General features: G+C 34.0%; 5 protein-coding genes across 5 annotated transcripts; 2 read left to right on the top strand and 3 right to left on the bottom strand.

The window, feature by feature from the left end:
- The first annotated feature begins 2,655 nt into the window (after positions 1-2,655).
- LOC6645528 (nuclear hormone receptor FTZ-F1) lies at positions 2,656-66,357 on the top strand. The gene is made up of 10 exons (XM_023177348.2): positions 2,656-2,885; positions 5,527-6,950; positions 49,191-49,781; positions 61,364-61,581; positions 61,673-62,085; positions 63,162-63,218; positions 63,300-63,498; positions 64,391-64,649; positions 64,727-64,827; positions 65,367-66,357. The coding sequence occupies exons 2-10, from the start codon at positions 5,660-5,662 to the stop codon at positions 65,514-65,516; spliced, it is 3,279 nt and encodes a 1,092-aa protein (XP_023033116.1). The 5' UTR covers positions 2,656-2,885; positions 5,527-5,659; the 3' UTR covers positions 65,517-66,357.
- A 2,879-nt stretch (positions 66,358-69,236) lies between these two features.
- On the bottom strand, positions 69,237-70,971 carry LOC6645431 (ubiquitin-like-conjugating enzyme ATG3). The gene is made up of 4 exons (XM_002068001.4): positions 70,796-70,971; positions 70,323-70,458; positions 70,065-70,255; positions 69,237-69,997 (listed from the first exon to the last, which is right to left on the bottom strand). Exons 1-4 carry the CDS (start codon positions 70,865-70,867, stop codon positions 69,362-69,364), a joined length of 1,035 nt encoding a protein of 344 aa, XP_002068037.2. The 5' UTR covers positions 70,868-70,971; the 3' UTR covers positions 69,237-69,361.
- Positions 70,972-71,109: 138 nt separating this feature from the next.
- On the top strand, positions 71,110-72,969 carry LOC6645430 (nuclear fragile X mental retardation-interacting protein 1). Its single transcript, XM_002068000.4, has 3 exons — positions 71,110-71,368; positions 71,441-71,709; positions 71,771-72,969. Exons 1-3 carry the CDS (start codon positions 71,159-71,161, stop codon positions 72,786-72,788), a joined length of 1,497 nt encoding a protein of 498 aa, XP_002068036.2. The 5' UTR covers positions 71,110-71,158; the 3' UTR covers positions 72,789-72,969.
- Positions 72,970-73,295: 326 nt separating this feature from the next.
- LOC6645429 (mediator of RNA polymerase II transcription subunit 11) lies at positions 73,296-74,135 on the bottom strand. Its single transcript, XM_002067999.4, has 2 exons — positions 73,999-74,135; positions 73,296-73,928 (listed from the first exon to the last, which is right to left on the bottom strand). The coding sequence occupies exons 1-2, from the start codon at positions 74,069-74,071 to the stop codon at positions 73,378-73,380; spliced, it is 624 nt and encodes a 207-aa protein (XP_002068035.3). The 5' UTR covers positions 74,072-74,135; the 3' UTR covers positions 73,296-73,377.
- On the bottom strand, positions 74,037-75,562 carry LOC6645428 (protein terminus). Its single transcript, XM_002067998.4, has one exon. It carries the CDS (start codon positions 75,525-75,527, stop codon positions 74,379-74,381), a length of 1,149 nt encoding a protein of 382 aa, XP_002068034.1. The 5' UTR covers positions 75,528-75,562; the 3' UTR covers positions 74,037-74,378.
- Between the last annotated feature and the right edge of the window lie 43,028 nt (positions 75,563-118,590).

The following is a 118,590-nucleotide window of genomic DNA, read 5'->3' as shown; positions in this document are numbered from 1 at the left end:
AACGTAGAAAAAAAAACAACAAAAAAATCAATATTTGTAATATTATACTAAAACAAAAATAAAAAAAAGAGAAACAACAAGAAAGGCGTATTTATGTATTATGTATTTTTAAATGAAATTATTAACATTTAATATAATATAGTAGATTATATACACATGCATACATTTATATATAGATATATATGTCTATCTATGAATATATCTATATGTATATATATACTTAAATATATATATATATGTATACAAAAATATAAAATATTATGTAAATCAATTTTCAGATAGGTTTGTAATTTTCTATATAATATTCGTACGTAAGTTTTTGTGCAAAACTAAAAACAACAAAACAAAAAATCCAACAAAATCGAAAAAAGAGAAATGATTGAACAAAAAAAAAACACAAAAAAAGAAAATAAAGGAAAAAATTACTTTTTGGCAATTTAATTATCATAATTGTTGTTATTAATTAGTTTTATAATTAACAATTGCTTTGTTTTAAATTTGAATTTTTAAAATTTTGTTCTAGAAAGTTATTATTTAAAAGTTGTTTGCACTGGAACACGTTTTTTAATTTTCAATAATAATTGGAAAACTTTATCAATAGGTTGGCAAATAATTTCAAGTTAAAGTTCAAGTTCAAATTTAGGTACTCATGCTTTCACCTGATATTATGAGTATTTTTAATGTTTCTTTTCAACGTTTTTTATTTTCAAATTAACGACCCAGAAGCATTAGAGTTGTCGCATTTTTTGTTTGTTCTTGTTGTTTCGCAATGACAACCCTGTTTTCTGTTCTTTTGCGGTTATTTCGCTTGGTGTCGCTTGGCGCTTGGCGCTTGGCTTTTCAAAGCGCTCACAGCTGCCACCTGGGGGGATTGAAGCTGCACAGAGGTGCCATCTGGTTTCTTGTTTGCACATGTGTGTGATGTTTGTGTGCTTGTTTGTGCTTTGCCATATGATTGCCGTCCTTGTTCATCAAATACGTTTAAAGGCCAAGAATAATTCGCTTGCCCTGTCCTTGGCCCCGCCATGCCTGCGTTGCCCTATCCCACTATCCCATTGCGGCGTGTATGCTAGTGTGTGTGTGTGATGTTCGTGTGTATGTGCGGGCTTTTCTCGTCTTCTTCTACCTACGCCAACAACTTTTGCTACTCTTTACTGTGTTCCCGTTTGCGTTGGCCTACAGACCTAATTTTTTTTTCCGCCGTGCGTTTGTGTAGAGCGGCTCCCGTGCATAGTTTTTCCCCCTTACAAATCCAAATCAACACCAAAAAGAAAGAGTGCAAAATAAAAAAAATAGAAAAAAGGCAAGAAAAAGGGAAAGGGAAAGAATAACCAACAACTTTAACAAAAAAACGAAAGTGAATCCCAAAAGAACCCAGAAGAGGAGAACCTAATAACAATTTCGTCGTGTGTGTGGGTGTGTGTGTAAGCGTATGCGTGTGTATGTCTATATGTGTATGGCATCATAACGGGAATGGGAATGCGAATGCTGCAAATTTAAAAGTTATAAAAAAAAGCAACAAAAAAGAATAGAAGAAATGTGCAATTTTTTCTCTCGATGAAATTGAAATACGACAAAATTGCTGCCATTACCTCTGCTGCTGCTTGGTTGCTGGTCGTGTTGCTGCCGTTGCCGCTGCTGCGCCCGTTTTGTTGTGTCATAGAGAATTAGAGCAGCAGCAGCAAGCAACAACAAGTTAAGTTCGCACCACACACACACACCTCACCTCACCCACCGCGACCCCCACCAAACCATCTGCCTACAACGCACCATATCTCAACGTTTGTAAAGTAAATGTGTTTGTGTGCGCTCCCCCGTATATATGTACATACATATATGTTTGTGTGTGTGTGTAATAGAGGAATTGCAATTTATAGGAAGAGCTTTTAGCTTGTTGCGCGCGTGCGACGTGAGTGCTGCTAAGGAAGAAGAAGAGCAAGAAGCAAAAGTCGGCGAATAAGAATCGCAGAGAAACAAACCAAGCAACAACAATAAAAAAAAAAAAAACAGAAATGTACAAAAAATACAATTTGCAATCAATTTTTTGTTAAATTCTCTTCTGTTTCTTTCTTCTTGCCCCCCCTATAAATATAGAAGTATATGGTTGTGTGTGTGTGTGTGTTTGTGCGCGAAAGAACACCACAAAAGCGAATACACAAAATAATAATAAATACAAAAACAAAAAAAAAATATAAAGTATAAAAAAAATCGCAAATGCGTTCGGCATCAACGTTTATATCTGTGTGTCTCAATGTGTGTGCGTCTGTGTTTGTGTAGAACGGGGAACGACGACGACGACAAGGAGAGCGCGCGCGAGTGAGTGAGAGAGAGAGGAAATAAGCAAGCAAAAAAAAAAAAACCAAAAAAAAACACAAGTACAACAACAACAATATATTATGCTGAAAAAGCTTTCGTCGTCGCAGCTGCTAGCACAGGCGGAAACTGTTGCTGCAGGCGTTGTTGGTGTTGTTGTCGTTGTCGTTGAGAGAGCGAGACGGAGAGAGAGCAAGATCATCTCAACATTATGAATCACACAACAAAAACAAAACCAACAACAACACAACACGCAAAATTCTTGTTGTATTTTTTTTGTACATATATATATTTTTGTGCGAATTCTAAGCAAAGCACAACAAAATAAGGAGAGACAAGCAACAACAACAAATTGGAAGAAGAAAATCAACAAAACAACAACCACAACATAATAGCACTTTTGCTTTCGCTTCCAACTGGTTTTTCGTACACCGTACAAGAGAGACAGACAGACAGAGAGAGAGAGAGAGAGAGAGAAGAGAATTAACTTCCAGCTCGTCTTGGAATTCTGCCACCGGCTACGCATGCGCAACAACTACAACATCGTCTGGCTGCTGCTTACTGCATGAAAGGTAAAACTCTTGCGTCTCATCCTCACCCCCAAGCCACCACCCTCCCCTCTTACACTCTCTGTTGGTTCTGCTGCCATCCCAATAACCAAGTCTTTTGTCTAGTTGGTTGAGCTTTTAAGCGTCGCACAGTGAGCAGTTACTGCCAAAAAAGGTATAACCTAGATATCGGTTGAATGCTACGATCCATTTTAAATTTAAAGAGGTGAAATACTATGAGCAATTCTTTAATAAATAATTTCAATTTCTATAATAATTTCTTAATTGTAAAATATTAACAAAATTACTAACGAAAGAGCTTCAAATTTGATTTACGCCAAAAACCTTTTTAAAAATCGACCACTATGCATTAAGATCTCTCGCTCTCTCTCTCTCTCTCTCTCTTTGTTCCTTGGGGTTGGAATTGAAGTTGAATGAAGTTAATTAAAGTTTTCGAGAGAAGTAAATTTAATGATGACCCGCCAGGCCCAGCCAGTCAGCCCTTTATACTGGAACATCATGGCACACATATACATAGATACATTTACACACACACACACACACACACACATATTTATGTCCGTATAAATGTTAAAAGGGGAAAAAAGTTGGCACTCGTTCAGATTGTTCAGCAATGTGAGAAAACAGGATATGTTCAGATCTTCTATGATAATTGGAACACAAATTTTAGTGATCTAAAGAGAGATACAGAGAAAGAAAGAGAGAGAGAGAGAGAGAGAGAGAGAGAGAGAGAGCGAAATTTAATCGAACAGCTTTTTTGGTTAAGTTTAAGTTGGGAAGATCTGGGTAAGAATTGTTTTGTATGCATTTCTTTATTCTAGCAAAATATTTCAATGATAATGAATCTCAATTGAGGTATACGAGATTTAGGGATCTCTTCATTGTATTTTCAAACTAATTAAGATTTTTGGGATTAAAATTATAGTTTGAAAATACAATAAGGAAACATCTATTACAGTGAAAGCTCCTCTAGGTGGACACCAACGGTTCCAATATTTTTGTCCGCCTGTGTATCTTTGTAGTTAGAGGAGAGGGGGGTTCCAAGTAAAACTCACGAAATCTAACTTTAAAATTACATATTATTCGGACCATTTATATTACATATAAATCGGACAATGGAACAAACTCAACTTGATCACGGATAATAGGGGTATCCAGTTAATGGGAGTCCAGATAATCGGGGTCCAACTGTATAAACTAATAATAGAATAGTACAAAAAGGGGGTTTCTACCTTGTTGGGCCGAAATTGAGCTTTTTTTTCGGTAATTTTTTTTTTGGAAGGCATAAGAGATAGGAGAATTCACAGTTTCTTGTCAAAGTTTATTGTAGAGATACAAATTTTTTTTGGTCATTCCACGAAAAGGCGGGGAGGGGGAAGCTGACAAATGGCGGGTGCTGGGCGCCGACTTCTCCCTCTCACGGAATTTGTGTGACTTTTTTAGATAATCTGAAACCAAAAATGAAAATATTTTCTTAATCTAGACACTTTAGCGCATGGAATAGACTAGAATAAAAAAAAAGTTGAAAAATAAACAAATTATGAGATTTTGAAAAAAACAATTGATTTTTTACGTTTTTTTTTTACTAATTATTTTTTTTAACAAACAATTTTCAATATTTTTTAATGATTCTAGTCTATTCCATGGATACCTTCTGAGAACATGTGTAAAAAATTTCACAGCGATTGGTTAATTTTTGCGCCATGTAGGACTTCCATGAGCTCCAAAAATATAGTTTTGAGAAAAACGCGTTTAAAGATTTGCGCTTCGGCACAGAGCGCTTGACACCGCTCTACTTAACGGCCGACAACTTTCGTAATTTTACAGATTTCAAATGAAATTTTTACATTGTATTCTTGAAACATATATCTATCCGAAAATGCAACAAAAAAAAATCGAATTTTTGTATAACACAAGGTAGAAACCCCCCTTAATATTTTCAACTGTTGTTTAATGAATGTTTCCTGAAAGCAAATATTTGATAGATACTATCTGTCTATCATTAGTATCTCTTTACACTAGACGAAATTCAGAATATATGTACAATAATTTGCATTCCAAAACTTTTCCAAAAATTTCATACAGATTTTGAATTTATTATTTTTGTGGAAGAATTTAAGTGATCTGTGACATTTATCTAACAATAATGGAGTTATCACTGTAAAACCTATTTTACTCAATGGATGGCATATGCATTTACATAGGTATGTGTGTTTATATGTACATCTAGAATAAATAACTCTCCCTTAAAAAGTTTTCCACAATTTCCAGTAGGGTAAAGCCCATAATGAGAATGGCTAGATAAAATATATATATATATAAATAAAGTCGTATTTGTTTGACAATAGAAAAGCTCTATTGTAGTTAAAATGTAATGTAATAGCTAAAAAAAAAGAAAAAAAACCGTTGACCTTGACCTAAGCTTGACCCTGACCCAATTTGGTTTAGTTTCCTGTTTACATGATTCCATGCCATCTTTGACCTTGACCTACTGTTCTAGATGCTGTCAACTAGCAGCTAAATTGACTTTGAATGGCCTAGAACTTGACCTTAACAATTCAATGACAACTTTTTTTTTGCTAATTCAATTCTCTCTCTCTTTCTTTTTCTTTTTTCCCTGTATCTTATCCAATTTTATTTGCAGAGTTTTACAAAAAGATATATTACTAAACTACTACAGTTACCTGCCCATTACGGAAACTACAAACTACGCATCACAACGAATTGTACAAAAAAAAAAAAAACACAAACAAATAAATAAAAAACCTATATAGAAAATGGATAGCTTTAATGTGCCCTTGCTGGCGGAGAGTAGCAGCAGCAATAATCCCAGTAATTATGCCCAGCAGCAACAGCAACAGCAGCAACAACAACAACAACAATTGATGCCACATCATCATAAAGATCAAATGTTGGCTGCTGGCAATGCACCAACATTAATGCCATTTTATCAACATCATCAACAACAACATCAGCAGCAGCAACAACAACAACAACATCATCAAAAGGATAATGTTAATGGAACAACCGAAAATTTCTCCAACTCTATAGATGGGAGTCAATTGGAAGATGGTGGCATCTCATTAAGTGGCCTATGTGAAAGAATGTTTGCCAGTCCAAATCCTCATAGTAATAGTAATAATAATATGTCATTAAATAATAATAATAATAATACAAATAATAATAATGTCGATAACAAAGTAATTGCCACCTCATCAACTATTGTTGTTACTGCTGGTGGTGGTGGTGCAAGTGGCGGTGGAGTGGGATCTACTACTAGTGGTTCAGCTATTATATTGGAATCAGTTCCAATGCCTTCATTTGCCAATCTTATATTTCCACAAACACGTCAACCAACACAATCATCAACGAGTGAGGCTTTAACTGGCATTGATCCAGCTCTAATACAAAAGCAACAATTGCAACAACAGCAACAGCATCACCAACAGCAACAACAACAACAACAACAACAAGTTCCTTCTGCTTTGGCATCAACAATTGCAATTGCAGGACCATCAATAGAATATCATCAATTGAAACCCATGGAAGTGGTGCATACAAATACAAATTTTCTAACATCAACAACAGCGCAGTTATTAGATTTTGAGCCGCCAAAAGATGATAATCAAATAACAACAACAACAGCAATAACAATAAATGCAACAGGAGGATCAGCAGAAGCACCACCGCAACCACCCCCACCATTAGCAACATCTTTACCATCAACAACAACAACCAACACTGCCAACAATAATATGAATAGAAATCAAAATCAACAAATGCGTTGCTCATTACACAGCATTGAGGAATTGGCAGCCAGTTCATGTCCTGTTGCTGCTGCCCCCTCAGCAGCAGGAAAAACAAGACCCACAACACCAATTGCAATTGCCACAGCAACCACAACAACAACAACATCAGAAGCAGGAGCAACATCATCACAACAACTGCCACAAAGTGGTTCACATAGCATTGGCGGTGGTTCTGGCGGTGGTTCGGGCTCTAATCTTAGCTCTGATGAGGAATCCATGTCGGAAGATGAATTCGGCTTGGAAATCGATGATCAAGGAGGTAAGTAATCGCAATTTTTATACATTTTTTTTTTGGATTGAATTGATTGAATTGTTGTTTCTTAAAAATTAAAACAAAAATAAATATAAAATACGACGACTTTACCAATTACCAAAACGCCAGAAAAATTAAAACTAAAACAACAAAGCTGTGATATTTCAAAGGTGAAATTAAAAGAAATCAAATGAAAAAATAAATCATCAAAAAAATAAATAAAACATAAAAAAAATAAATAAAAGCAGCGGTTTTTGTGGAAAATCAAAGGAACGAAATGTCGAACGGGTGTCAAATGAAAATTTATTTATTAAAATAAAAATAATACCAACTCAAACGGAGTTATAAATGAAAGTTGTGCTATGAAAAACATTAAATAAAGCAATGGACACATATAAAATACAGACATATTTTTTCTCATGTCGTGAAAAACGAAATCGAAACAATTACTTATCGATTGCCACTGATTTGTGGTATCTATCGAAATAATCGATAAGGCTATTTAAGTTTTAAAGCTCGTAAATAATTACTTCAACGTTTCTTTACATTGGTTTTACATTGAATTACCAGGCCATTTAATTATATTGGTTCAATTTAAAAAAGATAAACAAATAATTACTTTATGATAGGGCAGGTCCAAGAAACTTGAAACTCTCTATTTTTTGTCCCATTTAGCTCAATTTTTTTCCGTTTTGTCATTCGAGTCAATAACACAATTCGAATGATGATAATAAATTTGTCATCTATATAAATATTTGATCTATAATTAAAGCATTATTTACATTTGCTAGACATCAAATTGTTGTCTTGTTCATGGTTCTCGATCGTCTTCAATCGTTGCAAGCGCCAAGTGCATTGCTAAGTGCATCTCGCACACACACATACTTCCAATCAACTCGGTTCTCTCCTCGATATAAAGAAAATCATCGGCATCACTCTTATCCCTAGCCCCTTGTGCCCTTTCCTCCACCTATCCACCCACCATCATCACCACTTAATAGTGTATTCCTCTTTAGTTTTTCTGTACATATTCTGTACATGAGGCACATGTCGTCGGCGTCGTCGTCGTAGTCGTCGTCATCGGATGCAGCCATAAAAATCCATTTAAAATGTCTATAAAAAAGCAAACACATAAAAAAAGAGGAGAACAAAAACAAAAAAAACCAAAACGAAACAACAAAAAATTCAACTAACCTACTTTCGGGGAGGTTCTATCTATCTGTCTCTTTTGGCATGCTAAATGAACAAGAAACTATATGTGCATAGTTGCATTTACCAAATCGACAAATTATATACACTTTTCTATTCGAATGATAAAATAAAAAAAACATTTTTCAATCATAAAATGAAATTTATGATTTAAATGAAGCGTTGAAAATATATATCTTGCTAATAATCGTTATCGATAATTAAAAAAATGCCATTTTTAGTCTGAAAAAATCTACAATCGAAAAAAGAAAAAGAAAAAGGTTTTTAAAATTTTAATCTCCCATTTGGTTTTTACCGAAAATCGAAATTATTTTCGATTTCGAAATAATCGTTATGGATAAATTTGTAACTTTAAATTATTGGTTTCAATAAACAATGTATAGTGCAGAAAATACAAAAACCACATTTTTTATACCCTTGCAGAGGGTATTATAAAATTGGTCAGATGTTTGTAACGCACAGAAGGAGACGTTTCCGACCCCATAAAGTATATATATTCTTGATCAGCATGAGAAGCTAAGTCGATATAGCCATGTCCGTCTGTCCGTTTGTCCGTCTGACCGTCTGTCCGTCTGTCCGTCGGTGCGTACGCGTTTTACTCAGCCATCTTAAGAGCTATCGGGATGAAATTTTTTTTGGGCACTTTTTTTTACCCGGGTGAGATAAAGTATGAAAATCTTTGGGATCGGACCACTATATCATATAGCTCTAGAAGAAACATTTTTGCAAAAATTGGAGTATCCCCATGAAATTTACCAATATGATAGTAATAGATATAAAATCTCAGATCCCAAAATTTGAATCTGATCCGATAAATAGAACACAAGTTACAGTCAATATAAATCGGTTCAAACGCTGCCGGCAGCGCTGCTTGCTGCCTACTACTGCCATCATCAAATCAACAGAGCACACGCATACACACACAGACGCAACGCTACATGAACTGTATGTGTATGCGTGCCGTGCTTTGCTTAGAAAATGATGGAAGAAGAAAAACTTGTGGTAAAAAAAGAAATAATATTTTGTTTGTGTATTGATGAATTGAGTTGCAGGGAAAGAAATTTCAAAAAGGAAAAATATTATTGCCAAGTATACTGCAAGGGTATATAAACTTCGGCATAGCCGAAGTTAGCTTCTTTGATATTTTTTTTAACATATCGTCATATACATATATTGATATCGTTCGATAAACTTGAAACCTTAAATTTGTGGTTTATATTTACCAAAAGTACAAATTTGAACGCAAAAAAAAGAAAAGAAATATATATTTCTCTTCAGTTGTATATAAAGATAAATCAATTACAATTCCTTTTTAATTTTCAAACTTAACTTTACTTAAAGAAATAAATAATATATTTTCGTATATTATCACATAGCGCCTGCTTTTAAATCAAAACAGAAGCTTTGAAAAAAAAAATGAAAAATTAATTTCAAATATTTTAAGTTGTTCAACCGAAGTTTTTAAATTTTTCAAACAAAGAAAATGGTGGGCACGACATTGAAAATCCTTATGGATGAGAATGCAACGGAGAATATTCATCCCGTTCAGGTGAAAACCATGACATGATAGAATTGAAAGATGTAAAATTGACGAATGCTGTGCGGAATGCTAAGCCCCGCGTAGACACCCACTGGAAGAAACAGCCCTTGACCAGCCGCTCCAATTGCTGGCAAATTCCTGCGTAATGTTGGAGCTGCTACCAGATCACAAATTAACATTGCCAGCTCGAAGGTCAAGACGGCGTCTACCTCCTCCTCCTCGTTCCGAACGGGTGGATCTAATGAGCAGTTAACTGGTGTTACCACCACCAAGACGACCACATTGCAACGAGAGGATAGAAATTTGTCATTGAAATCATTGAGCAAATTGCGTGTGGCATTGGGTAAACCTGCCATGGGTGTGGCTGCTATTAAGAAGAAGTCGGCTACAACAGCATTGGTTAAAAATTAGGTCATTAAAAAGGAAATGGTTAAGAAGGAGAGCACTTCTGCTGCTGTCTCAGCGTTGACACTTAACCGTCTGCCAAAGACGCAGCTATCCTCAGCTCAGACCACAGGCAGCACCAGCAGCAACTCCATCTCAGCCACTCTGTCCTTGTCCAGCAAGCGTTGAGGATATTGATGCTAATGACAAAGAGAACTTTGCCAAATAAATAAATATAACTTTGGCAAATACGCGTAATGGAGCTGCAAATCTTAAAGGCAATCGATTGCAATTTATCGCGTCCTTTGCCCATACATTTCCTGAGACGTTACTCAAAGGGCGCTGGGGCAGAAGATGAACATCATGCCATGTCGAAATATTTTGTGGAATTATCCATGGTCAATTATGAATTGGCCAGCTATAAGCCCTTTGAGATTGCCGCTGGATCTTTGTTCTTGTCGCTCAACTTGTTGAATGGTAATTATCATTTCAGAGTGGGGCTAATGACACACACTGGATCCCCACATTGGTCCATTATTCACGCTATACGGCCACAAATTTGCGGCCAATTGCTCGACTGATTGCTGCGTTCCATTTATCAGAAATATCAAGAGAAAGTTTCAGAAAATCGCCCAGAGACCCGAATTGAGTGATCCTCTGATGGATTCCATAGTAGCTGAAAACAATAGTAGATAGTTCCGCACTGTCAACGCAACAATGTCTGTCACTCCAGCCACTTTAGTTAAAAGACACCCATCGGAGTCATCTTCCCGTGCTCTGTATCCTTTTTGATTTTATGTCTATATATATTCTATTCCTTCCTCTCCTCCCTCACCTATTAATAATTTATAAGTTCAACAAATTTGGATGGATCTTAAACAACTAAATTATACATATTTTGTGCAAAAAAATACAAAGACAAAATATAACAATTTGTAATCTATATAGAAAGTAAAATAGTTTTTTTCAGTTTTTGTTTTTTGGTAATAATCGTTATCGATAATTGAAAAACAGCAACTTTTGTAACAATAAACTTGTAAGAAATTCTGTTTTATGGCTAAGAATGTTAAGTGATTTGACAAACTCTTAGAGTATACAAAAGTAAAACAGTAAGAAAAAAAACTAAAACACATGATGTCTGTCTGTTCGTCCGTCAGTCTGTCAGTCAGTCAGTCAGTCAATTTGTTTGTCTGTCAAGCAGCGGGCCAGGCAGGCAATAATCAACAGAACAGAACAGACAGATAGATCATGATGTTGTTGATGATGTAGTTGCAGTTGCAGTTCCACATATTGCTGAGTCATATATGCAAAAATAAAATACACAAAAATAAAAAAGAAACTTAAAAAACACACATAAACATACACAGACACACACACACACACACACACATACATACACTAAAAAATTTGCTGACATTCAGCAATGTCAGTTAGCAGTCCCCACAACGTCACCCACAACCCTCCTCCTCGTTCTCCGCCCTGTTTGTTATTTTGTTGCTGCTGTTTTTAAGTAGATATATTTTATGTGCAACCTTCAATGCAACACTTCAATTATGTGGTATAGCTCTCTGTATGTGTGTGTGTGTGTGTGCATACCTAAAAGTGCAGCTTAGTTACATTCATCCTTCGAAAGAGGCAAGAAATATGGAGCAAGGTCTTGGCGTTTAGGCGTTAGAATTTGGGTCAAGAGCTCATGTTGCCGCGGCTGATGTTGCAGTTGTTGTTGTTGCAGTTGCCGCTGCCGTTGCTGCTCGTTTTCTAATATTGGAGATTGGGCACAAGGATGGCGTATACAACAACGAACAAAAACAAAAACAACAACAGCAAAAGCAAAAAACAAAAAAAAAAGCGAAATTGCATAGAAATTTGAAGGTCATTGTGTGCATCAACACAAGCGAGACAAGTTCTCTCTCTCTCTCTCTTTCTTGATTGCTAACTCACTTACTCTCCTTCTCTCTCTCTCTCTCTCTCTCTCTCTATTTGTGTGTGTGTGTGTGTGTGAGTGTGTGTTCTGCCTCAGTTGATTTTATTTGCCGCCGCCGCCCACTTGCAGCAGCGTCGCGCTTTGCCGGCTGACATTGACATAGATTGCAACGAAGCGTCGCTGCTGTTGCTGTTGCCGTTGTTGTTGCTGTTGCCGTCGTCGTCTATGCGCACCTCAAAGGATTTAAAATGGGTCAAAGTCAGCCAGCTTGTTGCATTTTATATAGCAAACGAGGTCAATAGCGACGCAAATTGGGGCATGACATTGGACGACTATAGATTTTTCTGTGTGTGTGTGTGTGTGGGTATGCATGTGTGTTGCAAGGTTTTTCTAATTTATATGTTTTAAAGGTTACAACCAACTCAAGGACCAACACATTCATATATGTATATTGCATTATCCTGTCTCCGTCCTTGCTGTGCGCTCTGCTTCTAAGGTCGTTCGAAAAATAAAATATGCAAATTATGTCTGACCTTCCCAATGCGGGCGCTAATATCGGTAAGGGGTAGGAGTGGGAGGATGGTATAACATGCTGGTTGGTATTTCGTTTCTACTTTACTTTCTTTCCAGATTTGATTTGACTTTGAATGGGGATTTTCGTGTTGTTTAGTTTTGCTTTTTCTTTAACCGTTTGCCATTGGCCGGGTATTTAAAAATGGCTGGGAAATTCTTCTACATGGCGCATTTTGGTTTTGCTTTGCTGCTAAATTAAAGCCCTTATCTTTAAAAGGTTGTCCTTTTGGTAGGCGCCCAAAAGTATGCACTAAAAATGTTTTCACTTAATTAATACCTGAAGTTCATTAATTGTGACAAAACAAAAGAAAATTAAGATTTCATGCTTTTTTATTAATATGTTTTATTATTAACTTAAATGCAGTTTAAATAAAATAGCATGCTATAAAAAAAAATATATATTTTGGACCTATGGCCAATTCTTTCAAACAATGACAAATCCTAAAAAAAAACCTGAGTTGGCTTTAGTCTAAAAACTAGTGTTTTTTTGTCACAAAGGATGTGAATTTCTAAATTTGTAGGTTGTAGGTTTAATAAAATGATTACTTGTTTTACATAACGTGTTGATCTAAGAAAAAAAGTAATATAATTGAAAGCATCAGACACAAAAAACATAAAAATTACACAAAAAAATCATTAAAACTGCTTTTATCTGTCATACTTGTGCTATGTTGTCACATTTAATAAACCGATAAAATGAGACCCAGAGATCAAAGTACACTTTTCTATTAGATCATGGTGCGGTTAATCCTAATCTGTGGTCCAGATATTTAAATCGTAACTTAAAAGTGCAAAAATATAGGTTACTTACTCTTATTTTAAAGCTCTATATGTACAAATGTATATTTTTTTTAAGTCTTTGAGGAATGTCAATGTTTCATTTCATTTACTTCACTTTAACTTAATATTACAAATAAATTGTGTGTTAGAAATTCTATCTTTATAGTTTCTCAGCTTGGCAAACTCACAAAACGACCTAACTATACCTTATTCTTACTATAGTAATACTTATTATTGATTAATTAGGGATTTTTTTTATTATCTGCAGTTATCTCTAAAATTTTTATGAAGAAAAATAAATCTGAATGCTATCAATTCACTATTGACTTTAAGATGTAAGGTTACAAAGCATTTTTTAGTATTTTATTTTAGCCTTGGAAATAGTTTTTAAAGAGCATTTGTCTGTAAAAAATAAGAAATTAAATGTTAAGAACAATTAGCCATAAAAATAGGAGATTAAATTTAAAAAACGTTCCATAAGCTATGTAAATTGTTCAATTAGATTGGAAAATGGCTAGTAAACATCTATTGCAAGCCTTTTAAAAAGTCAATTAAGGTTGAAAGATAACTATATAAAAAAGATGTTCCAGTTGTGGATCAAAAATTTATATAAACTATAAATGATGGCTAAATGATTGAAAAAATGGGAAGTTGGAGTGGAGCGGAGAAGGTGGAGTGAATGCGGTAAGGTTCTAGCTTCATAGTCATTGATGTTGAGAGACGACTAATAACCCAATTACTATGCCCACTTAGTTAAACAATTTGCAAACAAACAAAATGTCAGAATGATTCCCTGCCGTCGCCGCCTCAACGCTACGTCGCCCCACCGCCCTTTTTTTTTTATCAGCCTAACTAGCCACACCGATTGCCCCTCGTCTACTCCACCTTATGATTGGTAATTGCTTTCCATTAGAAGCCAAGTATTATTATTGTTCATTTGTTTCGTTTCAACGCGTTTTTCCAAAGGCGAAGGGCGGTCGAATTTAACCAATTTGATATTCAGTATTCCATCCTTGATTGCATTTACAAGATTTCTGATCGCTTGACTAAACCCAAAATAATGTGTATGTGTGTGTGTGTGTGTATGGCTAGGTGTGTGTTCAATTACAAATTTGCGGTTTGCCATTGTGTGTTATAGTAAAGAACTTGGTGAGAATTGAAACAAAAGAACTTAAAATAAAATAGAAAAGTGAATGACCAAACTGGAGGATAAATAGAATGTGAGGGATTTTTATTTGTTTCAAGTTCTCTTTATTTTGTAGTCGTATTATTGTTGTTGTCTCATTTTAATTTCAATTAATTGCTAATTGCTGACTAATTGGATTGGTTAAACTTTTAATTTAAAACAAAAATACCAAAATCACTATTGTTTCAATGAGAAAATGATAAAAGGTAAAAGAAATAAACAATGACACGAAATATTCTATCAATTTATAATCCTAGGAATTGTGCAATAAGAAAAGGGTACATTGATATTTTGTTCCCTTCCTAATCATGATGCTATAGTAGGTCATCATAAGGTAATCGATATGATTGACCATTATCTTATTGTTATACCTTTCTTTTAGTTGGTACTTTCAGGTATAATTTAAGTTACTGATAAAGTTCTAATATAGGAAAAAAATAATGGTTCAATCTGTGTTATATAATTGCTTATTGTGATATTCCATAGCTCATAACCGACATATGGTTAGATAAAATACTTGTCATCTGTCATTTGGAAAAGTTATCTAAAGTGTGCCAGCCTTTGGAATAGTGTTGGTAAATTTTATTTCATTTCGTTAAAGTAGAAGAAAAATGTTTAACTTGGGATTACTACATATACTTATTATTCAGTCTTACTCAGCAGAAGAAGTTAGTTCCATATGATTGTACATCAGTGATCAGTGACAATCGATTAATTTCTCATTTGCAACCTAAATTCCCAGTGTTAAGCAATTAAAAAAGAAAATACATCACCATGGGATTTATATCTGGGATTTATATCTTTAAAAATCGATTACTAAATCGATTAATTGTTTGTATCAATTCACCGTTTAACCGTTATAAACTTAAATTGAATTCTCTGGTCTCATCGATTAAACTTAAACTTGAACTAAATTTTTGTGTTGGTTTTTTTTTTTTTTGTTTTTGTTGCAATTTCAATTTGTATGATTTGCATTTTAGTTTAGTCTATGTGGTTGTTGTTGTTGTAGTAGCATGTTGCATTATTATTTTTAATAGTATTACATTTTGATTGCTGTTAACCTTAAAGTTGAATCAAAAGCGAATTGAATATGCCATTGAGAATGAGTCTCAGTGTCTGGGGCGGGCGTCTCCAACATGTCTCTTGCTCGCTCTCTCTTTCCTTCTATCTGTCTCCATCTCTGTCTCGTTCTTCGTCTGAGTTTCTGAGTGGAAAAACTGTGCTAATGGGTCGCCAGTTGACCCTGTGCTACATATTTCTGGGCAGAGAGTTGTTGTTGTTGTTGCTTTTGTACTAATTTTATTTTTCCTTTTTGCGCTTTTTGTTTTTTTTTTTTTGGTTTGTTTTTTTTTTTTTTTTTTGCATTCTGTTTATGCATTTGCATTTGCAATTGCAATTTTCAGCCAATGGACGAGACGGAGATAGCGACAGCTTTACAATTGATGGGGAAACAGAGAGAGAGAGAAAAGTAGAGAGAGAGAGAGAGAGAGTACACATTGATTTTCTTCTTATGTGTGTGTGTACCCTGACCTAGTTACATTTATGCATTATTTATATATATGTATATATACAAATACATTTGTATGTTTGTATATATACTTTTTGCATCTTGTTTATTTGTTTGATTTATTGACAGTTAAAGTTTCGCAGCAGCTGGTGCGTCATTTAATTTAATTCAATTTAATTAATTTTTATAACAATACTTTTTTTTGTTTATTTTTTTTTTTTTTTATCTCTCCCTTTTTGCTCTACTCTTCATCTCTTGTTGTGTGTTGTCCCTTTATGTAAGCTGTTGTTTCTACATTCTATATAGTTGAGAAGTTGCTGTAGATTCCCAGATCCCAAGCATGTAATTGGTAAACAGGAAACATTTTAAACAACTTACTTGTTTTCGGACCACCCTGTTTGTCTCTTGTCTTGGAAAGAACTCGCTTAGATCTCGCTGTACTTTTTAATTGATCAATGTGAATCAGATAGAATGGCATTATCATAAAAACAAGTGAGAAAACTGATTGATTCTATCTGGACTCACAAGCTGATTGATTCTTTGCCTTTAAAGCAAATTTTATATAATGCCTAAAGGGTATACGAAAGTCGTAGTCAACAATTGATTTTTTGCAACTTGTAATTGCTCAATACGTAACACGTTTTATTTGTCTGTTTTTATTTTTTTTTTTTTGTTTTCTATTCTTTTTCTATATTATTTTGTCCAGTTTTTTTTTTCTGTTTTGATGATTTGTTTTGTTTTGTTTAGCTTTTTTTTGTTGTTGATGTTTTTCATTCTTTTGCTTGATTTGGTGGGTTTTTATTTTTATTTTTTTGCGCTGTAACAAATTGTCAAAACTCTTTTTTTTTATTTCGTTTCGCTTCGCTTCTTCTTATCTGCTAATAAGGTTGTGTGTTTTCACTTATCACTCATGGCGTATACGTAATGTCAGAATGTTTTTGTTTTATATTACGCATACGTCATGTGTACACATATAACAACTAAATAAATGCCGCTACTCTCAGATAGTGAAGAGAAGAGAATTACATACAAATATATATAAATAAGTATTCACTTAACCTGAATTTTTATCCCTATATAGAGTAAATTCCAATATTTTTACAAGTCATTTGTTTGGGTATTGTTGTGATTTTGATTGGCAAATCTAAATCAATATAATTTGATGAGTCAAGATCACAATATGGCTTGGATTTGAAAGCCAATGTAGAGGCTAATAATAAATAATATTTACTTGTTCTCTGACCAACAATAGTTAACTTAAGAAGTGGCGATAAATCAGCTTAATGTTGAAATATAATCAGTTTTATGATTTATATTAGGAATGTCATATCAAAGGAATGTCTCTAATCTACTTACATACATCTGTATGTATCAATTTAACTTATTGACTTTAGTTATTACATGAATTTAACTGCAATTGCATTACCATAATCTTTGTTCTTGTTACCATCATTTGTATGTATGTATCTAATAGATTTGTTTTAATTTTAAAAAGAATTTATATAAGTATCGCCTTATCTATGTACCTAAATGATGATATGCATTCCGAGTAGTCACGGTTGACACTTTTGCAACTGCATCAAATGTCAGTCTTCTGGGTTAAAACCTTTACAGATTTTTCAAGAGCCATTAAAATTTGTTTCGAGTCATTAAGGAATTGGAAAGATCAATTTAAATAAAAGCTTTTCTTTTATATTTTTACAGTTCTGTAGCTGATTCAATAATCGTCAAAGTCGAACTAGAATTTTCTGCCTTCCATATACACCTATACAAATACAATAATATATATATATATATATATATCTGTACAAATGGGCCTATAAAAAAGAGTTAAAAATGTTTTGCACCCATCAACCCACACACACACACACACACACACACACATTTTAACAAACACAAACACACTTGAGCACACACAACTAACTAGAAAACCCTCACGCATTGAAAGCTTTTTATACCATGCAATACCCTAGAGAAAAGATATATTAATGTCGCCCAATTACATGTAACAGGCAATAAGACTCGATAAAATATAAATGTTCTCAATTTGCATTAGCAGATGTGTCGATCTAGAAACTGAGATCTTTTCTATCAATGCAACGCCTTCGTAATGTAAAAAAGTAAGATTCCTTCTTTCAATAAAAAAGTCTGATCAGCAAAATTCGAACCTTAAACTTTCTTATTGATATCTAACGGAATATATCAAAAATTCATAAAACATCGACTAAAGATAGCCGAGTTATGCCTATAAACGTAAAATGAAAGGGGCCAAGTTGGTCGTTGGAAGCGCTTAAGTGCCTATAAGAGCGAACGAGATGGCCAGTGAGAAGAAAGATAGTTATTTGTTTCGGTGCATGGTATAATGTAGTCGAAGCAATAACTTACCCTTACTTCATTACGTTTTATGTGAGAGCTTTTGCAGCTTATGCATATGTATGTGTATGTGTATGTGTGTGTGTGTGTGTGTGTGTGAGTGTATCTGTGTGTCTATAAGAGTTTCGCGCGTGCATAGTTGAGGCGCCACATTGCCGCCCGTTGCGCTGCAAAAGCAAATAACAGCAGCAGAAACGATCCTCTCGTTTTTGCTCTCTCGTCGTCGCTCTCTTTCTCTTTCTCTCTCTTCCTCTCTCTCTCTGTTTGGGCAAAAAGATAATAGCGTAAAGTAAATAAAGATACAGAAAAAAAAGCTCTGTGTGCAAGCGTAAATGCAAACTACAAGGAAACAGATACAGCAACAACAACAACAACAGCAATAAACAACAGCAACAACAACGGCAAAAAAAATAACAGCCTAATGTGAGCTTTTTTCTGCGCTAAAGCTTCTGTCGTTGTCGTCGTCGTTGTCAGTTTGTCGCCCAAAACAAGCAAAACAAGAACAACTTGTGTGTGTGCAGTTTAGGTAAATAGAACGACGCCACCAGCGACGCAGCTGCTCTGCTGCTGCGTCACGCATGCTGATGCCTGGCTGATAACTTTTCAATGAGAGTTGCCCGCCCATCAGGCAACAGCAGCAGCAGCAACAGAGACGAGTGTGGGCGGGAGAGCGGCGGGAGCTGCCATTTATTACCCACCTTATCGCCCACAGACTTTAATTTGCTTGTTCCATTACAGGGAAAATATTGCTGAAATTGCATTCCTGTTTTATTTAATTTTTTTTGTATTTTTTTTTTTGTTGTCACATTCTCTCGTGTTTTTGTTGATATTTCTTTTTTATATTTTATTTACATTTCGGTTTTTTTTTTCTGATTGAAATTGTTAAGGCAGGTCCAAGTTTTTTTCGGGTGAAATTGGTAGAGTTTATTTATAATAATTGATGACTTTGTTTATACTCGTCATCTTGGCATAAAAAACAACAAGGACAATACAAAAAAGGTTCTGGCATGAGTACATATGGATATATAAATATTTATGCATAACTTTACCAATTTTTTTTTTTTTTTATAAAAAAGTTTGTATGATTACTTAAATAGACTAGAACTTAATATTATTATTTTTAGCAAATAACCACAGAAAATTATGAATCTAATCTAATAATTATTAAAATTTTGATATGTTTAATTCAAAAATGATTCAAAATGATAAATGTATAATATCTTCCAATTAAAAATACAAAATATAATAAAATTAAAGCTAAACTTACTTCAAAATATATATTAATATGCATATATTTTATGTAGTTGGTGTTGTATTGGAACCTTTTCTGATTTTTACATGCATTTTTACATTTCATGAGGTCCCAAAATTTATATATTTCCAAAATCCTTAATGAATTCCAAACATCTGACATGTTTTCATTGCCCAATTTGTTACTATTCAACTATTGTTGACTTTTGTTTCTTGTTTTTGTTATCAAAAGTTACCCATGTACATATGTATCGTCGTTTCTAGATAAAGTATTTAGTCAAAAAGTTTTGCCTATACCTTAAAAAAAAGGATGTTATAAAAAACTCTCCACTTCCAATGGACGAATTTACCAAATTAAAACAAAACACTGAAAGAAATTTTTATTTTCATTTCGAAATATTTAGTTTTTGATTTTGTATGACTTATTCATAAGTAAAAAAGAGAGAAATCGAAAAGGTAAATTTTTGCTAGAAAATTACTATTTTTCCAAAGAAATGTTTGGTACATTGCGTATACTCTATTTTTTTTTTACTTTGTGTGTGCTAGTTCCTTAAAATGATTTCTTAAACTTTCCAAAAACGAGAAAACTTTCTAAATTTCTATTATCTGTATTTTGTTAGGACGTACTGCATAATTGTATACATATATTGAGATAGAAGAGGACATGATCTGTTTCATTTTATTTATTTGTAAATCTTTCAAAGAGGCACGGAAGGATCATTTGAACGGTTGGTGGAAAACAGTGACTTCGATCAATTTGTTCGTAATTTCCTACGCTAAGATTGTAAGAAGAACGGCCGTTCTTTCGCAAACATTAGCCTTTTTAGCTAAAACGCACAAGTTTTTCCACTTTGATGGCTATATGTAAGCAAAAAGTTACCAAAACAGTTGCAAGGGTCGAAGTTAGCCCCGGCCCTCTGGTTTAAGCTAATCAATAGCTTTTTCAAAAATTTCATTTCAACCTGTTGTCAGTGTAATGACAAAGAGAAGGCAACAGAGAAGTAACTAGTTGGTCCTTAGAGAGGGAAGCGAAATAAAAAGAAAGAAAAACATATCAAATTATAAGAATACTGAGGAGAATTGCCTTAAAATTATGTTTTATGCATCATAATCTTGGACTTTGACTTTAACTCTTGCCCAGTTTATTCAATTCTTGTATTCTTTTTTTTATCGTTGCATAATTTTCAATTTTCCAGTTTAATCCGTATGAAAATTATCATGAAATCGAACGCGGGTTCGCATCGCCCCCCGCCTCCATGTCCATACCCATTTCCATTCCTATCCATCCTCATATTATTCACATACAATTTAAAATAAAGAAACATCAACAACAACAACAACAGAGAAAACGCATTTGCACAATAAACAAATTGAGTGCCAAAAATCTTTTACAACATAGTCCCCACCCACCTCCCCTTTTACCCTGCTATTGCTTTTCCTTAGGCCTCTCCCCCCCGCCCCTTGAAAGATAAAATAAAAATTGATTTCAAAAATGAACGCACCAGAAAGAAGAAAAAAAAAAACGAAAAAAAAAATTTACGCAATTTGTGTGCGATATGTACGTACACACACCACAGAGACACACACACACACAAGCAAACATTTAAAACGATTATGTAAGTGCACGTGAAAAGCAACAACAAATATATATAATATAAATATATATATATATGAATAATGTTGTCGGCTAAGGAGAGGAACCAAGCAAGAAGAAGTGACGAAAAAGGGGGAGAAGGGGCGTGTAATATAATGTGGTATTGAGGGAGGGAGATAGGAAGGGAGAGAGGGCATGGTTTCAATGTCTGTTTCTGCTTCTATATATTTTGTAGTTTTTTTTCTTTTTTTTTTTTTTTTTGACTGACTGACTGACTGACTGGCTGGCAATTATTACAATGTTATATGGCTGCCATGATCTAAATTTCCCAACTAATTATTGCGACAAGAGCAACGGCAGCAGCAGCAGCAGCAGCGTCAACGGCAACGGCAGCCAACTAGCTAACCTAAACCCATGCAAAATTTGTACAATGCTGCGTATGAGTAATTTTTGTCATACATTTATATTTACGTGTTTAAGAAAACAAAAAAAAAATTGTACTAATGCTCTAGCTTAAGAAAAACGGGTATATCAATGCCAACAATAGGTTTGAAAATTACTTTTACGTGGATCTTATTATTAAGCATTTTGTGGGTGAAACAATTTTTAAGGGAATTTTTTTTTAATTCTGAGTTCTGTTTGTTGGTTCTTAAAAAAGAGCTAGCACTCTTTACCCATTGGTCATTATATTAGTTTTTATAATAATTAATAATAAATAAAAATAAATAAAAAAGTAGCGAAAAACAACTTTAAACTAGAAAACTTATTGATAAATTTGGAGTATAATCCATTTTGGAGTGAAAAATTATTGGAATTTGACTGTAGTTTGATTTAATTTGCTTTGTAATAAAGGGCAAAAATAAAATGTTAAACTGTCAGTTAAAGAATTCGAATTCGCATTAGAAAGTAATAACTGTTTTCTCCTTCTGGTTGTAGATTATTTTATGTTTATAAACGAGTTAAAGACTCTTGTGGCTGGAGAGCTTGAGGGATCCAAATGTTTTTATCTTTTTACATTTTTGAAAATTTAATTAATTTTAGCATATAATAAATTTGAATTCCTTGTGAGATCTTTTCACTTTGTAACTGTTTATTTATAGCTTTAGTGATTATTTAAGGTATTACGTATTTATTTAAATAGTTCGTTTTAGCATTTTGTTTTATTTTAGTAAAATATTAAAAAATTCAAATCGTTTTTCCAGGTTTGCATGGTGTTATCATTCTATTTTCAAGTGCTGAAACTATTTTAAAAAATTCTGAAAATATTTAATTGTCTAATACAAAAAAAAAGTCATTTAAGTTTTAAATCTAGTGATCTAATGGTCATTGGCTTAGAATTTAAATCGCTTAAAGTTAGAAAATAATTCAAAAATGTCTTCTATTATTATTAAAGTATAGGATATAGCTACAAACTATCAATCGTAACTATATTTTACAAGCACTGCCATCTAAGACCTTCGGCTTATACGAAATCTACATCCATAGACTAGCGTGGGATTCGAACCCGGATCCTCGTTGTTCAGTTGACTAAATGACTGGGCCACTTAGATAACTCATCTACCGAGGACTGCAGTCTTCTATTAAAGTGACATAATCAGATCATAAGTTGAATTTGGCTCTAAAGCAATTATTGTAAGAAACAAACAAGGGAAGTTCTCTCATCAAGTATTGTAATTGTTCTTACCTTACTCCAATGCCAAAACAAGTTGGGAATCACAACTATTTAGATAGTTTACAATTTAAAAGGTTATTTCTATTCATTGGATTGATATTCCCGATTTGATGTTTCTCTGCTTGATTTGCATTCACCTTTAATTTACTATTTTTAAAGACTTTAAAAAGAGTATAGCCAATTCGATGTGACTCATTTTGGAATATTTTGTTGCCTTTTGCTCACCTTTCGGGGCTGTGCTTATCAAAAGACAATAAAACAAAAAACAAAAATCCCTAGTACAACTAATCGTTTTGTTTTTGTTGTTTCTTTAATACGTATTATTAACAAAAACAAGGGAAAAAAAAACTGAAAACGAAACGAAAAAGAAATATGTGTTTTATTATTGTTGTTTTTTTTTTCGTGTGTTATCTCTCGCACTTGCTCGCTTGCTCATTGTATTTTCGGCTGTGCGTGCAAGTGAGACAAAAACTTGGCCAAGTGCAGTAGGCCATGCAAATATAGTAGAGGCCCAAAGTGGGTCAGCTTTGGCCCCAACAACATGGCCGCTTCTCTCTCTCTCTCTCTCTCTCTCTCTCTGCAAGTGTGTATGTGTGTGAGACACGCGCGTCGCACGGCAAAATATTTTCAACTTCGTTTCTTTGCTCGTGCGTTTATTCGGCACTTGTTTGCTCTCTCTCTCTCTCTCACACAGCAAATAAAAATTGTAAGCAATATTATAAAAATAAAGAAAAAAAAAAATAATTTAAATAACAACAATAATAACAACAACAACAACAACAACCAAATGTTGCATCATTTTTGAACACACAGCCTCATAATATTTAGAGGTACAACTCGAGTTGCGTCGTCAAGTCAACTTGACTTGAGTATTTTTTTTTTTTTTGTTTCATTTTTTTTTTTGGGTGTAAATTAATTTTTTTTTTCATTTCATTTTGCTTTTATATTTTATTATTTGCTGTAATCATTTTTATGTTTTGCCCAAAGGTCTTTCAGTAGCTTAACATTTAACAGAAAAACAGAAAATTATGAAATAATTTGTGCACTCTTTTTTTTTAACGTAAAATAGAAATTATTGTTGAACAGTTGAGTACCTTTGTATGCCCTAAAGACTGACAAATTCTCCATGAATATAAAATCAAACTATAATATTGTTAGCATTTCTTTGGGGGTAACTGTGCTTTGATGCTACATCGTACTCTTTTGATTGATTTCTTACTGGGAAAACTATGTAATTTTTGTGAATTTTCTCCAGGAAAACCTATTTATATTCTATTTGTCTACAATCCTACACACTAACCCATCTACAGGAAACGTAGTAATAAACTATAAAACGAGCTTCAGTAAAGGAAATTCTATAAGACATCTAGGAGATAATGTTCATTAGTTTTTAAGAAATATTGGAAACCGATTTGAAAAACATAAGAAACACGTTTTCACATTCTTCGACTATAATTTATCGAAATATTACCTTGTCCTTTTGACCGACTGTCTTCAAAATTCGATTAATTTCGACCTTCTCTCAATCTAAAATCACTAAAATTATATTCTCGGACAATCAAATGACAATTAAAAATATTAAAAGCATCTTGATTGTTTTTTCACATTAATGTGCCTTAAGAATTTTGCCATTTTGAACAAAAAATCACATTGAATTTAAATGAAATAAAATCCTAAAACATTTAATGGATATTAAATTTTTGTAATTATGCCAAAGTTAATTGTCAATCTTGACATTAACATTTTACCTAGATATTTGAGTTTTTTTTTTTTTTTTTTTGTATAAGTTTTTCATTAAAAGAAGAAGAAAAACTAATAATGTTTTGTGGTTGTTTTTGACTATATGAACATTAGCCGGAATGTTGAGTCGAGTTGTTGTTGTGGTCTTCCGGCTATTTAATTTACATTTTATGATCAATTAAAATGGTTAATTAGGAAAACAAAAACAGAGACAAAAACAATATATTATAAGTCAATTGAAAAAAAAATATAAATTCTGTTTTTACTTTATTTTGTTATTTCTTTATTGCTGATTGGTTTTTCCCCACATTTTCCTTTCTCTGTTTTTAGCGAACCACAAAAAAAACATTAGTTAAAGTTGACTTTTATGCCATTTCATCATTGAAGCATTCATCTTTTGCTTATTAAGTGTTGCTGTCATTAGCCTTATCATCGTCATCGTAATCTCAACAGTCTGTCCTTCACTTTGGAGGAGAGGAAAACGTGATTTTTTTTTGCAGGCTTATAACTTGCTTAGGCCTTTTTGATTGGGATTGATATTAACTATGCTAAAATAGTTTTCCTTTAGTTTAGTTTGTTGGTTGTTGTTGTCAATTTAGTCAAGTTGCTGCATATGATCTCAAAGGACGTTGTTGTATATAGATAGCACATATTAATTGTGCGCGTGTATGTGAGTGGGTGAGTGGGTGGGTGGGTTGGTGGGTGGTTGGTTGAGAGATGAGGGTGGTGGATAAGGGGGATCTGATGACCGCCTTGCTTGAACTAGGTCAATGCAATTTGGGTCACCACCTAGATTTGATTACCAAACAGTCAGAGCCAAGTCAGTCAAGTCAGTGTGTGTGTGTGTGTGTGTGAGTCAAGAGTCGAGTCGAGTCGTGTCGAGTTGAGTTGAGTGAAGTCAAGCCAAGCCAAGCCAAAGCCACTTGACTCTATGGGGGCCATGGGTCGCGTTGTTGCTTTGCCGATGTTATAAAGTTTATATATGTACATATGTATGTATACCTATATATATAATTATGTTTGCATACATGTTGGTAAGTTAATATTCAATTGAAATGGTCGACAAAAAGACCATAATACTTACACAAAATGACACATTTTACATTTCACATTTACAATCAAAAATAAAATAACTTGTGATTAAAAAAATATATACATTCATGTTCCATTTCATGACTCACAATATTAACACAAGAGAACGCTGGCGACTACTGGCCTTTAAAAAAGAATTGAAATTAATTGAAGAAGAATATCCTGAAAAAACTGAAAGTAATTTTTTACTCAATAAACGAATTCGCAACTCATTTTGTTCGAGCCTATTTTCGTTACCCAAAAACACTTTCGAACTTTAAACTGTTTCAATTCCAAATACTTTTTGAAATTATTAATTAAAATTGAAATATTTTTGAAGTGCTAAACTTTTAAGGACCACTGTTCCCATAGGCAAGATGAAACTGGATACCTAGGACCTTAAAATTACATTTGGTTAATATTTTTTAATATATGTCTCCATTTCTTAAAGACAGTCTTGGCTGGAAATTTTTCTACATTTGTAACATCAAGATTTTATTTAGAACATAGAAAACTTACACTAGATGTCACTAAAATTTCCATATCTCTACTAAAGGACTATAAAATTGCCCTAAACATGATCGCATAATTTGCCCCACTGAACTCCTAAAATGAGGTCATACATGAATATAGTCAACCATATGGCCAAATCGGACACATTTTTGTATTTTTATTTTGCCTTTACTTTTCTTTACTTTTCGATTTCTGTGTATTGTTGACTTTCCCCCAAAAAAGGAAACCACATGAAATAAACATAAAAAACTTAACGTAAATTGATGAAATTCGATTGGAAAAACGTACAATCGGGCAACAAGCTAAATGAAACCAAAATTTATTTCAAAATTAACAAAAACAAAAACCCAAAAGAAAAAAAAACAAAGAGTAGCCCCAGAGGTGGAGGGGGGAGAGAAACACAAAAAAAAAAAACCAACCCAAAAAACAAAAAAGATAATGAAAAAAAAAACCGAAAGTGCGTGCGATGAATGAGCAAAATTGCGCAAACGATCGTGAATAAGCTAAACGAAACGAAATTGAGAGACTTTTTGGGCCCATTGTAGTGGTATTTGTTGTTACTGTGCTGTACGCACAATCAGCCAATGGAAAAATCAATGGGTTAAAGTGTCGACATTGAGAATACCCTATAAAATGACCGACTGGCTTGATTTGATCTCTCTCATGTTAGTAGGACTATACGAACTGCTTTAACTGATGTTGAGATGAATTTAAACACTGCTTTAACTGCTTTATGGGTTACATGAGAAACCACTGCTTGTCGACTGCTTGGGATTTCTGTAACCATAGGAGAATAATCTACTTAACCAAAGCAAACTTAACTTAAAATAAAAGTAAACTATATAAAATACAAAAATAGATGAGCAAACGAGAGTAGGGCTTTGCTTGAAATGCTTTATGGGCTGTGCGAAGAAACACTGCTTGATAACTGCTTGCGTTTGATGAAACCATAAGATGGCTAAAGGAAATATGAATGAAAATTATGATTAAAAGGACATTAAAAGGAGAAAAATAAATAAAATTAAATATAGAAAAATAAACATTTCAAGCAATCTAACTAACTTATATACCTACCTCTTTGTCTACACCCCCCTTTGGTATTCAAAGGGTATACAAAACAAAAAAAAGAGAAATAAAGCTGCCAAAAAAAAAGTATACAATGTGCGTGAGCTTTTTTTTTCTTTTTCTTTTTTGTTTCTTTTCTTCTTTTTTTCGGTTTTGTTTCGTTTTCAGCATTTTTTGTTGGGTTAGGTTCAATATGGTGGATGATGATGGTGAAATGAAGGGTGTGGGGTGATGGGGATGCGTGCGTGAGGGGGCGCAGGGGGGTGGAGTGGGTAGTAGTCACACAATTTTAGTGCGTGTGTGGGAATCTCCTCTCATTGAGGCCGTCCAAAAACAAAAAAAAAAGCTCCTCTCTCTCGCTATGCCTTTCTCTCTCTCTCTTTCTCGCTGCGTATTTGTGCTCTCTTGGCTCTTTTTGTCTTCATTTTCATTATTTTGTTTCTGTGTCGATTGCGTTGTTGAATATTTCCACTTTGTTTATATAATTTTAATCAAAAAGAAAAAACCAAAAAAAAAGAGAAGCAGTAAAGAAAAAACCTACGTATATACATATATATGTATATATTATATATGTATATATTATATATGTATGTATATAATGTGTATGTTTGTACGTAAAAAAAGCTTGAGCGTTTTCAAAGCGAAAAGTAGGTTAGTGGGTCACCATATCTAACAACGGGCCGCTGCCAACGTCAACGCCGGCGTCGACGTCAACAGAGACGTCAGCTGAGCCAGCCAGACGTAGCAAATTTTTAGCTATGGTTGCTGCTGTTGTTGTTGTTGTTATTATTGTTGTTATTGTTGACTGCGTTTCTTGAGATTTTGCTTCCATTTAGTTTTTTTTTTTGTCTGGTCTGGTTTCTTTTTTTTTCTGTCTCTGATTCTTTTACGAAACTTTTAGTGCAAAATTTGTTGTTGTTGTTGTTGGTTTTAAAATAGTTTCTTTTTTTGTTTATTTTTGTTTTTGGCATATTAATCGTTTTTGAGTCTTTTAATTTTCCTTGTTTTTTTTTTGGTTTTTTGTGATTTGTTTATTCACTTTTATTTTGCTTTCTGTTGTGTGGCATGGATAATGGTAAAGGAATTTTTCAATCACGAAAAAAATATCAAAGAGAATACCAATTTGCCTTGCTATTTTTCATTATGTTTTTCTTGATGTTCATTTCTTTTTTTTCATCTTTTTTTAATTGCATTAATATTTTCTATAATTATTGTATGGAAGAAATAAAACATCAAAATTCTTATACTTAAAACAGAATAAAAATTAAAATTTTAATCCTTGGTAGATGATGCGGACTAACATTAAATAAGGGTTTAATTTGAATATTTCTTGATGAATTGAATTGAAATATAAATGAATATATATGAAATAAGTTGCATAGTCTTACCCTTAAATTGATTACTGACAACATGGCGGATACTTAATGTGTAACAAATTTCCCTCTTGATTAGAAAAGAAATAAAACATCAAATCAAAATTCTTAAACTTCAAACAGAATAAAAATTAAAATTCTTATACTTTGGTAGATGATACGGATTAACATTAATTAAGGGTTTAACTTAAATATTTCTTATTGAATTGAATTAAAATATATATGAAATAAGTTGCATAGTCTTACCCTTAAATTGATTTCTGACAACATGGCGGATACTTAATGTGTAATAAATTTCATCTTTGATTACAAAACATTCAGAAATAAACATTGAGTTATAATTTATTAATTTTTGCTTTTTTATTAGAGTATTAGTAAATCAGTTGAAAATCTAATTCAAATCGATTGGGATTATAGTCAAAAAGATTACAGAAATTTGCAGTTAGTCCGGTTTTTTTTTGTTTGAAATTTTTGGTAAATGATTTTATTTGTGTGTCTGTGTGTGTGTGTGTGTGTGTGTGTATAACAAGTTAAGTTTGATTTGCCATTTGGGAGCCAGCCAGCCAGTCAGTCAGTCAGTCAGTTAGTCAGTTAGTCAGCCAACCCGCATATACAAATAGCTGAAAATTACAATACATACTACATAACTTTAAAGCATTACGATGGTTGGGTTACCCACTCTTTTGCATCTTCTCTCTGCTCTTTATCTTTGCATCTAAACATTATGTATGTATGAATTTTTTCTTTTTGTTTATCTTTTTATTTATTTATATTTTATTCATTTTTTGTTGCGGTTTTTTTTTTGTGTGTTAACTTGTCTCTCTTGTATTGTACATTGTCTTCACATTTTGGTCAAACACTAAATTTATTTATATGTTTAATGTTAATTGTTGTTAGTCACTGGCAAGCGCAGCAGCAACAACAAAATAGAAAAATCTAACCAATTAGGCAGACATGAGTTGGCTGTTGAATTTGGATTGCAGCCACCTTGGGACTTCAAACCATAATTAAAGAAACAAAAACAGCAAAATAAAAAACCCAAAAAAAAAAAAAAAAACAAAAAAATGAAAAATCAAAATCCCAAAACCAAAACACATAAAATTTTGTAATAAGTTGATAGAAACGACTTTTAAATACCCAGTAGTTTGATGATGTAGCTCAAAAATGAATAAAAAGTGAAAAATTCAAGTCAGAAGTAAAAAAAATTCAGATATTCAATTGAAAAAGAGAAACTTATGGACAATTTACCTAGAAAGTTAGGCTAAGGTAAAAAAATATATATATTATATTTAAAATATTAAAATATATTTCAATAAAATAAGCAATTTTGATTCAAATTCTAAGAAAATCAAAACATAATTAGTTAACCTACTGTTAATGTTAAAATAATCATAATTAGTTGATTATTTTTTAAGTCATTTTTATAAAAAAATATTCAATTCTATACAAGAAAAATCCAAAATTCAATAAGTATTGTCAAAGTCTAAATTTCTAAGTCCCAGAAGAATTACATATATTAATTTCGGATTATGTTATATTCGACATTTTGAAACAACAGATTAAGACGTCTTTGAAATAGTTTTAGCATTTTGTTTAAAGTTTTTTACATTGTTTTATTAGCTTTCAGTAAGTTAGTAAATTTGTTTATAAACGTTTTTAGTTAGTAGCTTAAATGTTTTTTTTTTTTAAGTTTTAGTAAAAAATGAAGTAAGTAAGTCGTCTCGCCGACTTAGGTATACCATACACCAGTAAAGCAAATATTTCAACTTTATTAAACAAATGCATTTTCACATGCTTCTTACAAGCATATCTTAGTATCTCGCTCACTCAATCATACGAGCACCCTAGCGCCCCCACCAGCCAACGGCCAACTCCGGCCTTATGGAAAAACGTTTATATGCATAACTCAACTGTTCGATTTTGATCAAATTTGGTAGTTTGCTAGATATTAGTATTAAATTTAAGTGTGCCAAATTTGATTGCATAAGGTAAAAAAATACGGGAGATAATCAAGTTTTTCAAATTACGGGGGCGGAAAAGGGCGTGGCAAAATTTTTACACATACAAAATGTGTGCATTTACTAAGCGAATATACATACCAAATATGGTGTCTCTAGCTGGAATAGTTTTTGAGATAAACGTTTTTTTTAAATTGCGGGGGCGGAAAGGGGCGTGGCAAAAATTTGAAATAAACTTGATCACTCTACATACTACACGAGTCTACAAACCAAATTTGGTGGCTCTAGCTCTTACAGTCTCCGAGATCTAGGTGTTCATACGGACAGACGGACGGACGGACGGACGGACGGACGGACGGACGGACGGACGGACGGACGGACGGACGGACGGACAGACGGACATAGCTAGATCGACTCGGTTGTTGATCCTGATCAAGAATATATATACTTTGTGGGGTCGGAGATGCTTCCTTCTGCCTGTTACATACATTTTGGCGACTTTAATATACCATTTCACCCTATGGGTGTATGGTATAATTATCAACATAGAAATACAACCAATCTTAGATCCACGACTTTTGTTTAATTCTAGGAAATAGATATACATAATTGAAAGCTTTTAACAAATTCTTAAACTCTTCTTTAGACCATAATCAGGGTACAGGGTATATAAAGAAGAAGAAGAAAGAAAAAAAAAATCATATATGTACATATTAACATTTTGAATGGTGGCTCTCTGCAATATTTTATATATGTGAGACTCTGATTTGCTTTTTGCTGCGGTTTTAATAATATTTTTTCTTCTTAATGTTTTTTGTTTTTTCTTTTTTTTTTGGGGTTTTTGGCACAACAAATCGCTGAAATTCCAATGCTGAGCGAGCCAAAAAAAAATACAAATCGAAACGTAATTATGATATATTTTTTTGGTTGATTTACTTTTCTACTATTTGCTTAATTATTTTTTTCAAATGTGGTGTCATTTTTTATTAGTTAATTGGTTTGATTTCGTAAGGCTTTCTGTGAGAGTTTCCCAAGTGAAAGTGTGTGGGAGAGAGAGAGAAATAGAGAGATGTTAACATTGTGTCATTCCTATAAGGATAATTTACCTCTTAAATTCGTAGAATTACGAATCACATACGGTTATAGGTTCTTAGGTGGAGTTGGGATACAAACGAATCTCAATTTTAGTGTCATTCTTTGCATCTATTCTCTATTCTGGTGTTATCTATTATTTTTTTTCCTCACATTTGCATTATCTGCATAATTATTTTTACATCTGTGTAGGTGTGTCTTTTATTCTCACATTATCTGCATCTTTATTGTTTATTTGTGTCATTCTGCGCATGTTTAATGTTTCTTACTTTATCTTCACCCTTTGCCCCTCCCCCCTTAACAAGAAGCAACCTAACCTAACCCCAAAACCTACCTGACCTAACCTAACTGAAACTTTAATTCATAAGAAAGAGCAAGTAAAAGAGAAAAAAACACAAAAATGAAAAATGAAATAAATAAGGGTTTTCATATAAGTTTATTCAAGAAAAAAAATTCATTAAAAAGCGATAACAAAAACAAATTATTATTCGTTTTTTTAAGGGTTTATTGTTGTTTTTATTGTAATTAGGCAAGTTGCGTTGTTTGTGCCGACCTAAATCTTTTAGAGCAGAATCCATTCAGCCTCCTTACTGAATTTCTCGCCCACTCCCTTTGGTCCTTCCTCCTCCCTTCCTCCTGAGCTCCGGCAACACATTTGTTTCTACGCATCAGAAACTCTCTTGCTCGCACACTCTCTTTCTCTCTTACACTCTCCCTTCCGTTGGGTTTCTTTCAGAGGAAGCTCTGTATACAAAAAAAAACAAAAACAAAAAATAGAGACACCCTGACCCACCCAACGGAAAAAAAAAACACCAACAACCCCCTCTGCCTACCTCCCTCTCTTTCTCTCTCCGACGACCATCATAATCCGAAATACGCAGCTAAAAACGGGCAGCAATGCATTTTTTTTCAGCCCTCCCCAACACACCCCGCCATCTTCTCTTGTTTCTTAACTCTGCCATCCCCCAAAAGCTACCACTACCCACCCACCCACCACCACCTTTACTACCCCCCGCTACCCCCACCACACTGCCGCCCTCACTTCATCCTCGTTCTCTCTATACCAACTGCAATTGTTTTTGTGGCCTCGTGACCTAGTTACAAGCTTCGTCTTCGTCAACTGCAACCGATGGCTAAGCAGCGCAGTAACTGCGCAGCAGCCGCACAGCAGCAGCAGCGACGTTGTCGAAGTGCGCGTGAGACGTTGTTGTTTCAGTTAAGTGAATTGCAGTTCTCTTACTGTATATACTTATATGTACGAGTTTATTTTGTATATTTTGCAAAAAAAAAAACACATACACACAAAAAATACAAAAGAAGAAGAAAAACTGGAATAACATTATCGACAGCCGATTATCGAACAGTCCAACACACACACAAAAGAAAAGAAGAGAAACGCGACATTTCAATGCCTGTCTGTGCTTGTGCATTTCTGTCAATGTTGAATAGGGAAAGGCTTTCGTATGATGGACGGGAGTGGGAGTAAGGAGATTCGAAAGCAACAACCAAAGAAAAACTTTACATTTTGGACAATCTAATTTAATAATATTTAAAAGATTATATATGTATGTATGTTTCCCCTTTGGCTAAAATCAATGTCCTGATTTTCAAGATAATTATACGGAGCAAGTGTAGATGATTATTGAAAAAGTGGATAAATAAGATTGTTATTAAACTTTTACCGTTGTTAAGTTAATGTTGATCATCTTAATTATGCTGTAAAAGCTAATACAGATTGATTTCCATATTTTGTAATAGCTAAGTGGAAAATTTTGAATGGTAAACTAACTGAATATAGTTTTATTTGTGCTCAAAAATTAATATTTTGCTTACTACTAGTTTAATACGTAGCTAGTAGTCTATTGGTTAAAAATTATATTTATTTTGGTTAATCCTATTCGATCTGAGCAGTGCCGGGGGTTGAAGATGGTCGAATTTAGAGGGGGAAATTGATCATTGTTATTAAAATTTGGTTAAATTTTGCTGTTGGGGAAGGGAAATTGAGGAAAAGAATCAGTTTATAGCCCTTTTGAAGATAGTTTTTCTATCCTTTCCCTCCCTCTCTCTCTCTCTCTCTATCTCTACCGAATAAGAAGAAAATTATCCTTTTTGCAAATTTTGTTCTTAAAAGAGCTGGGGAAATCGCTTTGGGCGTTTCTTATAGATTAAGTGATCATAATGGCAAGCTCTCTATGTGTCTCTCTTTCTCTATCTCTCTCTTTGACACCATGAATAGATACAGTGTATTAAGATCACGACTATTAAGAAACCGCAAATCGTCAGCGGTTAAACAGAACGAGAGAGTGCCCGGCCTAGGATGGGGAGGGGCCACACCTGTGCTTTATATTGATATGATATTGGCTTGACAGAGCGACAAGCGATCTACAAACATGTGGCCTGACCTCATTACGCACACAAAAACAACACAAGCAAAAAAAACAAAAATAAATAAATAAATAAAGAAAAATTAAATTCAAAATGTGTATTAAACAAAACAAAAACAAAAAGTGCGTTAATTAATATAATTTAGTTTGAAATCAAATTTATTGCGCATCGTCGACGTCGACTGCATTTTGCAGTTTGCACTCAATGTATACAATATAAGGCGCACACACACACACACACACAAAAAGCAAACACTCACCTACCAGCATGCATACAAATACATAACTATATATATATATGTATGTGTATAGACAATTATACAAATCTACATTAAGCTGACCTCCTCGAGCGGCGGACTAGGCGAAGGCAGGCATCGGTCCGACAGTCCGTTCGTCAGTTGGTCGGTCGTTCGGTCGGTCGGTCGGCACGACGCGGGGCAAGCGACGGCGAATTGCGGTCGAAACCGTCCCTGGGCGAATTGTGTAGCTGTGCTTGCTTCTACGTATGTGTGTGTGTGCTTCTCTCTGCTATGTATGTGTGTGTGTGCGGCATACAAAAGTGTGTCAAGGTTTTTTGAATAATATTTTGTGCAGCGTTAACGTGTGTGCGCGGCGACGTCAGCGCGCAGAGAAAACGCTGCCGCCGACGCCACCGCCGACCGCTTCCCCATGCTCTGTGTGCTCTCCTCCCCCGCCAGCCGTCTGCTCCCCCGCCTTCTACCCTTTTTTCTTCTCTCCTACCTCATCATCATCATCAACTCATCATTTTGTAGCGTTTTCATTTCACGTTTTGTTGTAATCGCCGTTGTTTCTCCTTCTCTGTCGCTCTTAATATCTCCCCTATCCCTCCCTCTCTCTCTCTCTCTCACACTCTTTGTTGTATATTGTGTTTGCTCATTTTACGTTGTCATCGTTTCGTTTGGGTATCTGCTTCTTCTTTTCTTTATTTATAATAATATATATATATACATATATATATATATATATATATTGTTGTTGTATTTTATTTAATTGTGCATTGTTGGCGATATTTTTGTCATACTTTCGTGTATATGTATATATGATTCGTCTTTAGTTAATTTAATTTAATTGAGATTGGGGTTTATGACGAGCAAACGGCAACTGACTTCATTTGTCAATCAACAAGCATTCTTTCTTCTCCCTTCCCTTGCCCTCTTTGTTTGTGCTCAATAAAAAGATGGCAACAAAAAAAAAAAAAAAAAAAAACCAAAGAAAAACGAAAGAAACAAGAAAACTGATAACAATGATAATGATAATTAAGAATATGCATACATATATAGAAAACAGGTCAAAGATATGGCATATGCGGTCCTATGGATCATGCAATTTAAAATTTATATTTGAAATGTGATATTGAGGTAGGTTTCAATATAAACAACAATTTCAAAATAAATCGAACTGGTCAATGAGATTCCAAATTTGATTATCCTAAGCATCAAGAGCTTGAGGCATACTTCTAAAAGATTACGTATACGCAATGTTGGGGGTTTCAAAGTTAAGACTGCTGACACTTTAATAATGGACTAAACGATTGGCTTTATAGGCTCTGTGGGTCAACATGTGGTATGCGTGATTTTTTTTCTTCTGAACTTTGATATATGGACATATCTCCTCAGAAACATTTTATTTCAGAGTTTTTTATGTAACAGCAATCTGCATACATACATATGTATGTATACTTAATATGTACTTATGATTCATTAATTAATTTATTTCTTTTTTCATTTTGTGATAACTTAAGTCTTATCCAGCTTAAAGCGACAGAAATATGCCAGATGTTAATATACAAAAAAAAAAAAAGACAGAAAAAGAAATAACCATATATTTATGGGTCCAAGCAAAACTTAAGCCTTAAATCCAACCATACATATAATTAATATCAAGATACCAACCTATACATATGTATATGTGGGTTATACATACAAAACAAATGCGTACACACATTTTTATAGGCCCAACATCATCATTATCATCATCATCACCATCATCTACATCATCATCACACGCCCCACTAAATTTCCCATTGACCTATTAACATGAAAACACAAGCGGCGCGCAGTGGCAAAAAGCAGAAATGTATAAAAATAGAGAGCGAGAAAAATATATACATACATACATACATATATATGGATATGTTTGTAAAGAAATAGAGTGCGGAACCAACCTATCCTAAGACCAACACAGTTGGAGTCGCAACAACAACAACAACAACAACAATACACACACACCAAGCAAGCCACACAATGTGACCAACCTACACCAACATGGCAACAGTTTTCCATTACAATGAACATAGATCGACCCGACCCCCCCTCTAACTCTCTTAAAATACTATAAACCACCCAATTCACCATTTCCCTGGTTTATTCCCTTTCCCCTTACTCCGCCCAACACACGCACACCCACACATAGTTTTATTAGCACACGCACAGAGAGGCAAACACGCAGAAACATGGGCCATAGGCATAGGCAACGACAAAGATGCCATGCCTACGAGCAGCAGCAGCAGCAGAGCATATAGACCTCACGAATATAAAGAAAAAAAAAAGAAAAAAAATACTGTGGAAACGAAATCGAAATTAATCTCTCTAACATAGACCTGAATCTGTACAACAAAAAAGTAGGTCAACAGAAACAGCGCAACAGCAACGGCAACGTCGACGACGACGTCGCTGCTACTGCTATGATGTAGTCGTCGTCGTCGTCGTCACACACACAACAAGACACTTTCACTTATTACATTATTCAATGATGACAGAGAGAGAGAGAGGGCTTAAGCAAGAGAGCGGCAGTTTCTGCAAGAGAGAGTATGTATGTGTCTGTGAGAGAGTAAACTTGTGGGCGAAACTTGTTCATAGAAGGCGGGCGGCAGCAGCAGCAGCGACTGCAGCGGCATTCGTTACGTTGTCTCGATTATTTCATATTGAAAGCAAAAGTGATCAAAAAAAAAACCAACCTGAACGAAAGAGAGTGACTGGCTTCTCTCTCTCTTCTGCTATTGCCTGCGCGCGCTGCTGCCGTTGCCGGCTTGTCAATTAAAAGCAGCGCCGCTGTCGTCGCCAAGCTGGGGAAAAATGTTACAAGGTTTCGTTTCAGGTTAAGACGAGTTTTCAGTTTTTTTTCGGTTTTTTTTTTCCATGTTTTTAGGTTTCTTTTTGCGGTTGAAATAAGAAGAAGAAAAAACTTAAAATTCAACAAAACAAACAAAATATAAATGGATAAAAAAAAATTGTTTTTGTATTTTCTAAATTTAGCTTCTGTTTTGTATGTGTGTTTGTTTTTTTTTTTCTCTCTCTCTCTCTCTCTTTTTGTTTTTGTTTTGCTTCGATGACGACAACTGACAGGCGACGGCAGCGACGCCAATCAAGGCGCGTTTTGCTGTGCCTTCTCCGTCTCCTCCACCCCCTTCTTCATCACTCCATGTCGCAGTCGCAGTCGCTGCCTCTGTCTGCGTTTTGTGTGCTTTGTGCGTTTCGTCAAAAAAAAAAAAAAAAAAAAAACGTAAAAAAATAAGTGACCTGCCTCATTTGAAAATTGTTTGCGGGTGGCCAATTTGACGATGCACACACACACACACACACACTCATGGAGAATAATCCAAAGATGAGATCATCTCTCATCTCACCTGAGCAATTAACAAATATGGCAATAGGATCCTCAATAACATTTGTTATCGAAAAGCATCGACTTACCTCACAGTTAATAACAGAAAACCTATCGAAATTTTGCAAAAAAAAAAAAAGGATATCGAAAATGGAATCGACTTCAGCGAGAACTATCTGTAAACATTTCTTACATAAAAAAAAGGATTTACTCGTCCTTAATTGATTTTAGATAATAATGTTTTAAAATTGAAAAACTACAAGAAAATCGGTGAATTTACCCATTAATAAGTTTTTTTTATGTACAGTGGTGGTCACCAGGTTAGATTCTTTTTTTTTAACTTTGAATTTGATTTTCTCGGCTCCTAAGAAAGTTAATGAAGAAATTTTTTCAGTAATTTGTTGGTTATTGTATTCAGATAATGACCCGTAATTATTGTCATGTCAGATTTCGACGTTTTTTTACAGATGCGTTTGAACGAAAATGGGCCCCCAAATGCTGGCCATTAGTTTAGCCCGGTCTTTCCAAAATCTTTAATATTATAGTTAGACCTGTGTATTCCTTGAAGAAGTTGTAGATCTAGGTAATCTAAGATAAACTGCATACCAAAATTTTCATTTTAGCCCCAGTATTTGTTTTGGGGCCCATCGAAATTTCGGGTTTTTGTATGTAATTCTTGAGGTCTCTTGGATTGACGCCGTTTTACGATACCAATTTAAACTAAAGTACTTTTTCTTAACCTAAGTATGAAAGTATATTGAATTTCCCGTCAAATGATACATGTTTCATAAAAATCCGACAAAAATTAGATCGATCTAATCGCCTATCATTTCAATAAATAGGCAAGCGAAATTTCCCACACATCATCCATCTCTTTCTTTTGCCTGCGTACGAACCGTCCCTTTTACCTAATAAGCGTGAAATGATAGGCGATTAGATCGATCTAATTTTTGTCGGATTTTTATGAAACATGTATCAAATTTCTTCATTAACTTTCTTAGGGGCCGAGTTCAAAAAAAAAGGGGCTAACCTGCTGGCCACCACTGTATATATGAGATTAAAGGTTAAAGAATTAAATAAACTAAATATTAAATAGGAAAAAAGGTTAAATAATTATTTAAATTAATAAAAAGAACTTAAAAACTAGGGCAAAGGCATAGCAAATTGTTATTTGAAAAGTATCTATAAAATAAAGGAAACAATTAAATGAAAATGGGAAAAAAAAGTTTTTAAAAATAGGTAAAATTGGAAATTAAACCTGCTTAAGAAACGAATCTAAAACTATTATAGTTAAGGAATCCTAATTTTATGTGGTATATTTAGTTTACATATTCCAAATTTATTAGCTCATCAATTATTTTGTTAAAATCGTTGTTAAATACACAAAACCATAATATACATAATAAAAATAATTTTATGTATATTAATTGCTTTTTAGACGCATGGCTAATATTCAATTTAATGGCTAAGTTAATTCCTCTTTTAAGGAATTTGTTCATGTAATATACATATTACAATCATATAGGTTACCTGCTTCCAATTTTTGTTTTACAGTATTGCGAAAGGAGGTGTGACTGCTTCAAGTGGGCCTCGGGGATCCTTCAGGCTGGCCAAGGCCTAATTTTTGACCCAGGGATCCACAAGCTCTTTAGGAATCTTTAGGTAGATTTTTCAAACCTTTTGAATAAGGTTAAGGTTTAAGTGCCTTGAAGTTGAAACTATTCGTCTTAGGTTAATTTGAAACTTAATTTTATAATCATTTGAGTTGAATTCTTTTCACTAAATCAAATTGATTGATTTGATTTGTATTCATTTGTTTTTTTAAGAGCTTCTTCGAAAGAGATGTAAAGTTATTAAGTAAAGTTAAGTGTAAATGCAAATATTATTATTACTACTTGTTTTCGCACCTTATTAGCCCTTCTGACATATAGGTATATATGGATATATATGTATAAATATAGCCACTTAGTCACTCATTCAACTGTTGGCTGACCCGACCATTCAGTCAACCTCTAACATATGACCAAAAAAAAAAAAAACCCCAACTTACGAAAGACTTAAATGTATTTTACTCTACTGACTACTTTATAACTGTGTGTGTGTGTGTGTCTGTGTACCTAAAGTCAAGTAACATTTGGCAATCGGCACATAAATTAAAATACTTAAAAAAACAAAAAAAAAAAAACCAAAACCAAAAGCCAAACTTCCAGAATTAAGCCGCGGCACACAAAACATAAAAATTAACTGTGGATTGCGTAAAAAATAGAGAGAAAAAAAAAAGAAATATACAAAAAACATACCAAAAGCAACAATTTTGAACAAAAATAAATAAACAAAACCTTCGACTGACCCAACAATAACAGCAACAACAACAGCAACAATATAACAAAAAACTTCAACTGAAACCAAATCTGATTCCCAGTGACGAGTGACCAGCCAGTGACCAGGCAACAACAACAACAACAATAACAATAAACAATTGGTATTGGAGACAAGCAGATAAAGAGAGAGAGAGAGAAGGAGAGACAGACAGTTGTTGTTGTTGTTGTTGTTGCTGCTGCTGCATTTATTCTCTGCACGTTCCAAGTAAATTTTATACGTTTTAATGTTTTATTATGAAATTAAGCCTGGGCCAAGCGGCGGCAAATCAAATGTCCATCAACAACAACAACAACAATTTGGACACACTATGTGTGCCGTGGACATTGCCATGTGCCTTGTGCTGTCGTTTTTCTTTCTGTTGTTGTTTTGTTGTGCCAAGTCCCCAAAAACAGAATACCAGATACAGTCCAAAGTTGATATTTTTGTTGTTGCTGCTGTTTCCACTTCTTCTCTCCATCGTTGTTGTCGTTGTTGCCTTTGGTTTAACATTTGTGCCAGCAGCAGCAGCAACAGCAGCAGCAGCAAAGTGCACTGCAAGGGGGTGGCAAAGGAGGGTTAAGGGGTACTTAGGGACAATGACGATCAGTGGCAACGGCAACGGCAACTTCAACGGAGGCACGTCATTCCAATCACCAGACAAAATTGTCAAATGTTTCAAATGTTTCAAACTAAATATGATAAGGGAATAGAAAATTAAAAGGATTCTATATAAAAATTTATAAATTATTGAGAAACTATATTTCTTATGTTTCTGTTAAAAAAGCATAAAATTGGAAAATGACAAGAAAATTATTTTATTATTATTATTAAATAAAAAGATTTGGTTAAACCTAAATTAAATATTAAGCTTAGTTATTCAATTGTCAAATAGAGCTAATCCAAAGAAAAGAAATGCTAAAGTTAATTATAATCGTTTACCATTTCTTTTCTTTGGATTAACTTTATTATTAATTATAATCGTTTTAACAAGTTTTGAATGTCAAGGATTCTTTTTAGCAACAATTTAAATATAATTCAAGAGGTAACAGAAACATTTTGTTATTAGAAAAAAACGTAAGAAAAATGTATGCTTGAAATGAATTTTCATAAAGTTCGATCTAATATATTTAAAACCGATTCAAGAAGGAAAAACTGTCAAGATATTTGAATAATATTACCATAAATATTAATCAAGATTAATTTTAAGGTCCACTGTATCCTGGTTCGTGACTGAAAGGCTTAAAATGTTGTTTTTTTTTCATTCGTTTTGTCAACTTTTGTGACCTGTACCAGCGGCTTTTTGTTTTTCGTCTTATTCATTTGTGTGGTAGTTGTTGCTATTGCTATTGCTGTTGCTGTTGCTGACTGCCTGCCAACCGATTGACAAACAACTGTCGAAAAAGTCATTGCGCATGCGCACAAGTCAAAAAGGTAAACGCAAAAGCGAAACCAAACCAAAACGAAAACGAGAACCAAAAAACAACAACGAGGGAACCCAAAAAGTTAACAGATCTTTTGGGCAACACACAGTTACACACACACACACACAATTATACAGAAATTGTGGCACAGGCATTTAAATGGAGTAGCGAAGTGGAAGCTGTAGCTCTAGCTAAGGCTGATGCAGAAGTAGGTCTCGAAACCTGTTTGCGTTTTTTTTTTTTTCGTTTCGTTTAACTGAGAGTGAGAGTGAAATTTGTCTTCTCTGTATGCATGTGTGTGTGTGTGTATGTATCTCTTGGGTGTTTTGTCATTACCTGACCAGAGATCCCAAAAGTCTTGTTGGCTACGGTCACGAACATTTTGGAATACCCTCACAATTTGAACGGCAAAGTGTGAAAACAAAGGGTATATTGAGATTTTCTTTGTTTATGAATTTCGAATGATCTTTTCTACTTTAAGACAGGAAAACAAAATGATCTTAGACATGTTTAAGTTGTTGTTACTTTTAAACAACATTTGTTTTATGTCTAGTTTTGAAAAAATATCAAAAATTTTAACAAATTTCAAATAATCATTTCATTTCTTGGATTTATCATGAATTGATCGTTGTATCATAATTATCGATTAATCGATTTTGTTTTGCTTTGTCATCACTAGACTAAGGTCATCAAAGGTTTCCATTTTTCCATCTACTTTTGCAAAGAAAGTCACTCCATAACTCCGCAAAGATGGCTCACTTGGATGATTTTCACACTTAACCCTTGTATATTTAATTCCTTTTTAGCATTTAGTCAAATTTTTTCAATATCCAAAGGGTTAAAATCAAGTTGTTCTAAAGTCAAGTTTATCGATATCACTAGGCTTAAATGTGGCGATAAACACTCAAAAGACAACTCTGATAGCCAAGCTGTTGATCTCCTATTAACATAACTAATAAACACAAGTTTAATCTAACAGTAAATGAGCCATTGTATAGTTTTTTTTTGTAACAAAAATCGTCCTTTTTTCCAATTTTGCAACAAAAAAGTAAGAAAAAGTCTTTTAATAAATTCAAAACGCATCACTCACTTCTTATTGGTCAATATATTTTAGCTATAGACTATAGGGTATATAAAGATCAACACTTGTTTATATATAAAATCATATTTACTCTTGGTTTCGCCTAATGGTAACGTCCATGGGGCGGGGGGGATGGTGGCGGGGGAGAAACAGAGAGTCATGAAGGCAGGAAATGAGAAACAATGGGAAGTGCGTTGGCTATAGATTTCATAAGAGTGCTTCTTCAATATTAAGAAAGACACACACCAAAAACAGAGAGTGTGATGCCAAGAGAGAGAGAGAAGTGAGTGAGTGAGATATACAAAGTGTGTGCTTGTAGAGAGGTAAAAGAAGAGGAGTCGTCATCTTTTCTTTTCAGGGTAATTGAGCGTTGAAATGTTGTAATCCACATCCAATCTGCCTACCTCTACCTACTTATACATGATGACGCGAAGGTGGGCACACACACACACACACACACACACACACTCGCACATACACAAAACGTGTTTCACTTTTTTTTCTTCACGTGCATCTTCTTCTCACAAAAGTGATTTCCATTTTTGTAACTGCATTTCGGGTTTTTCCCCCTTTCTCATCCATCAACAGGCAACAGCAGTCAGCAGTCAACTTCTTCTTGTTTCGCAGCCATCGAAAATGTAGCAATATTTTGCGGCATTTTTGTGATTCATGAACTGCCCACCAAAAAGAAAAAACTGAAATACGTTGCATTTTAATGGGTGTCATCGATGGTTGTTGTTGTTTTTGTTTTTGGCTTCTTTAGTTCCGTTTTTGGTTAGTTAAGGAGGCAAAACTGAGTGAAAGTTTTTCGTCGCCGTCGTCGTCGTCGTTGTCGTTGTCAGGCCCCGATTTTATATATTATTTTATACTCCTTTCGGTGGGGGATCTCGATCTTATGTAATCTTATGTTTGCCCGTTTTTTAGGGTCTCTTGTCTCTTCCATTTCCATTCATTTTTCTTTCGTTTTTGGACATCCTTATTTGGCTGCTGTTGCCGCTGCTTTATGGCGTCTCTTGCGGTTGCCTGCATGTTAAAGCTATTTAATGGCCATTTTTTGTCTTCTTTGTTGTTGTTTTTTTTTTTTTTTGGCGGGGGGGTTCGAGTAATTAAGGGTAATATATTACGCATACGTTGTAGAAACTGATTGGACCCAAAGCCAAATTGATAAAGAGCGAAAATAACTAGCGAAAATTTAAAGCTGACTGAGCAATGCAAATTCCAAGACACGACATGAAAATACATAAATGGAATAATATCAAATGAGATGTAAAAGAAACTAGGGGGGGGTCAAGATGACATGGGGGTAAGGCATCAAGAGGTCTTAAAAATTAACCAAATATAGAAATATTGGGCTTCGGAATGGCTTCTTGTGCTCAAATATGATCACTACGCATTCTTTAACTCATTCGATGGGCGAATTTAAACAAGCCGAAACAATAAATAATTAAACATTTGGTTTTTGTTATGAAAATGCATTTGTTAATAATATGAATTCAAATATAATATGGAATAAATTAAAATAAAAACAAAAAAAAAATAAGCACCAATTAAAAGTTAGAAACAATATAAAAAATGTAGACAAATATAAAATATATACATATATAGATAAAAAAGCGAAAATTAATAAAAAAAAATAAAATGAATAAATGAGAAAAGAATTCAAAAGTTAAATTAGGAAAAGCCAAATCCATTCGATATAGTTGACATAAAGAGGAAGATAATTTGACCAGAAATAAAATACAGTAGAATCTGGTTATAAAGTCGCTTAAGGGACCGACGATTTTCGTCGTTATATCCGGAAGACGTACTAACCGGAGTGCCTTTCATATAAGTTTGTATTGGGACCAACCAATCACTCATCGAACTTCAGTCGCTTTAACCGGACGGACATTATAAGCGGAGTCGTTATAACCGGATTCAGTAATCAAAACGAGGGAATTCGCCAAATAATATCCAAGTATACATTTATAAAGTCTAAAGTTTTTAATATAGCGAACTAAAATTAAGTATACGTTGCGTGTACCTACTTTTAAAAAAGTCATACGTTGCGTATACATAATATTTTGATTTTCTATTGTATTTTGAAGCTAAGAAATAACCATGAAATGTAATTAAATTTTTTTAAATAAATTTTTATCTGAAAATTACACACATACATATACATAATAATGATCATAAATCCGTTAGTCATGCAAGTTAATAAGTTAATGAAAAATTTTTGGCCAACTTAAACTAACACACTGCACAAAACGTAAGCAGAACTAAATAAAAATAGCCAAAGAGGCAATAATATTTTCTTAATAATTGTAGTTTAATATTGACAAAGATTAGATGTGACAGTAAGATACCAAGTAGATAGCATTTTTCTAGCGAAGAGATTTCTTAACGGCCAACAGTGCGTATGATAGATGGGAAATTCTTCTCTTCTAACTCACCTGTTACATCTTAATATGCTTCACAAGGGACTTAAAGGGGCTGTGCACGGTATGGTAAGAAGATGAAGAAGAAGAAGAAGAAAAAAGCAAATACACACACACACACACTCACACAGAAACCAATAACAACAACAAAAGACACCAAAGAAATAGGAAACGAAAACACGCCACATGAAAACCGTGTCATGAACAAATGCAACAACGACAATAACAACAACTAATTGAGACCAAGCAACAAAAAAGCAACAGCAACACACAAACAGACACACACACACACACGCCAAGAAGATATACAAAAACAAAAACTAAACCAAGCAGCTGCAGCAGCGTCAGCGTCGCAGCAGAGCCGCCAACTTGGCAAACTAAAGAAGAAGACAACAGACAACAGCAGCAAAAATGAAAATGAAAATGAAAAAAAAAAAAAACCAACAAAATTCCCAGTTACAAAAGGTTTTTCATAATATTTATTTCCTCTGAAAGAATTGACTTGTGGCAGCAGCAGCAACGGCAACGGCAACAACAACCAACCAACCAACAACACACACAGTACGAACAGTGGCTCAAAGCTAAGCCAAAAAGTTTCACTTTCGCTTTCAACAAAAGCGAAACAACACCAACAACTACAACTACAAAAAAAAAAGGGGGCCACTAAGTCAAGCCACAGTCAAAAGAGAGCTTTAAACGCGCAGCGCTCCCTCGCACTGTACTGTGTCGCTCTTTAGCTCTCTGTTCGCCGCCTGCACATCGACGCTCTCTTGTTTATTATTGAAAGTGAAACTGGTGCTGCCTGCTGCCTGCTTGCTGAGCACACCAGAGAGAAGGCATATTAAAGAGTGAGAGTGAGTTTTCATGTAGTGTAGTTTTTGTATTGCTAATAGATGGGCGGCACGGCAGCAGCGACGGCGGGGGCTCATGCAATTGAGAGCGAGAGTGCTCTGCTGCTGACGTTCGTTCGCTGCTTCTGCTGCTGCTACTGGCTCTGCCAGCTGCTCAGTTGCCGTTGGCAGCGACTTTTTAGTGTATTGCGGTATCCTCGGCGTTTTACTTGGCGTTTTTAGTCAATCGAGATACGTGGTTGATGTTGGTCGTGTTTTTCGCATAGCAAATTAAAACTATATATATCTAAAATCCAAAAAAAAACACACACACAAAAAAATAATAAAGCAAAAAAAAAACAAAAAAAAAGTTAAACACCAAAAGCAAAAGTAGTTACACCTACAAAATATAAACATACACATCAATAGCATACATACAGCAACAACAACAACAACAACAACAACGAATCAACACAATTGTGCGTGTGTTAATAATAATATATATATTTTTTTTAAATTTTTGTTTGTTGTAAAGTAAAAGAATTAAGAAAGTAAGAATTGCAGCAAATTGCTGCAACTGCCTTATACATATATAAAAAACATATATATATATATATATATACATATATATGTGCATATATATATATATTTATATATATTATATCTAACACATATCCGTAAATTAACCAGCAGAACAGCCCAAGGATTATGTTCTCTTGCTGCGTTAGATTTGTGTTATATATAAACAACTAATGTACATATATACATATATATACATACATATATATACATAGATATAGATAGATCTCGATCTAGATCTATAAATGTGTAAATGAGATGATTCCCCTCTTCGTTTTTGGTTATTCCTCGTTCTTTATTCTTTGCAACTAAATTTTTTTTTTGTGGGATTTTTTTTTGGTTTTTGTTTTTTTTTTGTTGCTGAAAAAAAAAAAAACAACAAATAAATTGCAATAAATGTTGTTGTGACCCCAATTTACTGTGTAAATTAACAAAAATCAAAACACCAACAACAACAGCAATAACAACATCAAATATATACATATATATAAAGTTATAAAAAGATATATGCAAATCGTATACGTGTTACACACAAATCGACAACAACAAACAACTGCAACTGCAACAATAACAATAAAACGGACAAAATCCAATATATATATATATATATTAAATATATATATATCTTTCTCTCTCTCTCTCTGTATATAGGAAAAAGCCCTACCTCTAAACAGGCTATAAACAAAACCAAGAAACAAAATAAACAAACAAAAGAAACATCCTTTTTTTTTGCTGTCTCTATATAAATCTACATCTCTATATATATATATATATATATATATATATATATATAAATACAAATAAATGTATATTATATCTTCACTCACCTCGTCAAAGTACCTGCAAAAATACAAGAAAATCGAATTACGAATTACAAAATAAAGTGTCAACCGGATATACATAAATCTACATATATATACGCATATATATATATATCTTCAACTTCACATTAAATTTCTAAAATTTAACAAAACACAACAAAACAAAACAAAATATCTAAACATAAACATAAATCTTAAAAAGATCTAAAAGAAAACAAAAAAAAAACCAAATGATATATAAATTGTGACTTACCCCTGTCCTTCGATACCCTCAACAACAACAACAACAACAACAACAACAACAAAACCCAAAATCAAGAAAAGTTTCAAAAATTGTTTTCTTGTTTCAAAGCTAAAATAACAACAACAAAAAGTGTGTTAAATATATATAAAACCCAAAACCAAATTGATAAACTAAAAAACCTTATGATATGAAAAGTAATAATTTCTTATAAAGAACAACAACAAACAAAACAACAACCACATCACTCCATTTCAAACGGGGAAAACTTTTAAATATATAAATATATGTGCATAAAGAAAAACGTTTTCTAAAAGAAAACTCATTTTTCGTTAAAAAAAAAAAACTTCTAAAGTTTCAAAATTTTTACATATATATCATAAACAATTATTCGCACTTTCTAAAAGTAAACAAAATTTAACAAAAATTATGTTTTAAACGTATAAAAATAATCAATTCTAAAAGAATCTATTCCAAAAATGAAAGACATTTTCCCAAAGAAAATGTTTAAAAGAAAAAGATCTTAAACAAATAAAAAATTTCAATACAAAAATAAAGTTGAACAAATTATTTTTTTTTAGAGAAAACTGCTCTAATAAAACAAAATAAAAAAAAAAACAATTTTGTAATTAATTAAAAATCAATAAACAATTTCTAAAGTAAGAAAATAAAAAACAAAAACTTAGCAAATGTCGAACATTTGCCTGTAAATTCGCCTTAAAAATGTTGATGCACATACAACAGCAACATCAACAACAGCAACAACAACAAAAACCGCAGCAGCAGCAACAACAACAACAACAACGACAACACCAACAGCAACAACAATTAAGTGCAAAGGCCAGACCACCGTATAAACTTAATCCAAACCAAAATCAAAATTATAAACTAAATCTATTTTATGAGCAAATTTAAAACCAAATAATAAAACTCTGAAAAAAACTAAGCACAAACAATAACAAAAACAAAAACAAAAAGGCGGAGCAAAAGAGAACAAAAGGAAAACCAAAAACTTGCAACTAAAAATTATTATTAATAATTTTTGTTTTGTTTTTGTAATAACTAATTTTTTTTTGTGTTTCGTTTGGTTTGGTTTAATTACTGCCGTCCAAGAGAAAACAAAAACAAAACAACATAAAATTAAATAATACAAAAAAGGAAAAACAAAAAAACAACAACAAATTTAAGAAAAAGCAAACCTGCAAAAACGAATTCCATATCGAAATTCCATGAAATGTTATTAGAAATGGATCCCCAACAACAACAGGCGACAGTTCAGTTCATCTCGTCGTTGAGTATGTCGCCATTTAGTATGCAATTGGAGCATCAGCAGCCCTCCAGTCCAGCATTGGCAGCAGCAACTCAACAACAGCAACAGCAACAGCAGCAGCAGCAGCAACAGCAGCAACAACAGGGCAGCAATAATGATAACAATGATGATGATTATAGCGCCTATACGTTGCAGCTGACTGGAGGTAGCAGTGGTGGAGGAGGAGGAGGCGGCGGCGGCGGCAATAGTGGAGGAGGAGCTCATCAGCAGCAGCAGCAACAACATTACCAGCAACAGAATCTATCAAATAATGCCAATAATAACAACAACAACAACAACAACAATCAATTCACATCCCAATCCTATTCGTATATATACAATTTTGATTCACAGTATATATTCCCAACAGGCTATCAAGATACCACATCCTCACACTCGCAACAAAGCGGCGGTGGTGGAGGAGGTGGTGGCGGTGGTGCCAATCTCTTAAATGGCAGCTCCGGTTCAGGGAGTTCAACTGGTGGCGGTGGCTATATGCTCTTACCACAATCAAACAATTCCTCTCATATGGGAGGACCACAAAATTCCACACCCGGTGGTAATGGTGGTGGTGGCAATTCCTCCTCAAATCCATCAGCCGGCAATGGCAACAATGGTGGTGGTGGTGGTGGTGGACATCATCATCCACATGGCGGTACCTCAGCATCGGCCTCCGGTGGTCATGGTGGCAGCACCGGTGGACATAATGCATCCGGTGAAGCTATCGATTTCAAGCATCTCTTTGAAGAATTATGCCCCGTATGCGGCGATAAAGTCAGCGGCTATCATTATGGTTTGCTAACCTGTGAGTCCTGCAAAGGTTTCTTCAAGCGAACGGTACAAAATAAAAAAGTCTACACCTGTGTGGCCGAACGATCCTGTCACATTGACAAAACGCAACGGAAACGATGTCCGTATTGTCGTTTCCAAAAATGCCTTGAAGTGGGCATGAAACTGGAGGGTGAGTACAACTAAATTCAAATTCAATTACATTTTTAACATAGATACTCCAGAAAGGAAATACATTTCATTCATTTTGAAGACTCTTATCAAATATATAATCACAATATAAACCTTGATTTAAGACCCCCTGTCCATTTCTCGTCTTAGAAAGTACCAAAGATAAGCCTTACAACCTTCCAGTTTTAATTTTTCTCCATCTTTTTTCCTCTCCTTCCTGCTAGAAGAAAAACGTTTTTAAAGCAGTATTGAATTGTTGTCAGTAATAGATTATTATATTGACAATATCGAAACTTCTAGGCATCCTTCAAGCTGCCTTCCCCTGCCCCTCACTCCAACCTAATCATTATTATTGTCATCATCATTGACCCTCAAATGTGTTGTTTACAACATTTTGCGTACAAGTGTTTTTTTTTTTTTTGTTTTGTTTTTATGATGAATATTCGTTGACCCTGACAATGGTGTATGGTGGTGGCTTGAGGTGTGGTAAAGGGGGCGGGGGCACAACATAGAAGGAGTGATAGGTGGAGGGGGGCTTTTTAATATGCAATGCAATGCGCAGATCAACAGAGAATCGAAAAATAAAGCAGAAATTATTGTTTATTTATTTTTTAACACCATTTTTATTGAGTATTTTATGCAACATTGGATAATTTTCTAGACATTTTCCAGGTTTTAGTTTAGTTTAACTACAATTGGCCATATTTAAAGGCTTTTAAAGAATTTCACGTACCATGGTGCGTATGAGTAATATGTTGGTTATTGTAACCATTTGGTTTATTTTTAAATTTGAAACTTGTCTTTGTTTACAAATCGTTTTCAAACCTAATTCGGTTTAATTTTTTAAGCTCTTTTTAAATTGATATTTAAAATTGCAATATTTGTGAAATTATGTGGAATTGTGAAGACGTTTAATTTGATGTCAAAATAATGTTGATAATGTTGGTTTTTTTTTTTTAATCATGTATTACACTTGACTTGATTGACTTCTATTATATAGTTAGAATGGGATAAATCTTAATAGACAAGACGTTTACAACTTTCCGTCCAAGAAGACATTACCCATTGGAAAGGCCACATAGAATAGATTACTCCACATGGTCTCCTACTTTACCCCCTACTATATAAACCTCCACCCTCCTCCCTTAATGTAAGGTGTAGAGTGATATGTAATTCATTATTTTCTGTTTTCGAAGAGATTGAATTTGGAATAAAGCTAAAATAAGAAAATGATATGAAGTATTGTTGAGAATTGGGTTATTGTTTAGTTAAGGTGGTATATCATGGTACATATGGTTGCTGTATAATTTCACACCAGACCTAAATCTGGCCTCTGAAGGAGCAACCAATTAACTTGTTTACCATGAAATTAAGGTTTGGGCCATATCAAATGGACTTGCCTAACAAGTCAAGACCAATTACATGTTAAAAACAAAAACCAGTTTTTAACTAATTTAATGTAAATCTCTTCATGACTCGTTATATTCCAATTTGATTCATAAAGATAACTGATTTTAATAAGAACTTATTCTTGTTGGATCTTTCTTCTTTTAGTCTATGTAGTTTTCTTTACTTTTTGAATATTCAATAATTTCGTTTTGTTTTACTTCTAAAAAGATTCAAATTTGATTATAAATACAATATATGTAGATTGATAGATTTATGTACCACCTTGTTGTTGTTCCATCGACATTTTTTGTGTATATTTTGACGTTTAGTGCCAACATTTTATACACTCTGTATTTTGGCAGCCTCAACCATGACCCCTTTTTTTTTGGTTCTGTCGATTTACAAGTATATATATATAGTATATATATACATACATATATTCTCTCTTGTTTGCCGATTGCAGGCAAAAACAAAAAAAAAAAGGAAGAAATTAAATCGATATTTCTTATTATTTATAAATGCGCAACAATAACAACAACTCGAAGCCCAAACTAACAAAAAACCCTTACAAAATGCTTTAGGGAAATATATATGAATCTTTGCTGTGTCTGTGTGTGTGTGTGTGTGTGTGTGTGTAGCGACCCCAAGTGAATTTCTTATAGTAAGTGTAATAATTAAGCAAAAGAAAAAAAAAAGATTATGTAAATTTATAAAATATTTATATCAGGTTCTCTTATTTCTCTTGACCCCAATTATTATATTAAACACAAAAAAAAAGAAGCAAAATGTTCATTCCCGACCTAGCTCAATATGAAATACCTATACACACACACACACACACTCACACACAACATAACGTTTTCGAGTTTGAGTTTATTTTGCCTTCTTCTGTTTATTACTTTTATTATTATTATTATTTTATTGACGTTGTCAGGTTGTTTGTTGTTGTTGTTTTTGTTTTTGTTGCTGCTTCTGCTGACTCTCGTGATGTGTCAACAATTATTATTATTCTTTTTTTTTTTGTTGTTTTTTTGTTTATATACGGGACAAGGTTTCTTATATTTTATTCACATCGTCTCTTCTTTCTTTTCTTTGTTTGTGCTGTTTCTTTTCTTGCTTTTTTCAACTGTTTCTTCATACACTTTATTTAACTCTTCCTGTTGATATACAAATGTATATATATATATATATGTATTGTTTTTAATATAGGTTTATGTTTCAATCAGATTTATCTTTTTGTTTGAGGTCATGAACAATTAATTAAGATAAGAAAATTCAACTTTTACAAGTGTTTATTGTGAAATAAGTAAATCTGAATCAATATATATATAGTTCTTTATTATATTAGCATTATATAGTTTTCCCGATTCCTCCAATCTGCCCCAAGAGGCAAAAATTTAATCAATTTTTATCTCTACCTCTTAACAATATATAACAAATTTCATATACAAAAATTTATGCACATTTTAATGAATGGAATCTTAAAACTCTTGAAAAGTTTTTCAAATTTCCCTATAATGGAATTTATTTAATATCATTTGTAATATCAATAAAGATCTTATTTTTCACTGATCTTGCCGCAATGAGTGATAAATTGTTAATAATCAATATTACTTTTTCTATATTTAAATTCAAAGTATTTTCAACAATTTTGAGAAATTTTTGTGTACTTTTAAACTTATTACTTTATATTTATATAAAATTTTGGTAATCAGGTCATCTATAATAGTTTAAGCGAGTTTATTAGATCGTTTAACTTAAAATCTTTATATATCAAATACACAAAAATAAATATATTATAATTGCATACTTCCCATTTTAATTGACAGTCCCCCACCCTGCCCCTCCTGCCCGACCTAAGTAACCCAATTCCACTTTGTTTTTTACTCTTTGAACTTATTTTGTGTTAAGGACCTATTTTCCTTTGGGTATTACCTTTTATTATTATTATATTTGGGTTTTTGCCTTAACCTTATAACTTGCATAATTAATTTTCATCTTGAAAACGTTTTTTTTTGCTTTTGTTTTTTGTTTTTACCTTATATACTCTTCTATTCAACTCTCGCTTTTTGTTGTTGTTGTTGTTGTTGTTTTTTTTTTTTGTGTGTAATAAACCAACTTTTGCTTTCGCGTTTGGCAAACTGTGTGTAAGGTGGGAGAGAGATGGAGAGTGAAATGAGCTTATACAGATGGCTAGGAGGGAAGTATCAAGGAAGGGTTAGTGGCGGGGTGGGGTGGGGTGGGGTGAGGAGGGGTGGCAGGGTCCTCTTGCCCCACAAACAAGTATGTACATGCCGCCTTTTACTACATATAGAGACAAGTCAGAGCTATGTATATACACATGCATATTGCCTCTCCTTCTGCTCTCGGCCCGGCCCCCTCATTCATGCCATCAACATTTATATGCCAGAGTCGGTGCAGCATGCACCGGCGGCCCCAAATGAATTCCAAACGCCCTCCGCGTCAACGTTCCCCTTGCCCTGTCCCTGTCTTGCTGCTATTTCACCCACAAGTCGCGCTCTAAAAATGAATTCAGAGCAGCAGCCAACAAGAGAGAGAGAGAGAGAGAGAGAGAGACATAGAGAGAGGGGGAAAAGATAGCGGAAAAGCGAGTGCAAGTTGCCTTTGCATTGGGGGTTGGCCTCTTGTTAAAGGAGTGTAAAGAGGAGTAGGGGGTGGGAATTATTGCGTATGGCGCTGACAGTTGGCGAGCCGCAAAAAAAAAAATTTAAAAACAAAAATACAAAATGCGGCCGCATGGCAGAGAGTCAGAGAGAGAGAGAGAGATTCACACACCACGCGGAGAGCAAAAGCTAAACCGAATTGAGCTCAGCTTTGTCTCTCTCTCTCAGTGTGTGTGTGTGTGCTCATGTTTGACGTGCTCTTTCTTAAACATTGTTTAAATTTTGTAATAGGTTATTTTCGTCTTAGTTTTTGAACTGCAATTTGTTAAATTTATTATGCAAAGTGTGAAAATTTTGTAAATAATTTGTAATTGTAATCTCCACAGTACAATATGAAAACAGAAAATAGGAAAAATATGAAATGTAAAAAAAAAACAAAACAGAAGAAAAAACCAACAAAATATTGTGATAACAGTCTCCATAATGGGGCCAAGTAAATGTTTCATATGTTTTTCATACCCTGTATATAAAAAAAAGAGTTTTTAAAGGGTATATCGGGACAGTGATCTACATAGATTATAAACTAAATTGATCATGTGTATTACTACTTTGGGAAGTAAAATATTGTTTTTGCAGTAAAAGATTTTCATCGTTTCCTTTTTAAGGGACGATATCGATCATTTTATAGAGGCTGGAACGGTCTCGAGTATAGATTTTTAGGGATAAAATATCGCTTTCAGAGAAAGGATTTCTCTCATGGGTATAAAACTTTTTAAAAAATAGTTAAATGATTCACTAAATTACCATACCTCATATAACTTTTATTCCCTATGAAAGCTTTATCGCCGCTAGGTGTCGCCTATGTACATAAATGGGTAAAGTAATATATAGTTAGATTGAAATTTCTTTACTTTTTTTTAAGGGATATGTTAATACTATGAATACTTTAATGTCTATAAATAAAAGTACAATAATATAAATACATATAAACATTTTATTTAAATGGGATTTGTTAAAATTATCTAAAATCTAAAGAAATAAATTATACCTACATTTAAATCAAACTAATAGATAATATGTAGCTAAATTTTCAAAAATGCAATTAAAATGTTAGTTAGTTATGTACATTTTATGTGTATTGTTTATTTTATTTGTAACATTTACATGCTATAAATCAATTTGTTATTCTTTATCTTGTTATTTAAAGTTATTGTTATTTTGTTGTTTTTTTTTTTTTTTTGGCAATTTGATATTTGATTATAATGCTTCCGCTATATCCCCGTGAGCTCCACATGACCGACCCAATAGCAATTTCCATCAAATTTACGACGATAGTGTTTGGAAATAAGAGGACAAGAAGAAGAAAAAAAAATCGGTGTATGATGGTTTTTCTTCATTTTTTTTTTTTTGTTTTTTTTTTTTGGTTTGCTTTGGTTTTTTGCTCACCGACACTTACACAAAGCGCTTCACTCTCTCGCTCTCTTTCGCTCTGTTGCTCCTTCTGTCTCTCTGTATTTAGCTCTCTCTGTCTGTCATGCAACGCATACTTGAGCAGAAAACAACAAAAAAAACAAAACTGTATGCCATGTGTCGGTGTGTCTCTCTCGCTATGTTTGTGCATGTGTGTGTGTGTGTATATATCAATGTATTGCCATCTCATTTCCGCTTTTATGTACTTGGCCTATAGTGCCATCTCTTGCGCTCATGACCTAGATTCTAAAGTATCTGTGTATAAGTGCACGTGATATACACAGAGAAACAGAGAGCGAGAGAGAGAGAGAAGCGGGAGAAATACATGTGCCCAGAGCCAGTGCCGCTATAGTGCGAATGTGATTATATGTGTGTGTGTGTGCGCGCCTCTGTGTGTAATCAATGCAACATGTAGAGAAGTTGCTTGTCGCCATTTGGCTTTATTTTTGTGTTTGGCATTTTTTTCCTTTTTTTTTTTTTGTATTTTTAACACTCACTGAATTATTACGAACATTTTCGCCTCGTTTAGTCGTTCCGTTTGCATTCCATCTCCTTCTTCCGTTTATTCATCTCTTTTACACACACCCTCCTCTCTCTGTTTGCCTCTCTCTCTGTGAAACATCTGTAAGCACTGTGTGTGTGTGTGTTGAAATCTCTTAACGCTTTCGTCAGTTCGTCTGGTATTTTTTTTTTTTTTTTGGTTATATTTGAGTCTCCCAAGCTTTATTTTAGTTTTAGTTTTGTCAGCTTGAAACATTTTTTTGTTTTTTTTTTTGGGCTTAAACCCTCCAATGACTCACACTCTCCATATATCTATATTTAGATGTGTGTGTGGAGTATGAGTGTGTGTATGACCATATGTTGTTACCATAGTTTACTTGGTTTTGGATTACGACTGCTGCTGCTGCTGCTGCTGTGCAGCTTGTGGACGGACTTAACAATAGGGATTTTAAATTACACTTAAGCGTATTACAAATTGAAATTGGTAGATTATTTGGGGCACACAGCAACAGCAACAATAATAATAATAACAACAGCAACAACAACTAGCAGCCAGCAACAACAGTAAAACGAAAAATGTGGTAATGTCTCTCTTTTGAGAGGTATTGAGAAATCTGGCTAACTGGCTGGCTGGTTGGCTGAATGACTGACTTGGTATGGCTTAAAAGTGGAAATGAGTCAGGATTGTATTAAAACTCGCCAACTATTTTATTGTGAATCGTTTTTAGAAATCAATGTTGCAACCTCATTGTTGTCCACTGCACACACACACACACATACTTGTTTAAGGGTGTAACAATTTTATAAGATAATCTTTATAACATGAATTCTTTTTAGCCTTAATAGTGGAGAGAAGAGAAGATCATCAAACAAGAAAATCATTCCCCTTCCTCCCTATCGCTCTATTTTCATAGATTAATGTTCGATATCTGATGTTAAAATATATTGTCATAACATTATTGGTTTCTAATCTTTTCTAAACTGAAACAATTCTTCGTTTCGATGATTCAGCCTTTGGAATAATGTATCCCTTTCTCTTATATATCTTATAAAATTTTATTTAACATAATTAATTCGTTTTATTTAAGAAACTTGCTTACTCCCTAAAGTATATTTCACAAGTTTTTGGCTTAATACATATTCAAAAAAAGCAAACAAAAATAAAGGATAATAAAACTACATTGATAAAATTTCAAAATATTTCTCTTACTGTTTGACATACTTTTAACATTTAATTACTATGAAATTTCATTCAATTCCATTAGAGTTATAAATGTGGGTATATAATTTAAATATTAGATTGACCACTTGACGTATACGTAATATGCAAATCATTTTGTTTGTCTATTTGTTATCTATTAACTTTCTGATTCAACAAACATTCAAGTTTCCCATTGATTATATTATTTTTGGGTTTTTGTTTTTATATTCTACTTAAACTTTAAATTTTGAAAATGATTTGATTAATTATTCAATTTGGATCACATGACGTATACGTAATCGCTTAACGTAATTTTCAATTTTAACGTTGGTTGATGGTCAAACGTGCGAGGGGGAGGGGGGGCACATTGCTAACAGTTGTCGTTTACAAACTATTTTTAATAACAAAAGTCCTTAAATATTTATTAAAATGAAATTGATTAAAATTTTGTGTGTTTCCCATAACAATTTTCTTTTCTATTTGAATGCGATTCAATCTTGTTTCTTTACTGCGTTGGCTAACTTTATTATCTTTTAACAACAAAAATTGAATAAAACTACGAAAAAAAAAGGAAAAAATTACTCATACGCACCATTGACCTAAATTTATATGCAAATGCTTAAAAATAACAACAACGCGTCCAAGTCAAGTCTTCTCTTTCATACATTTTATTGATTTCCCGGCCATTTGGGTGTGAGAAATGAAACTCTTCACTTTTCGTTCGTATTGTGAACCACTTAACCCCGCAAACTACCAAAAAAAAAAAAAGTGAAAATGTAAAAAGCAGAAATAACACAAAACATTTTGAAAGTGAACAACAAAAAATAAATAAATAAATAAAATAAAAAAAATACATATACCAACAATGTCAACCAAGGAAATTATGTAAGCGGCGGCTTTTTTGGTGTAGGGTTAAATTGAGCTTTGACCAAGCAATCCATTCAAGTCGATACGACAATACCCTGTATTCTGTTTGGAGTTTTAGGTAAAGGCTTGACTAACAATTATCCTGTTCAATAGTTTAGAGAGATAAAAGTCAATGGATACTTACAGGGCATCAAGAAAAGCTAAACCATTGGACTAGATTATTTGTACAGGGTATCAATGCCATAAGTAGTTACTTATGGGAACACTTTTTAAGGTTGATTACCAAAGAGTTCTCAAATCTACTTTACTCTTCAATTACAGGGTATCAGTTCAATAATACTTTGTGTTTTGTTTGTCCATTATAAATCTCTTAAAATGCAGGGTATTAACAGAAAGAAAGCAAAAAAGCAAAAAAAAGTAAACACTTTATGGAAATTAATTTCCTATCTACATATCCAAATAGATCGATAATAACCTAATATTATTTGACTTTGCCATTGCCTTTGACTTGCCTAACATAAATTGCCTTAAGCCGGAAAGTAGCAGAAGAAGAAGGAGGAAGAAAAAATAAAAACCAAAATGTGTGTTGTAAGTAAATTTACCACACACAAACACACAGACACAAGTACAAACAACTTTCCCATAGCGAGCGAGAGTGAGTGAGAGAGTTTTTTTCTTTTCTTTTTTTTTTTTTTTTTTTTTTTTTTTGGGAGAGTTGGCCGACTGCTGGCTGGCTGGCTGGTTTGTTGGCTGGCAACAACAATGCCCATGTTGTCCCAGTTTTCATCGCACACACTGTCCTTGACCTACTCCACTCAGCAAAGTTGTCTAATAGCGCCTCTTTTCCAAGTGAAAGACAGAGATGGGGACAAATGAGAGAGAGCATTAGAGAGGAAGAGATTAAGTGATAGAGAGAGAGAGAGAGCGCGCGCCAAAGAAATGTCGTAATAGAAAGCTCTTTTGCGAAGTTGCCAAGCAGCAGCAGCAGAAGCAGCAGCATAATGAGCAGACGTACCCAAAAGAGAGAAGGAGAGAGTAAAGTGAAAGAGAGCAAACATTTGAGAGCACAGCGGCAAACACTCACATAGGCACACACACTCACACAGACACACACACTAGCGTATATATACAGAGTGGCATGTTGATTATTTGTAAACAATACGCTTGACCTAAATTACAGTTACTTGTTCAACGAACAGAAGCAGCAGCAGCAGCCAACATCGTCAGCGTCGACGCAGCAGCAGAGTCAAAAACAAAAATTGCATTTCAAATGCACATTTTATGGGACGCCACCTGCCGGTTACACTACTTTTCTTTCACCCTTAAGCAGAGCATCCCCATCCCCCCCTTTTGCATTTTTCCTCTTACTTCAATCTCCCCACCCATTTTATCAGTATGTATGAATTCTGTTGCTGTTGTTGTCAAATCAAATCAAAACTTGCAAATTCGTCCTCCCCCATGTCTCCTTTCGGATATCTGAGTTAAATTGCAATTCTATGGGATTGCAGCACCTCTTAATTATATCTAAGCCGAAGGACTTGTAGATATCTAATGTAGATCAGATCAAAGCAGTTTGAATTTAATCATCGAACATCAATCAATTAATCTTGACAAATAATAGTAAGCACTTTAGTTACAATTTTTAATTGGTATTGAACTTTGTTTTCAATCCGATCAAAATAAACAATTTATTTAAAAAACAAAAAAAAACCTTAATTAAATAACATAAAATTATTGATTAGATCAGCAGGTGACAAAAAGCCTCAATAAACACAATACTAGATCGATATGTTATCGATAAAACAAAATCTATTAAAAGAAGAAGCAGGCAGAAATCAAAGGCTAATCGATTGACAGAAATAAAACGGAATCAAATTATACAATCCTATCGATTAGATTAAAATTCAAAAAACATTTTAGTCTATCGATGAAACAACTTGACGTTTTATGGCTTAGAATTAAAGTTAACTAAATGTTTAAAGGGTCTTCTTTAATAGCAACAAGAAAACTGCATCATTTACTTTGTCAAATATGAATATCGATCTGATTACATGTAGATACATGCATATTCTGCATCCCTATCTCTCTGTGACTAACCCCTATAACCCTCTTTTGCCTTGTCGTCTCTCTATCTGCGTCTGAATCCCTCGCTCTTTTTGTTTTTTTGTTGTTGCTTTCTCTTTCTATCGCCCGCCAATGTTGTTGTTCTTCTTGTTCGTATTTTTTTATTTTTTTTTTTTGCAATTTCTGTGCTGCGCCATAAGAAGCGCATTTTTATTGCGTTTCAGTTAGTTGTGTGTTGTGTTCCGCTGTCCGTGTAGTGTGTATGTGTGTGGTAGTAGGTGCACATGTATATTTGTATGTAATATAGTTTTTGTTTTGATGCGGCGTATGCGCAATATATTTCTCTGTATGCGTGTGTGACTGTGTGTATTTTTGCTTTTGTTTTTGTCATTGTATTGGATTGTTATGGGTAACTATAATGGGTATTACTTTTTGGTTTTTTTTTTGTTGTTGTTTTGCTCCCTCTACCCCTAACCCAACCCCCCTCTCCATCCCCATCACATTTGCAAAATTATGGGTCAGTTGAAAAAACAAACACACACACAGCCACCCACACGCGCGCACAAACACACAAACACACATCTATTTTGTATTTGATTGTGCTTTTCCAATACTTGGCAGTCTAAGTCTAATTCTCATTGGATTGCATTCAATTTTTGTATTTTCTAATCACTCAAAGTTTAATCCCTTACAAAGTTTTAGGCTATTATTATTTATCCTATCCTAATTTAAATTGTACATTTCGATTGTAAGCATTTTGAATATTGATTAAAAATATATTTTAAATAGCATTCGATTCAATTTTTGGGATTTCAAGATTTATTTTATTTAATCCTTTATATTGCAATATTTGCCAATACTGGTTCTTTGGCTGCTTAATTTGGCAACACTGGTTGGGGGAATGCACTATGTGCGTTTTTGAAGATTAATTTTCGAAATTTTTTAATAATGATATTAAGAAAATGCAAGGCGATTCAAGAATCTCAGGATGTAGTTAGTTTGAGTTATGTGAATTTTACAACACTGCTTCTTTTTAACGGCTTGATTTAAGGATCTCAAAATCGGTTTCTAATGTTGAATTTTGTTCATTTTTGCAATACTGATTCTTCAATTAGCCAACACTGGTCAAAGAAACGCAATGCTTTAAATCGCCGTGTAGTCTTACATAATGCATTCCCGAACACACACAAACACACACACTTTATGAAAACCTTTTAGAGTGAAGGCAATCTCTTGCTGAATGCAAACAATAGTTATCTCTTGTCTTTTGAAAGTAATTATCAATCTTTTAAGTTGATAAGATCTCTAGTTTAACACTTTTAAAGTGGCTGTAATTATACCAGATGATTGACATGTATTTCCTACTAATATAGATTGACTTTATCTAGTAAATGCTTAACTAAAATAAAAATTTCATTGTTTTTTAATCTGTCCCTCTCTCTCTTTTTCTCTTTGCCCTCTTTTTAGCTGTACGTGCTGATCGGATGCGTGGCGGTCGAAACAAATTTGGACCCATGTATAAACGAGATCGGGCGCGAAAATTGCAAGTGATGCGACAAAGGCAATTGGCTTTACAAGCTTTGCGCAGTTCCATGGGTACGGATATTAAACCCTCACCACTCTCGCCAGGCTATCAGCAAGCATATCCAAATATGAACATTAAGCAGGAAATACAAATACCTCAGGTAAGCTGCGCTTAGTCATGGATTCTCTTTACCCTACTCCCACTTGGAATCGTTTGTCACCTCTTCTTTTTCTCTCTTTTCGTCGTTGTAGGTATCCTCACTTACACAATCGCCCGACTCATCGCCCAGCCCCATTGCCATTGCATTGGGACAAGTGAATGCGAGTACAGGCGGCGGTGTGATAACCACGCCCATGAATGCTGGCAATGGCGGCGGTAATGGCAACGTCAATGGCAACGGTGGCAATTCTCTGGGCAATGGCAATGGTAGCGGCAACAATAACAACAATCAGAATACCAGCAGCACGGGTGCCGGCTCAGCCGGTGGCAACGGCAGCGGCGGAGGAGGAGGCGGCGGCAGTGGTGGCAACAATGCGGGCGGCGGCGGCGGCAACAACTCCGGCGATGGCCTGCATCGTAATGGTAGCGGCAACGGTGGCAATGGTTCCAATTGCCATGAAGCTGGAATAGGATCTCTGCAGAATACAGCCGAATCGAAATTGTGGTATTTACCCATACAAAAAAATGAAATCAAAATGAAAAAAAAAACTCAAAAAATCAAAACCAATGCGGCGAACTCAAAACCCGATATCGAAAACGAACGAAATATTTATTCAAAAACAAAATATCTGACAAATGCGATTCAATATGGGTATTTCATCTGTTTTAGTATTTATTTGTGAAAATATACAATTTCTCAGATTTAATACAAAAAGGATCATTAAGATGAAAGTCGTTCCTTCTAAAAGTTAAGAATGGAAATCAAACAATAGAGTTTCTACTTAGATGCCGAATCCTCAGATGGAATTGGTATATTGTGCGATAAATTCAATAAGTTGTAATAATGTTAAAGTAGATGTTTGAAAAAGTTAAATTTTGAGTTAGCATTGATCACATTTAATTAGATTTTGTACCAAAAAGTGGTTTATTTTATCAAAGACGGATCCTAAGATCCTATGATAAAATAAAACAAATTTCTCCAAAAAGTATGCAATGGACAGTCAAGGATTCCCAAAATTATGAAGAACTTCTGATAAGTTGCCCCCTAAAGTATGCAATAGGCAGTCAGAGGCCCTTTATTTCAAATTATATTTTTTGCCTTTTGGGAAGTTACCCCCTAAAGTATGCAATAGGCACCTAAAGATCCTTTTTTTTTTAATTATGGAAACATTGGCGATGTTCTATACTTAAAAAATTGTCTATAAATAATGCAGATAGCAAGAATTATTTTATGTAGCTTGTATAACATGTAAAAAGTTATGTTTTAATAGAAAAAAGGCTAATTAACGATAGTTTATTACATACTTTTGGGAGCAAATATCGCGAATTTGCCCGTTTCTACTACTAGAATTGATATTAAAGACTATGAAAAGATTATCTAAAGATGATCAAATAGATATGGTGGGTAGATTGGCCAAATAAGGATAAGGTATAATTAAACTTGGACTGAAGATTAAAGCCACAGAGTGTCACATAATTTGGTTTCTATCATTTTGATCCACTTTGAACAACAGATTTTATGACTTCCTTTCTCTTTTTTTTCTCTCTACTTTTCTACTATTCTTTCGCTTGGCGATAAAGTTTCGATTCCGGCACACATCCATCGAGTACAGCTGATGCGCTTATTGAGCCACTGAGGTGAGTTGGTTGAAATGAGATGAATATTAAAAAAAAAAACCAAACCTATACTAAATCAATTTAATTGTTTATAATTCACAGAGTCTCTCCCATGATACGTGAATTTGTGCAATCCATCGATGATCGGGAATGGCAAACGCAATTGTTTGCCCTACTGCAGAAGCAAACATACAATCAAGTTGAAGTGGATCTCTTTGAGCTAATGTGCAAAGTGCTCGATCAGAATTTGTTCTCACAAGTTGATTGGGCAAGAAATACCGTTTTCTTTAAGGATTTAAAGGTACACCAACAACAACTACACAAAAACAAAAATCAACCCAAAATCAGCAAACCAAACCAAAAAAAAAAAAAACCCAAAAAAGCAACAACAACAACAACCACATAGTGTTTAAAACATTTTCAAAAAACCAGTTTTTAAGCTAGGGGCCAAGTCTGCGCCGCCATGAATGGTTATGTAAACCTCTAGCAAGCAGAGCAGCGCAGCCAGCAGCGACGTTAGCAGAGCACACACACACTAGTCTCTATGTGTTTGTGTGTGTTCAAATCTGCATTGAATTTCGATTTCATTTGGTGTGCGTCTCTCTGTGTGTGTGTGTGTGCGTGTGTGTGTCTGACCTACTTAGCCAGCAAAGCTGAACCAGTCAGACGCCGTCATCGTCATCACCATCATTGTCGTCGTCGCATTCGTCTGCGTCGAAGTTTGCGTCGCTGCCAGCGTCGTCGTCGTCGTCGTCGCCGTCGTCGGTCATAGTAGTCACTCTCATTCAAATGACGCAACTGAGCGCGAGTCTCACCCATACCCAACCAATCTCTCAATACAGTGGAACAAAAGAGTGTCATAAAGAGACAAAACCAAAAAACTGTGGAGACACAAGCAGAGAGCGAAACTGAGACTGAAATTGAGACGGAGAGATAGAGAGAGAGAGAGAGCATATATATATGTTGTAATCCCAAAACAAGACATCGCCATCGTCATCGTCCCATCCAAGCTAGGCTTTACCTATACCCACTTAGACCATATTGTGTATCCACAACGACTATGAGGCCAAAATGTATCTATTACCAACAACAAATCATAAAAACTAACACACTTTTTAATATTTTTTTGAATGGCATTCTTTTGAATTTGTTTAACTAACAATATATCTTTTATTTACTCTCTATGCCTTTAGGTTGATGATCAAATGAAGCTTTTACAACACTCCTGGTCGGATATGTTAGTGCTCGATCATCTGCATCATCGCATTCATAATGGCCTGCCCGATGAGACGCAATTGAATAATGGCCAAGTTTTTAATCTATTAAGTCTTGGCCTATTGGGTGTACCACAATTGGGTGATTACTTCAATGAGCTGCAAAATAAATTGCAAGACTTGAAATTTGATATGGGCGATTATGTATGCATGAAATTCCTAATTCTATTGAATCCAAGTGAGTAGTTACTAACCCTCAATTAATTAATGAACTAGCAACATGATTAAAATTCCAATTCTTATTACTCTTCTTAGATGTTCGAGGTATTGTCAATAAGAAGACAGTCTCAGAGGGACATGATAATGTTCAAGCGGCCCTTTTGGACTATACGCTAACATGTTATCCTTCAGTTAATGTAAGTATCCAGAAAGAAATTTAATTCAGGTTTAATATGAATTAAATTAGATAAAACAAGACTATTCCTACATTCAATTCAAGTAGCTTATGATCTTATAAAGGCTTTGTTCTTTTCAAGTTGTTAAGGTCTCTAGATATTAAGAGGTCTATATAATCTTATGGGCTTTTCTACAGATCTCAAATGATTCAGATGCTTTAAGTCAATAGGTTATTGCCAAACTAATTCTAATTACAACAAAGAATTTCAATTAGATTATTATAAAAAGATTTTTGAATTATTATAGAAGAATTTATAACATACATCTACTAAATCGTTTGATTCTTTGGCACATCGAACTAAAGTATTTAATTTATGAAGATCTTGAAGACTATGATCTATGGATCTAGAAAATATATACTTTTGCCCAAAAATTTACAGATTTCAACATAAATAAGATGCTATTAATAAATTGAATAAGTTTTAGAGCAAAATTTTAAGTGTCCTTTCCATTTTATACCTTGTTCATAATCGTTTTTCTTCTCTCTATCTTCTTGCAGGACAAATTCAGTAGGCTAGTGAATATACTACCGGAAATCCATGCCATGGCCGCACGCGGCGAGGAGCACCTCTATTCGAAGCATTGTGCCGGCAGCGCGCCAACCCAGACGCTGCTCATGGAGATGTTGCATGCCAAACGCAAGGTGTAAGAGAGAGAGAGAGAGAGAGCGAGAGAGAAAGGAAGATGAAAGCAAAACACAAAAAGAAAACCAACCAACCAGCAGCAATTCAGAAATATATATATATAATATTATAATGCAAATACTTAAACAATTTATGCAAATGTAAATAACAAACCCAACAAATTGTAAGAAACGAAGCAAAAGGGCAAAACCAAAAGTTTTAATTGCTATGCGAAAATAATGATAAACAAAGATCGAAAGTTATCGAAGGAAGAGAAGAAGAGTTCTAAAAAATTGTACATGAAACAAAAAATGCATCATCACTACCAACACACCAACACAACCACAACCAATACACCACCAAACTATCACACACCACTACAAACACACACACACACACACACACACACATACACATTTGTTGAATCAATGTTAATTATTATTATTATGTTTACTAATTAGTTTTAAAAAAAACAAAACAAAAATGGAAACAATTTTTTTTGTCCTAAGTTAAATATTCGTGTTTAGTTTTTAGATCCTTTTCTCTGATGATAAAGCAATTTTTTTTTTCTATTTTTAGCACTAAACAAGTTAAACTATATATATATATATATATATATATATACATATATAAACAAAAAGGAATATAAGAAAGATTAAAACAAATTTTATTTTTATATATACTTATATAAAGAGACATATATATATATATATGTATGTGTATGTGTTCTTTATGTAAATTGGTGTAATTTTTAAGCAACATTTTTCAACTTGTGTGTAAATTTAATTCCTTTGTTTATTTTAAATTAGTAATTATATGTTTTTTTGTGTTTTTTTTTAAACTGTGTGACAATTTATATCCTTTTTTTTTTGTATTGCCTCAACTCTTATCTATACGTATATATATATAGATATATGCATATATATATATATGTGTATATATATAGTATATATCTTTGTAAAACACAGTTAATGTATGTATAGTGAAAAGCGCATGTTAAGCAAAGAAAATTTTTTAGGTGTTCATTATTAAATAATTAATTAAATAATCATAATTTGTTTGTTATTTTAAGTAAATGTTTAAAAAACAATGCAAACAACTACCTACAACAACAACAACAAGCAAAGCAAAAAAAAAAAAAAATTATTAAAAAAAAAGGAAATTATAAAAATAAATGATTAAATAATTATATTATAGCCTATACATGCATATGAATATAATGAATATAAATATATATTTAATTATATTTAGCTGCAAAAGTTTAAATAAAATAAAAAATTGTTTGTAAATTTCAAGTGGAAAACAGAAACCAACAAAAAGAAGAAGAAAAAACCGAAGAACCGAATCCGAATAAATGTACACTTTGAATAATTAATACAACCAAAATATGCATATGTATGTATATATATATATATATATATATATATGTGTGTATATGTATATATATGTATGTATATGTGTGTGTGTATGTATATATGAGAAGAAGAAAAAAATCACAACAAATTTTACTCTAACAATATAAAATGAATGAATGAATGTGAATTTTTTTTTTTTTTTTTTGGATGCCAAGTCAAGAATTGGGGCAGAAAACAAAGAAATAAACAAAGAGAAGAGAACGAAAGTGAAACCATTCAAAAAGAATTCAATCGAATATGGCATATTGATAACGAAAAAAAAGGACATAAAAATTATATTAAACACACACACACACTCACACATAGATCGAGACAACTTTCGTCATCAAATTTTGCCTCAATTGTTGCCTGGGCATTGCGCTTGAAACGAAACGTACCTTATAAAATTAACAACAAATTATTTCCAAAACAAAATGCAATGAAGTAACAAACAAATAAAAACAAAAAAAAGGAAAAGAAAATAAAAATGAAAGCAACAAACAAATATATATACGTATGTATATATAAATATATATATAATATATAAAACAATTCACACATTCAAATTGCATATATATACATATATATATATATATATTTAAACAAATTACAACAACAACCACAGCAACAAAGAAGTAAAGCAAAAAGTAAATTTAAATTCAAAGTCAGCAGCAAAATTAAATTTTAATGAATGTTATTTCCAAAAAAAAAAAAAAAACCAAACAAAAACCACAACAGAAATACAACAAAAAAAAAAAAAAACAAAACAAAAATTAACGAAACGAAACTGAAAGAGGTAGGGGAAGAGCAAAAGAAAACAAAAGAAAAATGTAGAGTACAGAGTAAACCAACCCAACAAATCGAGTTTAAATGGCAGCGGCGTGTGTGTAGGATTGGCCTAGGTATATATATAATATGTATTTAGGTTTCTAGTTTGTATAAATCTATAACTAATTCTGTATGTATTGTAAAATTTATAAAACAACAACAGCAAAAACAAAACAAGAGAAAAAAAAACCACAAGCAAAATGTTAAAGATGATTTAAACAATGCAAAAAGAAAAATTAACAACAAAAAGAGTGTGGGAAAAAAAAAGTTGAGAATGATTTTAGATTTAGGCAAAAGGTTTAAGCTGTTTAAATAAATAAAGAAGAGAGAAGAAGAAGAACAAGGTTATATGCATATATCCATATATATGTATATATATATATATATATATATATATATATATATATTTATAGATATGATTGTGTGTGTGTGTGCGTACATAGGTCTAAGACTTTGTTGTACATAAATACACACACAAATATATGTATATATATATATATATTTATATAGATGTATATATATAGATGTATGCATATGAACGTTAGAAGAAGGCGTTAGGTATGTTTATTGTAAAATTGATTACGATGTGAACCTGTTATTGCAAATGAAAAGTGATTTTAATTCTTAAGCTAAATCTATATATATATACAATATATATAATATATATATCCACACATATATGTATGTATGTATATATATATGTATGAATGAATGGAAAATGAAGAAGGATTAACAGTTATATAAATTAACCTAAGCAAGCAACACACATACACACACATTACACACACACACACACACGAACACACACACTTTAAGTTTGATAATTTGTTGAAAACAAAAGAAAGAGCAAGAAAGAAGTAAAACAAAAACATCATTTAACTAGAAACAAAACTACCTAAAAACAAAAAAAACAAAACAAACAAACAACAACAACTACATGCATAATTAATGAATTAATTGATTTATTATGTTTATTATTATTATGTTAACATATAAAAATTTCATCTCAGAGATGCAACCAACCAACCAACAACCGTGAAATAAAAAGTAATTATAAAACGAAACATTCAATATGGGATATTAGGCAAAACTTTATTTAATTTTGCTTTTCTCTTTACTTAAAGCGAATATTAATCGAGAAATAATAACAAATAATTGAGTTAGAGGATAAACTTCACCCTACTGACAAAAGGACATAGTCAAATAAGGACAGGGGAAGCAGCTGCCAAGTGCTAGGGCATACAAATTAATAATCTTTTTAGGATTCTTCCAATTTAACATAAAATTTCTTTAAACTTTTGTTTCTACTATTTGGCTTAAAGATAAATTTCTTTTAAGCTTTTACTGCTGGACTTCAAATCGAATGTATGATTAAGAAATTAAGTAAAAGAGCGTGGCTACCCTTTCAAAATTTTAATTCTGGCTACGTTCTTGCCTAGTAAAATAGTTGATTTTCTTTTTGCTTAAGTTACTTTATTGCACAATCCTTTAAAACGAATGAGCGAAAAGAAGATAGACAGATAATTTATGTTTTGTTTTTTCTTGTGCTTGATTCAAAACTTTATTCTTGAATAATGTATGTATGAAGTATTGCATCGGTTTTTGTTGGGGGTTTTTTTTTTTTTGGGAAAGCGGATTTCGTTTTTGCTTTATGACATATTGAAATTTTGCGTAAAATCATATTCGATGGTTGGGATTACAGTTTGAACGAATTTCAAAAAGATTATCAAATATAAATGCACGCCCAACTCACCGCCCCCCTCTTCGACAGTTTGAATGATCTTTTTCATAATATCAGCATGCCGACATGGATGAACCGATGCCATATTTGGGCCTGGTAGATGTGGATGCGATTCCATGGTAACAGTCTTCTTGGCATGATCCTGTGAGACATCTTCATACATTTGCTCAACGGTCAATGGTTTGCGTTGCTCATCGTAGCCGACAACCCAAAGGCGTGGCGTCTGATAGTATTTATCGTAGGTTATATGCAAATCATAGGTACGTGTATGTAAAACCGAATCACTACCATTGCCAACGCTGCCGCCAGTAGCTTCATTTGGATTGGAATTGGAATTGTTGGCGGATTTACTATCATGGGCATCTATTTTACGTGTTGTGGTGGCCACAGCGGGATCCACAAGATCCAACATGCCACTCTCCTCAAAATCATCCATATCAATGGCCTCGTCATCATCATCATCATCCGCATTGTTATCATTTCCATCAGCATCGACATCTTCCATATTATCAATATTATCGCTATCCGGTGTATGCATGTCGTCCTTGGGGGAAATAAGAGATCAAGGAGATTAGTTGGAGACAAATTGAGCCTTATGGAGATTTACTTACCTTGGACTCCTCCAATGTTAATTCACAGATTTTCTCATCCAGTTGTGTGGTGCCATCATCGTTCAATTGATGTGTCTCCACCCAGCCACCATCACCAGATTCCTCCTCCACGAGAGTTTCCTCGCCGACATATTCCATTTGTTTGCATCGCCGATAGCATGGCACATTGCGAGTTATCAGAAATTGTTTATCTATAGTTTATTTTTATTTAATTAAATTAGTGATAGTTTGTGTGCGTGTGTGTGTGTTATGTTTTACCCTTTGGTAAGTATGGTTTCGTTTTAGTCTCATCGCCAGCTGCCCATTGCCAGGTGGGACAATGATGGACCAAATGGTCACCGGCTGCTACAAATTCCTCGGGTGTCAAGACGCCAGTTTCACGGAATTTTGATTCCTATTTCAAACAAAGAAAATTGAAACAGCAAGAGAAAATTGATTAGTTTAAGTGGAAACTGTCTCGCGTCAGACGGGCGCCACTTGACACCCCCCACCTACAAGGGGGTAACATTAACCAAGACAGATATGAGCAGCAATAAATTACTGTGAATAGTCACATTGGATTGAGCATATAAGCTTATAAGCTTCGCATACATCATAGACGACTTCACAATCACAGTGACTGTTCACTTGATTACTTCGGGTTGCTCATCTCTCACAGCCAATGACAACAACAAGAATTATAATAGCAAAACAACAAATCATCTCTCGCTCTCTCTCTCCCTCTCGCTTACCTTTAAGACAGGCGTCAAATATTCTGCAACATTTAATGCTGTGCCTTTGACGGAATTTAAAACGCTTTGCATTTTTTTCTTATATAGTCCTATTTTAGTAATTAATTTGCGTATAGCGTTGAAATTTAATCGTTTCTGTTTTTTTTTTGTTTAACTATTCTTCAGTGTGACTGAAAGTCGCGAACAAAAATGTCATAAAAAACGCTTAGCTGGTATTTTGAACCAGTTCATTTTATATTTCAGCAACTAAAAGGGCAAATGAACTAGTGTCCATGATTTTTGGGAACCAACTAGTTCTTTTTTTTTTGTTTTGCCAGTTCCAAAAGGGCTTAAAGAGTTCGCGCACATGCTTGTTCTTGAAAAATGGCAGAGAAATGTGCTCCAGAATTTGCGTTACCCTCGCCGAATTTTAATAAACAGCAACATAATGGACCAAATAAAACATCGATGCACTATTTGACACCATGTGGCATGACTTTGCTGCCGCGCAACAAGCAACCGCCACCAATGTATGGAGCACGGGGCAGCACAGTGCCAGCAAAGTATCTGAACGAAGGAACTCCAAAGCCACAGGTGAATGGGTGTTTGAAAAGAATTTGTATCTTTACGCACTTCTTTTATAAACATTTCCTTCTTTCTTTCCAGACCGCTACTGAAACGCCACCGGTTTACAATTCGCCACCTCGTCCGGAGTCCTGCCACAATTGTGACATGGAATTGGCCAACAGTCAGGACATGAAACGACATTTGCAACAACATGAGATTTGTCCCGCAGAGGATTGTGATTTCTCGGCCTTGTCGAGCATACTAGAGCGTCATATAGAAAGTAATCACATAACGGGATTATATCAAAAAGTGAAAAAAGTATGGACACCCGAGGATATAGCCGCCTGGCGTGCGGAACGGCGTAAACGGTAAACCAACCAAGACAACATTTCATCTGCAAAAGTAGTATACAATCTTTTTTGTCATCAGGTTTCCAACCACAGCCAATGTGGAGCTGGCCAAGCGGGCCAAAGAGCAGCGTTTGAAACGCGGTGAACGCTTGGAGGCCTCAAAATCTCGTTTTGGTAAAATCGAAGATCGTAAGCGTACAAGAACCCCAAGAACCACAACACCGCAGGCTCACGGAAATAAGAGAAAACATACACAAAATGCTTTTAAATCAAAGCAGCAGCAACAAAAGAAACCAAAAGTTGAAAAGGATCAGCCTTCTGCAAGGAAGTTGCAGGAAGAGGAGAAAGACTTGCCCACACCAATTGTGGAAAAATTTCGCGGTACATCCGGAATGTTAGATTATAAGCATGTTAAAGATAAAAAATCAGTGGGAAACAATGCATTAAGCAATCTCGTGGGCATGTATGGCTCGGATAGCGATGAAGATCAGGAGGAAGATAATGATGATGATGGAAGTAACGGTGAAATGGATACCAATATCTTAACTCCATTGAGTGATGAAAGAGTCAAAGAAGTTAAAGAAGTTGTTGTATTAGAAGTCAAGAAGCAAAACTCTTTTCCACCTGCGACATTCTCAACTCCATTGACAGAAGAAAAAGAAGTTTTAGAAGCTACGCAAAGAGCCAATTTAGAAGCTAAAGAGGAAACTCCTCAGCCTCCATCAGATGATGATGAAGGACCGGAAGAAGTTCCTATTGAACGTCTTGTAATTGCCAAATGTGACGAGAATCAGCATGTTATAGAAAAATCTCACTGTGATCAGGACGCAAAACCTTCAACAAGTAAGCCTTTAGTTAAACAATTTATCCCAACACCAAACAAAACCAAGCGTCATAGTGGCTTAAATTATAAACGAGCCAAACAACTATATAGACATACAACAATGCTGTCAAAATTATTAGAATCAGATATTAGGCATGAGCGTAATATTCTATTGCAATGTGTACGATATGTATGTGAAAATGACTTTTTTGGTATTGGAAGTCAAAGCAGTAATAATAATAATAATAATGCTGTTGATGTTGATCCGAGCTGATAGTAAATGTGTTGTCTGATCTAATTTAGTATATTAAGAAAATTTCACCATCAATATCCATAGTGCCATCTCACTCATTCTTAATTTTTAATTCTCATTTGTCTAAATAAGAATTGTGTTATAGACATATAGCTAAGTCATAAAGTAGAGGATTAAAATTTGCTTTTTCTAAGGCCAAAAATTTGTTGTTTTTCTTTGCTCTATAAAAAGGATTATATGTATTATCAATATGCATTATTATTACTTAAGCCGTCGATCCTTTGGATGATATCTAATATGGTCAGTGACCGAAATGGGGGTTTACTTTGCACCCTAAAGTATGCAATAAGCAGTATAACAACTCACTTTTGGAAACTTTAAACTGTTCTGTGGATAAAAAAAAATCCTCAAAACGAAACTTTATGCGAAAAGTTGTAAATTTTTTGAAAACATCGAATACTTCTTCAGCCTATTGCATACTTTTGGCTCTGCTTGTGGATCTGGCTTACGTATGAGAGGATACTTTAATTCCATTTACATTCTTATGTGCGCCATTTCTTTATTACTTCGATTAGGAATACTTATATCTAAATTTATATATACATATAGTTTAATTGTTTGACATGCTATTAGACGCATCGCTGCCACTTCCAGTACCACCCACAGAACCAACGCCTCCTCCTCCTCCTACTCCCCCGCTGGTGTCCATGCTCGTGCCGCCTACACCGCTGTTGCCGCCGGCTCCAACTCCGATTCCAGCCTGTTGCTGTTGTTGCTGCTGTTGTGCGGCAGCTGCAGCAGCCTGTTGTTGCTGCTGCTGCTGTTGTTGTTGTTGCTGCTGCTGCTGTTGTTGGGCAGCGGCATGCTCCTGTTGACGCTTCTGCTGCTGGCGTGCGGCATGCGAATGTTTTGCCTTGGTTTCCTCCAGTTCACGTACACGGGAACGAGCATGTTGAATACGATGCCAGGCCATTTGGAGCACCTTGGCTGATGCATAGCCGGAACCCTCGTGCGGTTGACCCGTCGACACTTGAGTAAGATAGTTAATCTGTTCCGATAATTTGGATTCAACGCTGGATAGGCTCTTCAGGAATTGTTGTGATTGCGTTTCGGCATTTTTCTGTGAGGACTTTTCTTTGCCCAACTCTTGCAGCGCTTGGCCTGGTTCGGCGGGGGAGGGAAAAGTGTTTCTTATTATGATGGGCCATTCAATTGTATATTCGATAATTACCTGCACTTTGCATGCATAGAATTATCTCTTTTTCAATCTCGTCCAGGGCGTGTATTTTATCCAAAGGGTTCATTTTGCGCTGCCGGTTTAACAATTTCTTTTTGTTTTCGTTTCTTCCGCTTTGTGGTTGTTGTTTTTCTTCTTTGCATGTCCGTTTACAGTGCTCGCAAATGATGCTGTTAAAATTAACACAAGTTCTAGGGTGACCGTTTTAAATGTTTTGGGCCGCTGGTAATTTACACACTTAAACAATTTTCGTGACAAAACATTCTGGGAATCCCCAAGAAAGATATTTTCCATGTGAAATTAAGATTACCCCCCCTTGTAAACGATTTGTTAAATATTGCTTTAAAAACATTTTATTTAGAAAATTCATCAGTTTAGTTTCCATTAATTAGGCCAAACCAAGCGTATTTAAAGTATTTCTTCGGCATTGGCAAACAATTCTCATGCAGCTCAATGCCAGCTGATTTAGTTGGTCCATCGGCATCACCTAATTGCCAGGCCATAAAGCTACGCCCACAATCGATTTTTCTATGTAAAGCAAATTGAACACGATCCGCGAAATGGGCCTTACATTGTCGACACTCAACGATGCGATCCTGCAAATCGGTCTTTAGAAATTTCCGAACATTTCTTATCTCATGCAAGCCACGAAATTCACCAGTCACATCGGTCTGAATGATATATGTGGGCGTTTTATTGGTGTCCTGGCCACGCAGCAAATAGGGTACAGCATAAAGCTCCTTGGAACTGGCACAAATGCGAAAGCAATAAAGATTCACTTGCAGCGATGCGGGAAAATGTCCAAATCTCTGACCATGATAGTTTAAAAAACTATCCATAAGAAATGTGTGATCTATTGATTTTCTTTTGGCTAGTGAAGGCCCTCTGCCATCATGCTTGAGGCGATATTGAAGTGGTAAATCTGCTTGACTGCTCAAATTTTCATTCGAATGCCGTTTGACTATTAATTTCATTCTCTTGATCACACAAGCCTCCAGAGGTACACGATGATGTAGATAAACATAATTACTAATTTTCTCAAGCAGCATAGAGAACAGCATATCCACTGTTTCCTCGATATCCAAGTAATGATCAATATAAATGGCACTGCTTTCAAAATACATGCGCTGCCTGATGACATTCACATAGAAACCAACAATCACTTCCAGTCGGGATGCTTCATAATTGAGAAAACGTAACAATTGAGGCACTGCATCCATGCCAGCTTCGAGTAGAAAATCATTTGTTCGACACACTGCACTCTCATCGCATAGTAAAAATGTTTCAATGCGTTCCCTCTCAATGCGTTTCAATAGTAATTTCTCCTCAAGGCCCAGTGATATGGCATTCGCTCCACTTGATCCATTTAGCCAGTGATGACTGTAGGGCTCATGGGCATGTACAACATTCACACAGGTATCACAATCCACACAATAATCATTTATATAACGCTGATGACGAAATGTTCGTGTAGTTTCCGTTGTCTCAAATATAAAACGAGAATACGACGGTCGACGTGGCATGTTGAAGTACTTGCAACCGATTGACAGTTCGGCAAACAGATCGAACGTCTTAAATACCCCTTAAGAGGGGAATTTATCCAGGTCATTTTATACATTTAATTTTATTGCGCTTCAGGTAGATGATATCGTTGTTAACATCTGTTGGCTTTGGGTTACTCGATACCTGAATATAAATACATACTTATTACCTCAACGGTATTATCCTCAAATATGTTTTAGGTTTATTTTCGATCTAGCTTTCGATAATCTGAACACTAATCATTGTCGTATGCTTCAATATGCATTATTATTCCTTTAAACATATTCGAATTTCTATTTTCTTAAAACTTAAGCAAAATGATTATTTTTGTGTGTTCATAAAGACGTTTTTAAAAATCCCATTTATCAAATTTTACCATTATTTTTAAGTATTATCGTAAGAGAAAATGTGTTGGCGAATTTTACGCTAAACTCTAAATGCCATAAGAAACTTACAATATTGTTCTGCATCTTTGGTACTTTTTTTTTGATTTTATATCCCATTTTTATGGCAAGTTATGATAAACTCTAAGTAACGTAAGATACTTAAATCGTTTGCATCCTTTTGTTAATTTTCCATTTATAATGTCCCAAGTTTATGGTAAATTACGATAAACTCTAAATTTATGGCAAATTTTACGATTAACTGTATATACCATAATGAACTTATATCGTTTCCTTTCTTTTGTTGATTTTCGTGTATTTATATCCCAAGTTTATGGCAAATACGATAACAAACTTTTATCGTTTGAATAAAATCATTTTTCCTTTATCAAATAACGTAATATTTGATTTTCCCCATATTGTAGTATACTGGGCTTCCCGTTATTTGTTTCCCTAAGACCGTTAAATTGGTTGTGTTACTAGATTAACCTATTTGAGTTAAGGCGCTGTTTCTTCCGTTAATATTCAAATCTGATTTGGACTGATCAAATTTTTTAATACTATTGGAAACGTATAAAAGATTAATTGTAGTGGATTCAAAATGTAAAATTCTGGTTATAAACAATTTGTAGAAGTGTAAACGGAGGAATTTTTCATTTTGTTCAGGCTTTAAATTTGACTTTTGATAAGACAACTAAATTTTTGACTTTATTTTCGAAAATAATAGATCTGAGTTGCAATTTATTACAACTTTCGTAGTTAGTTTAGGTGTCTCATAAAATAAACCTAATATAAATACTAAAACTGCTAGCTGCAAAGACCTTCAATATAAAATTTATTCTATTTGTCATATTTATCTGAAAATCTATGAATTAAAACCTGAAAGAGATAAGAATTTCGTTTAAGAGTTTATAGAAAATTTTGCATAAACCAGCAGTTTTGCAGAACTTTTAAACAGTCTGTATCTGCTATTTGAAAAGTAATTTTTTTTATTGAGTTAATTTTTAGTCAAAAACTAATTAATCAAGTCAGAAACATTGCAAAGTCTCTCAAAACTGCAATTGAATCGTTAAAAGCTACTTGATTTGTTAACGCTTGGGGAAAAGAACACAAAGGAAAATCCCAATATTTAAACATTTCCATTTACCCCTGGGGAAAAATATCCAAACCAATAAGAGTCCTTAGTCTTCATACATATATAGCCAAGACACAAACCCATATTCAGCAAAAAGGAGCAATCTAACAGTAAATTCAACTGGGGCAAAGTCAAATATCCCCTTATTGTCCAGTATTTTAACATAATTGTTAAATAGATGTCGCTCACTTTGTATTTCCCCTGCAACTTGAAAGTGTTCCAAGCCGCAAAGGACATCAAGTGGGGCGTCAAAGATTCATTCAATCACAAAATTTTTGTTTTCAACGCCTTTTGGGCCATGTCGTTTGGTCTTTCTCGGTTTTTGTGCTTTGTAGTCATAGTCATAGTCGTAGTAGTAGATGTTGTTGTCGTCGTCTTCGTTGTTGTCGTTGTCGTTGTCGTCGTCACCTTTGCGTTATTTAAGTTGCTGTTGTTGTTGTTGTTGCTGCTGCTTTATGGCTTCTTTAGCAGTTGTAGCATATTTAAGGCTTTTGCGTGCGTCTGCTTATATACATCCATATGTGTGACTCGTCCTTCACACACATACGCAAACACACACACTGAGAGAGAGAGAGAGAGAGAGAACATACATATATAGCCCAAAAAGGAAACTATATATTGTATTTTTGTCCCTGCTGAAACCTCACGTGTGTGTCACTGGTCCCATTCCCACCTTCCATCTACCCCACCTCCAACAAGGCCCTAGATTATAGAGGGGAGTGACAGAGAAAGAAAACAGCTCAGCCTGCCATCTTTTTAACGTAAATGTTTCTTTTTTTTCGGTTATGTTGTTGATTTTCTTTTATTTTCTTTTTTTTTTTGTTTCTTTACTATTTTTTGGCTTTCTTTTTGCTTTTTGCTTCTCTGCTTCGAATTATGAAAACGTTGTCAGCAGAAAGAGAGAAACATTACGGTATGTCTTCACCTCCTTTTTGTTGGCTTTAAAAATAAAAAACAAAGAAAGAAGAGCAAAAATGAAAGGCATTTTATGTTTTATATATATTAAATGTATGTTGAAATTGTTCTCTATGTTGTTGCCGTTGTTGTTGTTTCATAACGCCTTGAAGTCTTCTTTACACGTAGACAAGACAAGTGTTTTTGATTTGAATTGGTCAAGTTAATATGCTTTAATTAGTATCCAGTAACAGCCAATGTAAAAGTATTTCATTTGAATTAGACTAGTAATATCCTTTCTCCCTTTTTTAGACTATATTCCAATATGAAGGACATCGAATTACACATGCATTATTACTAAAAAAAATATATACTAAATTTTTAAATTTGACTTGCAGAGTATCTAAAAGTCGTAGCACGTTTCGTGGCTGCATTTTTTGTGTCTCACATTTTGATGTCTATTTCTTTTAGCCATATATGCATATATGTATATTTTTGTTGTTTTGTATCTTTTGTTGTGGTCTGATTAAAAGTTACATTTCAAGAAGAGTTTTTGTTGTTGCTGTTGCTATTCATCGGCATTATTTCTAGTTTAATTTAAAGTCTCACATTCTCAAGGGCATGGCTAACCTTTTATTTTTCCATTTTAATGGGGGGAAAAAATACAAGTGTGAAATTGTCATTTGGGTAAATTGTTTTCTTTTCCATAAGTCTCTATGCAAAGTCGTTTGTTCGAAAACTTTTTTGGATACTTGATCTTTCCTATGGGAAATATAACAAAAGACTTTTCAATTTAAATTTTCCTCATTTAAAGACTGATGAATACAAATTCACAGAATATTTTTCTAAGTTAAAGCTTATAATATGGTTTAAAAATGTTAGATATTAATCAAAAAGACAGCCAAACACAACCAAATGGTTTAAAAATTATAAAAAAAACCAGAGGGCCGGGGCTAACTTTGACCGCGTCAAAGTTTTTATACCCTTGCAAGTTTTTTGTGTAAAAGGTCTAATATTTGCGAAAGAACGGCTTAAGAAATAACGAAGATATTGATCAAAGTCAAGTCAAAGTCACTGTTCACCACCGATTGTTCCTATGGAAGCTATATGTAGCCCGATCTTAATCAAATGGCACAGTCGTTTGTTAGTGTAATAAATTCATAAATATTTAATTTCACGACAATAGCTCAAAAAATAACGAAGTTATTGAAAAAAGTCACTGTTCGTGACTTTGACGTTTGTATGGGAGCTAAATGATATAGTGGTCCGATCCGGCTGAATCCGAGATATACAACCCCTGCAGTGTATACAAGCAAAACATGCAAAATTTCAACTCTGTAGCTCTAACGGTCTAGGAGGAGTTTGCGTTGATCCAGACGGACAGACGGACGGATGGACGGACGGACGGACGGACATGGCTATATGAATTCGTCTCGTCATGCTGATCAAGAATATATATACTTTATATGGTCGGAAATGCTTCCTTCTATGCGTTCTGACACTTCTGACCAAAATTAATATACTCTTTTTGCAAGGGTATAAAAACCACAACAAGTACTTAGATAACTTTTAAGATCAAAGTTTAGCAGTTAAATTAAAGAGGTCATCGATTTCTGATTAATTTCCAATTAAGAATATTGAAAATTCACAGATAAATGCTATGAAAATTAGATATGAATATATTTTAAATAGAATTTAGTTATTTAATATTCTGCTGACTAATTGTTTTGTTTTTTTTTTTATTTTTATTTTTTTTTTTTATTATTATTAAATTGTAGCAGTTAAGACTTTATTTAAGAGACCATTTATCGATTTTAGATTGACCCTCAATCATATGCCTTTTGTGTGTACAAAACAAATTGGCAATAGTTTAATTAGTAAAAAACTATTCAATTATTTTGCGCAAATATTATTAAGTTTTGTTTACACATTTATTTTGGTTATACGTTGGTGAACAAGAAGGAGGAGGGTAACCGGAAACGTAAAAATAACTGATTAAGGTCAATGGGTCAAGTAAGTGCGGGGATTTTAGCTCATTGCAAAGCTATTTGTTGTGTCACCGACAGTAGCAGCAACAACGACAACGACAACCCTTCAACCTTTCAACCTTTTAGTCAACTTGTCTTTTACTCGCTTTCTCTGTTATTCTCTTCGTTGTGTTGTTGTTTTCGTTTTTTGTAATTAACACTTTGTTGAGCTCATAAATCTTTAAACATTGATTTTTAATGATGGCATTTTAACGCTTCAGCGAGCAAACAACCCAGCCAGACAGACAAAATTCTCTTCGGGATACGTGCAAATTGTCAGGTGAACTGAACTTTGCTTCATTTTTTTTCGGGAAATGGTGGATGAACGTGATTAATTTTTTGTTCCTCTTCTTTTTTTCGTTTGCTTGGGGCGGGAATAAACAAATTGATTGTAAGACCTAAGCAAGTGTAACATGAAGAGCAAAATTATCTTTAATATTGATTAGTTGTTTAGAAGTTGGGCCCATTTTTTGAATGGCAAAAACTTAGAAAAACTAACAAGAGATTTAAGGTAGACGAGTGCTTACAAACTTCAACTAGAGTTCTTTAAGGTCCTTTTCTCGTTTTTGTTTTTTTTAGGAAGTAAAGAGATTGAAAATATGAAATCCTGTACATAGAAATAGTGATTATAAAACTAACTTCAGATTTGCGATAACAGACATCAAGAAAGACATAATGCAGAATTCTATGAAAATCCAATCATGTTAAGAGAATATTTAAGATTTTTTGAAGACCAAGATCGGTGAAATGGGTCCAAAGAGCTGGACCGATTAATTATGAAATTAATTTATTTTTTCCTTTGACTTTAAACATTTACCATATAACTTTTATAGTAGCTTTTTCATGAGTTTAATATATGTTATTCAAGTGGAAATATTTGAAAATAAACTTAAATGTTTATCTAAAAGCAATCACAATATTTGAACAGTTTATGGCTATGAAAATCGAATAGAAAACTTAAAATTAATCGGATTAAATCGAAATGAGAGCTCTGACAATGGTTGATAGAAATATAATACAGATTTAAATAACTGGCAGATGTTATTTCATAATCCAATGGTGTTTTCTAATGTATACAAACATTTATATACTACAATGTATAAAAATATATTCCATAAAATCTGTCAAAGAAATAAAATTTTAAATTGTCTGGCCACATTTGTAGTGCTTTAGTCGTTTTTTTTTTTTGTTTGCGTTTGTTGTTGATGTTGGTGTCTCTCTCTCTCAGCCTCTCTTTCTTTCTTTATTTATTTATTTTTTTTTAATATCTTTTAGTATAAAAACTTAATGCAGATTTGACATAAACAAACCAAAGCTCGAAAATGGTAGGGATAAGAGGGGCGTGTGAAGAGAAGAGGGGTTTGGGGACGGGGATATAAAGCGGACGAGAGTGCAAAGCAAAATGCTGCTTGGGAATCCACAAAACAAGATATATAACTGTAGAAAGCTTGTTATACTATATACATACATATATGTGGGAGCGGGTGTGTGTGTATGTGTGTGTGTGTGTACGTCAACGAATTATGTCCCCCAGATGTCAGTGCAATACCAAGTACAAGCGAGAAACATGACAATGCCTCTCCGCCCTGCCCTGCCCAATCTTTCCTTTTCAAATCCCCCCCTCATCTGCCGCCTGCACTACAACGACTAGAGCACAGTTTGTGATGCACTGGGAAATATCCATAAGTATTCATGCATTTATGAGGGCGGAGTATACAGCCTCAACCACTCCGCCTCTTACCCCTCTCGTGTGTCTTTCCCTCGACCATGTGTGTGTGTCCATTCTTTTCTTGTATAAATCTCTGCGTTTCGGTTTGGTTTTCGTTAGCTTCAATGTTTTTCTGGGTGTAGCCCAAATGTGTTCCATTTGTCAACAGCAGAAGAAGTAGTAGTAGTAGTATGTAGTGGCAGTAGAAGAGGATAGCTATCTGGAAGCAGGAGCAGAAGCAGGAGCTGTGGCAGTAGCATTTTTGAAGCTTGGTGGTGAGACTGGTAGAGACAGCCAAAAGGCCATATAAGTAGATGAGACGCTGTGGCTGCTTCTGGCTGATTCTGGCACATCAGCAGCTTTATTATTATGCAAATACATACAAAATATGAATTATGTTAATGCCAACTGTACACACACAAACACACACACACACATACATACAGACAGAAAAGCGGACGAGAAAGAGAATGGTGAAAGAAGCAGAAACAGGACATAGTCATGCATGTCCTTTTCATTGTGCAGCATCGCCATCCACCGTCAACGACTTGGCCTAAACTGCGTGCGAAACTGACAACAAGTTCCTTCATAAGTGGTGCCGTAGCTAAAGTCTCTGAGCCTGGTCGCCCTTTAGGCCAAATTGGAAAGTTTGTGTAAAGTTTTTCGTATCGTTTTTGTTGTTATTGTTGTTGTTGTTTTTTATTGAACACGAAGAAGAAGCTTACATGGGCTTACGATATTGTCAGCTGGGGCTTGACAAGGATTTCGGTGATGACAAAAAACCAAAAGCAAGCAGATCAAGTGATTTGATATATATGTATATACATATATGTATGTATGTATGTATGTATGTATGTATGTGTATACGACTAAGCCCAGAGATTAAAAACGAATTGAGAAGCAAATGAATGGTGACGGAAAAAAAAGACCTTTGAACGTTTTCTTCTATGACCCATTTAAGAACAAAAATCGAACAATAAAGAAAACATCACAAAAATGTAAACTAAAAAAGTATTAAATTGTTAGGAATCTACAAGAATTATATGAGTTTTTTTTTGGTTTTAAGAAGAATTCTTGGTGAATCATTTACAAAATTGCAGCACTTTTTAAGAAAAACTCACATAATTTTCAGATATTTTCCTGCCTTATTTTCTAAAATTTATCTTTATTAGATTTTCTAAACTTGCAGTAAGTTCTTCAGTTGTAGATACATACATATATAGATATAAAAATTTTAACAAAAGTTTTAAGGTTTTAATGCCAAGTGATAAATGATACCAAACTGTCTAGAAACTTATAAAGTTGATTCCAAAATCATTAAATATTTTTTTTTCCCTTTTCTCAAATGAATTTTTCGCCTGCTGAGGATCAAAAAATAACTTCTATTATTTTATAATTAAAAGCCATCCAATACTTGAAAACAATAAAACTATTTTTATCAACTGTCTTTTTACTTATACAAGTTATAAACCATTTTTTGGTTCTGTTAACTAAAACTATAGAAAAGTGTGACCACTGCGGTTTATTTGATTGCTGTAAAAAAAAGTCAATATATATATTTTTTATTAACCATTTTGCTTTCTAATTAAATCATCAAAAAAAAAAACCCTATTTGTTCTAGTAAAACTTGTGAGCTTTCTTTTATAAATTATGAAGTCAACAAAAAAAAAATATATATAAAAGCAAATTGATGTCTTAATCAAAAAGCTTGACAAAATGTCCTTTGCAGCTGTCCGTCCGACCACTGACTAACTGACCTGCATTTTTGCACACACATGCACACCCACTGAAAAAGTTGAAATTGTTGTGTCCTTAAAAACCAAAACCTCCCAAACTATTCATGCATAACATATATATAAATATATATATATACATATCGTTTTCCTACCTACGCCCAACTGTTTAGTATACTTGAAAAAAAGGGGAGAAAAAAAACCTCAACTCAACTGAACTGAACTTTTACGGCTACTCAAAGTCAACAACTGCAGGCAATGATTTGCCCTTCCAAAAAAGAAAAAAAAGAATAAAACAACAGCAACAAAAGTGAAACTAACCCTAACAAATAAAAGAGAGAGTTAGATACCTATATATGTATATATAGATATAGCTATATATTTATACAATACCATGTATGTATGTATATGCGCGTCGTCCTCGTCGTTCCCATGTCACAAAAATTGTCAACAAAATGCAACAAATTGGCAAAAAAAACTTTTCGTATGACTAGCAAAATTACAAACCCTTTACCCCTTTTCTCTTTGGCCTTTACTCATACCTTTTGGTCTCCCACTTAGCCACGCCTCAAGCAAATACACCCACAAAGAGACCCACTAGTAGACAAAGTGACCAAAAAGACCCAGAAGCTATGAACAAACAAAACAACAACAACAACAAAAACAAAACAGAAAGGGAGAGAGAGACAGAACGAGGGAACAAAAATTGTAGGTAAGCGTTTCAGATTTTATGCAATGCAATAGAAAAATAGAAAATCAACAAAACAAAATGACCAAAAAACCAAAAAAACTGAACATAAAGCCGAATGGTGCCTGCCCCCAGTAAAGCAAACAAATTTTTTATTACAATTTTTGTTCTTTTTTTCCCATACACTTGCAAGGAATGGGCATATTGCCAATGTCAATGATACTAATCATAGATCAGCATGTAGTATAGAGTATATATTCCTGAGGAAAAGGCGCTAAGTTATGTTCACCACAAATCTCAATGCCAATTTTACAGTTCTTTGTTGATAAAGTCCAAAGTATCAAGAAAAAAAACATATTTAAATCTTAACTGTCTGTTCAATGTTCTAATATGACTAAATGGCAAGGGTATAGAATCAATAGAACATTCAAAGTTAGTCTAGCATTGCCTCATCTCCCTCGCTTCCTCTCTGGTTAGTTTTCTTTTTGCTCTTCTTTTGTTTATTTAATGCGACAAAACGGCAAGGTAAAAATGCAAACAAGGGCCGACCAGGAAGCTCAATTTCAATTGTATTACAGTATAGACACATTAAACTGAACGGATATGTCCAAAATGTTTTACTATGATTTCCAAGAATAGAAGCTTTTTCCAAGCCAAAATCAAGTGTTTCAGAACAGAAATAAAGAGACTTCTAAACACTTTGTCTATCAAACACTTTTGTCATTAACTTCAGACAAGTTCTTAAAGACTACTTGCACTTAGTAAGACTCAATCCCGAAACTGCTTAGGTTCTAATAAGCTTTAACCGCAAAACTGCTTAGGTGGTAGCGGGCATTTTAATAGTCATTTGATTTTTGTTTAGAGTATAGAAAAGTCAAGCTAATCGCTTGATTTCCTTTCTGGGAATTCATTGCCTGAGGCAAGTAAAAAGCTGCATAAAATACCTAAAAAGTGAATTCATCTGACTGAGGTAAGCAGCAACTGCTTGGTTTTAAAACTGAAGCGAAACTCTGTTAAAAATGTCAACAAAGTTAACGAAAACTAAATTGTCAACAAATGTAAATAAAACATATAAATGGCAAAAAGGCAGAACTATATACTTCAAATATCAAATAACTTGTATGAACAGTTCTAATCACATGAATTTTGAAACATAAAATAGAATTTATTTGGTTACAATGTAGAAATTACCTTTCATAAGCAATAAACACTGTCTTTTATATCTTTATATAGATGGGCAATATGCAGATTTGTTTGTTTATTGATTGAGGTGGAAGTGGAGAGAGTGAGTGCTGAGAGTGTGGAACCTCACCCAGGGCTCAGCATAAGGACAGTGCTAGAACAACGCCACCAGCACACACACACACACCAACAACAAAATGAATAGTAGTAACATGAGGAAAAACTGTCGACATCAGTGGGGCAAATAAAAAATATGCATAGGCGGGATTTAAATCGAAAGCATGGAAATTGTTTATATGATCGATATATCCATTTATATTGCACAATTGCACAGCAACAGGGACAGCAATAGCAAAAAAAAAAAAAAGAAACTGGGTTAGACAACAAGCAGAGCAACAAAAGAGCCAACAGCATAAAAGAGAGTGGAAAAATATGTGTGACAGAGTGGGTGAGGGGAGAGAGAGAGAGAGAAAGAGGGCGAACGAGAGGTGGGAAAACTTAATGCCAAACACATGCCACACAAATGAAATGCGTTACCAAAAATGCTACTGAAATTCCATTCAAAGCAATGGTATTAACAAAAAACCAACACACACACACACACACAAAACGAAGGTAGAGAAAGAAAAAGAAACAAACAATTTCACGACGGTTTTGTTTAAATTTTTAAAATATAACTAATACAATAATAATCATTAATATTTTAAGAATTTTTTGTTTGGAAAATGTAGTTATCAAATCTATTTTAAAATATTTATTCTAATGATTTTTAGTTAGTTGTTTTGGCTATCTTTTGGTATTTAAGTTGTAAAATTATGGACAAACTTTAGCACTGTTATTGAGTTTAAAGAAATTTAATTTAAAAAGTTTTTAAAATTCAAAACCCGAATAAGTATGCTATATAAAATTGCAAACTGTCTTAGGGATACCCTTGGGCCCAGAAATGTATGCTATACAAGTTATATAAACACTCGAAATTATCGTCAGTGTTAAATCAATTATTCAAAAATCCCTATTTCGAAAATTGACTGTGAGTTCTCATCATAGAAGACTATTTATCACCTACATATACATATATGTGGTTCTGTTAAGCGTTTCAAATAAATGTTAAATGAACACATCTCCGAGATGCTGAGATATTAGAAACTCTTCAATCTACCACCCCATAAAGGAAAAAAAACTCAATGCCAACCACTAGCAATAAGAGCAATAAGAGGTAAAAGCAAAAGGCCAAGCATCTGCACTAAATTATTGCCATGTTTTTTTTTTCTTTTTTGGTTTTGGTTAGCAGGAAGCAATTTTATGCCATTTGCCACATTCTTCAATTTTCAACAAGCGCCACAGGAAACGATATATATATATATATAAATGTATATAGAATATAGAGTTAAGGGAAGGCAGGAAGAGTGACAGGAAAGGTGTTTGAAGGTAGAGGGAGAGGTAAATATGTTGGAGGTGAAGGAAATGTGTCATAGAAAGGATGCAGACAATTTGAAGCAAAATTTAAATATTTGAGGCTAGTCAACAACATTTCAGAGACTTGAAAATTGCAACATTTTCAAATAATAAATAATAAAATTGCAAACGCTTGCAAAACGAATATTGAATTCTCTTCTCCCTCACTCGCACTCTCTCTCTCTCTCTCACTCTCTTTCTCGTTCGCTCGCACACTTGCATATTTGTCAATTATTTAAAGAGAACTTTTAGTTGAACAATGGATCAAGCGAGATGTAAATAATTGCCACAGAAGTTGGTCAGCCACGCCTACCGCACCATTACCTTATGATATATGATATACATATGTAACCTATATATGTGGGCAGATGCCTGTGTGTGAGTATTGGTGAGTTTAGGGCCCAATTGTAATTAAAATCATGGTCAAAGATAAGCCACAGCCCAAACTCAGTTTCTCTCTCTCTTACTCTTTTGCTCTTTCTTTCTTACATTCTCTCTCTCTCTCTCGCTATCACCGTCTCGTTTACCCTTTAACCCAAAAGGCCAAATATATTTCATTGGAAAATGCAACAAAACCAACACTAACAAACTGCTGACCAAATCAATTTCGTATTGCAAAATGAAAATTTTACCAACAAAAAAAAAAAAGAAAATGGAAAATGAAAAAAAAAAACCCAAAACCAAAAGAGATGCCGCCGCCGATCCCCCTAAGCGTGAGGCCTCCCCCAGGAAGGTCGGAAAATTTGTTGCCGTTTGCTTAGATGCCCGTAAAATTGCATGACGTACGGAAAATTGCAAGCGGAAAAAGGCGTGCTAACATTTGGCTGCTAGTTCAGGTAGAGCTTGGGATTGTAGTTGTTGTTCAGCATACTCACTCACTCACACACACACAAACACACAAACATACTTACAGAGAAAAATTTTTGGCATTGAGCTTATATTAGGAAAGCATTCGAAATTCGCATTCTATTGTACCAATTGTACGTGCTCCATGCCAAAAAATAAGCAACGTGAAATACTTTAATGGCGATTTGAATGAAAGAGAACGCAAAAAGTATAGCAACATGTGAACCATCGGGCAATTCAATAGCCATCTCCAGCGAAAGTGCATACTTATGATTTAAGCCCAAAAGGCTGGCTTGCTATTCATTCGGTTTTCAAACAGCAGAAGCCAATTTATGCACCAGAGTATAATTCTCCGCTGTGCAGTAGTTCACTTTAATCACAATTCAGCTGCAATGCACTTGTTCTGTAAAGAAAAATCCAAAAAAGTATGCTATACAATTTGTTTTTGTATTGTATTTTAGCGAGGAATCATTCACAAATGATCTTAACAATGCTTTTAACTTAACATAATGGAAAAAGCCAGTTCTAATAACGTCGATATATAAAATCGACCACAGTTTTTGGTCTTAAAAAGGTTTGCTTTGAAATATTAGTCACCTGTTGAGTTAAAAAATAAGTGAGCCCATAAAAGTATGCTAAAGAAAATGAAAAGGACGAATGGGTAACAAATTTAATCTGAATTAAATTGCAATTCCTGTTAAATCTTCACATACATTGAAGTTATGGAGCAGATATTCGACCCTCGTCGTTTAGTTTAAAAACAAAAATAACTCATAAATAAATGGATATCTTATATTATTCTAGAAGGAAATTAATCACTTGTAATGTTTCCTCTGCTCAATTTAATACACAAATTAATTCAGTCAGCGAATTATTACTGCTTCTCGTTGATTTTGCCTGGCTGAAATTTTATTACACATATATCTTAAGATAAATAATAATTTCAAAAGTGCTCAAAGCAACTAATTCAATACTAATGCACACACACACACATGCACATGCACGCCAATAAATACCAACCGAATTACAATTGTTATCTATGTGCATTCCATGCATCATTATATTCTTATATAATCAGTTGTTGGCAGTTTTAAATGTCACTCACTCAAACTGGATTCAATGGTTGAGTAATGCTCTTTGTCTATATTCATTGTTATATCATCATCGTAATTATAATTAAAGACAATTTTATGAAGCCAACAATGAGGACAATGCTGTGTATTGGTAAATATAAAACACAAATACACATATGGAGGAACATTCAAAGGAACACACACACACAGATAGATACACAGTTGATGATTATATGTCTAGTACGTACAATGCCAATATTGTGTACATGTGTAACAAAATAATAATACAAAATAATAATAATATCACATAATAAACTATTAACAGTGCAAAATGCATGTGCAAACAAATTGAAATTGTTTTATCAGGCGTGCGTTGCTTTTGTCTCTCGTGTCATGACAACTAGTTTGGAAAATTGACATAAATATATTACAAAAATCTATGCGAAAATGCAAATACTCTATAAAAGGAACACAACAAATATATGCAATAAATAAAGCTAGGCTTAAGAAATTTGTAATCTTCTGTGAGAATAACTCTTATATCTTTATAGATTTACATACATAGATAACATCTTGTAATGATATTCCTTTCGAATTTGTAGCTGTTTTTTAGAATCAAAAATGATTAATTATATAAAGAAGAAAGAATGAATTTTCAATGTCTTAATGTGCCACAAGAGATTATTTGCCTAATTTCTTTTAACTGTTTTACAGGCATAAGAAAATACTCATTTCTTGAAGTTTTTTCATTATTTGATATATTTTGCGTTATTTTTTGTTTATTTATTTTAGATTTGGCATGATCTGCCTTAAAAGAGAAGGGTTTATTAGTCTAATTTGCAAATTTTCTAAAAATGTTAAGTTGAAATTCACTTATTTCATATTAAAGTATCTTTCCGAATAAATTGTATTTGTTTATATATTTGGCTAATTTTTGCTTCCACTTTTTTCTAAGGTTTTATATATTTGAGTTAACTATTTTATTTCTATATCTTTTTCTTATTAAATCATTTTACCAAATTTTAATTCTCAAATTGGTAAAATTTTTAAAGGAAAGAAAAGATATATAAGATTAACATTATAGATTGTTTTATATAAAAAACATCACGAAACATCATAAAAACAAAAGAAATTCCATAAATATTTAGAGCAAGTTTTTTGTATTATTGTTATTATATTATCAAATCCTTTTGAGTATTGTTAATGCTTTGCTTGATCTGACAAGTATATTAACAATAACGAGTAGCAAATGCCAAATGGCAAATGTGTGGAAAATTGTAACTGCAAACGCAGCATACTTGTATTATATATCATTGATTTTACTATGGCAAACACATACAAACATATCTATAGAGTAGTTACCACAGATATACATATATATCTATATCCAAAACACGTATATTTTGTTATACATTTGATTGTATGCAGACATGTATGTATATATGTATATGTATATATATATATATATTTTATAGAAGATGTATACAATATATGTAAATGACAGCCCCACTTGATGGCATGGCTGTTGAATGCATTGGCATTTTGCTGGGGATGCCGAGGAGTGTTGACAATTCATGCGTGGCTTTTGTTTGAAAACCTTTGCATAGATGTTGTGCAAACCCATTCTAAGCCGAAGAGAGCCCCAGCTATGGCTACGACTACAGGTACGGTTCCAGTTTCAGTTCCGCCCATACCAACGCCCCCATCACTATGGCAGCTTGAAATGATAAATATGCAATCGTGGCAAAGGTGCAGAATTTTTATATGCATTTCTTTTACATTGCTCCACCACCTGTCTCTTTCGTTTCTCCCTCTCTCACTCTCACCTGTCAACCTATTTTTCTCTGTAGAAAATTTTTATGCAAAAACAATTTATTACGGCTTCTGGTCCAAAGATTCAAAAGGCATAAAAGTATTGTTCTTGGGGCTTCCAACGGCTGCTACAGCACTTATCTTCCTATATCGCCAGGATGCATCAGTATTCCATTTTGTAGCCAAGCCATAGCTAAAGGAGCAAAAGTGCAAGATTAGAGAGACATAGACAGAAAGAGAGAGAGAGAGAGAGAGAGAGCAATGGTTTTTGGTGTATGGAGTGTTGGCTAAGACCCGATAAGAGCTGAGGGTTATGTGACCGAGGTGGGTAGTGGAAATGGGCCGTGGAGGGGGATAAGGTAGTTGTTTGGATATGCTTAAATTATTACCTTTCGCCTTTGCTGCATGCTTTTATCATCAAAGATTGATTGCATTTACCAAGTGTTGCAGCAGGACTTAGTTACTTACATGGGATATGGTATAAAAACCTTTCAAGGGAAATCCATTTCATTGGGTCATAAGAATATGCCGCAGTGTGTTGTAGTTATGATCGCTCAAGAGAAGAAAAGTGACAAACAGCACAAACATAAAATATTGTATGACAAAAATGTGTAGGCAACTAAATCTATGGGCACTTTAAATGACAACATGTTGCAAAAGTTTTGAAATGTAAGTCAATTCCGTAACAATTAAATTAACTTTAGGTTAAGTTTTTTGGTTGTAAAATCCGTCGAGTATATAGAAAAAATGATCGTTTTTGGAGGAGGCTTACATAGTAATGATCTTTTGAAGACAGATCTATATTCAAGGTTTATTGAAAAACTTTATAAGTTTTTAAAATATTTATGATGAATATTTTTACGAATTTTTCTATTTTCTAAATTTTTTCCCCTATAAGTAGACAAAAAAGTAACAAATTCTTTCTGAGGAAAATATTTTATTCCATGAAAGTTTTTATATGTACAGGAAAGAGGAATTCTACTTTATTATTTAGTCTTCCCAATTGTAATCGATATTTTTAGATTAAAATATTTTATAATTCATCCGAAAGCCATATCGTATTTGCTTTTAGTTTCGAGCTAATCGAAAATGGTTAAACAAGGAGTATTCCATATAAAGTATTTCAAACTTTTGAAATTTAAAGGTTTTTGAATTTATAAATTGTGTGTTTTCATTTATGGACATAACTTTTTTTCTTTTGATTTATAAATCGTAAAATGTTTTTGTATTATTTTTTTGGCCAGTTCTTTATTTGTTGTTGTTTGGTTAATCCCATTTCAAATTAAATTCCAATTCCCATGGATTCATTTCATGCTGTAATTTCTTACTTTCTTTATTATTGGTGTGTTGTCTTTCTTGAGAATCCAACTGTTGCAAACGGAATTTTCCACACTTCACCTTGACCTTGAGTGGGGTTTTTCGGAAGGAGAGGGGTGGTTAGAGGTCTTGGCTGGCATTTCGAGAGTTATTTTTATTACAAAGATTCCCTGTCAAGGGTGAGAAAGCGACAAAATGTAAGCCAAAGTAATGCGAGACACCCTCATACAAGGGGGGGGGAAAGCGTCGTCAAGTACCTAGTCCTACCACAATAAGGAAGGAAAAATGGACAAGGACCCTAACAGTTGTTTCTTGGGAAAAAAAACAATACAGCAAGAAAAACAAGTTTGGGGCGGGATATTTTTTAAACGTTTTTAAACACGAAATGGGAGGGCAACGACACACAACACAACACAACATAAAGGCTACAAGAACAGCAAAAAATTAATAACTAGCAAAAGGAGAGATGTTAAGCAAAAGCAGGCCATATACTCATGACATTATAACCGCCACCCGCGGCTCCCCTGTTCTTTGTCCCTCACCGTTGGAATACCCATCATAAGAATGCAAAATCGTAAGGCATACGCAATGCATATTGATAAATTCTTGCTAGATACGAGAAACAAGAATGGCTAAGACGAGGCACCAGAGGAAAGGAAACGAAACGAGTCCGAACAGTACAATGGAAATGCAGTGCATGCCAATGCAATGCAATGTCCCATCCAAATACATCCAATATCAGTTCCGACTACAAAATGCACAGAAAGAGCGAAACGATGGATGGCAAGAAGAAAGGAAGTCAGCCCATTGAAGGCGACTTCGGATCCAGCTCCCTTTCCATATTTTTAGTGCCTAGGTTCTAGGCTCTAGCAGCTCCAGTTGCATCTCCTACTGATTTCTGATTCTGACTCCCTTGACATATGATGAGTATGTCTATGTGTGCGCGTGTGTGTGTGTGGGTGTGGGGTCTGAATGTGCGTGCATATTGATTGAATGCAATGCAACTGTCATACATGCCAATGCCATAAACAAGCTGCAGTAGCACAAGGATCAAGCAGGTCGATGTATGTATGTATGTATGTACATGTGTATATATGTATGTAGGTAGGTAAAAGCAGACGGCCAGGGCGTGGCAGAGGCGAGGCAGGGCGAGGTGATGCAGCCTCCGACAGAAAGCGCGGCACAAATTTCATGCAAAAATGCCAAGTCGAGTCGCATCGCAACGCAACGCAACGATGTTGAACTGAAAAACATTTCCCCTTTGCCCATCCATCTTCCCGCTTTTTGTGTCTTCACCACCTTCTTGTTATACTCTATCGCCGCCCAAAATAAAAAGGCTATATGGGATTATATAAATAAGTACAATAGATAATTAGTTCTTAAAATTGAACAATTTTTAAACTTTGATATGCATTTGTATTATATTATCTCATTAATTATTTGATTTACTAGTCAAGACAAAACTTATAAAAGCATTGATGTATAAATATAGGTACATACATATATGTATATGTGTGTCTAGATCTAATATTAATTTTTAGACACATCCAACCATCTAATTTCAAAAATTTTCCACATAATCTTAAATAAATGTTTATAAAAATGCCTACATTTTTAATATAAAACTTTTAGGCTTTAGTGTGTTTAAGCATTTGTCTTTAACTTCATTCTCTAAAACTAAAGAGGGCAAATGAAAGGACCAATCCCCCAAAATATAAGCAAATCAAATTATTTTCCCTGGCAGACAGAGACAATCGGCAAAGATTGTGGCAAAATGCTTAGACAAAATATCCGAGAGCTTTAAAAATTGAATTAGTCATTCGGTGAGCACATCTACGTTGCTTGGTTAAAAGGATAACTATAGAAAATTTGATCCTATATTCAATTTTTCCAACACTTTCTTGCCTCTAATGGTCGGTGTCTCTTCCTAGTCAAATGCACAAAATTAATTGATCAGATTAACATTTGTAAGATGTTGTTTAGCTTAGAGCATTTGCTAGTTGGTGACATTAGCAGACTTTGGTAGCATATCTTCTCTTCCATTGCCTTGCCATGTATTTTACTCTTCCATTCATATTTCTATGCCACTGACACAGCCTTTTTCTTTGGCTATATGAAGTTTTCCGTTTTTCGTTTCGTTTGGGATGTTTTTTTTTTTTTTTGTACGATTGTAAAATATGCCATAGTCAAAATGCTTAACGTGCCATGGAGGTAGAGTGTAAAAGGGGGTGGGGAGGGAGAGAGAGAGATGAGATGAGGATGGTGGGAGAAAAAAAATGAAGAGAACCTCTGACAAGAAGGCAAAACGCGAATGGTATTTTTGAAGTCGACGATAAGACTCTGTGTGCGGTTGTGTTTGTCTCTCTGTGTGTGTGTGTGTGTAGAAGTATCTATGTGTTTGTATGTCAAACAATGCAGCTGCAGATGAACTATGCACATATACAGACACACACACACTGACAAAGGAGAACAAACGATTTTTGCCAAATTATTTGCAAACAGTTGAACTTTGACGTTGATTTTTGCATGGCAAAAGTGTTATTGTTGTTTGCATGGTAATTGCCGGGAGTGAATATGCTGGCAGAATATGTGCAAAGGAGGTGGATGAAGGGATGGATGAGTCGTTGAGCGGGTGAATGGGTTTAGATCGGTTTGTGTATGGATTGAGGTTGCACTTGGCAATATGTCAGCAGCTTATCGCTTCATTACGCTGACTTGACAAGGCGTCTCACTCACTGAGTGCTACAAGTTCTCTGACTTAATGAGAACAGTATATATGATTGTCTCTCTTTCTCTGTGTGAGAATGGCAAATGCATTTGCCATTGTCTATGGGAGGAGGCGGTAGGGACGGGCCAATGCATAAATGAATATGTGAATATGAACCTTTCCCCTTCTATCTTTTCTTTATTTCGGCCTTGTTCTCTCTCTCTTTCTATCTCTCTTTCCCATTCTCTCTCATTCTATTCTATCATACGGATGTCGCATCTTTATGCGCAAGCAAGCAAAATACAAAAAAAAACCCCTAGCATTAGGACAATATTACTTCAATATATCAAAACTTGCTGCAGTTTTAATACCCTTACAGAATAACTAAAATTTATAAATTATTAGAAGATGAAGTGATTTTTATTTATGTTTTGATATCAAAAATCAAATCAGAACTTTATTAGCCATTGCATTTTATGTGAAATTAAACTTAGTTTTCAAAAGCTTACACTAATTAATATTATTAAATATTCAAAAGCAAAGAATTTTCACTTAAAAACTCATATAATAACTAATTTCAACAAATTACAAAGTGTAAATTAAATCTTATAAAAGAATTATTGACTAAGCTCAAATTTAGTTAAAGTATTAAATAATAAGAATCTAAGACCCTCTACAAATTATTTGAAAATTGCTTTTTCATTGATATATATGACTACTTTATGCAATTTACACAGACTTAAGAGAGAGACTATAGAGTAACTAAGTAAATGGACTTAATCATAACAAGAGTATAGCAAAAATATGGCGACAGCAAAATCCTTATGCTCTTTGTAGTGCTTTTCCATAAAGCATAAAGCACAGACACTGCTCTGTCTGAGTAGTTCGTCATATTAATTTTTGATAAAAGAGCTGAAAGAGAGCGATAGAATAGAGGTGGAGAGAGAAAGAGAGGAAAATGGGAAGGGAAGGGAAATGGCAAGACAATTTGATCTGAGTGCTGCGACAAATGGTGGCAAAGGATTTAGCGGAAGATTGACAACAACAAGAATAACACGACTAACAAGAACATAAAATCGGCAAAGGAAACTGCCAGTGTACTCAGGTGAAATGGGACTAGCTAAAAGTAAGAGACTTGTCAGCACTTTTTTCTAGTTATGCGCTTAAGAAGCGTATGGAATACATACACATGTACCAAATGCTGCACATCAAACGATTCTAATGTACATATGATTTCTTTCACTAATTACTTCGAAATTTTCTGTTGTTCTTTGTTTTCACTAGAACTATAAATGTTTTATTTGAAATAGATAGAATAATTTGTGTAATTTCTGAAGAAATTCTTTGCCCAAAAACAATAGAGATCCATTTGGATCCATATATGTATTTCTTAATAAGCTTAATATAATATTATAATATATAAATTAGATTCTGTTGTGAATCATCCATGTGTTTAATTTTAGTGTGTTTTTTGCAGTGACTAGGCTAAAATTTTAGTAAGAGTTGAAACGAAAGGTATTGTAATATTCCCTAAAAGTCTATCAGAGTCGGAAAAGTGCATATATTAAATACAATAATTTTCAAAGTTCTCTTATTGTGTAAAAAAACATCGATCCATCGAACATCGATGTACTCTTGCCGATGTTTCCCGATGTTTCCCGATGTTTACCAAAGTTTTTGTCGATGTCGATGTTAAGCGATGTATCGATGTTTCACCAAAACTTCAAATTTTATCATATAATTAAATGAAGTCTTTAAAAAGCCCTTTGAAACCTTACCTAAGCTATAACTTGAAGCCCATTTTTTTCAGATTGACAACAAAGATAACGTAAAGGGTTTTTCACCGACTGACAAATGGTTGGATGGTTTACAAGTTCCAAATTCCCAATTCTATGGGAATATTAAATTAAATTTTTCCAATTTGTCTAGTTTGTTTATAATTGATTAATGTCCTACATGAGTTGGGTGATCTTTGGATCGGCAGACAAATACTTTATGTTATATTTTATTTATTTAATAATTTATTTAACATTACGTTTCTTTTGCGTTGTCATTGATTGTCATACAAATTGTCTGTATAAATGTCACAAATTGATTAACTTACTTTTTGGTTTCCTTTCATTTGCAATGTTCCGTTATCCAATATTTTCTATAAAAGAGAATCAAAGAAAAAAATAAAACCATCTAATTAATCAGTTTAATAGCTTCCTCACGCTCAATTCCACTTCCAGTTGCGCTTTGATTTCATCATCATCTTCATCTTCGTCATTCGACCCAAAATCAAACTTTGCAGACATTTCCGCACCTCCACTCCAGGCACTTCACTCCGCTCTTCACGCTCTCCTCGTAGCAAGTACACATTTCCTTTTCAATTAATTTTTATTAAAAACCTTTTTTTTTTGTTTTTGTGTTTTTTTTTATATTTTGGTTCGTACCTAGCCAGGAGAGGAAATCAATAGCAGACTTTGTTAACTGAAGCGTGTAATAAAACTTTTCTTCTCTTTTCTGGTTTTTTTTTTATTTATTTTTTTTCGAACAAGAAAAAAGTTGCAAAAATTGGCATATTAATTTCTCTTATTCCTTTATTTTTATTTTATTTTTGGATATTTCTTTTTTGCCGTTTTTGGTGATTTTTTTTGTGATTTTTTTGTGTTTTTTTTTATACTTTACTTTAATAAAAGTTCATTAGAGACTTGCGATGGACGCTTTGTTTTAATTATGCAGCGACAAGGACAGAAGCAGCAGCAATGACATAGCTTGGTCTTGGGGTCCAGATTTAAGTTTCCTAAATTAAATTAATTACGCGGCCAAGCAATTAAGAAAACTGTCCCAGGCAGTGGCCAAAAAGAAGCAGATGAAAGAATGAAAAGCATGAAAAAGCAAGAAAAAGAGTAAAAGAAAAAGATGGAATGAACGAAAGAAAGATGTGACTATAAGATAACTTTACATGAAGATAATAGTGCTAAGAGCCAAGCACAATGAACGAACGACTTTCGGGAGCATGGGGAACAAAAAAAAAAAAAAAGAGAACCAAAAACCAGAAGAGGCTAGTGCGAGTAGTTGGGCAAATGGAAGGCTAAAATGCATAAGGGAAAACTTTACACTAAAAAGCAAAAATTGTTTTTAATGAAAATGCACTGGAAATTCTAATTGTTCAAACTAACTAATTATCGCATATTTTTGTGCAAAGTTTTACCCTTAGATTAACCGATCCAAAGAGTTTATACTTGCTATTTGTTAACCCCTTTTTGGATGTGTTTGAGTAGATAGAAAAACCCGAATCTGGCAGTTGAGTGTTGTTTGTATTGTGTGAGAGCACGAGAAGAAGGGAAGGGTGAAAAAAAAAATATAGAAGAAAAGAAAAGAAAGAGCGCATCATTCTTTAGCTGCCGCATATATCCCTTTACGCCGCCACTTTGCTGATTTTTAATTCATCAACATTTACAGAACACAAGTTCGGGTAGAATGAAAACAAGCCGATACATCTTCATCACAAAAGCACCTACCAGTCAGCCAGTCAGCCAACACTCCTACTCGGCTACCTACCTATGGGCTGGCAGCCCATATTCTTGTTCTGTTCGGTTTCTTGTTTTTTTTTTTGTTTGTTTTCATTTTGTGCCTAGACCTCGGGACAAATGAACATCGCGAGACAAAGAGCCGGGGCTCGCAAACAAAAGCAAACTACAACAACAGGATGTGGAGAGGGGAGAACGAAGATGAAGGGAAGTGTAGGCTGCTCCTGAAACGGCTGTCAGTGCAGCAATTCGGCGAAGGACATGTCAATTTTCATTACAAACAAAAGCTAAAAGGCTCGCGCACCGCATGGTGTATGTTCCCGCATTGGCATCGCCATCGCCCGCACATCTGTGTCATGGGTAAAAGTTTTTAGCCATGATTAAGGTGGCTTTAAAGAGAAGGAGAGCCCATCCACCGCCCTAACTCAAACCAGAGTCACAAAAAGGACTCAAGTCCCCAAGCAAAAGATGCCCAGGATGCCCAACTCCAAAGTGCTCCATAAGTCATCCCGAAAATGACAATCTCAAAAGAGAGTGAAAGGAAGAGAGTGGAGTGGATAGCGGTGGAGATATGGGCTGGGTTGGCCTGGGTTTTTCTGTGGGCGTTGCAAATGTGATGTAGGTAGTTTTGGATATGGTTGAATGAATCTCGCTCGGGCTATGGCCATGGCTATGGTTTGGGCCTTTGCCTTTGCCGTTGGCCTAACAACCAATTGGCCAACAACGTGGCGTATGTGCGATATTTGCATAAGCTTTGGGTCGAATTCTGTCTTTGGGGTTATTCTTGGAAAGTGGCTGAGATTTGTGATTAATTGGCAGTTTGAAGTGAATTATTTACAGCAAGAGAGGACTTAAGGCCGAAATTGATATGATGAAGAAGTTATTTGTGCTTGCCAGAAAAGATTAAGCAAGTTTTAACGGTGTAGACTGTTAAGGAAAATATTATTTCATCTCATTTCTGTATGAAATTAAATACAAAAAATAACCCTGAAAATTTCTCGTTTTAAAGCTTTTGGAAATTTAATCCACTTCTGTGGGTCTTGTCAATCTAACTGCTTTTGAGTTTTGCCTTTTTGACCTAAATGACGATTGATTTTTGCTATTTTAATAAATTAGTTTATTCGTTTATTGGTCTGAAGAATATTCCAAACTGATAATAGTTTAGTTTATTTTGTTTATTGATCTCTTTATTAATGTGTCATTTTGTAGATTTTTTATTTGGTTCGTTGTGTTGATGAGTTTTTCAATAAAAGTTTTAGTTTCGAAAGTCAAAATGGAATCCGTAAGAACTTTGCTTCCCTAATGATTTTTTTTTACAAATTCTTTGACATTTCCTTAGAGAGAGTTCCTTGGGGATTTTTTCCTTAAGGATTTATATTTCTGGGGTCATTGATTTACCTTTAGTACGCATGCCTTAAAAATCCCCAATGAATCCTTAAAGAAATGGTTTTCTAAGTAAGTTTCACGGAATCCCGAATGAATGCCTAAGAAATGGTAATTGTCAAAGAATTTAAATGGAAATTATCAAAGAATTTCCTTTTTGAATTTTCTATTTAGCTAGGGATAAAACCCAAATCTTTAAATTTTAATGGGATTCTCGAAAATTGTCTAAGATTTACAATTTAATGTCATCGGTTCATTTTAAAGGTATAAGAAATTAGTTCATTTTCAAGTAATTGTTTTTGGTTTATTTTTGCTTTTGATCTTCATATAGAAATAACTCTTTAGGATATTGTCCATTGATAACAATATATATATATATATACATATATATATTTATATACATATATTTGCTTTTATTATCTCTCACATTACCACATCCCTTTTACTATGGGGTTTATTGTTGCCCCATTGTATTTTTCAGTCAGTTAAAAGCTTTTCCGAAACCAAAACCCTACGTTTTTCTTTCTTTTTTTTTGTATGAACTCACCTCGTGGAAGTTATGTGTGCGTGTGTGGGTGTGTGTGTCTCTCTAACTCTTTTGTTTACTTAGGTTTCTAACCAACCAATTGCCCTGCCCTCGAAAAACCCACACCCACATACTGTATGTGTTTGTATGTGTATGTAAGTATGTCATGTTTATGCATTACATATGCTGCTGGTGCTGCTGCTGCTGCTGCCACCTTCATCATGCCACATTATGCCCCCTGGTAACCATTTGAAGTCTATAAATAAATCCCACAATGGTCTTAGTCAAACAGATTTACTTCCTCGCCTCTTCCTCTTTTAGCCAAAAAATCCTCTGAACTCATTTCTAGCGTTAACGCAAAAGATTAAATTCGTTATATCAAAAAAAAAAAAAAAAAAAAAAAAAATGAGTAAACACACACACAAGGCCACGCCCCCTTTAGGCCGTAAAACTTTGACTGTGTTCATATTTTTCTTTTGCGCGTCAATTTCCTATTTGTATTTTGACAATTTCTTTTCGCTTTTGCTCAGTTTCCTTGGCTTTATTGCTTTTCTTTTACTTGTTCTTTTGGGTTTTTCTTTTTAGTTCTTGTTTTTTTTTTTTTTGTTGTTGTTCTTCTTTCGATTACACTTATACTTGTACTTCGGTTTTGGTGTTTTTTTTTGTTTTTGTTTTTCCTTGCCGTCATTTTCAATGAGCTTTTGTTTGACTTTGTGACTTGTAGTATTTTTATTTTGCGATATTTATTTTTTGTTGAAACAAAAGGTAAAAGTTTTTGTACAGTTTCATTTTGAAGCTGCCCTAGAGAGAGAGAGAGAGAGATGGGGGGAGAGAGAGAGGGAGTGAATGAAAGAAAGACCGACTTTGATTGGCATTAAAAATGTTATATATGTATATATAGAGAAGCTTGAAGGAGGCTACTACGCATAAGTTTTAATAGCTTTTGTCGAGAATTCCCCCAAACTCTTCTAGTCGTAGTAGTCATAGACGAATTTATTTTCCCCTTTCTTCTGTGGGTTGTGTTTTTTTTTTTTTTTTTTTGGTCTTCTTGTGTGTTTGTAATTGCTCTTCCTCCAAATGTGTGTGAACGTTATAGTTTGTGGATATGTGTGTGTGTGTGTGTGTGTGAGTGTGACAAAGTTTCTCTTTTTTGATGCTGAATGTGCCATAAAATACTTAGTCTTTGAGAATGCTGCTACTGTTTTTATGCTCGTTTTTCATGTTTATTGTTATGCCATCACCCATCACCACCATCCATCCACATACACAACCCATACAATCCAACCAAGCATCCCGTCATCAGCCATCAACGTAATCATCAACAGAATTGTCCTTTTGTCAGCTCTCCTCTTTGGTCGTCATCTCCATCGTCATCGTCAACTTCATCGTCGTATTCAATCAAAGCTCAAAATAGCTGGGATTAGTGGCGAAATACTGGTTTATGTACCACTTTGTACACATTTTGATGGCCTTTTAATTGCCAAGGTGGCCTTTTCTCCAAATTAATGTGCATCTTTTACGATGAACAACAAAAACAACAACATCAAGAACAACACTGATTGGAAATCCAAACAACAATAGGAAGATGCCAAAGAATAATGATAATATATGCAAAATCCTTAAATTGCAATTCAATTTTATTAATGCAGATTTACTTAAATAAGAAAATAATTCATTCATATTGAATAGATTTAGTATTCATATGCTTTGTTATTTCTAACAGAAATGTGCTCTTTGTCTTTTTGAATGCTAATACCTTTTCGTTTGTGTTTAGCTTAATAAGTCTACTTATGTACTTATCTCATAAATGCAATGCAAAAATTTCTTTTTCATCATTTAGGTATATAAGCTAATACCTTAAGTTGGTAAAGGAAAAACATCAACGAACTGTATACTGTAGATCAGCAATATATTTATGAAATAGCCTTAATTAAGAGATTCTTTTTAGAACAATTCGCAAAAGAAACATAACTTGTTGTAATTGCAAAAACTTTTCCATTCCTTTGGGAAACTAGTGATTTATTGGATCTATGTATATAAATTTTAAAATGGGATCTGCATAAACAATTTATGTATATTAAAATTATTTAAAAAATACGAAAGAAAAAATAAACTTTTTTCAATAAATTTGGTTTCTACTAATCGATGTATATTTTGCTGCACTCAGATCGTATAGATAGAAAAAACCTTTCCCTTCAACAACTTTTGTGTATTATTTTATAATATGAGCTGCAATGCCAAGGATAAGCCAAAAACTACGTAAAACTTGGGAAACGACTAAGAATCAGTGACGATCTACGACTGTGAAATAGAAAGAATTTCGCTCCCTAAAGTATGCCATAAACAGTCCAAGAATTCGCTTTTCAACACATATAAAGAGATTGTTGTCTGAAAAGTAAATATTGCTTGCAGACAATTTTACAAGGTATATAAAAAATTATAACTTGAAAACAATGCTTACTTTTCCTATCGCCTTTGTCTTTGCTCATTGCATACACCAGGGGGCAAAGTTCCTGCAGTTTCACAGCCCTTGTGTTAACCCTATGATAAGAATAGAATAAGAAAATCAGCAAAGTGCATTCGTCCATTGAATAACTTTGCATACAGAGTTCATTTGAGGTCTTCACATGCATATTTGAGGATTTTCTAATCGTTTCTTTGATTAAGCTTTGGTTTATTTGACGCAAAATAAAACAATATTTTAGTTAAATCTCCTTGACTAAAAACTTTTTAGAAATTGAATGCCTTTATGGAATATACATACATATATTTTTCTATTTAACCCAAAACAAAGAACACAAAAACAAAAAACCCCAACAACAACGAAAATGAACATAATGGAAAGTCTCTTTGAATATTTCATGAGTTAAGTTTCCATTTCATTGTTAGTTGCTTTTGTTGCTGTTGTTGTTGTTATTGTTCATGTTGCATCTTCAAATTGTTTGCAGCAGTTGTTGCTTGTTTAGCTTAAGTGCCAGCAAAGTACGAAATATTACAGAAAAAAAAAAAATTCTAAATGCAATTTGCTGCAGTTTAAAGATGTCTGTCTTCACTTCCCTTTCACCCTCAACCCAAAAGCACGCACACACACACATACACACACTGAGAACACTCTCCATACTGCTCCCCTGCGACGACCCTCGGTATGCCCGTTTCCGGAATTTTTATTGTTTGTTTTCTAGGGGCAGACACGTTCCTAGAGTAGAGAGAAAGAGCAAAACGCACTTGAATCAAGTTGAGACACATGGCTAGAGCAAAAGAAAAAAAAAACAAACTTTTTCCACCACATTTCTTCTCTTTTTTTCTGTTCTTTTTTTTTTGTATTTGCCTTTTTTTATTTTTGTTTTCTTCTGGATATTTTATTTTATTATATGATTGCCATAAGTTTTTGTCGCACTTTGCTTTGCTTTGTTATGAGAACTAAAGTAAACTAAACTTTTTAGTTGTATCGAAGTTTCTCTACCCTCTATGATTTTTGATTAAATTTTCCAAGAAATCTATGAAAAACTAAAGATATTTCGTAGTGAATTTCATTATAAAAGATATATAAAAAGCAAATCTCCTAGGAAATCTTCGTGGCTTTTTAATGAAGTGGTGCTAGTCGTTGCTAGATATACCCTTTCTACATAAGTACATATATGGCTTTAGTGTGAGAAGTAATTGATGTTGCTTGAGAAAAACCTCCATATGCTGAAATTTTTTGCCATTTTGCATGCCAAGATGCTCAACTGACAATTTAGCAACTTAAAAACAATATAAATATGTTGAAATATTTAGAGAGAATGCCTATATATATACATACATATAATATATGTATACTTATAGTATACCCCCATGTAATCAGCTTAAAATATCAGCAAACAAAACAATATCAATCAAAATAAAATCAAATGCCGCATGTTACCCACACATCAAACACACACAAACACACACACACACACACATTTATGTTACAGATTTTCTCACTACGTGCTATGCCAATTTGATTGCCCAAATGAAAGCAGCAGAGCAGCAGCAACAGCAGGTGAAGTCGAAACAGTATGTGGCAGTCAGTCCACAGGCACTCGAGCGCGAAATAAGCTTACCTGATGGACTAAAGGTAAATGAACACAGAGAAATGTGAAGAAGCAAAGGCAACAGCCAGTAAGTAGTAGTAGTAGTAGTAGGTAGATGAGAAGAGTCACAGGTGGGCTATATGCGAGCTCTGGAGCAATGCCAGCTGAAGATGATGGCTGGCTGCCACATGACATGGAGATGAGCATCCCAAACAACAGCCAACCGTCCCACCATTCCAACCATTCCAACCATCACCACCACCAGTCAAACAAAATAATAATAACAACAACAGGTAGCTTCCACTGCACTTAACGAAAATTAAAGGTGTCAAATTTCGAAAGGTTAAATTACATTAGATAAAGATCTTATATGGGTGAAATGAAGTAAAGATTTATTCACAAGGTAAAACGTTTCCATCAGTTCAACAGCCCAAAAAGAGGCTGAAGGTAATTGGAGTAGCTACATTATTCTTAGACAAGGCTAAAAAAATATATTCCATATATATATACATTTTTTTTTAGCAAACCTTAGCTCTAATACCGTTTTATTTATGGTAATTAAGAGTTAATCTTGACTTATAGGAATTCAAACTTACATAACAATAATTCTTATCACTTAAACATTAATAGCTTGTCTTATTATGTATTTCAAAATAATAATGATTAAAGATTTCATATTCAGGATTAAATGACCTTCTATCCTATTCTATATACATAGATTTCTTTTCGATCTTATTTAATTTAAATTTTAAGAAACTTCTTCTTACAGTCGAAAGTTTTTCTGTAAACTTTTTTAAAACAGCTGAAAATTTTGATTATTCGTTAAGAAAAATAACTCTTCCTTTCACTCCCTTTCAATTTATATTTTAATCCATTTTGAAAACTTTTTTATTGCCTAATAATTATTCTTGGTTCATTTTTCGAATCCTAAAAATATATTTTTGTTCGATCTCATTTCTAAATAAATTTATAGATTTAATTTGCCTTCAAACCGGAAAATTTCAATTCCAAAATGAATTGAAAACAATACAAAATTGTATATTTCTTTCAGTGTATAAACAGGTATTTTTAAGCCAACTTGTTACAACGGCAACAAACAACATCAAGATCTAAATTTCTTACCCATCTTAGCATTTTTTTCTTCTTTTTTTTTTTTTTTGGGAGTAAGTACAAGTACATGGAAATCCATTCCGACTGTTAATGTGACATTTTGTCATTAAAATTTCAAGAGGCGCGACTCAGACGAAGCATAATATTGTTATTATTATTTGTTTTCTGGGGTTTTTCTGTATGTGTATAGGAGGTATGCATGTTCGCTTTCACCATCTGCCCTTTGCCCCTGTGCCCATCCGCACCCCCCTCTTAGCTGGTTGACTCGGTAACAGCTGCCAGCAGCTGTGCCGCCTGAAGAAAACTGACTGACTGAGTGAGTGTTTGTTTTCTTTTTGTATTTGTTGGCTGGTTCACTTTTTTCTTACTTTTTTTTTTTTTTGTTTCGAGGGTGGGGGGTAAAGGAATATCCTCCCGGGCCATGCTGCGTATGCGTAATGTGCGCTGCTTCAGTCAAATTAAATTTGCCCTGGGTCATATGTGTATGTGTGTGTGTGTGTGTGTGTGAAAGTGCAAATAAAACAAGGCAGCCAAGCAAATTGGTAAATAAAATTTTTAGAAGCACGAAAAGAAATATAAAAGTTGAGTTAGAGTCAGAGAGACAGACAGAGGGAAAGAAAAAAAAAATACAGAAAAACTTTTTGTGTGTGTGTGTGTGTAATTAAATTTACTTGTTGCTGAGAAGATGAAAACTCTTTCTCACTTGCTCTGTCTTCCCTTCTCCCACTTTCTCTACTTGGCTGCCTTGGCTCTATCTCTGAGACAGACTGAGGAAGTCTAAAGTAGAAGTGACACTAATTAAAAGCCCATGCAGCGGATGTTTATTTGTATGCCGGCTGAAGAGCTAGGAAAAACATATTGCAATTTGATAGAAAATATCACTCCCATTTAACCCATCTCTCTCGCTAACTCAAACTTCTTCCATCACATATCTTAGCTGTGTCTCCCTTTCTCTCGCTCTCTCTCTCTCTCTCTCTCTCGCTCTTTCTCTTTAGATGCAAATGGATGCCCGAACTTTGTGTAGAGAGGAAGTGTCACATGGTTGGTTTCTGACGTTTCTACACACAATTAAGTTGATTTGTTGCCTGTTTGTGGTCAAAGCTAACGAAGCCAACTCTACTAAATGGAAAGGAAATGCATTTGCTCTATATACATATGTGTGTGTATCTATCTGTGTGAGAGGATTTGGATTACAATTTGCTAGTCATTTTCATATAGACTGTTAAGTTAACTTCAATAAATTGTCTAAGTACAGAACGCAACGAAAACAATTCAACCGGAAATCGCATCAACTTAGATTATTAGATTAAAATATAAAACTTTACAAATCAATTAAAGCATTTTATAAGCGATCAAACATATTATATTACAGTACATTTTTTAGACAATTTGCCAACATTTCCGAATTTAATTTACATTTATTTATTTTATTGCAAATTTTACATTTATGACTTTTTTTCATATGTTAAATTCATTGCATGAATATTTTGAAATAATAAAAGGGAACTTTACTTGTTTCGATACTTTCATTAGTAATGAATTTAAGTTTTTAAATTGAAAACAGTTTTGTTCTTAAGTTTTTTGTGATGGAATCAAAAAATCATTAGTCGATTATTAAATCATACGCGATTATTATTTACGACTAATCGTAGAAAAATCAAAACAATCGATAATTCAAATGATTTGTATTAAATTGGTCAATGTTATTTTCGGACAGCTGGCCAATTAAAAATATATAAGTTTTGTTTCTTTTGATTGAGAAGAATAAATTAAAAGCTCAAGTTTTCAGTTGATATTATATATTTTAAATAGATCAAATCATATTTAGATTATTGTAGACTTTATCGTAACTATTTTAAACAATTATTTAATATTAAGTAACTCTCTGCCACTTGTTTACCCTCACTCTCTCACGCGTTTATTTTTGCTTGCTCTCTGCACTTTTTGACTTGACCTTAGTTGAAATTCTCATTATTTTTATGTATGTCCTGTCATATTTTGCAGCAACATATCCTTTCAGTTTCCAATTTCATTTCTTTCCTATTAACTGCATTTCAGTTAAATGTCAACAGAGTGTTTTTCCAACGTGTTTCCTTTTCTTTATTTGGTGCTGCTTTTACTTGCTTCACATTTTGCCATCGTTGTTCCTTACATTTCAGTGCATTTGGTGAAAGGATTACCTGTCTGTGGCCCTCACATAAATTGTGTAAATATATGCTATACACACACACACACACACACAAACATAAACAGACACTCGCATACAAACAGCGCACATTGACTTACAACTGATTTAATATGATAATTGGAAAGTGTTCCAAAAGATACTCCTTCATCAACATGGTGTGTGTGTGTGTGTGTGCGTGTGTGTGTGTATGTCGTAGATGTCGCTTTAAATGCATTGACTGCTTTGCCATGCTAAAAAGGGAACTCTGAATGAATTACGTACATGGTTGGCAACTTAAAAGACCCCAAAAACCTCAAACCCTCAACTCGCAACCACTTTGTGTGGTTTCATGAAGTGGGCGCTGCCGTTTGCCGTTTTCCGTTTTTCTTTCTGGCGTTTTCTCTCTCAATTTTTTTTTTTCACATATATTTCGTTTCTTTTTTTTCAATTTTCAACCGCGTCAATTAGGTGGCCCACCACACACACTCACAACCATATGGGAGTATATGTGTGTGTGTGTGTGTTTAAGTGTATGTGTGTGCCAACTTAACCCATACCAAACCAAACCAGCCAGGCAACAGTCAACCAACCAACCAACCAACTAACAAACTCTGTCTAGGAATGAAAAAAAAGAGAAGAAAATATACTTATATAAAATGCTTGTTATAAAATTTAATGAAACCGCACACGATGCGAGCAACGCACATTTTTTGACTGTTTATACTCTAACCCATTTGAGGTATATTAAATATTTTGTTAGATGTTTATAAGTAAGATCAAGTTCTACTAGTTGAATTTTTGAAATTTTTCTACCTATGTATATCTTATAGCAATTTTAAATTTGATGACTTTCCTCTTCTTGATACTCTTGATGTATTTTTCCAAAGCATCAAAACCTTCTTCGTTTTCCTTTATCATAAAGACAAATATTTCAGACGATATTCAATATTCATTGGGAGTGGATTAAAAATAAATTTATTTGGCGTTAAAGTCAAAAAATTATAAATAATTTAAAGAAAAATAAAGAAGATGAAACACATTTCTAAGCTAAAGGTATCAATTTGTGAAAACAAAACCGAAATAAATTTAGTATTCATTAAAAAAAATAATAATAAATGAAATATTTTTTAAATCAACCCAAATAAAATTTAAAATAGGTTATTACCTAATTATAATCATTTCCTTAAATATTCAACTAAACAAAATTAATGCAAATTATTATTTTTTTTTTTTTTTGTATATAAGAGAGTTTGCTAATAAAGCTAAACCATTTCAGTTGATGAATAGTTAAATTTCTAAATTTCTAATTTGGATTTTGCATACTTCACATAAAATTGACCGAGTCAAATTAATCAAACCATTTGAGGTTTATGATTTTTGTTTTTGTTCTTAATTGTTGGTTAGAGTATCAACAATATGTGATAAATTGACATTTGGCCTGTTGAAATTCTCCTGTTTCTTTGGTCGTTTGCTGTTGATTTCTTTTTCCGCTGACGTTTGCGCCAAGGCGAAACCTTCTTAATGGTTTATGAATTTGCTTATCACGTTTTTTTCTGGCAGGCCATACATACTCGTGTATATGCGGTCGCTTTTCGCCAAATTAAATGGGTCGTACGTGTTTGCATAAAGGAAAACGCGTTGTGTTGAGTTGAGTAGAGACTGTGTAGTAAGTACATACATTTTATGTAATATTCCCTAGTTACCCCACATCTCTTTTTTTTTTTTTACATCTCTTCAGTAACCCCTTTGCATTATATATATGTATATGTATGTATATATACATATTATACAATTTCCCACTCACACACATTAGCTTCATTAGCCAATGGTCGCTCGAAAATTGGCTTAAGCTTAAGGAACAAGAAAAAATATCCTTTTTTTTTTTGATTTTTGTTGAAAGAAGCTTGCTTCATTTGTTTTAATATTCCTCAAGTGTTTTCATGGTCGCCATGTTAAATTTATTGCAGCTTTAGAATTGTGAGTAGCAGCAGTATAGTCTTTGGACCCGACCAACTTTTGGCCTAAACCAAAAAGTGTGTGGGCGAGAAAGAGAGAGAGAGAGAGAGAACAAAACAACAAGAAAACTGAAGAACAAAACCAAGATGAAGTCGCTCTCCATGTCGGCAAGAGAAAGAGAAATAGCAAACTTCAAATCCACAGCTGGTTTTAGAGCAAAAGTTTCCCATTTAACGCTTTGCTTGCTTCAAATTCACTTTCATTCACATTCCGCTTTGATGATGCGGGCATTTCCAGCGTTGTGTTTTTTTTCTCTTTTTTTCATGGAGCACAGAAAAGTGCGCTACAATTTTCAGTTGCCCATTTGCGGTTCTCTTAGTGGGTTTCTTCAAATCGAATTAGTATGAAGTTGATTTTCCGCTATGTTGAAGATTTTACCACACAAATTTGTTTAGCAATTGCCTGTTTGTTGTTTGTTGTTTTATGAAATAAATGTTAAACGAAGAACACGAGCAATAGAATTAAAATATTTCATAATTTAATGAAATTAAATGGTCAAATTGAAATCCGTCTCTGTTTGCTCTTTTAAAATTCGTTTACTTGTGCCAAGCAATCCAAATATCAATGTTTTTAGTATATTTAGTTGCGCCTAGAAACTAGAAAAGTGAATGAAAAAGATTTTTGCAATTGCTTCTAATCAGTTTTGATGCTTCCCAGCTGTGAAGAGGTGACGGGGAGGTCTCTAGCTCATTAGTAAGTCAACCAGACCGCCAACAAATTTTCAACTTTAGTTGGCCTCCATGGCCAAGTGACAAAGTGGGACCAAGCACGTGCCTTTTGGGTTGAAAACGAGTGCAAAATTTTAAAATAGTTACAAGCACTTGAAAAGCCAACAGCAACATCAGTAGCATCAGTCTAAGGAACCTATCCAAGTACTGCCATTGCTATGTACAACTTCTTCTGTGTTTAGCAAAAAAATACAAAAAAAAGAAGTGAGAGAAATCTTCTTCCATTTTGGTTCTTCCTGAAGATTGGTTGAGGATAGAGAAACTCCCTGCTGACAGGGCAGCCCTGTCAGTTGGTCGGTTGTTTTGTGGCTTGGGCTAATAATCAGTGGTAAAGCTTTTCTTTTGCTTCTTCTTTTTTTGAATCCTAAGTCAACATAGAGCAAAGCCATTTGCCATTGCCATTTTCTCCATTTATGTCTTTTTGTAGTGGAATGCGAATTGAGGACGGCGTGGGCGAGATTCCCCAAAGTTGCTTAAGTGATTTTAGCCAGAAAATATTACATACTCATATTTAAAAATATATGCATGAAAAGTATAAACATTTCTGCAGCAGCAAAAAAGTAAGAGCAACCAACAAGCAAGCAGCAGCTCTTACTTTTCCATTAGTGCACACAAATTTTGTTGAATGCATCCCCAAGGTAACCTTTGCCTCATATTTCCTGTGTCCTGGTGGTGTCCTATACCAGCTAGCCTGGGATTTTTTAAAATCCATTTGATGATATTTGCTCAATAGCAAAAAAAACCAAAAAAAACAAAAAAACAGAATGAACGAAAAAAAAAACAAGATTCCAAGAGAGTCGCATTATGAGACGACAAAAATTGAAAACTAAAGTGCACTTGTGCGTCGTCGTCTCGTCCAAAACCCAAAAAATGAAAGAAAAAAAACCAAAAAAGAAAAGACAACAAAAAAAAAAAAACGAAAGGGAGAGGAGAAAATGGGAAGAAGGAACCAAAACCAAACCTAACCAAACCCAAAAGGCAAGCTCGTTAGCATTGACTTGGCTTCTTCATTTTTCTTTCGTTTTTCATTTTTCACTTTTGGATGGAAGAAAATATGTATGTATGTGTGTGCGTCTGTCTGTGTTGGGGTCTATGCATTTCTCAAAAAGGCGTTTTGAATTTTTAGTTCATTAAATGTAAGAGAATTTTTGTGGCCGGTTTAATGTTTACCATGGTAAATTTTTGGCAAATGTCTGATTAATTTTTAAAAGATTAAGTTTAAGAGCAAAAAAAAAAAAAAAATCTAGTTGAATTTTTATTGCAAAAGTAAAAGCAAATTTTGTAAATTATTTAATATTTGCAAAAATAAATTGTCCATATAAAAATATATTTCTACATTTTGAATAGTGCATTTTTGCTTGATTATATTTAACTTTTTTTCACTAACTTCATAAATATTCTAAATGAACTCGTAGTCATTTATTCAAACAAACCAACATGAGCATTCATTACTTCATTGCCAAAACTAGTTGGGAATTACAACTTGATTTAGCAAACAAATAGAAGCATTGCTTACAACTTCAAGGTTCATTTCAAGTTCAAGGTCAGAACGGATGGTTTAGCTTATGAATTTAAGCTTGAATTGCAAAGCATTTGGGGATTAACAGCCAATTTTAAGCAACCCAACTGTATACTTTATATAACCATAAATATTACTTTGAAACAAAAAAATTACTACACTAAATATTATAATTTTTCAGGTTTATTCAATCATGAAACATAAACTAACTTGAATCGAACATAAATTTACTAAGAAAAACGTAAAACAAAAAGCTAAGAAAGTATTTCAAGCCAGGTAAGTCAAACTTGAAATGTGACTTTCCATTAAAAGTATTAGCCAAGCCCTTAACGAATGAAATTATTATACTTTTTCTAAAATCATTAAATAAATGCTTAATTAAACATTGCCACGGCCAAATTCTAATACAGCAATAGAAATATATTCAAGAAATGAAGAACTATTATGTGAAGTGTATTTGTTTGATTGATCTACTGCTATTTGGAATATTTCAATTAATTAATTTAATTTAATTTTAAAAGCGAAATATGAAATTCAAAACCCATTGTCCTCCGTTTTTTTTTATTTATTTTTTTATTTTTTTAGAAATTTGATGCCTGAAATGCTGATGATTTGCCAGCAGTTTAGTCGAGGTAAATGGTTGCCCATTTATATTTCTTATTTGGAAACGAACGAATATGTAGTTGTTTATTTTGGTTTGAATTTCGGTTTTCTTCTTGGTTTTTGCTTTTCTTTTCTCATCATCTTATTTCGTATTCTCCGTGTTGTTTGTGTTGTGTTAGTGGTGCCACATGAGAGGCACTTGTAGCACGCGCTTGCCATTTTTCAATGCAAATAACGAGGCAAATTTTGTCAAGCTTCAGGCCTGAAAAAGAAGGATGGAAATGGTGGATGCAGGTGGAGTGGAGTGGGTGGATGGATGGTTGTGGAAAGGATTGTGATGGGGTTACGGTTTATGCTTTGAGGCCATGAACATTTCAACGGGGTCGACATGACGCTCTGTTTTTGATTTGCCCGAAAACCTATTCAATGGGCGACTTAACAAAATGCGTTCCCAATAGAATTTCTGTTACTTTTTTTTTTTGCCCAAAATTTGTTTCAATGTGTATCGAACTGATGCAAACTGATTGATTGACAATAAGCGTAAACTGGCAGCTCAGACAAATGTGAAAATCGTGTGTTTTTGCCTTTGTCCCATAGGTACCTAGGTAGGTACCAACCATACATACATATCTTGTGCATCATTGACAAATATGATCAAAGTATGCGTTGCGCGGCTCTGTGTATGAAGATAGAGAAAGAGAGAGAAAGAGAGAGAAAGAGAGAGAGACATAAGGAGGAAGGACGACCGGCTTTTCGATGAAAAATCCACGTTGACATAATGGCAAAGCATTTGCATTTGATTTTTCTTCTTGATTTTTTTTTTCGATACGCTTTTCTTTCGCTTCAGTTTTTTTTTTTGTTTGGATGATTTTGGCAATCAAATTGATTAATTGGCGGGTAGAATGAGGCAATTTTCCTTGATATATGAATTTAAAACGTGCTAAAAACATTATGCAAAACTTTTTGCAGTCATTAATGTTTTCTCTTTTTGCTTTAGTTGCTGTTATTGTTGTTGTTGTTGCTGCTGTTGTTTTCTATTCATTTTCAGCATGGTCCATTGAAGCTAATAGTCAATTTTCTTTTGGAAGAAAATGATGCGTAAACCATTTCAAGTTGAATTAAATGTTTGTGGTGGAATATGGGGAAATGCTTTTCATTTCGTTTGGCCTTTTGTTTTTCAATTAACTTGACTTTAATGGTCATTGAATGAATGTGAAGTATGTATGTTGGCTATGAGCCATCAATTGAATAAAAGGCCCAACAACAACAACAACAACCACAACAGTAATAGTAACAATTTGATTTTGCTTATAAATCAAATTTTAATTGCAATTAAAACAAAATATAACGCACCAAATTGCAATGTAAATGTTGCGAATCGTTAAGGGCATTGCCCAAAAAAGTATGCTATACATATTTTTTTTTCTTATCTGTTAGGACAATTTGAACTGATTAAAAATACATCAAAGTCTCGTCGTCATTGAACCTTTAAAATAAATACATTGAAAAATCTGTAAGCATCATCCATCAAGCGTATTTTGTCCCCACACCGAATGAATCAATGAATGAACGAATGAATGAATGGGCTGTAAATTAAATTGCAAAATATTAAACAAATATTTACACTCAATAAAAGCAAATTGCGTTTGGTATGAAAGCAAATAAAGCAAAATGTATAAAGTCGCCAATGAAACAGACAGCGAGATGGACAGACATACAGACGGACAGACTCAATGTTAATCATATTGACAATAATGCTATTCATGATGAAGATGATGGTAAATGATAGAGAATAAAGTTGGTAAAGAGCATTCAAAAAAATTTGTTGTTGTAAAACTTTTTCGTGACTTACCCTAAAATATTTTGCAAAATTCCAAGTATTTTGCCTGGAAAGTATTCTTGACTTACAAATTCTATTCGTTCTATTTATTAGCTAAGCATTCAAGCGTTTAGAATTCTCTTATTTGTTTGCCTTAAAAATTTGATGTACTTTCTTTGCTGACATGTTTTTGTTTCTTCCTTTTTGACTGTACACAAAAGTTTAAAAAGAGTTTTTCCGGGTCGGGTTTTTTTTTAATCCTGAAACTGATTTTGTATAAGTTTTAATTAGGATAAAGTAATCAAAATACCAAATTAAGGCAGACTTTACAAAATCCATCATAGACTTCAATGTTAGATAATGAACTATCTGAATATCTGCAATCAGAAGGATTTCAAAAATTTGAAACCAAAAAAATTTGCATGTAGATGAGAACGACTTCATTTCCCGCATAGCACTTTTTGTTTTTAGGGTAAATATAGTAGGTGGAATAAATTAAAAATTGAGTGACTAAAAAGGTTAATGGAAAATAGATGAAATTGACTTTTGGGTGTATTTGTTTGCCTTCTCTGGCTTAGTCTCTCTTTGGTTTTTCTTATCATTTAGTGCAGAAGAGACGCTGTTTAACGTCTGTGACTAATCCATTTACAGCAAAAGTCCAGAACTTTTCCGCCCGCAAAGGCATAATTCAATTTGGTCAATCAACTGCAACACTTGAGCAATAACAGTAACTTGCTTGCTTTGCTGGCTTCTTCTCTTGCTTCTCCTACTCCTGATGCTGATGCTGTTGCTGCTCCTGCTCCTGCTGCTGCTCATCGCATCATCTAAACTGTCTGTCTCTGCCTATTGAACAGGATGAATTTATCGTTTAACATTTTAGTTTATGATTGATGCGAGCTTCCTTGTTCTTGTCCCTCTTTCCACTCCTTGTCTCTCTCTCTCTTTCTCTCCCTCTCTTTTCCATAGCTATCTGAATGGACCATGCAAATGTCAAATGCTAATGAATTCATTCAACATACAACTTCAAAAGTCATAAATACTCCAAGTGCCCTGACTTCATGCAACGTTAACTGTTATGTGTATGTGTATGGGTATGGGTATGCGTGCATGTACATGTGTAAGTGTGTGTGTGTGTATGTGTATGTGTATGTGAGTGTGGCAGGACCAGGGGAAGGTGGGACCCAAAATGGCAAACTCATTTCCGTCACTGACACAGTCACTGACTTCATTTAATTTTCAAATTTTCAACTCAAGAGTCCAAAACGAGGTTTCCCTTTATTATGCTGTATATGTGAGTGTGTGTGTGTGTATGTGTGTGTGGGTGTATGGGTGTGTATTTTTTCTTTCTTTTTTTTTGTTTTTGTTTTTCTTTTATGCATTTGGCTTTTGTTTCAGTGTAACAAAGTGAGACGAACGAGGTAGGTGGTGAAGAAATAAAGGACCCAAGACCAGGACTCAAGACCACTACCCAGTACCAGGACAACAAGTAAAATTTATAGCCACGCATAGGTGGCGGCGGGGTTTGGTGACTTGTTTCATTTTTTTTTTTACATTTTTTGCATTTTTCATGTTTGCCCTGCCATGACGTTTTTTGGTGAACAGGAGATATGGAGAAAGTATATGGAAGGTATGGTAGTCAGTATTAGGGTATGGAGGGCGGGTCGAGAGGTTGGTTCTGGGGCTTCTTAATAGTAGCAACAACATAGCACAACACAACAGAAAACACAGCAACAAGAAAAAAAAGTATGATATATTAGCATATTACGCATACGCCGTGTTGGATGCCGCCTGTATAATTATGTGCTTAAAGCAATTAGTGCGGCGAGAAGGGGACCGGCGGACGAGTTAACCATTTCAATTTTGGTAAACACACAACTCTTTAAAACCAAATATAGAAAATACAAAACGTTAGAACAACTTTTTAAAAAGTTGTCCATTGAAGTAATATTAGTTTAAAGAATTGTTAAACATATTTATATATGTATAAAGTTTATACTAAATCGTTTAAACTCTGGAAATCTCTCGATCTTATTACCATCTAAAATTAGCTGTTTTTTTTTAAATTTTTCTTTTGCAACTTTTATTCAAGCAACATTTTTTAGTAGTGTAAATTGTTAGTAACTGATTTCCACTGTTTTTTTTTCCTATTTTAAAATGATCAATTAATATTGAAGTTTTGCAGTTTAAATCTTTTTCGTTATTCAAGACCTAATTAACACATCCGTTGAGGGAATGCTTTGTAGCCAAAGCATTAGAGCCTTAGCTGTGGCAGACTTCTTAAACTAAACCAAACTCACTTTTGGTTGTTCAACAACCGCGTCACATTTTGCTAATTGCCTAAGTAGGAAACAGGAGCACAGGTATATGGCGCAACTTTGACAAGGACACGACACAACTTTAAATTAATGAAATCATAACGCAGTCAGAAGGGCTCCTGGCTCATGGCTCTGACTGTTGGTGGGAAACTGTGGGTTTTTTTTTTCAGGTTGCCCTTACAATTTAATTGCTAATTTTTCTTCATTTTTTTTTCTCTGGCTCTCTCACTCTCTCTCTCTCTCTTTCTCAGCTGTTCCTTCTGAAGCTTTGAGTTCACCTTGAGCCTAGCTTGATTGCTGTGTTTGTTTTCGAGGGGTTGGCAAGGTAAAAAGAGAAGGAAGGAAAGAGAGGAATAGGGAGAGGGTTGGTTGGTTGAAAAGAGAAGTTTTAGGGGGGAGTGTGGGTGGTAGAGGATGGTGCTTGGGAGTGCTTGCATATTTTTAAATTCCATTAGGGGGGAAAAAAAGTTGCGCGTGTATATGTATGTATATAAATTCAATTTGCATTAGACTCGACTTTATGAGATGAAGGCAAGTTCTATAGCCTTGAAGGCTGCTTTGCCACTTTAATCAAGTTGTTTTCTTCTCTTCGTTTTTATCGCCCTCCCCAACTCTCTTTCCCCCTTAACCTGGCTACTACAAACATTCATACATATATGGGCAGGCCTACTGCCTAGCTAGTTAGTTAGTTCCTGTTGCAGTTGCACTCGATTAGGCTCAACTTGGCACAAATCTAACTTAATTGCCAAGCTTTGCTTGAGCTCTATAATTGCTTATTACATGGCAAACTAACTCACAATCCAATGGCGGAGGTTTAAACGTGACCCAGACCCATAACCACTTATCCTCTCTCTCTTTCTCTTTCTCTTTCTCTCTCTGTCTCTATCTATCTCTTTGGTTCACTTTCGTTTTACGTTTTGCCCTTCATTGTCAATTTACTGAGCATGGGCATGGCCATTGGCAGCAGCAGTAAACTAACTGCAACTGGCTGTCCAATCCAGTCCAGCACCAGCATCAACATCGGGTCGTGGAGTAGTAGCAGCAGCAGCAGCAGCAGCAGCAGCCAACAGGACACTCTTTCAGTGGCACTTTGATTGCATTAGTCGGAGTAGGAAAAAATGGTAGAGGAAAAATGAGCAACGCTGTGACAAACCATGACTATGGCTGGCCATTATCACAGTGAAGTAGCCATACTCTATGGTAATTTTATAACATTGTATAACAATTTAGTGCTACAGAAAAATAGCAAATGAGTTAGTAGAAGGTTTCAGAAATTGTTGTTAATGAAGTAACTATAACTATTTCTGTTATAAGTTACTTAAAGTTTATCTTGCTGATCGCCAACAAAGTTTTCAAAACTCCCCCATTTCGAAGAATAAACTATTAATTTCAACTTTCGGGCCACGTCTCGAAATTGCTTAAAACTTCAATTTTTCTAGTCCTATTTCAATGAATAATATGTTAATTTTGTCTTACTATTAAAAATGGAATAAAAAGTTAGTATTTTAAATTTAAAAGCCAATGAAATTTTTAAATATTTGGCTCAAAACTTAAATTGTAAATAGACTAAGAACGGATTATCGAAATGCTTAGTTGTTTTTGGGTTGTCAAGCATGGCGTATACTTAATATGCCAAATTCAAAAGCAATTTTTTTTACTTTTTTTGTGTGTGTTAATTTTTACTTTTCAAATCTTATTAATCATAAAGTTTTTACCATTTTTGCTGTACTACGTGGCGTATGCGCGATATGTAAATATATTCATATAAATAAAATTAAATTAAATAAAATATTCTAGACAGACAAAATTTAGTTTGACCAGATGGGCTAAATTTCTGGAAATTCTAACTAGGGGAAAGAAAACCTTAAATTCTTCTATTATTGTTAACTTAAACTCCAAGCTTTGCGTTTCTTTTAGTAACTAGGTAATATCAAAATTTTTGTGTTAGTCTTAAGAGAACGACCTTTTTTTAAATGTGTTCTGTACCTTAGATTAAACTGTTTTATGGCATTTCTGGAAATTCTAAAGCTAAGCCAGAAACAAATAGCGAATTTAGGCCGGCCGAATATACTTTGAAGTAAATAAATGATAATATGCACATACATACAGAGCTCTTCAATTCGAAGAGCTTCTCAGTCATCTCAGTCTGCAACAGAATAGGTAAACAAATCTGAATGTGAACGAGAGCATGCTGAGTGAAGAGAGTTAATAACGTGCGATCAGCGTATTTGCCATGCCTTTATTTGCTTCTATTATAATTTTATTTGTTTATCAAATTATTTGCTACTAAAATATAGAACTAATTAGATTAGTCTGTTGCAAACAAGA

The sequence above is a fragment of the Drosophila willistoni genome (genome assembly GCF_018902025.1).
Source record: "Drosophila willistoni isolate 14030-0811.24 chromosome XR unlocalized genomic scaffold, UCI_dwil_1.1 Seg143, whole genome shotgun sequence".
NCBI lineage: Eukaryota > Metazoa > Arthropoda > Insecta > Diptera > Drosophilidae > Drosophila > Drosophila willistoni.
Note: the sequence above shows the minus strand (reverse complement) of the source record. Positions and strands in the feature narration are given on the sequence as shown.

What these genes read in the sequence shown, in the direction of transcription:
- LOC6645528 (XM_023177348.2), top strand. Translation starts at nt 5,660, where the DNA reads ATGGATAGCTTTAATGTGCCCTTGCTGGCGGAGAGTAGCAGCAGCAAT. An exon ending in GGAAATCGATGATCAAGGAG is followed by an intron (nt 6,951 to 49,190) that starts GTAAGTAATCGC and finishes TATTCCCAACAG; the next exon opens with GCTATCAAGATACCACATCC. An exon ending in CATGTTATCCTTCAGTTAAT is followed by an intron (nt 64,828 to 65,366) that starts GTAAGTATCCAG and finishes ATCTTCTTGCAG; the next exon opens with GACAAATTCAGTAGGCTAGT.
- LOC6645431 (XM_002068001.4), bottom strand. Translation starts at nt 70,867, where the DNA reads ATGCAAAGCGTTTTAAATTCCGTCAAAGGCACAGCATTAAATGTTGCA. An exon ending in ATTTGACGCCTGTCTTAAAG is followed by an intron (nt 70,459 to 70,795) that starts GTAAGCGAGAGG and finishes TGTTTGAAATAG; the next exon opens with GAATCAAAATTCCGTGAAAC. An exon ending in GAAACCATACTTACCAAAGG is followed by an intron (nt 70,256 to 70,322) that starts GTAAAACATAAC and finishes AATAAACTATAG; the next exon opens with ATAAACAATTTCTGATAACT.
- LOC6645430 (XM_002068000.4), top strand. Translation starts at nt 71,159, where the DNA reads ATGGCAGAGAAATGTGCTCCAGAATTTGCGTTACCCTCGCCGAATTTT. An exon ending in AAGGAACTCCAAAGCCACAG is followed by an intron (nt 71,369 to 71,440) that starts GTGAATGGGTGT and finishes CTTTCTTTCCAG; the next exon opens with ACCGCTACTGAAACGCCACC. An exon ending in CGTGCGGAACGGCGTAAACG is followed by an intron (nt 71,710 to 71,770) that starts GTAAACCAACCA and finishes TTTTGTCATCAG; the next exon opens with GTTTCCAACCACAGCCAATG.
- LOC6645429 (XM_002067999.4), bottom strand. Translation starts at nt 74,071, where the DNA reads ATGAACCCTTTGGATAAAATACACGCCCTGGACGAGATTGAAAAAGAG. An exon ending in TCTATGCATGCAAAGTGCAG is followed by an intron (nt 73,929 to 73,998) that starts GTAATTATCGAA and finishes CCGCCGAACCAG; the next exon opens with GCCAAGCGCTGCAAGAGTTG.
- LOC6645428 (XM_002067998.4), bottom strand. Translation starts at nt 75,527, where the DNA reads ATGCCACGTCGACCGTCGTATTCTCGTTTTATATTTGAGACAACGGAA.